The following is a 144,179-nucleotide window of genomic DNA, read 5'->3' as shown; positions in this document are numbered from 1 at the left end:
TGATAGCAGAGAGGTAAAGAAACTTACCTAAAACTGAATAACTCATTTAAAATTCTGTGTTAGGTAATAGTTGTGTGACTAAGTACAAGTTACTTAACTTCTAAATCTCTCACTCATTATAAAATGTGAACTACCTAAAAAACCAAAGGTAGTTCCTAGAACATTGTAAGTAGTAAGCAATGTTACATTCCATTATTAGTGGTCATATTTTATCTCGTTTCATACTGTTTATATGATTTTTAAATCATATGGACTTGTGGAGTGTTTCTTCCCATCCGTATGCCATATAAGCTGCCAATTTTTCTTACTAATGGTCTTTTGTAGCTCTTTAAATGTAAAATTTATGTACTTATTTTTGTTCTATAGTTTTTGAATATGTTCATGTTGTATATTTTTATTTATTCAGCTGCGAAAAGACAGTTTCTATTCTAATTTTGAAAATGATACTGCAATATAGTACTAATATTAATATTTTTATTGCCTCAGTTTCCTCAGCTACAAAAGGGAAAAATAAGCCCAGCTCCTTCTTATTGTAGTTATAAGAATTTAAAGAGAAAATACTTAGAAAGTTATGAAAAACTGTGCCTGTCTCATAATATGTATCTATTTTTTGTTGTTATTTCGATGTCAGTCAATTTTTATCAACTTATTGTGCTTATTCCTGCAAATGTTATTTCATTTATCATATAATTGCTGACATTTGTGATTTGTGATTGGAACTATGCTCATATTAAATATTTATTATTGTTCCTCTTGGCTTATTTTTTCTAAGATGGAGGAAAGTCTTTATAAATCATCACGTAGGATATCATATCGCCAGACATCATTGCTGCAATCTTGAGAGTAAGGAATAAGTTCCATTTTCTCCAACTCAAGTCTCTTGATCTCTGAAGACGAAATTTCATAGTTTATTCTTGAAAGTTCTAATTATCCTTTCTCTTATCTGCTTAGTTCTCACCCCATAAATAACAGGGTTGAGAGCAGGTGGGATGACAACATAAAAGTTGGCAAGAAGAATATGGATGTATTGAGGCACATTTTGGCCAAAGTGGTGGGTCATGAAGGAGAAAAATGCTGGAGTATAGAAAGCCAACATGACACAGACAGGGGAGCCACAAGTGCTGAGTGCCTTCAGTCGGGCATCCTTGGAAGGTAGGTGGAAGACTGCATGGAGGATCTGGACATAGGAGATGATGATGGCTATGATGTCAAACACCAGGATAGAAATGGCACATAATCCATAGATGATGTTGACCTTTATGCTGGCACAGGACAGGCGGGCAATGCCCATGTGCTCACAATATGTGTGGGGGATGATGTGGTGTCCACAGAAGGATAACCTGAGCATGAGCAGAACAAAGGGGATCGCAATGGCCAAGGGTCTCAGGAGGATGATCAATGCTATAATTGATACCACCTTGTTTGTCAGCACCAATGTGTAGTGAAGAGGGTTACAGATAGCGACAAAGCGATCATAGGCCATGGCCACGAGCACAGCCGACTCCATGCCAGTGCATAGGCGGATGAAGAACATCTGGATGAGGCAGCCCTCAAAAGTGATTTCTCTCAGGTTGAACCAGAAGATGGCAAGCATCTTAGGAATGGTGGATGTGGACAGGCCCAAGTCAATAGAGACAGAATGGCCAGGAAGTAGAACATGGGATGATGGAGACTATGTTCAATCTGAATCACAAAAAGAATTGTAATATTTCCCAATAGGGCAGTCAAATATACAACACAAAATGGAAAGCCAATCCACATATGCACATCTTCTAGCCCTGGAATTCCCAGGAGGAGAAAACAGTAGGGACGGAATTCTGTGTCATTAGGAGGGACCATGCTTCTGTGGCACTTTCACAGCTACACGTATCATAGACTAGATGTCTCATTCAGTGAGAGGCTCCAGGTCTTCTTGTCCAATGTTATTAAATTCTAGAGAATTATAGAAAAATATATTTAATCTTTTCTAACCACCAAGTCCATCACGACATAAGGGCATGACTTTTTTGAAATCTGAAGTACTTATTTGTTTTAATTTCAATCAAGCTAATCAGATTTATTACATTTATTTCATTCATTTCTATTATATAATTAAATAAACTTTTATCAAAGACCAATAAAATATCAGGCATATGTCTAGATATTTGGTATGCAGAGATAAATCACACATTGTTACTTTTCTTAAGGAAGTTCTATTATAGCTTGGGAATTAAAATAATAATAACATCTACATTTCATGGAGGTAGAATTTGCACAAAACTCTCTTAAAAGTACCAAACCTAGTGAAGGAAGCCACTAAATCAAGTCCTATATCTCTTTCATCAGAAAAGCATCATTGCATTAGGGTAGACTGTATTAAATGCAGGAAATCCAGACTCATGGTGCATATAATTGATATGGTTGAGATGGCCTCTCCATTAGATTTTTACAATTGATTGTTGAAAACAGCAGAAGAGATAATGAAGAAATTGTAAGAAGTCTGGTTAGCAGGAGTAGCAATCAAATGTTGACTTTAGTTACCGTGTAAAGAACTTACATTTGAATATTTTATGTGGAATATTTCATGAAGATGTGGCAGGAGCTATTTTTAAGACTTGTATAGAAAGAGGAAAACAGTAATAATGAAATAGTGCCAAGCTGCAATAAAATAAAGTAAATCTATGATCTATGCACCATTAGCATTTTTTTCTATTTCACATGATGTGACAAAAATGTGTGACTTTAAATTTCTGATTGGCTTCAACTGCTGTTCATGACCACGCATCTTCTGCTCTTTTCCCCGCAGGTAGATCCTCAATCTCTTAGCATATACAATGATCCAGCATTGAAGTATTAAACTCTAAGACCCTGTTAGACCACATCTCACATTTTTCCAGCACTCTCAAGAATTCTGCTTGTCACCTCTGTTCTCAGGTCACAAGTTCCATACCCCTCGTTCATTCCTTTTCTTAAAAACTATTTATTCCCTAACAGCTTCACTTGTTCACCTTTTCAAAATAGATCCCTCGCCATATTTGTACATTTTTCTCTCACTGACTCTAACGTCTACTGTGAATATATCTGTCCAAAATTCAGACCTAGACCTCTGCAACCGCTTCTCTTCCAACAGCTCTGGTTGCTGAGTTATTGGAGAAAAGTTACAGAATTATGCCAATTGAAGCCTCCTTAGGTGGGGCTTCTAAGCTACATGAAAATCCTTTCTTGTCTCCTTTAGTTAGGTTTTTTTTCATGTTTGCTTCAGTAAATAAGGTAACTTGCACTTTTCTCATCTTGCATCTTATATTCTTTTACTCTCAGTACTTTCTCGTCTCCCTTGGAAATTAAGATGATCATGCAAGTGATATTTCATCTTCGTTACTCTTGTCTTACTTAGTTGTTTAAGTGTTTTTACTCCTGCCTGAAGCTCATATTTCCACCTCTGCTTTGGATCCCATCTCCTTTCAAGTCTGTATGTACCGTTCTTTATTATTTTTCTCTTCACATCTCCATTTCTGTCTCTTATATTCTCACCTTCTCAGCCTCTTCAGTATTTTTCCCCATATTCTTGACTCAAGCTTCACCTAATTTGAAAAAAGCAAGATGTTTCATAATTTTACATTATTTCCTTCTCCTCCAGTTTCATTCCACTACTCAATGAACTATAAAGAGTGTAAACCGACTTTTATTTGAAAATAATTTCTTTTGTGAATATCATAAATTATGTCCCTATTTCCAAAGACCTTCAATATAATTTCAACTTATGCTATTTATATCCTCCAAGAATCATTATTGGTCATTTTCCTTCCTTGATATCCCACCAATCCTGCAGTCATTTTAATAGTCTTGTATCATTCCAGTAATTTTTTGTGTATGAAATTATTCTTTCATAAAAATTAAATGTCTCATTTCTGTTTCCTATGATCCTAAAATTTGCTTTCATCATCATCCTTTCTTTCCTGCTTATATTTTAAGCTATTGCTGATGTCACCTCCTCTCTTTCTTCTAGGTTAAAATAGCCCTAAAGAATGTTGTAAAATGAATTCATGGAACATCATGTATCTCTGAGAAGTTATCATGTTTCATACTGCTGCTTTGCTCCAAAATATGTTTTCTCACAGCCAAATTAAGCTGGAAATTTCTGCAGGGTTTTTTTTTTTTTTTTCCTCTTAGATGTTTATGATGTATATCAGAATTTTAAGATCCTCTCCCAAAGCAACTTTGGTGATTTCACAAAGATATTTGACTGGCAAAGCCTTTAATAGAATACCTATAAAACCACTGAGTGTTAATGAGTCAGACTCATAAGTTTTGAAAGTGATATTATGGTGTGTTAGACAAAAAACTGTTTTTAAATGGTGTCTGTAGGTGAGCATTAATTGTTTTGACTTTGTCCCAGAGAAATAAACTATACATCAAATATAGTTACCTTTCTAGGAAAGAAAAGAGAAGAGGATACTCTAGACTTTGTTCTCAGCACAGTGTCTAACAAATTTTTAAAACTTTTTCAGTTTTCTAAATTTTCACCAGCATGTATCAAATACAGCTTGTGCTAGACAATTTGTATACATTATTTTATTTGATCTTCATGGGTACCAGAAAGGAAGTAACTATTGATGTAGTTATAACGAAGACGAGAGTAAGGCTCAGGTGAGTCACAAAACCACTTAGTAAGCCACTTAGAAAGTATCAGAATGAGGATTTTGGATACAAAGCCCACGCCTGTGACACTATGTCATGCTCCCTCCTAAGTACTTAACAAACGCCTTCCAAGAGATATTTAAAAATAAGAATGGAAATGTCATTGGATTAAGGTACATGAAATTAATTTGGAGAAAGAGAGGCAATGTGACAGAATTTTGAGGGCAGAAAAGGGAAGGTTCAGATATTAAAGGCTCATAGCTAGGAAGGGCATACTAACTGGATTTTCTAGATCACTTGGCAATATGGTGACATTTCACCATTTTCTTTATCCTTTTCCCTCCTCTTTTTTGCCCATCCTCTACCCCAATTTCCTATGTCATGTTCTGACCACCATTCAAAAATATCTGTTACATTCCATTAATGCATATAATTATCCTTTTTCTCATATTTTCTGGCAAATATTTACTTAGCAGTGTGCTTAGGTATTGAATGAAGAGACTTCACAGATGGATCGAGCACCTCATGTTTGGCTGCACTCTGCCAGGCAGTTACATGTACAACAACTGAACTGCTCTTCAAAGCAGTCACAACTTAACGTGGTCAGGAAGTTAACTGAAGCTCTCCACACAGTTCCTATGAATCCACCCTGAAAGAGGAGTTCACAGCAGCGGCTTCTAACCCTGACTTTACATAGTACCTGTGGAGAATTAGATAAAATCACGGATTCTAAGCGCTGACCCTGGGGACTCTGCATAGCTAGGTATGGGAGAATGCCTCATGATTTCTATAAAACTCTCCAATTTAATCTAACCCAACTTATTTGACATTTGGGAACGGTTGCAGGATAAGATAATGTACACAAGCAATTATCAGTTGGAATATGTTAAAAATATAAGGGTGAATTTAATAAAACAATTTGTAGTTCAATCTCAAAGTCCTGACTTTATATGCTCCTTTCGCTTCTTTGAATCCTCAAAACAGGATAAGGCCACTCATTCCACTCTGTACTATGACACTCTCAGACTGGCAGTAGTTTATCCTTTCCCTCAACTGGAGGTACTTGTGAGAAAACTTTTGCCTTACCACAATGATATCTTCCAAGCACTAAAAAAAAAAAGTATGTATTAGCAGCTCTCAAAAGAAATAGATGAAGTTAGAATGACTGGTATATGGTAAATATAATAATAATAATAATAATGATAATGATAATAATGATAATCACCTACTAAAGTTTCTCTCAGGAAAATTCTCTGACTCTCATGTGCATGACTTCCCTGAATTTCACAATTATTGTGCAAAACTACTAGCTGATATGAGAAGGAATATTTTACTTTAGTTACTCTCTTCATAGGAAGAATAGTAAGTTAGATGATCAAAGCCTTCTTAGATGACTAGGTTGCGATGTTTTGGGGACAAAGAGAAAAAATTAATTTGCATAGAAGACAAGGTGGTTGATAGTGGTGGTACACACTAAAGGGCCATCATGGGGAGGGAAAAATATATAAAGGGCTTTCTGTGACTGTAACTTGGGCTAAAGAAGCCAAAACTGACTGTGATACGTGATACGGGTGGAGTTTAGGATCTGAAACTAAAAAGATTTTGCTTAAATGATAGTTCTGTTTCTTTCAAACTGTCTGGAAATATCCTATAGACCTCATTTCTTTAGAAATATATTTTCCATATTTAATATTGAAATAATAATATATATGTTGTAAGTTTAAGTTAGGGATTATGAACAAATACAGATAATATATTAGGAGGCCAATGTAAATTAGAAAATTCTTTAAATATAAGTGCTAAATTATTTGAATTCTTCTACTTGTTGGTGTTACATTGCTATTGCAATATTTGTGTTAACTTCCAATTAGGAAAGAACTTAAAGCAATTTATAGAAATGAAATTTAGATGGACAGTTGCTTACTGATCCTGAGTACATATGGATCTAGAAATGTTTAGGAAATTTTGGAATTGGTTTTATAAATGATGGGTCAAATTTAAAAATTATTCTTTTTACAATAGCATTGGAAATTTAAGGATTCTTGATCTAGTATCTTCTACCATCATGTTATATGAAAGCATGAGTTGTGAAATATTTACTTTCATTGCTGAATGGCGGACAGAGGGATATACAAAGTTAGGTAAAGTTCTGCAAGATAGATATAGAATGATGACAGCTATGAGAAGGTAAGGAAGACAAGAGTAAAGGTTAAGACAACCACAATAGGAAAAAGGAAAAGTGAGCTGAATGACAAATAAATACTTAGGAAAAGACAGAAAACAGAAAGAAAGTTGAAAAGGGATTTGCATATGCATGTGCTTGCACCTGGGCACATACACACATCACTCATCTAAGTATTTAAGAATAAGATTTAATGAAGTCTTTGTTGGAGTACACACCCCAGCGTAGATAAATTATCTTGTTACACTCCGCTCTCACGGATAGCTTCCATATTGGGTTAGCTTTCCTCTTTTCTACATTCCTGTCATTTATTTTATCTCTTCAACCAAAATCTCAATGAAAGGGCCACAGTAAAATGCTTCCTGTTTCAGTAGATCCTTTCTGGCCCTAAAGCCAGACTTACAAGCAAAGCTTCCCGGATGAGCTGGTTCAGAGGAATGTTTCCATTTTCACCCACTCTGACTGAATTGGAAGATTTATGCTGTAAACACTGTTCTTAAAATGGAGTGTCTCCAAACATTGGTGCTCCCTGGAGAGCAGAGGTGCCCAGAGGCACTGGGCTAAATACTTCATAAATATGAAACATAACTTCATCAGTGATAAAAAAAAAATCCTCATCTCGATGCTGATTCTCAAGCTCCGGATGACTCATGACGGATTATCTTATTTGTAGGCAGGAGAGGCTATGAGGAGGGCTTACCTCCTACTCTTTCTCCTCAAGATCCCTCTCGTCCCGTCCCAGAGGCCTTCCCATGGGCCCCACATACAAGTGCAGGTCACAGAGAATCTGCAGTGATTTTATATAAGGGTTTGGCAAGTCATTCTGGCTTTCTTTTTTCATCGCTATGTTGTTTACCTTGCTCTTATCTCATCAATTTCTCCAAAACTTCCTTACCTCCTTTATACCATCCCAGTTCTAAACACAATTCAACCTTAAATACTTAAATATTCAAGTGAAAGCCTTGAAGCGCAACTAGTATCCATCATTTCACGGAATAGAGTATTCCTTAGAACTAGATGGGGGTTGGGCCGGCCCCCTGTCCGAGTAGTTAAGTTCCTGAGCTCCGCTTCAGTGGCCGGGGTTTCCGGGGTTTCAATGGTTGGAATCCAGGGCTTCACGTCGTGATGAGGCAGCATCCCACACAGCAGAGCCAGAAGGACCTACAGCTAGAATATACAACTATATACTGGGGGGTTTCTGGGAAAAGAAGAAGGAAAAAAAGAAAACCAAAACACAAAGGAAGATTGGCAACAGATATTAGCTCAGGTGCCAATCTTTTTTTTTTTTTTTTTTTTTTTTTAAAGAACTAGGTGGAGGAGATAATGCAATAAAACAAAGACCAGTAATTCGAACACAAATCTCCTCTTTTTACTTGTTCTTTTTAACCGTAAAATAAGGCAGTGTTTAATTTCCTAGGAAAAACACAGAGGTCTAGGGAAAGAAATATCAAGTAATGGAAACTGGCCGAATGGATGGACTTTGAGGCAGACTGCGTGGGTTTCAATCCCATCTCCTCTACTTAATGGACATACGAGTTTGGGCAAGAAATTTAAACTCTGTCTCCATTTCCTCCTCAACAATGAGCTAAATAAGACCTAGTCCAAAGCGTTGTTGTGAAGATTTAAAAAACTGATACTTGTATAGCACTTAAACCAACTTCTGATGGGGGCCAGCCAGTGGCACAGCAGTTAAGTTCGCCTGTTCCGCTTGTCGACCCAGGGTTTGCTGGTTCAGATCCCGGGTGCAGACACGGCACCACTCGGCAAGCCGTGCTGTGGTAGGGGTCCCACATGTAAAGTAGAGGAAGATGCGCAAGGATGTTAGCTCAGGGCTGGTCTTCCTCAGCAAAAAGAAGATGATTGGCAGCAGATGTTAGCTCAGGGCTAATCTTCCTCAAAAAAAAAAAAAAAAAAAAAACTCCTGATGTATAATAAGAAATTTGTAACTATTGGTTGATAATAACATGAGCTACTTAGCTAACACTAAATGTTTCCAGGCTAGGATATTCTATGGAAGCTCATACTGATTGGGGTGGCCATGGAGATGTCTCCGAGAATTCACTCTTGAAGTTAAAGAGGAGTCAATAAATGACATTTTCTTCCTTTCCAGAATTATTGCTGGTAAAGAACAAAACATGAGTCAAGCAAATGGCTTCAGAACATCAGCATTATTACTCACCAAAGGCTGGGGAGTGTTTCTTGGTTTAGTTATGCATCTAAACTGGTAAGCTGGGCTTTCTAATACTCTCTGTCCCTCCTCTGTCACACAAATTTAACTTATTCCAAAACCTCAGATTTTTGGTTACAGGAGCAGAGCCTTGTAAGGAAACTTATGGAATTCATGGATTTTGCAGAGCAACACCAGGATCTGCAATATCAGCCTGTCATGTGACAAATCTGTGTGTGTCTAGATTCTCTATTCAATGTGTTGATCTTTATTATTTCTTTGTCAATTTTATTCTTTCATAACTTCAACAGCATATTAAAATTCTAGATATAGAACATGTTCTGTTTATCTAACCATACACTCTAAGTTTTAAATGAACTTTTTCAAATTTTGGAATTCTTGTAAATTACAGAAAAAATGTTAATATAGTCCTGAGAGTTCTCATATCACTGATACCTAATTTCCCTCATCATTAACATTTTACATGAGAGTTGTCATTTGTTACAATTAATGAACCAATATTAACTAAAGCTAGTAAATTATTAAAGTTCATGTAATATTCAGATTCTCTTAGTTTTAACTAATGTTCTTTCTCTCTTATGGGATCTCATCCAGGACACCAAATTATATCTACTAGTTATGTCTAGTTAGCCCTCTTAAGGTTCTCTTAGCTGTGACATTTTCAGGCTCTTCTTGGTTTTGATGACTTTGCAGTTTTCAAGAGTACTGGTCAGATTTTTGTAAAATGTTGCTCAATTGAGATTATTCTGCTTATATAGGCCAGAGTTTTGTGATTTGGGTGGGAAGATCAGTTAGGTAAAATACCATATGTATATCAAAACATATCAAGGGCACCTGCTATCAACATGGCTCGTCACTGTTGATGCTGAGCTTCATCACCTGGCTGAGGTAGTCTTTGTCAGGATTCTCTTCCTCCCCCATTTCCAAGTTTACTCTTTGGAAGTAAGTTACAATGTGAGGCCCACAAATTAACCAGTGAGAATTATCTCTAGCTTCTTGAGGATACAGCATCCTTATAAATTGTTTTGAATGTTTTTCATGAGAGATTTGTCTATTTCCCCCATTCATTTATGTATTCGATCATTTATTTATATCAGTATGAACTCATAAATATTTATTTTATACTATAGGTTATAATCCAGTACTACTTTAGTTTGTCATATTGTCCAGCTTTGGCCATTGGGACCTCTTTCAATTGGTTTCTGTGTCCCTTTGGGATATCCCCATAATTGTTTTCTTGTTTTTGGTGGAGGGATGTCACTTCCTTACTTTCTGCCGTCACAAGATCGTACAGGCTTATCTTGTGTACTACCTGCCCCAATATTAGAATGTGATATTTCTCCAAAAAGCACTGATTCATTTAATTGGATAATGGTATTGGAAGCAAATCTCTGGGGGCTCAGTAAGCTTTGCTACTGGGGTGTCATTACTTTAAGGCCCTCTCAGCTGACAGATGAAGGAAATATATGTGTGTATGCTAACCTGTGCCAATGCACGCATATCTATAAATATTTATCATCTACCTATCTATCTATCATCTATCTCTTATCTATCCAAAGCCAAACATCATGATGTCTCTAAGTCTAATCCATTGCCAAGTGAATTATTCTAGTTTCTTTGTAAATTCCCACTCCTACTCCAATGTGAGAACTGACTCCCACCACACGCCATCCATTTAATTGTTGAATAACAATATATGCATCTGTAGCTATATTAGAATTGTCAACCTGTAACCCTATGGAAAAAATTTATCCACTAGAGTGCAGTACTTATGTATAGTTCTCTTGTCTCACAGACTCTACTCATTTCCAAGTTTACTTAGGTCAGCATGTTTCCCTCATTTACTTTAGTGAGAATTTTTCCTAAATTTGTGATATACTGTATTTGTCACATTTTGCATTTCATTCTGGGACCACGTGAACTCCTAAACAATTTTTTTAATTTACATACATTAAGGCAATCTTTTGTGTTGTAAAATTCTATGGATTTTGTCAAATGCATAGTATCATACCTCCACCATTACGGTATCATACAGAACAATTTCACCAACATAAAAATTGCCATGTGCTTCACGTACTCAACATCCCCCACCACTCCTCCCTCTGGAAACCATAGATGTGTTTGCTGTCTGTATAGTTTTATGTTTTCCAGAATATAATTTCGCTAGAGTCACACAATATGAAGACTTTTCAGATTGACTTCTTTCATATAGGAATATGCATTTAAGATTAATCTATGTCTTTTCGTGACTTGATATCTCATTTCTTATTAATGTTGAATAATATCCATTGTATTATGTACAATGAATGTACCACAGTTTGGATAGTCATTTACCTATTGAAGGGCATCTTGGTTACTTCTAATTCTTGGCAATCATGAATAAAGTTGCTAGAAATGTCTATGTGCAGATTTTTGCGTGAATACAGTTTTCAAACCAGTTGAGTAAATCCCTTTGAGTGTAATTGCTGGATCAAATGGTAAGACTCTAGCTTTTTAAGAAACTTCCAAACTTTATTCCAAAGAGGCTGTGCCATTTTGCATTCCCCCCCCAAAATGAATGAAAGTGTATATTGACTTGCTTTCTCACCTACCCTTGATATTGCTTTATTTATTTATTTTTAGTTTTAGCCATTTTTAGACGTGTATAGTGGAATCATTTTTATTTCTTAATTTGCAATTCCTTAATGGAAAAATAAGTTGAGCATCTCTTCATATGCTTATTTCCAATTGTATATGTTTTCCCTCTTGCTTCTATTTTCTGGAAGTGATTTTAGAGAGTTGATATAATTTTTTCCTAATGTTTGATAGAATTCATCAGAGAAACCACAAAAATATGATTTTGGGGGGAAGATTATTAATTAGTGATGCAATTTATTTAATACATATAGAGACATTTAGGTATTTAGAATTGTAAATTTCCTTCTGTGGGCTTTATATTAAATACATATGTATATATATGCGTATGTATATATACATATGTGTGTGTGTGTGTGTGTACGTGGCTGAGGGGAAACTGGATGTAAAGAGGTATTTCCAGTACTTTTGTCACTACACCTTACTTGTCTTTTAGTTGTAGGACATGGAAACAAAAAAGGAAGTTGATAGTTAGAGACGAGGAACATTATGACTATAAAAGACATTATCAGAACATAAATATAAGGTAGCCCTGAAAATTTTAGCACACAATGTCATTACTTATACATTAACACATATGAATCCTATCAATTCGACCAACTGGAATTATGTATGAACTTTCCCTGTAAAGATAGAACACTGTGAATTTGGTTTCTTTGAGGAATGGCATTGGTAATCCTGTATGGCATTGAAGGTGGGGGCTTACATATTGAGTGGAGGTTTAAAATCAACTAAGTTATAAAATTAAATAACTTATTAATGTAAGAACACAATCTTTATTTTTTGTTTTATTCTTAAATATTATTAATTTTGAGTTGTAGCTAAAATGAGACACATCATTCAAATTAAGAAAAACTGGAAAGAATGCTGCCGGATTATGCTAAGTGAAATAAATCAAACAGAGAAAATAAAATACTGTATGTTTCACTCATATGTGGAACATAAAAACAACAACAAACAAACACAGACAAAGAGAATAGATTGGTGGTTACCATAAGAGATGTGGAGAGAGAGGAGGGAGAAAGAGAAAAAAGGGCATATGTGTATGGTGACAGATGGCATTTTGGGTGGTGAACACAATGCAGTCTACATAGAAATTGAAATATAAAGATGGACAACTGAAATTTATATAATATTATAAACATTGCTTTATGTTTTTAATATAAAGTTATTTGAATAAAAAAAGAACACTGGTAGATAAACTTTTGACAGAAGATATCAAAAATTCATTATTTGCATCCTTCTGTTCTAAGAAAAAAGAGCATTTAATGTGCTCAAGGTGTTCATGGGAAATAAATTATTCCAATAGCCAAATATAAATTTCCCTGTGTCATCCTCCATTAATTCATTTCAGATGTTTTTACTAAAGTCTTTAGTCCATGCTTCTTGCTGAAAGATTATCTATCTTCCATACTCTTAATCCTGGGAGATTTGGGCTCTGGCCGATGTGGTCATGCTGCAAAATAGTACAGTCATTTTTGTGCCACCAAATGGTGAACATGCCACCATGAAATTAGTTTCTAGCCTCCTAAGCAGTCATTCCTGTGTTCTATTCTTTATTTTGTGTGCACTTCAGTTTCTGCCAAGAGTAAATTCACAAAGGGTAATTAAAAAACATCTTTGATCCCCAAGAGCCATGGTGGAGAGATGTGCTTAGAAGATACACAAAATACTCCTATGAATATCCAGTCAAGTCCTGCGAAAGTAGCTGACTTTGAAAATGTGTTTTCTACCTGAGCTTGCCTGAGATTTATTTACTTTTACAAAGCATCAAGAGCCAAAGGATGGGTATATACTGCATTCCACAAATAAAGAGGCCTTTGGAGAGGAAGAGGCCCATAAAGATTAAAGGGTATCCTACCACATTTAACACATGCACACACACGTACCTTAGGAAAAAAAAACTGATTAAATATGATTTGAAACCCTCTGTTAGGATTCTGTACATTCAAGTTTCTCTTATAAATAATAATTTTATTCATTAATGCCTGCATTGTTTTCAGATACTTTCACTTCAAACTTCTCCTGAAAGGAAGGTAGTGGCATTGTGCCTATAGGTTTTTAAGAAGAGTAAGGAAAAAGGTGTCAAAAATAAAGGGAAAAACTGGGGACATTTTTAAAACTTCACTCAATATCTTAATGATGTCCTCAGAGAAATCAGATACATTTAAGTTTATAACAGAAAAATATACCAAGATCTTTCTTATTTTACATTTGAATTAAGTTCTTTTTTTCAGAAAAACAAGGTAATTGAAATAAACTAATAGTGCCCAGCTGAAATAGTATCCTATTTTCAAAGACAGAGATATGAAGGTTCAATACTCAACACCCACGTGGAAAAGAAACACTAGATTTAAGACCAGGAAGCATTCTCCAAAGTTTGTTCCTTTAGGATCTGCAAGATCTTTTGGTATGAGGGACATTTAAAAAGATAATCAACCTAGAGTAGGGTCAAAGTTAACTTCTTTCAGTTATATCCACACCCTCAAGACCTAAGGAAACAGGAGACTCTACTTTAAGGTGAAAGCACAGATCACACACTCACGAATCTGCTTTGTTCTCACACCATAGATAATAGGGTTGAGGGCAGGTGGGATGACCACATATAGATTGGCAACAAGAATATGAACATAACCAGGAATTTTTTTGCCAAATCGATGGGTGAGGAAGGAGAAGAGAGAGGGTGTATAGAAAATACACATGACCCCAACATGTGACCCACATGTGCTCAGGGCTTTGTGACGAGCATCCCGAGATGGGAGGCGGAAAACTGCACGGAGTATGTAGGCATAAGAGATTCCAACCAGTGCCACATCCAAAATAAGAAAAGAAGCGACGAAAAGCCCATAAATGGCGTTAATTCGAATGTTGGCACAGGCCAACTTGGCAATGCCCATGTGCTCACAGTAGGAGTGGGCAATAATTCGAGCCCCACAGAAGGGCAGCCGATGGGTTAGGTACACAATGGGCAACATGAGCAAGATTGGGCGCATTATAATGCCCACAGCAATGCCTGCTAGAACTCTGGGTGTCAAGACGGTTGTGTAGTGGAGAGGTGCACAGATAGCCACATAGCGGTCAAAAGCCATTGCCAGCAGAACAGCAGACTCCATTCCTGTGAAGGTGTGTATGAGAAACATCTGGGCCACACAGGCCCCAGAACTAATTTCATGTGCATCAAACCAGAAGATACCCAGCACTCGGGGCACTGAGGATGTGGACAGGGCCAGATCTATGGCTGATAAGATGGCTAGAAAGTAGAACATGGGGTCCCTCAGAGTCCGGTCAGACCAGATAATCAACAAAATGGTAGAATTGCCCAGCAGAGCCATTAAGTAAATGGAGCAAAAAGGCAGGGAGATCCAGCCATGAGAACCCTCAAGTCCTGGGATGCCTGTAAGAAAAAAGGTGTCTGGGTGGAAAGTGGAAGTGTTGGTGTGGAACATCTTGCCACTGACAAGAAAAGTAGTTGACTGCCTCTAGAAGGAAAAATGAGAGTTATAAATGTGTTGTTCAAAGTGTCTCCAAGAGTTTTAATTTTCATCTGTATTATTCTTACTCGAAAAGCTCCTGCTAAGACCGGGGTTCAAAGTCAGATGCAGGCACAGACTGAGCACTCTTCAAGTGGAAGGAACAGTAACTTTATGAAAGATCTCCATATTAAATTTTGGACAGTAATATCTTGTACTCATTTACTGAAACCTCAACAAATATGGAATGAATTTCAAAAACATTAAGGGGCTTATGTTTATATTGAGATCTCAGCTTTCTTTGAAGACAAAGTACGCCTTACTTAAGCACATCAACATAAAGTAACAGAACCACAGATACAGAAATCTGCACAGAGAATGTTACAATACATAGAAGGACGTAGATGTGCCTGGACATGTAGAATGACAGAAAATTCAGCACAATTTCTTATACTGGTTTATTCAGTATCGTTTTTTACAATGACGCATATTTAGAAAGTCAGACACAAAATGAAGAGCTATGTTCATTCATTAATTCCTCCGTGTTTATTCATATGCCCCTTCAGATACACTGTGCTGTATCTCAGATTTAAAAGGGTTGCACAGAGATAGGCAGACATAACGTACTGTACATCAGATATGAAAACAGTTACACAAAGATGGGAAATGCCACCTGGAAATAACCTCGAGGAGAGGAATGCATCTCTTTGCTACTGGTATCCTGATGGCAATTAAATCAATAAAGAATCTTCCAAGTTTCTACTAGTTGCCAAATTCCCAGGATATCCAACAATTCTACCCTTTCTTTCATATGTGTGTGTGTACAGGGAAAGGTTTCAGGGGAACACTGAAAAGATGTGTTGCAAGGATAAGATTTGAGAGAAGTAAAAGCATGTTTCCAATGACAATGATGAGAAAGAAATCCAGGCTCCTGATTTGCTACTCTGCCTGTGATCTTTCGTTCTCTCTTTCTTCCTCTCAGTCTCTCACTCTCTCTCTTTCTCTTTGTTTCTTTACTCTCTTCCTTCTTTTCGCCATTCTTTCTTTCCTCTTTTCTTTTGTTAATTCAGAAAAACAAGAAGAGATATGACAGAGCTATAGAAAAAAATAAGAAGGGGATAGAGGAGTATAGGCAGAGAAGTAGGAAGGGAAGGAAAACAGACAAAAGAAGAAAGGAAGGAAAGAGAGAAGAAAGCATAAAACAAGGAAGGAAGGAAGCTCAGTCACAGCTTTCATTGACTCCTGAGAAAAGATAAAGGGAAAAGTCCAAGTTTTAATAACTATTTTCTTAATGACCTTAAAAAATAGAGATTCCCCAGCCTGTAAATCATCCAAAATTGTGTGTAATGTCCATCTTCAGATTTCTTACTTCTCTGCTTCATTCTTTGTAATCCACTTTGTAAACCTGCACTTAACTCTGGGCCTCTAATGAGGTTATTTTTAGTTCTTTTTATGAAAGAACATACCCTATGCACAATTATTACTGAGTGGAGATCACCACTTATACAACAATTTTAAGTTCCCTCTGTAATTGGTTAATTTAAAAATTTAAATTGTCTCAGCATGATCCAGTAAAGACCTATTTCAGTCTGGAAATCTTTCTACAGTAGTGAGATAAAATATATTAGCTTAATAATTGCAGCTGTAGCCTGTTCCTTAGCTCTTACACAAGGGTCTCTGTTCACTGTCCATCTCCATCCCACATTTACTAGGAAACTCACCTCCAGCAGGACTGGGGCTAGAGAGCTGTAGTGAATCTACTAAAGGGAATAAATACTAATAGTTAGGATCCTTTGGGGCCTGTCTGAAAACAAAGCCAAATCAAATGTCTATATAAACCAGGATAGCACCACAGAGTCTCAAATCCCATTATCTGCTCCTGGGATAGAGGGACTGGGGTTGATGCAGACATACCACCCTTCCCCCCTACATGATATTGTCAATAGGAAGTCAGAAATACAAAATTGATGCTACCAGAACGTATTCATATGAAATGAACAGAATCTCTTATTGGGTGAATTTTGCCTCCTGATTTTAGTACATGTTATAACAATGCAGATTTAGGACACTAATTACCATTACATATATCTCCCCTTCCCATGTCTTAGCACTCATCAGTAACTTATTACTAGATCATGGCTATCAAATAAGACAAAGTCTCTCACTTCTTTTCCACACAGTGCTAGTATTACTGGCTTTAAATGTAAGTTAATAAATATTAATTTAACATAAGAATAAAATAACGTGAAATATATTTAGAAGTGTGAAATATATGGAAGCCAAAGAGGAAAGATGTGTTATCCTAATATTGCAAAGTCACAAATTTAAATGTATTTTTCAATGTAACAAATGAAAAATGAAAGTAAAATTATATTACTTAACCACAGAAAAAGGCAAGAATACTGCTTACCAAAGTTTCCAAAAAGATGGTGACCCAGTGGGAAAATCTGTTGAGTTTATTCATTAAAGAAAATACTATCTATGAAGAAATAAAATAACACAGAATAAAACAATAACTAGCAAGAAAGACTGGCAAATGATATTCTCATGACATATATCATCTAAAGCACTTATATTAGTAAATCTTTAAAATGTATGCAAATTATTATCAATCTATAAAGAAATGACAAAAACTCAATAGAAAACAAGGACAAAAACTTAATTGGGACTTTAAAGGAAGAGAATATCCAATGAATATAAGAAAAAATTTCATCTCTGTTACTCATCAGGAAAACGTTAATTCAAACCACACTGTGACAGCGTATGACCCATCCAGTGTGGCTGAAGTTATGACTGCTAACTCTAAGTATTCACAAGGATGGGGAGCATCTTCTATGGGCCACTGTGGAAGCTAGAAGTGTCTATAAACTATAAATATTCCCTATGGACCAGCAATTAGTCCTAGGTAAACATCTGAAAGAAGTTATTATGTTCACCAAAATACGTACACAAAAATGTTTAGTGATTTATTCATAGTAATGAAAAAATTTAAAAAGTCAAATATCCAACAACAGTAGAATATATAAATTACCTGCATTTATTCATTAAAGAATGTACTATCTATGAATAAATAAAACAATAACAAATGAGAAACCTAAAAAGCTAACACAACTGAATCTCCTTCATGCAAAATGAATTAATCTAACAGAAATATTGTAGAGGAAAAGTAGTCAGATAATCAAATTGTGTTCTTCAGTTTTCTAGACTTGATGGATTTTGTGTAGAATGTTGGAACAAGAAACAAGACTAAAAAAACCCTATAATACATCAATTAGAATATAAAAATAAGAAGAGACAAAGAGAGTATTAAGCCAAGGAACAAGTGAGGACTGGGAATATGGAAATAATCATAATGTCACAAGAAGTAACAGGACTACCAGGAGAAATTTACTGCTGCACATCTGCCATATTGTAGACTCTTTTTAGAGTGAATGCACAGGTAAATGCACTGAAATAAGTCAAATAAAGGTGCTTATAATGTTTTTTATTTTTCTAAGAGGTAGTCAATTATTCTATGTCTAGGGAAATCAGCTTATCCCTCCATACAGTTGACTATACCATTTTTTCTGATTACCCTGCCTTTCTCTCCCTTCCTCCCTTCCCTTATGCACTGACAGCACTCATTATTTTCATTTAGAGTGTCACATACTTTAACGCTGATATGCTTTATCTACTAGGGATAATTATCATATACATCCTTGTGTGTACCACAGTACCTGGCACAATATACTGAGTAATGTTTCTTATTAAATCTTTGTTGAAAAAATGGCTAAGTTTTTGACTTGAACAAAGTCATTTTAAAGTAAAAATGTTGAGTATTATAGAGGATAAAGACTGATTACATTTGAGATTATAGTATTCCAATCCAATTTTACCTTCCTCATGAGGAAGCATATTTATGTAGTCATATTTTATTCATATTGATTATATGGCCATGGTCCTAATTTTGCAAGAGAAAAGATGTCTGTAGTCAGCGTATCTACTGGGAGAAAGCACATAGGGATCTGCTTATTAATTTAGGGAGTGAAAACACTGAAAAAGTGTGCTGAAGCCACATTATAAAGGCTCTTGGGAGCCTATTGCTAAATTCTCTCAAGATTAAGGAATTTTGAATCGAGTCACTAAACCATTGATAACTTAAAATTGGTTATGTTGGGAGAATTTACGTGACAGAATACATATTCCATTTTGTAAGTTCTCCCAACATTGTGTGTGTATATGTATGTTTGTATGTACACATGCATATATATACATATACACACGTGTGTATGGACACTCCAACTTACAGATGAGGAATGCTGTTTATGGGTAGGGAAACACATGTTTAGGGGTGTTTATGTACATGTATGCATGTTTAAGAAAGAATTTTGCAATGAGTGAAAAAAGAGAGTGAGGAGGACAGACAGATTTAGAATGTGAAGAATTAAAAAGATGAGACAGAGTGGAGAGACAGGGAAGAGAGGGGATGGAACGGGAGCAGAGAAATGTGTCATGATCTCTAAGATTGAGAGTTTGAGTATTGCTTTGCAATCCAGTTTAAAAAAAATTAAGAAATGATCAACCACTGAAACTGCAGTGCAATTAAGTGAAGTCCATTTGGATTAATAATTCATTGTAATGTCGTAATGGAATTGATATAATTATGAAGTGAATGGGCAAAAATATTTTATTTTTGAAACCCTATGGAGTACACATCTCCAAAGGATGAATATAAAGATTAAAAACTGTGTAATTACACTTGGGTTCAAATTCCAGGTCCTTGAATTCATAGTAGAATAGCTTTGGGGAACGTAAATGAGTATTTTTAGCTTGATTATTTTTCTTTATTATAAGTGTAATTGCCTACCCAAAAATTCCCTTAAGGATTAAATGGGATAAAGACTGAAATGTAAATAATACAATACCTAATAGATACTACTTAGTGTTGATTTATTTTATTTTTCTAAAGAGATGAATAAGGATGTCATATTTAGCCAGAAAAGACTTTATAGGTTACGTGTTTTGTTTCTCTCCAAAGGCAGACGTGAGTTTCTTTGTGTCCAATCCTTAATTTTCTCCATTCAGTGGTCAGACAAGGAAAAAATTGTTGAGAGAATTAAATTTTACTGGGCACTGACCCCTGGGTGTGTCTTGAAGTATTAATATTATGATCAGGAAACTGTTAATGCACTATAGCATCTGGGGTTTGTGTGGATTATAATATATTTATAGTAATTCCACTGGTTGTCTTAAATTTATGTTGAAATTACTTTTCAGAAAAATCAGTCCTCTATCTTCTTTTTTGTAGTCCCAAAGGTTTAAATTTTGATGTAGATCATTTTGTTTGTTCTATCATTGCTTGTTCTTTCTGTGTCACGTCTAAGCAATCAATGCCTAATACAACGTTATGAAAATTTACTCCTATTTTTTTTGTGAGCTTTGCAATGATATCTCCTCCTTTTAGATCTTTGATTCATTTTTGAGTTTATTTGTTCTTTTTTTTTTTTTTACTACAGTGAGAGTTAGGAGTTTATTTTTTGCATGTAGATATCTAGTTGACTCACCACCATTTGTTGAAAAGACTGTTGTTTCATCACATAATTTCTTTAACATCCTTTCACTCTCACTTATCTTCCACTGATCTATAGCTCTGTCATCATGCCAATACTACACTGTCTCAATCATTGTAGCAAATTTTGAAATCAGAAAGTGTGAGTCCTCCTACTTTGATCTTCTTTTTTCAGATTGCTTGGCTATTCTGTATCCTTTGTATTTCATTATGAGTTTTAAGACCAGCTTGCATATTTTTTGCAAAACTCAACTTTGGAATTTTGGTAGGAATTGTTTTGAATGTGTAGATTAGTTTAGTAAGTACTGCCATCTTAAAAGTATTAATTCTGATCTACAGTCACAGATGTTTTCCAATTATTTAGATATGCTTACAATGGTTGGGTCATATGGTAGTTCTAGTGTTAATTTTTTGATGAATCTCCACCCTGTAGAAAACAACTTTAAATATAAAGAAACAAATATGTTAAAATAAAATACTTGGGAATAATAAATATAGCATGCTAACACTAATCAAAAGAAAGTGACTATATCAATACCAGAAAAAGTAGATCTCCAAGCAAAAGCTCTTACCAGGTATAAAGAGTGCCATTTTATAATTTCCAAGAGGTCAATTTTCCCAGAAAAGCTCATAATCATAAACATTTATGAACCTCTTATCATATCTTCAAAATACATGCAGAAAAACTAATGGAACTGTAATGAGATATAGACAAATCAATGATTATATGTAGAATTAAAAATATCTCAATAATTTGATATGACAATCAGAAAAAAGTCAGTAAGAATATAAATGAGGTCAATAACACCATCAAAGCCCTTGATATAATTCACATTAATAGAACAGTACACCCAAAATGAGTCAAATCAAATTCTTTTCAAGTTCTCAGATAACATTTTCTAAGATAAAACATATTCTGATCTATAAAACATGTAAAATAATATTAATATGATTCAAGTCATTCAACATTTCTGTAGAGAAAATTGAATAAAATAATAAATCAGTAATAGAAAGATAGCTGGAAATTCTAAAATAATTGAAAACTGAATAACACATTTCTAAATGACATATGAGTCAAAGAAGAAATCAAAGAACAGATAACAATGTATTTGATAATTTTGTAATTGCACAACAATTAAAACACATCATATGATATTTTGAAATACAGCTAAACCAGTCCTTAGAGGGAAGTGGATAGCGTTAACTGTCTATAGTAGAAAATAAGAAATGTGTCAAACCATTGACCTCAGCTTCTGCTTTAAGATTCTACAAGATGAGTAAATGACACCTACAAATAAGAATAAATAATGAAAGAATATAAATGAATGAAACAAAAATGGAAATAAAGTGAAAATTAAAGAAACAAACTTTTTAATTTATTAAATGAAATTAATAAATCTCTTGAGAGACTGATAAGCAAAACAAGACACAAATTACCAGTACCAAGAATGTGTGCTGTGACATACCTACAGGCAGTACAGATATTAAAAGGAAATAAGAGACAATTATGAACATCTTTATGCCAATAAATTCAATAGCTTAGATGAAATGAAATAAATCCTTGAAAGACACAAACTACCAAAGCTCACAAAGCAGAAATAGATTACTTGAATATGTAATATCTGTTACATAATTAGAATTAATAAACACCTTCCCACAAAGTAAAGCCCAGACCTAGGTGACTTCACTGATGAATTTTGCCAAACTTTTAAGTCAGAAATAATATAATTTCTACGTGAACTCTTCCAGAAAATTGGAGAGGAGAGAATACTTTCGAACTAATTGTATGAAGCCACTATCATCCTGGTTCTAAAACCTGAGAAAGCTCTCATAAAAATAGAAATATAGACCAATATCCCTCATAAATACATGGGTAAAAATTCTTAGCAAACTGAATCAATCAATAAATAAAAAAGGTACTATTTTGGGACCAATAGCTTTCATCTAGGGATGGAAATTTCCTTTCTGTCCCTGGCAACAACCATCTCATAGTCAATTGTTACATCCTGTGAGTAGAATTTGCACAAAATCCTTTTGAAAATACCAAACCTAGTAGAGAAAGACACTGTCAATTTTTTACCATTTCATCAGAAACAACATCATTACAATTCAGGTAGACTGTATTAAACGCATGAAATCCAGACTCATGGTGCACATAATTGATACAGTTGAGATGGCCTCTCCATTAGATTGTTACAATCCATTGTTAAAAACAACAAGGAAGATAAAGATTTACTTATAAGAGTTTGATTTATAGCAGCAGTAGCAGTAGCAATCTCAGACTGACTTTAGTTACCATGTAAAGAACTTACATTTGAGTATTTTATGTGGAATATTTTATGATGATGTGGTGGAAGATATTTTGAAGACGTGTACAAAAATTCAAAACAATAATAACGAAATATTGCCAAGCTGCATGAAAATAAAATAAATCTAGTATCTATGTGCCATTAGCATTGTTTCTATTTCACATCATATGACAAAAAAGATCTGACTTTTAAGTTGCTAATTGGCCTCAACTGCTGTTCATGGCCACTCATCTTCTGCTCTTTACCCCACAGATAGATCCTCAATCTATTAGCATGTATAAATGCCCACATTTGAATTATTAAACTCTAAGTCCCTGTCACACCACACCTCACATTTCTCCAGCCCTTTCAAGAGTTTTTCTTGTCACCTCTGTTCTCAGGTCACATTAAGTTCTGTAGTCCCAGATTCATTCTTTTACTTCAGAGTTATTTATTCCCTAACAGCTCCACTTGTTCAGCTTTTCAAAATAGATCCCTTGCCATATGTGTACATTTTTCTTTCACTGACTCTCCTGTCTTTTGTCAATATATCTGCCCAAAATTCAGCCCTGAACCTCTGCAACCACTTCTCTTCCTACAATTCTGATTGATGAGTTATTGGAGAAAAGTTACAGAATTACACCAACTGAACCCTCTTTATTTGGGGCTCCTACGCTACTGGAAAATCCTTTCTTGTGTCGTTTAGTTTCCCTTCACGTTTGCTTTAGTTGATATGCTAAACGTACCATTTTATCACTTTGTGTCTTACTCATACATTTATTCTTTGACTCTCAGCACCTTCTCTTGTCTCTCTAGGAAATTAAGATGATCGTGCAAGTGATATTTTCATCCTTTTCGCTCTTCTCTTATTTAGTTGTACAAATGTTTTACTCCAGCCTGATGCTAATACTTCCATCTCTGCTTTGGATCTCATCTTCGTTCAAGTCTGCATGTACCACGCTTTATTCTGTCTCTCTCCCTCTTCCCACCTCCAACTATATCTCTATTTTCAACTTCTCCACCTCTTCAGTACTTTCCCCCACATACTTGACCCAAGTTAACCTAATCTGACTAAAAGCCAGATTTTTGAAATAGTTTACAATATTATTTCCATTTCCTCCAATTTTATTCCTTGCTTAATGGGCTATAAAGACTATCAACCAACTTTTACTTGAAAATGGAGTTTCTTTTGTGAATATCATAAATTATGTCCCTATTTCCAAAGGCCTTGAATATAATTTGAACTTATGCTATTTCTACTTTCCGGGAATCATTATTGATCATTTTTATTCCTGAAACCCCACAAATCCTATAGTCATTTTAACAGTGTTGTATTGTTCAAGCAATTTTTTGAGTGTATGAAATTTTTCTTCCATAAAAATCAAATCAGTCTTATTTCTTGTTTGGTACCATCCTAAATTTGCTTAGATCATTATTATCTTTCCTGTTTATATTTTCTGCTTATGCTGATGTCACTTTCTCTCTTTGCTCTACGTTAAGATAGCCCTAAAGAATGCTGTAAAATGATTTCTGTGGAACACTATGTATCTATGGGAAGTTAATATTTCAAGCTGCTGCCTTGCTCCAAAATTATGTTTTCTCAAAACCAAATCAATTGGAAGTTTCTGCAGTTTTTTTTTTCCTTCTTAGATATTTAAAATGTATATCACATTATAAGATCCTCTCCTGAAGCGACTTTATTTAACGGGTAATTTCATAAACTTATTTGACTGGTAAAAGCCTTTACTCAAATACCTATGAAAACTCTAGGTGATAATGTTTCAGGCTTTTACGTTTTGGAAGTGCTATTATAGTGTGTTACATAAAAAACAGTTGCTCTATGAAGTCTTCAAGTAAGCATTGTTTTGTCTTTGTCACAGATGAATACACTATGCATCAAATACAGTTATCTTTCTAGGAATGAAAAGAGCAAAAGGACACTCTAGACCTTGTTCGTAGTGTCTAACAAATTTTTATAGCTTATTCAATTGTCTAAATCTTCACCAGCATGTATCAAATTCAGCTTGTGCCAGAAAATTTATATACATTATTTTATTTCATCTTGATAAAAATCCAGAAAGATAGTAATTATTGAGACACTTAAAAGGAAGAGGAGAGCCAGGCTCAGGTGAGCCACGTAACCACTTAGTAACACACCTAGGATGAAGATTTCGGATTCAAAGCCCGTGCTTGTGACAATATATCATTCTGCTTCCTAAGTACTTGCCAAACTTATTCAAGGAGATATTTAAGAAATAAGAATGGAAATGTCATCAGAGAACGGAATATGAAATTAGTGTGGAGAGAAAGAGGCAATGAGAAAGAATTTTGATGACAGAAAAGGGAAGGTTCAGATATTAAAGGCTCATAGCTAGGAAGGGCATACTAACTCGTCTTTCTAGATAACTTGGCAGTATGGTGACATTTCACTATTTTCTTTTTCCTTTTCCCTCCTCTTTTATGCCCACAGTCTACCTTATTTTCCTATGTTACGTTCTGCCCGCCCTTCAAAAATATCTGTTACCTTCTGTTAATACATAACATTATCATTTTTCTCATATTTTCTAGCAAATATTTACTTAGCAGTATGCTTAGGTATTGAAAGAAGAGACTTCACAGATGGCTCGAGCACCTCATGTTTGGCTGCACTGTGCCAGGCAGTTACATGTACAACAACTGAACTGCTCTTCAAAGCAGTCACAACTTAATGCAGTCAGGAAGTTAACTGAAGCTCTCCACACGGTTCCTATGAATCCACCCTGAAATAGGGGTTCACAGCAGTGGCTTCTAACCCTGACTTTACATAGTACCTGTGGAGAATTAGATAAAACCATAGATTCTAAGCGCTGACGCTGCGGATTCTGAATCATTAGGTGTGGGAGAACGCCTCATGATTTCTATAAAGCTCTCAAATTTAGTGTGATACAACTTATTTGACATTTGGGAACTTTTGCAGGATAAGATAATGTATATAAACAATTATCAATCGGAATGTGTTAAAGAATATAAAGCTGAATCTAGTAAAAGAATTTTAATTCAATCTCAAAGTTCTGACTTTATGGGCCCTTTACTCTTCTTTGAATCCTCAAAACAGAATAAGGCCACTCATTCCACCCTGTACTATGAAACGCTCAGGTTTGCAGTATTTTATCCCTTCCCTCAACTGGAGGTACTTCTGAGAAAACTTTTGCTTTACCACAATGATATCTTCCAAGCACTGAAAAAAAAAAAAATTACATATTAGCGGCTCTCAAAAGAAACATGTTAACTTGGAATGACTGGTATATGGTCAACATAATAATAACAACAATAATAATAACAATCAGCTACTAAGGTTTTTCTCAGGACTTTCCTGTGCCTGTGCTATCCTGATAAAAGGGAAAGGATAAGCAAAACATAAATGGAATTGATTGACATAAGCCAGATGTTTTCTTTCAGAGACTCTCGAAGTTCAGAGATCCTTGGAACCCTACTTATTCTCCAACTCTCATGCACATGACATCTGTGAATTTCACAGTTATCGTGCAAAACTACTAGCTGATATGAGAGGGAATATTTTACTTAGTTACCCTATTCATAGGAAGAATAGTAAGTTAGAGGATCAAAGGCTTTTCAGGTGACTAGATTACGATCTTTTTGGAGACAAGGAGAAAAATGAATTTGCACAGAAGACAGGGTGATTGATAGGGGTGGTAAACACTCAAGGGCCATCATTGGGAGGCAGAAATATAGAAACGTTTCCTAAAAACATTTTGCTTAAATGATAGTTCTGTTTTTTTCAAGCTGTCTGGCAATATTCTATAGACCCTATTTCTTTAAAAAACATCTTTTCCATATTTAATGTTGAAATAATAATGCATATCCTGCAAGTTTATTTCACGAATTATATCAAATACAGGCAATATCTCAGAAGGCCAACATAAATCAGGAAATTCTAATCATATATTTTTAAACTACTTGAATTTTTCTAATTATTGGTGTTAGATTGCTGTTGCAGAATTTGTGTTAACTTCCAATTAGTAAATTAAAGTAGTTTATAAGAATATCACTTAGATAGACTATCCCCTAAAGGTCCTGAGTATATGTGGATATAGAAATGTTTGGAAAACATTTGAAATGTTTTTGTAAATGAGTCAAGACTTTAAAAAGAAATTTGTTACAGCAGCTTTGGAAATTTAATAATTCTTAATCTGATATTTTTTACCACCATGCTAAATGAAGACATGAGTGTGAAATATTTCCTTTGAGACCTGAATGGAGGACAGAAGAATGTATAAAATTAGGTAAAGTTCTATAAGATAAATTTGGAATGGTGACAACTAAGAGAACACAAAGAAGAGAAGATTTAAGATGATTAAGAAACAACCACAATAGGCAAAAGAAAAAGTGAGTTGAATGAAAAATAAAGATTTAAAGCTAGACAGATAACATATAAAGAAAATTAAAAAGGTGTTTTCATATGGACAGACACTTATCCAAATATTTAAGAATAAGATTTAATAAAGTCCTTGCTGGAGTACACACCTGAGTCTATGTAAATTATCTTGTTACACTCTGGCTCATTGATATCTTCCATATTCAGTTAGCTTTCCTTTTTCTACATTCCTGTCATCTATTTTGTCTCCTCAACCTAAATCTCAATGAAATGGCCACAGTAAAATAGTTCTGTCTTAGTAGATCTTTTCTGGCCTTGGGCCAGACTTACCAGCAAATCTTTGTGGATGATCTAGTTCATCTGCCCCAGGATCTTTTCATTTTCACCCACTCTGACTGAATTGGGAGATTTTTGCAAACACTCGCACCCTTTGGGGAAAAGAGGTGTCCAGAGGCGCTGAGATGGATGCTTCATAAATACGAATTATAATATCATTGGCAATAAAAAAATAAATATCCTGATTCTGGATGCTGATTCCCAAGCTTGAAATGACTCTTGATGAATTGGCTTATTTCTAGGTAGAAGAATCCATGAAGAGGTCTTACCTCCCACTCTTTTCAAGATCCCTCAATTTCTAGATTCCCTCTCATGGCCCTCACCTACAAGTTTAGGTTATTTTATATAAGGGTTTTGCAAGTCATTCTTTTTTTTACCATGTTGTTTACCTTGTTCTTATCTGGTCAATTTCTCCAAAACTTACCTACCTCCTCTCTCCCACCCAAGTCCTAATCACAATTCAACCTTAAATACTATCATGAAAAGATTGATGCTCAACTCATATCCATCATTTAGTGGAGTGGAGTATTCATTAGAAGAACTTAGACATAATCAGACATAATTAGACAAGCATCAGTTGTTTTGAACACAAATTCCTTTTCTTTCTGGTTCTTTTTAACAGTAAAATAAGACAGTGTTTAATTTACTGGGAGAAAGACAGAGGTCTGGGGAAAGAAATGAGACAGGAAATTGGCTAAATGGATGGACTTTGAAGTAGATTACATGGGTTCGAATTCCATCCTGCCTACTTAATGGACATATGAATTTGGACACGAAAGTTGTACTTTGTTTCTCTATTTCCTACTCTGTAATGAGAAGAATAATAACTAGTGCAAAGCACTGTTGTGAAGATTAAAAAAGTTTAACACTTTATAGCACTTAAAATAACTCCTGATATACAGTAAGAAATTTGTAACTGTTTGTTGATAATAATCTGAGCTACTTGGCTGATACTAAACATTCTCAGGCTAGGATATTCAATGAAAGCTCATACTGGTTGGAGTTGCCATCTCCATAGGTGTCTCCTGGACTTCACTCTTGGAGTTGTAGCGGAGTCAATAAATGATATCGCCTTCCTTGCCCAGATTTATTGCCAACAAAGAACAAAAACATGTGAGTCAAGCAAATGGCTTTCAGAACATCAGCATCATTACTCAACAAAAGCTGTGTAGTGTTTCTTGCTTAGCTATGTATCTAAACTGGTACACTGGAATTTTTAGCAATCTTTGCCTCTCCTCCCTCACATAAATTTAACTTATCTCAAAACCTCAGGTTTTGGTTACCTTGTCAGGAAACCAATGGAATCCATAGATTGAGAAAGTGACAATGGAATCTGCAGTGAGCACTATCATGTGATAAATAAATCTGTGTGCTCTAGATTCTCTATTGAGTGTATCGATCTTTTTTGTTTGTCCCATTTTTAATTGTCTTCTTTCATAATTTCAACAGTATATTAAAATTCTTAATATCTCATAGCACATTTCCTGTTTCTCTCTCCTAGATCTTTAAGTAATTTCTGACTGATTGACTTCTACACACTTTTTTTGTTTTAAATAAGATTTTTTATTTTAAAATTCTTGTAGATTACAGAAAAATGCAAGTATAGTACTGCGAATTCTCACATAACCCATACATAATTTCCCCTATCATTAACATTTTACATAAGTATGGTCATTTGTTACTATTAATGAAGCAAGATTGATACACTATTATTAACTAAAGTTCATATATTATTCAGATTCCCTTAGTTTTTCCTAATGTCCTTTTTCTCTTTTGGGATCCCATCCAGGGTATCAAATTACATTTACTAGTTATGTCTCTTTAGCGTTCTCTTGGCTGTGACAGTTCCTCAGGCTTTGCTTGGTTTTGATGACTTGACAGTTTTTAAGAGTTCTGGTCAGGTTTTTGTAAAATGTTCCTAAATCGTGATTAGTCTGATTTTCCCCATGACTAGACTAGAGTTATGTGATTTGGGGAGTGAGATCAGTGAGGTAAAATACTATATGCATCAAAACATATCAAGGGTACCCACTATCAACATGGCTCATCACTCTTGATGTTGCACTTCATCATCTGGCCGAAGTGGTGTTTGTCAGGATTCTCTTCCTCCCTCACTTCCAAGTTTACTCTTTGTCAGTAAGTTACAATGTGCAGGCCCCAAATTAACCAGTGAAAGGTTATGCTTCATCTCCTTGAGGATGGAGTATCCTCATAAATGTTTTGGAATTTTTTTCATGAGAGATTTGTCTACTTCCCCCATTTGTTTGTGTGTTCATTTATTTATATCAGTAAAGACTTACTGTAGGCTATAATCCAGTACTACTTAATTTTATCAAATTGTCAAGCTTTGGCCATTGGGATGTCTTTCAGTTGGTTTCTCTGTCCTCTTGGCATATCCCCATAATTGTGTGTTTTTAATTTTTTTGGGGGGTGGTCACTTCCTTACTTTCTGGCACCACAAGACGCTACAGGCTTATCTCATATATCACCTGCTTCAGTCTCAGAATGTGATATTTCTCATGGATCACTGGTTACTTTAATTTGATAATGGAATTAGAAACAAAATTCTGGGTACTAAGTGTGCTTTGCTATTAGAGTATCATTGCTTTAAGGGCCTCTCCGCTGAGAGACCAAGGAAACATATGTGCTTATGCTAACCTGTGTATATGCACACATATCTATAAATCTCTATCATCTATCTAAAGCTAAACATCTCTCTGTCTCTAAGTCTAATCCATTACCACATAAATTATTCTAGTGTCCTCTCATGTTTATATGTAAACTCCCACTCCATCAATGAGAAAACTGGCCCCCACCATATACCATCCATTCACATAATTGCTCAATAACAGTATACGCATATGTAGCTGCATTAGAATTATTAACTTCTAACCTCATGGGAAAAAAATTATCCATTAGTGTACAGTGCTTATGTTTAGTTCTTTTTCCCTTAGTCTCGCAGATTCCACTCCTTTCCAAGGTTACGTAGATTGGTTCACTTTCTCCCATCAACTTTAGTGAGGTTTTTTCCCTACATTTTAAGATAATAAGAAGGAGGGGAAACATATCAAATCAATTTATTAATTCAGGATTACCATAATAGCAAAACTCGAAGATATTACATATAAATAAAAATATAAATTAATAATCACCTTGAATATTAATGCGAAAATCCTTAAATATCAGCAAACTGAATCCAGCAACATGTAAAATGTGGTATATAGCAAGACAAGAAGACTTCATACCGAGAGAATAGAAATGGCTTATTATTAAAAAATCACTCATTATGGGCCAGCCAGTTGGCACAGTGGTTAAGTTCACACGTTCTGCTTCAGTGGTCCAGGGTTCACTGCGGCAGGAGTCCCAAGTATAAAGTAGAGGAAGATGGGCATGGATGTTAGCTCATGGCCAGTCTTCCTCAGCAAAAAGAGGAGGCATTGGCGGCAGATGTTAGCTCAAGGCTAATCTTCCTCGAAAAAAAAAAAGAATCACTCATTATAATTAACCTTAACAGAATAAGGGAGGAAAGTCATATACTCTTATCAATAGAGGTAGAAATATCATTTGACACAATTCAACGTAAAAACATGTTAAAAATGCTAAGCACATAGGACTAGAAGAGGCCTCCTCAACCTAATAGTAGACATGTATAAAACTCTACAAGTACCATGTTTTAGTGTAATGCTAAGTGACGGACTCAGCTTCTGAAGTGATGCTTTTAGTTTGCAATTTTGAAAAACAGCAACAATCTCGACAAAGCAACCCACGGACTACATTTTCCTTAATATTGAAAGGGGATTGCTTTCCTCAAAGAGCATGAACACAGCAAAAGGGTCCACTTGGAAGCTATTTTATTTAGCACTGTACTTTCTAGGCAGTGAAATAAGGTCAGTAAAAGATATAGAATTCATACTAATTCTTTAAGTAGATAATCTTACTGACTTACAGAAATGTTTATGGTACTAATGAACGAATTTAGCAAGGTGCCGGAATACAAGATTTATATAAAAAATCAAATATATTTATATATTTTATCAATAAATAATTAAAAATTAAATTTTAAATTCTAATTGAAATAGCAACTAAATAATGAAATGCTTATGGGTTAAATTTACAAAATATGTAAAACACTGTTCAGTGAAAATTACGAGGTGTTAGTGAGTGTGTAAAGAAGACCTCCATAAATAGGGAAAAATATCATATTCATGGATTGAAATATCCATGTTTTCCTGAATGGGCAGTGTGCTTTTCATGGTCTATGGAAAAAATAGAATAAGACTGTAAAGAGAGATCTGGGATACTTTATTGAATAAGGCTTAGAAGGAACCTTGAAAGATATGAAATTATTAATTTGGTGAAAGCAATCTAATGAATTACAGGAGAGTCTTCATGTTTAAAAATATAATGAAAAACCAAGGTGTGGATTTTCCTTGATGATTGTGATATACCTTAGGAATAAAGGCTAGAGTCATAGTTGAGAATGTAAGTGACATCTGGCAGAGATCTTAGCTTTTTGCTTTACTGCTATTTATATCACGCCTAGAAATGTGTCTGACATTCATCTATTGTCAAATAATTATTTATTGAATATACCAATTAATTAATAATAAAGCTCATTTAATGTCAGGCTTAGGAGTTTGCACTGGAAGGCATCTGAAGTTACTAAAATAGTTAAATTAGGCTATTTCATATGTAAATATGTATTAAATGTTTATTCTACATCAGGTCAAGGATTCACAGAAAGATGGTTATTGAGGGTGGAGAGACACTTTTTTGTTATTAGTTATTTGTTTTGTTTTGTTCTTCAACAGTTTTTTCTGTGCTCATTTTCCCATTCCCTGAGTTGTTTTTTTCTTCATTGAGCTGAGGCTTGGTAAATGAAGAGAAAATTAAGGTCTCAACTGGTATAGAAAACTTTGGAAAGACAGAAATAGTCTGTCTCTAGAGTAGCACCAGACTCCTAAGGGAATGTCACCTGTGTTATAAACCCCATCTCAGTATAGTTCCTGCTGAGCCGAGACACGCTTCTCAGTGTGACCCAACACAAGCACTTATGCATTTCTTTTCTGAAGTTCAGATTTGTGTAAGTATTTTAGCACTGATTAGAAGGAACATTTACATATTCAACGTATTCTGAGAAGATGACGGTCTCTAAAAGAAAAGATGGTGGAAGAGAGAGGCAAGTGATTAGTATGAGAGAGACTAAATATGTAGATAACAATGCATAATGCTCATCAAGGAAGATGACAAGGAGACAAAGTAAAAATAATTATGCCAATGCAATCAGAGATATCTGTTCTAATTTATGCCCCTCCTCATCTGAGGACACCAAAGTAGGCTTTGAAGAATTGAAGCTTCTCAAATGTAAGCGAGAAGACTGAGAACAACTATATAATGTATTTATTAACTGTGTAAATATTGGTGTCAGGTAAATCTTTTCTAAATTATCAGATCTCTGAACAAGCTGTTTAACTTCACAGGAAAATGTAATGGTGATAATAACTTCTTTATTAGAGATGCTTTCCCAGTTATATGGGGTCATGCATGTAGATTCATGTAAAGCTCTTGTCATCACAGTGTTTTTGACCCTATGAAACTAGTGGTTGTTGTTGCTGATATTTTAAATACAACCCTATAGAATACAATTTCAGTGTGACTTGAGACCATCAGGCAAGTGTTGAGATTACCAGGTATCTTTTTAAGGCAACCTATCTCATTCTGGTGAGGTCTATTATGTAACGACAATTATAGGGGAGGGAAGTATTTTTGGTTGCTGCTGTTCTTGGCATGGCCATACTCCTAGGCGCTTGAGGGGCACCTCAGACAGTAAATGTGTAATACACATTTGGCTTTTGGTTGAATAAATGTATAATTCATAGAGCTAAATTATTTAAGGAATAGTATTCAATGACTCCCAGATTATTTCACTCATTTATATCAGAGACAAAGTCTACTGCTCCATAATGGCAGCCCCAGCTGCTTTCCTGTAGCACATGCCATTAAATTTGCTTTTTCATAGCAACCACCAGCATTACCGGCTGATTTTAAATATGAGTTAAGAGTCAGACAATTTGTCCTCCTATTGTTTACTTGCACAACACACAGTCCTGTGTTGGAGGAAATACATTTCATAAATATTTCATTGATGATAGTTTTATTGAAAATACTTTACCATTTCTGAAATTTCACTGGAGAATAGAAAAGCAAGTTTCTATCTGTTTGATTTGTCATCTTCTTAGTATATTTATTATTAGTTTTAATTCAACATGATGAAGAAAATCCCCAAACCCTACAACCTAGGAATTGCTATGATTAATATTCAGAATAATTTAGTAAGAATTCAATGTATTTCTTTTCAGTTTTCTTGTGCAATTATGAGTTTTTCCTTAATGACAGCATACTGTGTATCCAGAGGCAGTATAGTGTAGTGATTAAATATGTTTGCTCTGGACCTGACCCACTGCTTGTTACTTTTAAGACAATGTCTGTTATTTGACCTCTCTGTGGTTTATTTATGTCAGCTAATAAAATGGAAAATTACCAGACACATGGTATTGGTAAGTATTTTTAAACAAATTGTATTCTGCTTCTACAAATGACATATTGCAAAACGTATAAAAATTGCCCGTAATAGTAAAACATTTTATTGATTGCTATGTTGGTCAAATAAATGTAGCATAATTTACTTAGGTAATCCAAAATATCTGAACCACACTCAATCACCCCTTTTATAACCTCAGAGGGAGACAGCATAGGGAAAACTTCAAATTATTTTAAAATATTTATTCATGAACATTGTAACTCCTACCTGTGCATTACTCCAGCAGACAAAATAGAAACAAATCTTTAGGAGTTCCTACTTTTCACATAGATCAGAGTCAGTCCACTCAGATAACTACTTTTTTCTTGCTATCCAGCTCCCTAAGCGTAGCCTACTTCCAGTTTTTCTAGAGCCCAAGATGGTTTAATTGAAGAGAGAGAGAGCTTCTTTCCTTGTTTTCCTCCTTTCCTAAATGTCTCAAAAGACTGGAAGAAATGCTTAAAAGAAGAGAAAAAGTGCTTTTGTAAACCTGTGGTCCTCTCATGCACTTTCCCACTTAAGAGTTTTGCTGGAAGCAGGAAGTGAAGAGAAAGCAACATTTACCATCCACTGCTACGAGAACACCAATATAAGGGGCAACAGGAGATGACCACCAATATCAGGGGCAACATGAGATGACCATGAGGCCTGGAAAATCTTTCCCTGTGACAACGGGGAGAAATGAGCATAGTGAAAGTTCTGTTACTAAGCAGTAGTATCTAATTTTGTTATCATCTTCACTTTGCACATGACACAGTAGAGATGGCCCCTAACAATGATGGAACCAAATCACTTGGCAATCAGTTCAAAAGTATGTGTTTGTTTGAAGGAGGGAAATGTACCTTTATCCCACAGCCCTTTAACATCAGGAATTTTCCTAGAAGAGATCTGAGTTTCAACTTCAAATAATTTCAGAAAGACCCAATTGGTTTTCTGATGTAATGGGTTAATTAACTCTAGAAGAAGCTGTTAAGTAGTTGTGATCATCCTAATGCCAAGAAGTAAAAACAGGACCTTTAAAAATATTTATATTTCCTGTTTTACTATCCTTGAGCAATGCTTGAGGTTTTTAAGCAGTCAGTGATTTCAAGTTGAAAATAACTTAGAGATATTTAGTTTTTATTCACCTCATCAACTTTTACTTTTAAATATAGTTTTTCAGGTAGTTCTTTTTCTGTAAATATGTAAGAATAAATGGAGTACGATTTATTTTATTTTTTATCTCTAAACTGTACAAATCACATATACACAAAATATCTCAAACCCGTAGGTGAATTTTTTTGAGAAGAAGATTACCCCTGAGCTAATATCTGCCACCAATCCTCCTCTCTTTTTGCTGAGGAAGATTGACCCTCAGCTAACATCCGTGCCCATCTTCCTCTACTTTATATGTGGGACGCCTGCCACAGCATGGCTTGATAAGCAGTGTGTAGGTCCACACCTGGGATCCGAACTGGCAAACCCCAGGCCACTGAAGTGGAGTTTGTGAACTTAACCGCTGTGCCACGGGGCCAGCCTCTGTAGCTAATTTTTTTAACTATCCTTAGAACACTATACTCTTTAGTATTGTTAGAAGCTATAATACAATCACAAGCGTGATATACAAACTTGAGGATGAAAAAAGGAAGAAAGATCAAAATAAATGATAATTTATATTTGAAAAGATGAGCACTTGGAAAGACTGGAATTGTAAAAGAAAAGAGCATTGATTGGGGATTTTAGTTTAGATTTTAATAGACTATTAGTTAGAACTTCTTTATATATTTGGGAAAAATTTTACAATATTTTGCTAAATAAAAAAACAGTGCTTAAAATCAGTATATATTTTATAATACTCTCAAATATAAAGATGATAAAGAGGGCCAACCCAGTGGCATACTGGTTAAGTTTGCTTGCTATGTATGGAGACCCAGGGTTCATAGGGTCAGATTCCAGGCAAGGACCTACATACCACTCACCAAGCCATGCTGAGGCAGCATCCCACATACAAAATAGATTTGGCCCACAAATATTAGCTCATGGACAATATTCCTCAAGCAAAAAGAGGAAGATTGGCAACAGATGTTTGCTCAGGGCCAAATCTTCCTCACCAAAAAAGAAAAAGAAGAAGAAGAAGTGTGAAGAAGTGTAAAAAGAAAAGATGATAAAGACATATTTAAAAATGAGAATAAATTATTTGGCAGTGTTACAGATGGATTTGTGTTTATTTTATTGTGCTGTTGTACATGTGCTTTATTTAAGGAACAAGAAAAATGACTCAAAATAACATGGTACTTTAACTTACAGATTTTTTTTTAAAAAGGAAAAAAAAACAATTCCTTTAATAAATCAGGATGAAGTTCTTTAGCAGAAGGGGAATGCAATAAATTATGTTATTTTCAAATATTTTCCCAGGGTCATTCAACCTGCACTATGAATTCTCTTAATACATTCTATCCTTTCTGACTAGATTTGAGGATCGAAGGGATTTGACATCATTGCCCCATCATGGCACTTACCAATGGCACCTTCTTCAAGCCATCTCTCTTCACACTGGTTGGAGTTCCAGGCCTTGAATCAGTGCAGCACTGGATCGGGATCCCGTTCTTCATCTCTTTCATCCTGGCCGTGATTGGAAATGGCCTCCTCATCACCATCATCCACACTGAGAGTAGTCTTCACGAGCCCATGTATATCTTTTTAGCTGTGTTGGCAGCTACTGACCTAGGCCTGACTCTGTGCATTACCCCTAAAATGCTGGTGATCTTTTGGCTGCACTCAAGGGAGATTCAGTTTGACTGCTGTCTAATCCAGATGTATTTCACCCACACTTTCCAGTGCATGGAGTCCGGCATACTCCTTACCATGGCCTTTGACCGTTATGTGGCTATCTGTGAGCCCCTGAGACATTCTGCTATCTTCACGAAGAAGGTGCTCATTAGCATCATCACAGTTGTGACCATTCGGGCATCTCTTATCATCATCATGTGTCCACTTCTAATTAAGTTGCGCCTGAAGCATTTCCGGACCACAGTCATCTCTCATTCCTACTGTGAGCACATGGCTGTGGTAAAGCTGGCTGCAGAAAATGTCAGAATCAATAAAGCTTATGGACTGTTTGTGGCTTTCTCAGTCCTTGGATTTAACGTGATCTTTATCTTCTTGTCCTATGCCTTTATCTTCCAGGCTGTCTTTAAATTGTCACAAAAGGAGGCACGACTCAAGGCATTCAACACGTGCACAGCCCACATCTTTGTCTTTCTCCAATTCTATATTCTCACATTTTTTACATCCTTCATACATAGATTTGGCTTCAATGTTGCTCCTTATGTGCACATTCTTCTATCCAACCTTTATCTGCTTGTTCCTCCCCTGCTTAACCCTATTGTCTATGGAGTAAAGACTAAACAGATCCGAGAGACAGTTATCAAAATGTTCACTCCTAAGAATTAAATTGACAGGCACTCCTGTGCCTCATACCCTCTTCACAATAATATGCCTAGCAATTCTTGTCATATAGCATTGTCAGTGGTCATCTTTGCATTATTCTAGTTCCCACAATATAGGTACAGATTTTATAAATAAAATTAGTAATAATTTATCTCCATATTTTCAGACACCGTTTTAAACCTTTTAATCCTTTTACAAAAGCCGATGATGTTTTACATGAAAACCTTATTAACAGTTATAATTATCCTTTTTGTTGTATTCTATCCTTGAACGGGGTCAGTTTTACACAATGTTACCCCAGGTTGTGTGCTTTTCACCAACAGCTACTGTCACACCTATTCTCTTCCTTTTTAACCCTAGATTCTAAACTATGGATACGTGGTGACAACTTTTATATTTCAATCATTGGTGACTTTCTAATTCCATGAGATCTCATTCACTATTATACATTTATATATAACATGTCACAATGGGTATTTCAACTCTGACCTCATTTCTATTCTGTTAAGCAACTGTGGGTTCTACACCATATGTTCTTGTTAGAACTCAATGTTTCCTATGAAAAGAAAAATTGTGTCATTAAATTCTATTTTAATCTCTCTAATATTCTAGAAGTGGCTTCTTGAAGACTGACAGCTCATTAAATTGTATAGAAAGATTTCCATTTATTTTTTTTAGTGTATCAGGAGAGTAAGCAGAGGTGTTCTTGAGGGATAATCAAGACATAAGAGCCGTGTGTTTTCCCTGGTATGTTACCTACTAACTTCATGAAAGTGGGAGAATTACTTACTAGCCTGTGCCACCATAATTACATTTCTGAGTTGCTCAAAAAGCTAATCATTCTTGTATTCACTTATATATATCTCAATATTTCCAAAGATTATATCTCTAATTTAATATGTGTACACTTCAATGATTTGAATTATAGATGTCAATCTCATCTTGAGCTTCTAGAAATCCCTGTATTTGTCTCTCTGGACTGATTTATCAGTTCCTGAATTCAGTGAAGGTGTTTTGAGCAGACACATGTCTAAAATATGGATAAACTCCACTGAAATAAGGTCTCAGAATGCACATTTTATGTTTTCCTCCTCCAGAAGATCAAAATAACATTTAACATGTCACATTTTTCCACTTCTATACACATTTTTTAACATTTTCATTCAATGCATCTTCTTCTCTACTTCCCCTTTGTAATTGATCTGAAAATGTTCATCATTCGCAGGCTTGATATTTGCCTCTTTACTCACCACCGCTTTGGAACTATTTCTTTTGCAATCCGCATGACTTTCAATTGCTACAGTTTGTTTACTAAACAGCTGAAATAAAATAATGCATTGAAATTAGAAGATTATATTTACTATTTACATATTACAGTTTAGGGTTTACTAAGGATGGTATTAGTTTGCATTTTTCTCCCTGATCAAGAAAATAGGGTCAAAAGTGCGTGTTTGTGTTTCTGTGTGTGTTTCTTTGAGTTCCTGTGTTGGCATAGAGTGGATCTGCAGGAAACTAGTTTTGCTGAAGTAGATCAAGACCAAAATTCTAAGAAATGCTTCCATTTAAGGGGCATATGTAAAGGGAAATCAGAAAAAGAGACCAAGAAAGATTAGTAAGCAGTAAGATAGGGGAATGTCTTGAAGACAAAGCAGTGCAATATTTCAATAAGAATAAAGAGAAAAGCACTTACAAATGTTGGATAAAGAAAAATTCTCATTAGATTTTGTCATGGAGGCCATTTGTGGTGTTAAAGCACTTTTAGTAAAAGAGATTAACAATAAATAAGTTTATAAATTGTAGACTGAAACTTTGCAGAGCTGTATAGACACAGAGTGAGATAAAGAGTAGGCAGAGTCTATCATAGGTGAAATAAAGGGCATCTATACTCTTAAAATATGAAGATGTGTAGAGGACCACTCACTAAATATAGCACGCTTTTCTAGATTCAGTTCCTTTTGGGGAGTTAAGGGTAGAGCGTCGCAAGTATCTATACTATTCACCATACTTTTCAATGTTATCATATTTGATTATCATTCACCAGTTGAAGGTCATTTGGGTTGTTCTCACTCTCTGGTAAGTATGAATAAACCTTCTATTAATATTCATCTGCAGGTTATTGTATAAACATAAGCTTTTATTTCATGAACTTACGTTCCTATAGGAGTGGGATTGTTAGGTCATATAGTAAGTGTATGCTTAACTTTATAAGAAATTGTTCAAAGGTTTTCCAAACCTTCCAACATTTTGTACTCCCCCTAGTATGAATGCAATTTCTAGTTATTCCACATCAGCTCCACCATTTGGTCTTTTCAGGTTTTTGTTTGTTTTTTTTTTTGTATACTTATATGCTATTCCATGTTATCTGCATTTTCATAGAAATTTTAGAATCACCTGGATCAACAAAATTACTGACCAGATTTTTATCGTAATTAAATAGATACTTTATCGGGTTGAGGAAGTTTCCTTCTATTTCCAATTTTCAGAGAGTTTTCATCATGAATGAATGATAATTTTTGTCAAATACTTTTTTTTATATCTATTGACATAAGCATATGTGTTTTTTCTTTTGTCATTTGAACTCACTGTGAATTAGATTTTTTTCAAGACTTTATTTTTTAGAGAAGTTTTAGGCTTACAACAAAGTTGAGAGGAAGGTACAGGTTTTCCATATACTACTTGTCTCCACACATGCATAACTTTTCACATTATTAACATCACCCGCTAGAATAGTACATTTATTTTACCAAGGATAAACCTAAATTGACACATCATAATTACCTAAAGTCCTTTGTTTATATTAGGGTTTACTTTTCATGTTGTACATTCCATATGTTTGAACAAAAGTATACTGACATATGCCCATCACTATAATATCATATACAGTATTTTCACTGCCCTGAAAATTCCCTGTATTCTGCCTTTTTTTTTTTTTTTTTTAAAGATTTTATTTTTTCCTTTTTCTCCCCAAAGCCCCCCGGTACATAGTTGTGTATTCTTCGTTGTGGGTTCTTCTAGTTGTGGCATGTGGGACGCTGCCTCAGCGTGGTCTGATGAGCAGTGCCATGTCCGCGCCCAGGATTCGAACTAACGAAACACTGGGCCGCCTGCAGGGGAGCGCGCGAACTTAACCACTCGGCCACGGGGCCAGCCCCTATTCTGCCTTTTTATCTGCCCTCTTCATCCCTGACAATCACAGATCTTTTTACAGTCTCCATAGTTTTGCCTTTTCCAGAATGTCCTAGAGTTGTAATCATACAGTACACAGCCTTTTCACATTGGCCTCTTTCACTTAGTAATATGCATTTAAGTCATCTCCCTGTCTTTTAATGGCTTGATAGCTCATTTATTTTTAGCACTGAATAGTATTCTACTGTATAGCTGCTTCACAGTTTATTTAACCATTCACCCATTGAAGGACATCTTGGTTACATCTAAATTATGGCAATTATGAATAAAGCTGCTATAAATATCTATGTGAAGGTTTTTATGTGGACATAAGTTTTTAATTCCTTTGGGTAGATATCAGGGGGCACAATTCCTGGATCGTATGGTAAGAGTATGTTTTGTTTGGTAAGAATCCATCAAAATGTCTTCTAAAGTGGCTGAACCATTTTGCATTCCAACTAGGAATAAATGAAATTTCTTGCTTCCCTACATCCTCAGGAGGATTTGGTGTTGTCAGTGTTCTAGATTTTGGCCATTTTAATAGGCATGCAGTGGTATATCATTATTGTTTTAATTTTCATTTCTCTGATGACATACAATGTAGAGCATCTTTACATATACTTACTTATCATCTGTATAACTTCTTTTTTGTTTTGTTTTTTGAGGAAGATTAGCCCTGAGCTAACTGCTGCCAATCCTCCTCTTTTTGCTAAGGAAGACAGGCCCTGAGCTAACATCCATGCCTATCTTCCTCTACTTTATATATGGGATGCCTACCACAGCATGGTGTGCCAAGTGGTGCCAAGCAGTGCCATGTCTGCATCCGGGATCTGAACCAGTGAACCCTGGGCCGCAGAAGCAGAAGGATGCACTTAGTCGCTGGCCACTGAGCCGACCCCTGTATAACTTCTTTGATGAGGTGTCTGTTAAAGTCACTGGCCCATTTTTAATAGAGTTGTTTTCTTATTGTTGAGTTTTAAATGTTCTTTGTATATATTGGAGCTCTTTATCAAATGTATCATTTGCAAATATTTTCTCTCAATCTGTAGCTTGACTTTTCATTCTCTTGGCATTTTCTTTTGCAGATAAGACGTTTTTATTTTAATGAAGTCCAGTTTATTAATTAAACTGGTATTAACTAAACACATCTTTGGTGTTTTATCTAAAAAGGCATCATCATATTCCAGGTCACCCACTCTTTCTCCTATGTTATCTTCTAGGAGTTTTGAAGTTTTATATTTTAGATTTAGGTCTATGATCCATTTTGAGTTAAATTTTATGACATGTGTAAGTACTGTGTCTATGTTCATTTTTTTTTTGCATGTGAGTGTCCAGGTGCTCCAGCACCAATTGTTGAAAAGACAATGTTTGCTCCACTGTATTGTGTTTGCTTTTTTGTCAAAGATCAGTTGACTGTATTCATAGGGATCTGTTTCTGGACTGTCCATTCTGGTCCATTGATCTATTTGTCTATTCTTTCACCAATACAACACTGTCTTTACTGTAGCTTTAAGTCTTAAAGTGTGATAGTGTCAGTCCTTCAACTTTGTTCCTCTCTTTCAACGTTATGTTGGCTATTCTGGGTCTTTTTCCTCTCCATGTAAGCTTTAGAATCAGTCTGTTGATACCCATTAAATAATTTGCTGGGATTTTGATTGGAATTTCATTGACTCTATAGATCAATTTGGTAAGAATTGACATATTGCCAATATTGAGTTATTCTATTTATAAATGTGGGATATCTCATCATTTATTTAGTTCTTTGATTTTACTCATCAGAGTTTTCTAGTTTTTCACATAGATCTTGTACATATTTTGTTTGATTGATGCCCTAGTATTTCATTTTGGGGAGTGTTAACGTAAATGGCATTGTGTTTTAATTTTAAATTCCACTTGTTCATTATTGATATATAGGTAAACAGTTGACTTGGGAATTGATTTTGTATTCTGCAATGTTGCTGTAATCACTTATTAGTTAAAGGAGTTTTTGTGTTGATTCTTTTTGATTTTCTACATAGATGATCATGTCATTTGCAAACAAAGAGAGTTTTATAGCTTCCTTCTCAATCTGCATACTTTTATTTTCTTTTTTGCCTTATTGAATTAGCAAAGACTTCCAGTATGATACTGTGAAGGAGTTATGAGAAGGGGCATCATTGCCTTCTATGTTCTTGGTCTTGGCAGGAAACCTTCTACTTTCTCACCATTAAGTATGGTGTTAGCTGTAGGGTTTTTGTATTGTTGGGGTAGCAAGCAGACAATTACTTACTGAAAAGATAATCTATCAGAGAGACAGCTAGGCTTGGGCTCTGGTGAACAAAAGGGAGAAAAGAACATAGCAACTTTAAATTAAGATAGAAGTCACCCCATGTTTATAAAGAGACAGAGATACAGACAGAAAGAGATAAAAATGTGGAAAAGAAGTAAAAGGACACACACGTAAAGTATGATGGGAAGGCATACCGAGAAAATTTGATATAAAGAGAAAGAAACATGTGGGCAAACAGAGAAGATTACAGAATCCAGTATCAGCACAAAAGGCCTGAAAGAGGAGCATTTAAGAATAAGAAATGCCATGCTCTCCACAAGCCATCAAAACCCTTCTATAACTAGTTCATCATGGCTTGAGGCTCTACTTTCTCCCCCAGGCAGTTGGTTTTCCTTCTGCAGAGCAGTTTAACCTAATTTCTTTCTGATCACTCCCTCAACCTTCCCAGGATGTGTTGCTGCATGTCCACTTTGCTAGTGAGAGAATTTACCTCTGTCCTCATGTTAGGTATGCTGACAACAATTGATTTCTTTAAAAACTGGAAACTTTAGGGGCCATCCAGTGATGTAGTGGTTAATTTTGTCTGCTTCACTTCGATTGGCCTGGGGCTTAGGTATTTGCATCCCAGGGCAAACCTATACTCCACTCATCAAGCCATGCTGTGGCAGCATCCCACATATAAAAGAGAGGAAGTTTGGCACAGATGTTAGCTCAAGGACAATCTTCCTCAAGCAAAACAAGGAAGATTGGCAAGGTGTTAGCTCAGGGCCAGTCTTCCTCACCGAAAACCTGGAAACTTTATTACTTAAAAGTGGCTAAAGCTAAGAATTTCGTGTTAGCAATTAACACTAAAATTGTGACTTTATAGTGATAATTGAAGCAGTATAACCCATCTCTCCTGACTTATAAGATGCAAAAAAACGGGCAATTGGTAAACTGACTGGCTCAGAGTCTATGCCTAAGGAAAGTGAGAAGCCTTGACATGGTTTGTTTTCATAGGCAAAAATGCCTTTAAAAGGCAAAAGTAAGAAAAGGCAGCTTATCTACCATTTGTCACAGTTAGATTGGTTAGGAGAAAAAATTTAATCATAATTTGGATTATTCTCTGAATATATTCCTACCTCCTCTCACTGTAGGCAGAATACACATCTGACACATTGTTTTAACATTTGGCTATGTGACTTGTCTTGGCACATGCAGTCTTAGCAGACATGAAAATAGAGCCCTTACATACCTGTGATTGCAGATTTGGGTTAATCTTTTCCTTCCTATGTGTTTTCATGTAAAGAATATGCCCCAGCGAAGCTACTACTGCTTTAGCTGGGACCCTGGAATGAGACTCATGGAGATCAGAACCTAACAAAAAATCAACTGGACCTACTTTCTGATGCTGAACTGGCCCCAGTAGGTCACTGGAAAGAAAAACAAGTGCTTTGTGTTCAAAGCCACTGTTTTATGGGATGGTTAATTCAATAGAGTAACTTTGGAAAAGTCTGGTGAATACCTTCTAGTACTCATCCTGTTAAGAAGGTAAAAAGGTAATAATATAAATAAAGTGCTTAGAACAGTGCCAAAAATATAGAAAGCAAGTCTAAATGGCAATAATCAAAAAATCATACAGATCAGAAACTATAACAACACCTGTTTCTTTCAGATTTAACGTGTGTATGTCTGTATATATAACCAAGCAACCGATAGAGACAATAAATTGTATTTGTGTGACAAGACAGTGGGTCCAGAAGAAAGGCAATAATGGTCACAGTTGACCAGGCTGACCTTTAGGTAAGGTTTAGTAATGAGGGAGAAATCAGCAGGTAACACAGGGTGATCTGAACAAAGCATCTCTTCCAGATACCTGCAGGGACTGAGTATGCCTCATCTGGCTAAGTGCTTAACTTAGAGCTTCAGAAGGAAGCCAGCAAAAGCATCCCTCTCATTCTCCCCCAAATACTCTGCGTGTGTTGTTCATTTTCCTAGTGCACTAACCCAGTCTCTGCATATTGGCATTCTATCAATTCTTCTCCAAGGCTTAATGACAATATCTTCCACGAAGTCTTCCCTCATCCAGCCAAGGCAAAGTGATCTCTCTCATCTCTAAGTTCCCATCGTTTTGAAGGTGTGACTTTCATTTTGATATGCCATGAATTACTTCTAGAAACATTGTCAGATTTTCAAATTTTACAATACAGTGATCTTACAATGACAATGTTTACAAAAATTGAATTTTGTTTTTAGATTGTACAAAATCAATTCAAACCTGGCAACTTGGCAAATGTGACCAGTATTTAGCTCCACTTTTCCTTCATATCGTCTCTAAAATCTTCCCAGGTACTGATAATGATTGCAGCATCGACAGAAATATGACATTAAGTCTAAAATATTGATCAGTATGCTGCACGTTGGCAGCTGGTATGTATGTGCAAAGTGTTAGACTTCATTGAAATAATTATTCATTATCATGCTACACACAATACCATACATTTCTGCTCAGAAAACCCAGCGTGCAATATCATCTCCTGAAAAACTGAGGCTGTAAATGCAAGTGTTTATGTTTCTTAACATTTGGAATAAATTCATAGGGAACAAAAGGAATACATATGGAATGTACATTTAACAATACTAAACATAAAATGTTAGAGGGGCTCGGCTAAGTTTATCAACATATCTCACTTAACACTGAAACATATAAGGTAAGTTAACAAAACCTCTCCTTTTCAAAGGACAAAAATGAAGACAAAGTTAAAAACTTGTCTCAGGCCATGCTGCTCAATATTTACAGACTTGGATGTCTAAATCCATATTTTTTTGTCTCCATAAGCAAGCTATTTATGTCTTACATATAATGCAGGGAAGTGGTTTTGAGTTGGCCTCAATCAGGTTTTAACTTTTCAAAACTTGAAAGATATTAGGAACAAAGCATTAACTATAGGAAGATATTTGAATCTTTTAGAAATATTTGGACAAAGAAATTATTCTATATCTTCACAGACTGACAAAGGAGAATTGCATATTATGATATGTGGCCTTTGTTTTTCTAAAACTTTAACCAATATTATTTTGCATTGATTTGATGCTTAATCAAATTTCCCTATTTAATTTGTGTGTACTGTATAGAATATTATTTTGAACTCCTATTTTGTACCATATAAATAATCAATTTTAATTGTGTTGAAATGAACATTTTATTGAAGAAAATCATTTGAATATGTGAATCTTGCTTTTCTTTTTTACTCATGAAAAATAAAATTTTGCTTAGAAATAATACCTACCCTTCAGAACTCTGTCTCCATTTTTATTATTAAAATTGTAAATTTCCTCTTGTACTCCTTATGGAAGCTGAATAGCTGAGAAAATACTGGATTTAAAAAGATATTTCCAGTGATTTTGCCACTGAACGCTACTGTCTTTTAGTTGTAGGGTGTGGAAACATAAAAGAAAGTTGATGATTGGAGACAGTGAACATTATGACTATAAACGACACTGCTAGAACATGAATATACATCTGCTCTTAAAGTTTTAAAAGAGAACATCATTACTTCCAGATTAACACATGAATCCTATCAGATGAACTGGAAATTTGTATGAACTTTTCCTCTAAATGCAACACACCACGAATTTAGTTTCTTTGAGGAAAAGTGTGGTGAACCTGTGTGGCATTGCATATGAGGGTCACGTATCAGATGGAGGTTTAAAATCGATTTAGTAAAATTAAATAAATAACTTATTAATGTAAAAATGTTCTCTATTATATGGGTTTTATTCTTTAATATTATTAAATTTGTGTTCTACTTAAAATAAAATGCAGCATCCAAATGAAGAAAAATATCAGGAAGAATGCTGATTGATAAACACTTGACAAAGAGGCCATCGAAAGTTTATTATTTGCATCTCCCTATTTCTAAGAGAAAAAAGAGAATTTAATGTGCTGAAGGTGTTCACAGGAAATAAATTCTTCCAATAACCGCATTTAGGTATCCCTTGCATCACCCTCCATTAGTTCCATACAGAGAGTTTTTACTGAAGTTCCTAGTCCATGCTGCTTGATGAAAAACAATCTATCTTCCATACTTCCAATCCCTGAAGAGATGTGTTATGGTCCATTTAGTCATTTAAAATTGCATGGTCATTGCTTTGCCATTGGATGGTGATTTGCCATCCGAAAATGAGTTCCTAGCCTCCTTAGTACTTGCTCTCATGTGCTATTTCATTATTTTTATGTGGACATCAGTTTCTACCAACAGCCAATTCAGGAAGAATTATCAAAAAATGCCTTACATCACCAGGAATTATGGTGGAGAGATACCGTTATAAGATAATGCAAAATGCCTGCAAGAAAATCCAGCAAATTCCTCTGAAAGTAACTGAGTTTGAAAATTTGTTTTCTATCTGAACTTGTCTGAGATTCACTTACTTTTGCAAAACATCTAGACCCAAAGGATGAATGTATATTGCATTCCATAAACAGTCCTTTGGAGATGAAGTGACTCATATAGACAGAAGTTTACATAAATACATTTAACATACACACACACAAACACATATACCCATGGAAAACAAAATGATTACACGTGATTCAAAATTCCACCGTTAGAAATCTATACCTTCAAGCTTCACTTATAAAACAAATAATAATAATTTCTTATTTTGAAATATAGAGACAAGGAGGTTCAATAAATCTCCATAGTTAAAAATGAAAGGACTTTCAGTGGGAGATTTTCTCCTACTGTACTGGAACCCTACATTCAGAAGAATAAACAACACCAATGTGGAGAGGAAACATTGGTGTAAGACCAGAAAGCATTCTTCAAAGTTTGTTTTTCATGGATCTTTAGATGTGAGGAACATTTAAAAACACAACCTAGAGTAGAGTCAAAGTTAATTTCTTTCAGTTATATCCACACTCTCAATGTCTAAGGAAAAAAGAGAACCTACTTTGAGGTGAAAGCACAGATTACACGCTCACAAATCTGCTTTGTCCTGGCACCATAAATAATAGGGTTGAGGGCAGGTGGGATGCCCACGTAGGGAGTGGTAACAAGAATATGGACATAACCAGAAGTTTTTTGCCAAATCGGTGAGTGAGAAAAGAGAATAAGGAGGGTGTATAGGAAACACACAAAACTCCACCATGGGACTCACATCTGCTCTGAGCCTTGTGATGAGCATCCCAAGATAGGAGGCAGAAAACCGCACCAATGATGTAAGGCATAAGAGGTTACAACCACTGCCACCTCCAAAATAAGAAAAGAAGCTACAAAAAGCCCATAAATGTCATTAATTCGAATGCTGGCACAGGCCAACTGGGTCATGCCCATGTGCTCACAGTAGGAGTAGGCAATAATTCGAGCCCCACAGAAAGGCAGACAATGGGTAGGTACACAATGGGCAACATGAACAGGACTGGACTCATATAATGCCCATACCAATGGCTGATAGCACTCTGGGTGTCAGGATGGTTGTGTAGTGGAGAGGTGCACAGATAGCCACATAGCGGTCAAAGACCATTGCCAGCAGAACAGCAGACTCCATTCCTGTGAAGGTGTGTATGAGAACCATCTGGGCCTCACAGGCCCCAAAACTAATTTCACGTGCATCAAACCAGAAGATACCCAGTATTCGGGGCACTGAGGATGTGGACAGGGCCAGATCTATGGCTGATAAGATGGCTAGAAAGGAGAACACAGGGTCCCACAGAGTCCAGTCAGACCAGATGATCAACAAAATGGTAGAATTGCCCAGCAGAGCCATTAAGTAAATGGAGCGAAAAGGCAGGGAGATCCAGCCCTGGAACCCTCAAGTCCTGGGATGCCTGTACAATAAAAGGTGTCTGGGTGGAAAGTGGAAGTGTTGGTGTGGAACATCTTGCCACTGACAAGAAGAGAAGTAGTTGACCGCCTCTAGAAGGAAAAATGAGAGTTATAAACACATTCTCGAAACTCCTCTGGAAGGCTTGATTTTTATTTGTATTATTCTTATTAGAAAAGCTAATGCTAAAACTTCAGTTCAAAAGCAGATGTAGCCACTGACTGAGCACTCTTCAAGTGGAAGGAATATTAACCTTATGAAAGATCTCCCACTGAAGATTAAGACAATAAGATCCTATACTCATTTGCCAAAAGGCCATACAAAAGATTGAATGAACTAAAAACTATCAGGGAGGGTTTCTTTTGAGATCTCAGTCTTTGAAGAGAAAATACACTTTACTTAAATACATAACACAAATCACGGGACCACTGTTATAGATACCTGCACACAGAACATGACAATAAATGCAACATGGGTGAACCTAGGCATGTAGAACGATGGAAAATCCAGCAGTATTTCTTAAACAGGTTTGCTCAGAATCATGTTTTACAATGTCACATGTTCAGAAAATGACATCCAAAATGAAGAGCTATGCCTCATTAATTCTTCTGTCCATGTTTACTTATATACCCCTACAGATACACTGTTGTGATCTTTCTTTCTCTCTTTCTTTTCTTCTGTCTCTGTGGCTTTCTCTCGCTTTCTTTCTTCCTTATATATCTTTCTCATATGTCTTTCTCTCTTTCTTTTCCCCTTCTTTTTTCTTTCTTTCACAGAGAAAAAAGAAGAAGAAAGAAAGAGCTAAGAAAAAATGAGAGACAGAAGAGTAAAGGAAAGAATGAAGGAGAACAGAAAAAAGGAGAGGAAGGAAAGAGAGAAGGAAGTGTAAAGAAAAGAGGAAGGAAGGTCAGTCTCAGCTCTAATTGACTCCTGAGAAAAGTGAGAGAGAAAAGACCAAGTTTAAGAAATATTTTATTAATGACATTAAAATAGAGAGATTCTCCGGTCAATAAATCCTTCAAGACTGAATGCAGTGTCATCTCCAGACTTATTTCTCTGCTTCGCTCTCTGTAATCAGCTTTACAAACCTGCACTTCTCCTGGGCCTCTGATGAGTTCAATTTTTAATTGTTATTATAGAGGACCAGGCTCTAATACACCATCATCCCTGAAAGTGGCGATCATCATTTATACCACAATTATAAGTTTCATCTAGAGTTAGTTAAGTTAAACTAAAGTTCTCTCAGCATGATTCAGTAAACACCCCTTTTAGTCAGGAAATCTTTGTCTAGGAGTGAGAATATATTAGCTTAATAAATGCAACTGTGGCCTGATCCTTAACTCTTAGAGAAGAGTTTCTGATCACTACCCATCTCCATCACACATTTAATAGGAAACTCATCTCCAGCAGAACTACGACAAGAGAGCTATAGTGAATCTAATGTAAGGAATAAAGTTTTATCACCCATACTTAGGCTTCCTGGAGGCCTATCTGAAAACAAAGCCATTCAAATGCCCCGTATGAGCCAGGATAACACCTCAGAGTCTCTTGAGAATGATCTCATTATCTGCACCCGGGATAGAGCAACTTCCATAGATGCAGACGCTCACCTCTATTCCACTCCCACACACATACATGTCGTCAACAGGAAGTAAGAGATATAAAACTGATGCTACCCAAACGTGTTTGTATGAAGTGAACAGAATGTCTTATTGGGGGAATTTTGTGTGCTGGTTTTAGTAGATGTTATAACAATGCAGATTCAGGGCAATAATTACCAATATGTGTATATCTCCTTCCCACATCTGTGTCTTAACACCCACCAATAGTTTATTAATAGATCACGGCTATCAATTAAGGCAAATACTCTCATTTGTTCTCCATGCAGTGCTCGTCTTAGTGGCTTTAAATGTAAGTTAATAAAAATTGGTTTAACATAAAAATAAAATAACCCAAAGTATATATAGAGATGTGAAATATATTGATGCCAAAGAAAGGAAAGATGTATTATCGTAATATTGCAGGGTAACAAATCAAAATGTATTTTTCAATGTAATGGATAAAAAATAAAATTAAGTCTTACTACTTAATCATACTAAAGTGCAAGAACTTGTTTACCAAAGATAGTGACCTAGTAGGCAAATCACTGACTGGGAGATGATATTCCCATTACGTATATCAGTTAAAGCCCTTATATTAAGAACACATTAAAATAGTGTATTGAAATTACTGTAAATCTGTAAAGAAACGGCAAACAACTCAAAATAAAAATAAGAACAATAATCTTAATCTGTGTTGGAGGAAGCCATCAAGAGGATATGACTACCAGTTGACCTGTGAGCTGGACCCAGGAAATCAGAGGCTCCTCACCCACATCCTTATCCTTGGAACATACATTCTACTCACTGTTCCCACAGTTCTCAAGCACACAACCTTGAGTGAGTAAGGTATTCTTGAAACCAGCTAGACCGAATATGTGACTGCACTCAGTTAGAACCTCTACAGAAACTTTTAAGACAAGCCTGTATGTAAGTTTCCTTGCTTATTAAGCCTACCATCTACCAACCTGGAATGGTTTCCTTCTCTCTTTGGTCTCTCTTTGCCATCCATGTACAGGGGTCTGGGAAGTTCCCAAGGTTTTGAACCATCAATCTGGCTCTTTAAAGGATGAGAATATCCAATTAATATACAAAAAATTTTTCATCATTGTTACTCATCAGGAAAATATTAATTCAAACCACAGTGTGATACCCTACAACCCATCCAGTATGGCTGAAATTAAGACTGCTAATTCTAAGTATTCATAAAGATATGGAGCATCTACTAACCACTGTGGAACCTGGAAGCATTTATTAATTCTAAATATTCCCTGTGGAGCCCTAATTACTTCTAGGTAAATATACAAAAGAAATAAGTGATTATGTTCACCAAAAGAGGAGAAAGCTACTGTTGCACGTGTGGCACATTGTAGAGAGTCCTGTTAGACTACACAGGTAAATGCACTGAAATAAGCCAAATCAAATATACAATGCTTATAATATTTTCTTTTTATTTTCGTAGAATGTACTCGATTATTCTATGCCTAGAGAAATCAACTTATCCTTCCATACAGCTTGACTGTGCCCTCTTTCCTGATCACCTCTCCCCCTTCTCTCCCTTCCCACCTTCCCATATGCACTCCCAGCACTCATTATTTTCATTTGGAACGTCATAACTGTAACACTGATATGCCTCATCTACTAGGGAGCAAAATCCTGTTTTTATCATGTAGATCCTTGTGTGCACCACAGTGCCTGGCACAAGATACTGAGTAATGTTTCTTATTAAATATGCTTTGAACAAATGACTAAGTTATAGACATGAACAAAGTAAGTCATTTCAAAGAAAAAAGTGGAGTATTGTGGAGGATAAAGTCTAATTACATTTAATATTATTGTATTCAACTCAATTTTACATTCCTCAATGAGGAAGTATTTTTATGAGGTATTAGTTTATATATATTGATTAAATGGCCATGGCTCTAATTGCACAAGAGAAAAGTGTCTGTAGTTAGTTTCTCTTCTGGAAGAAAGCACTTGGGGATGGGGATCTGCCTATCAACTTAGGAAGTGAAAATAGCGAAATAGTGTGCTAAAGCCACGTTATAAAGGCACTGGAGAACCAGGAGATAAAGTTTCTCAAGATTAAGGAATTTTGAATCTGATTGTTAAACCATTGGTAACTTGTGGAAGAATTTACATGACAGAAATATATTTTCCACTTTTTAAATTCTCCCAACATTATGTGTGTGTATAAATGTACGTTTGTATGTACATATACGTATATACACGAGTGTGTGTGTGTGTGTGTGTACACTCTTACCTGCAGATGAGGAATGATATTTGTGTTGGGGCAAGCACATATTTAGGGGTGTATGTGTGCGCTTCAGAAAAAAATGTTGCGATGAGTAAAAAAAGAATGTGGGAAAGAGGAGATATAGAGTGGGAGGAAATAAAAGATGGGAGAGAATGGAGTAGAGAGACAGGGAACCGAGAGAATGGAAAGGAAGCAGAAAAGTGTGTCATGATTTCAAGATTGAGAGCTCCAGTATTTTGTTGGGATCTAGTTTCTAAGAAGAGATTCCAGAAATGACCAACAAATGAGAACTGGCAGGGCAATCAGGTGAGGTCCCTTTGGATTAGTAGTTCATTGTAACGTCATGTTGAGATTGATACAATTATAAAGTGCATGGGTAAAAATATTTTATACATTTTCCCTTTTCTGAAAACAAAAGTTGCTAGGAAGAAAACAGAAATGTGGCTCTTGAGAATAATGCAGGAAGAAGACCAATAGAAACTTTCAAAGAATGTTGATCGAATTTTATACACATAATAAAATTCATGAGAAGAGAAGACTTAGAATGTTTCATGATATTATACCACTTTTACCTCTAGGCAATAAATTTCATTCTTATATTTCATTACATTTACATAATTTTTGTTATATAATGCCTGTCATTTCAGTCAATTCAAAAAATAAAAAATTAGTATATTTTTACATATATACTTGTAAAAATCACTAACTAAAATGTTTTCCTTGTATACTTATATACAGAAATGTCTTTAAAAATGATTGTTTTTCTGTTTCTCATTCAACTCAAAATAGTGAAATTTATCTGTCAAGTTTTATTACTACATATAATACATACTCATTTAATCATCACTCATTATTACACATTTCTCCAATATTTTACAACTGCAAATAGTGCTATGTATATGATACAAATAAGTAAGTAAATGTAATTACATGTAAATCTTTGTAACATTATACTTTAAGTTTTTGTTCATGAGGGGCCATATTTATCTCATGACATTTGTATCTTTCATCCAACAAAATACCTGTCACTGAGTATGTTCTTTGAAATTATATATTTAATGAATAAATTATAATTAACAAAGAAGACATCTCTAGAAATTTCTCTAGAAATTAAATCACTTGATGCATTGGGTGTTGTGTTGACTACTAAATATTTATCCTACTTGAGATGATTAGTGTAAACCTTTGATGGTAAATACAATTACTTTATCAATAGTGTGTTTAGAAATAGGCATAAGACCTAATTCTAGACACTCAGTCATAAAAGGAAAATTTCAATGTCCCTGTTTGAGAGGAGTATTTTTAGCTCCTAAAAGGCTAGAGAGAAACTGAAACCTTTGTTACCCTGTGGGCCACTGAAACAATCAGCTTTGGATTTTACCCTTCTACTGGGCTTATTATGTGAAATAATATATTTCGTTATAGTTAAAGCAAATTTATACCTGGATTTTCTTTTATTTTCAGTCTGAGACATCCTAACCAGAATAATAACTGCAAACATGTTTGACAATTATTACATAGTGTTAAAATCATTTTCCAGAAATAATCTGCAAATTTACATTGCATTTTGCATGAATAAATTAGTTGGGTTGGAAAGATGTGCTTGTGCTCCACTCACTCACTCACTCACTCACTATTTTTAGAATTAAATCATTTACTTATATCTTCTCAATGCAGTATAATATCCTTTTTTTCAGCCTGTTTCTATACATTTTTTTTCTGTTGGCAATGATCACTTATCAATACATACATTTAATGTCAACCTTCTTGCATTGTTCGATGACTGATAATAAGCATATACGTTCTTTCACTCTTTTTTTGATTCATTCTGCAGACATTTATTGAATAGCTGTGTGAGTCACATTATGAGCCACTAAATGAATAAATAAAGTAATATCAAGTTATTTATGGTCTGGAGGGAGACAAGATGATAAACAGTCACTGCAAGTTATTATAACATTAAGTTGTAAGTAAGAGAACTAAGCATAAGTGCACAGTAAACAAAGAAAGTGAATATATCTCTACTTTCAAGAGTGTGATGGGAATTGTCCTAGAATTTACTGACATAGAAATTCAGTCCCATGTGAGCCAATGTTTTTCTTTTTCTGAAATAAGACTTTTATTTTAATAGTAGATTTTAAAAATTAAAATGAAAATGTCAGATAATTAGTATGGCATTAGTATTTAGTGAATGAGGAAGGGAGCAAAATGCACCGACTCTTGCAAATTAGGTATGTTTGGATTATAGAGGAGTTTATCAATGATTAGGCATACCTATACAAAGTGAAGACCAGGAAGGATGTAAAGTGTGATAGGAAAACTGAAGCTGGGAGAGATGTTTGGCATGGAGAATGTAGCAAAAGTCCAAATATTATATGCTGGTCACTAGTATATAGGCAGTAAGATTGGAAGCAGAAAGAAAAATACCTAAGAGATACCTATGAAATAAAATTAACTCCACTGCCTGACTGCAAGTGGCTGGTGATAAAGAGACTTCAGAGACAGAGTTATCACATAGTTGATGCAAGAAATTAGGCTACTGAAAGTTGGGGAGAGGAATATATGATTAGGATTCGGAGAATATGAATTAAGATGACAAAAGATTGTAGAGATAACTTACAGATGCAGGAAGATAAAAATCAATTATGTAAATAATTATTTCCAAATTAAAAAATCCTTTTTTTAAAGCCTAAGAGGTAATATGAAACGTATGCATGAAAATATAAATGTAATTTGAGGTGGACTTAGGGAAAATGAGCATTTTTTTCAATTTCCCTTGAACAAGAATTTAAAGGCTATCGCAAAGTTTTTATAAAATCTCAACAATTTATTTTAATATTTATACATATATACTATTTCATAATCATTATATGTTAGTTGTGTCACTTCAGCTTCAGAGTATTTTATGTGAGAATGATATTAAAATAAAAGCCCACATGTATCTTTGATAGAAGCACTGTTGTCAAGAGAATAAAAAGCAAAACAAAGTAACACAAATAATAATGATGATGATAATACTAATGGCTAAGAACTATTTTGTATTTACTATAAAAAACATATAGGGCACTGTACTGTCTACTTTAGAAGCTTTTATCAGTAAGTCTTCATGCTTAATCTTTGATATTAAACTTTGACCATGTTTGTAAAATAAAGAAATTGAGGCTCACTGAAACTTATATACTAACTACAGGACTAAGACTGAACCCAAGTTCTATTTAACTATTAAAATCATATGAACAAAGAGAGGACAAAGGAAACAATAACTACAAAATGAATCTAAAAACACATGAGAAAAGAAATAGAAATAAGGAGGTGAAAATGAGCAATCTCTCTAGGCTATCAGTGGTTCTTTCTTTATGTGTATATCATAATTTGGTGTATGAAAACCTAAATATATTTGTGACAAACTCTAGACAAAAATTTACAATGAAGCTTTTTGTAATACCATTCATTTTTCTCTCTTCCTTTCCATGTACTAATCAGTAATTAATTTATGATGCAATTTTGGATGTTTACTGTATTTATGATGAAATCATGAATACCATAATACACTCCTTATGATGGAAGGAAAACAACAGATTTCTGAAGGTAGACAAAAAAGATAGAGTTAGGAAACGGGAGGAGAGACAACAAAGGATGCAAAATTATAAAGAAAAATAGAAACAAGAAGACTTGGAGATGAAAATAGAGTGACAATCACCAAAAACATCCACATGCATGATAAAGGGCCTCTAGTGCCCAAAAAGTAAGGCAGACTTTGTAAATTGTACTTTAAATCTACTGATATTAGTGATTTAAAAAATCTGACAGGCCATCATTTACCAGAGGAATTAAATAACAAAGCTAAGGCTTTCACTCTCTGAACTCATTAAAATACTTACAGAAGGGACCCAAAATAAACCTTTCTGTCAAGCACATTTGAATTTACTTAATTTATTATAACAAGATGTTTTTATGCTCAAAGTGTCATCTCACTCGGTGCTATTCCTTTCAATTCCTTATTTTTTTAATAATATTTTCTTCACAGGGTCATAGATCTGCTTGGTTCTGACTCCATATATGACAGGATTGAGCATTGGTGGCACTATGACATAAAGATTGGCCAGAAGTATGTGAATATAACAGGGGACATCTCGGCCAAAGCGATGTGTCATGAAGGAGAAGAGGGCTGGCGTATAGAATGCAAGGATTACACAAACATGAGAACCACACGTGCTGAGAGACTTGAGTCGGGCTTCACGGGAGGGAAGACGGAAAACAGCACGGAGTATCTGAACATAAGAAAGGGCAATGGCTGTGATGTCAAACACTAGGATTGAAATAGCACCCAAACCATAGATGATATTGATCTTGATGCTGGCACAAGATAGGCGAGCAACACCCATGTGCTCGCAGTAGGTATGGGGAATGACATGATTCCCACAGAAGGGCAATCTCAAAATGAGAAATACGAAAGGGATAACAGAAATAAATGACCTCACTAACACACCAAGACCAATCACACAAACAACCTTGTTAGTGAGGATGGTGCTATATCGGAGTGGGTTGCAGATGGCCACATAACGGTCATAAGCCATTGACAAGAGAACTGCTGACTCCATACCAGTGAAGTTGTGGATGAAAAACATCTGGGTAATACAGCCATCAAAGACGATTTCCCTGAGGCTAAACCAGAAGATCCCAAGCATCTTAGGAATGGTAGATGTGGAGAGACCCAAGTCAATGGTGGCCAACATGGCCAGAAAATAGAACATAGGCTGGTGTAGGCTGCTCTCAGCCTGGATCACAAACAAAATAGTGAAGTTCCCAATGAGTGCAATCAGGTACACAGCACAAAAGGGAAAGCCAATCCAGATGTGGAATGTTTCCAGTCCTGGGATCCCCAGCAACAAGAAGGAGGAGGGGTGAAACTGGGTGTCATTGGGAAAAGACATCCTGCTTGCTAATTCATAAGTCCATGTTCCTTATAAATATGTGTTCGGCAGTCTGCAGGACAGCAGATATAACACTGCAGTGTTGGAAACCTAGAGAAATAAGAATGTCATATAACTGTGTACATTATTGTCCTCAATTCACACAATTAGAAATCTACTACATAAGGAATAATGTAAGGAAGTGAATTCTCAATGAGAAGGCTCTGGGGGATTAAGCAGTGGATTGCAATGAAAAATTTCTGTATAATATATTAATCTTTTTTTTAGCACTTTTCTTCTCTGTTAATTTCTCATAATTGATCTCATGCAATGATCTCATAACTGGCAGTATGCTAAATTTTGCCTTAATACCTACTTTATTAAGTACCTTCTCTCATCATTATCAATAACTTACTTTCAATTTTGACATACGTGGGGCTATGCCAGTCCCTATAAATAGTGATTTATATTGGTTTCATTTGGTTAGATGCTAGCACATCGGTGTTAACATACAAGATGGGTATTGAGTTGTTATTGAACACACAGGTTATTAAAATACAATCTAAAATATTAAAAAATAATTCTAAAGGGTTAAAATTGGTCCATTTATTAATATTTATTCATTAATATTACAAATTAAAGAAGTAGATTGTAGTTAAAATAGCAGCATCAACTCTCATTTATTGAGGTACTGCCTACTACCTTCAATGCTGTCAAAACCTTGCAAATATCATCTTTAATCTTTATGAACACATACAGGAGAACATATTTAACTCTATTTTACATATAGATCTGAACCTCAAACAGTTTAGAAGACTTTCCAAATGCTTGAAATGCTTATAGTTATAGAGCCATAGAAAGAAAGTAGAGAGGAAAGAAGTAAATTAAAATGGAAAGAGAATGGAAATATGGAAAAGATAATTCATGCCTCGCTCATGCCATATATACACAGCTTCCCCTCTTCCACACACATTCACATAAACACATAATCTCTTTTAAACTCAAATCCATCTGAATAAGAGATGATTATCTTCATTACAAACCTGAGGCAACCATAATTTTCAGAGTTAAGATACATGGAAAATATGTTGAAGGAAAGATTAGATAGGGAGCATATTCTAAACAAATGGAAAATATCATTTTCAAAGTTACCTAAACTGTTCATATATATTTTCGTGTACCTTACTTACAGCATTTGTTAAAGGAGCAATTTCAAAGCACTCAATCATTCATTACATGTAATCGTTTCATAGTAAAAAGTGTCTTTTGGTCTTTTCGTATTATGGAGGACTCCAGAGGAGCAATACTACTTATTACCACATTTTCAGTACGACAGTCAGGGTATTTTGTAGACATTGGCTTGGAGAAGCAAAGCAAGAAGAGTGTCCGTGATGAATACGTAAGGGAAGGAGCAGTACAATATGGTTGAGACACAAGGAATTTCCGGGAGGAAATGGTAAACCTTTGAAACGAAGGGAAGCTAAGAACAGGAGATGTTACTTGTAGAGACACTCTGTGAAATGTCCATAAGAATAAAGCCTTTTTTTTTTTTTTTTTACTATTATTCACAACAGCCAAGATGTGTAAGCAACTCAAGTGGCCTTCTATAGATGAATAGATAAAGAAGATGAGGTATATATATACAATGTAATACTACTCAGCCATAAAAAAATCCAAAATCGTCCCATTTGCAACAAAATGGATGGACCTTGAGGGTATGAAGTTAAGCAAAATAAGCCAGACAGAGAAAGACAAATAATGCATGATTTCACTCATATGTGGAAGATAGCAAATACATGGATAAAGAGAACAGATTAGTGGTTACCATAGGGGAAGTGGGTTGGGGGGGTAGGCAAAAGAGATAAAGGGGCACATGTGTATGGTGATGGATAAAAATTAGACTACTAGGGGTGAACATGATGAAGTGCATTCAGAAGTTGATAAATAATGTACACTAGAATTACACAATGTTATAAACCATTATGATCTCAATAAAATTACTAAAAAGAAAAATCTATAAACTTCTTGCCAAATATTTCAAGTGAAAAAAAAGACAAGAATGAAGCTTTCTTCTGTAATGTTCTGCCCTTGTAATGGAATAGTGAATACTCTCTAAAAAAGTGTGACGTGAACAACACAAGGAGTGAAAGTAGGATTTAATTATGGAAGCAATATTTTCTGTAATTTATCAATGTAAGTGCCAAGGGAAGATTCTTTAATTAAATGACATTTTTGTATTCCTAAATAACATCTCTGAAGATCAGGAAGGTAGGCAATAGTCTCATAAAGCTATAAAAACAATGTTTTCCCTTTTTTTATCATCCCTATAATGCAATAGATTCTCAACAAATAAGAGAATTACTTTAGCTACTAGGTGCAGGCTCATCATCAAAGGAGAAAAATAAGCTACGTTTCTGATTTTTTGTTTTATTATTGTTCTTGTTAGAGTGAGAAATAACATTATATTCTGTTTAAAAATAAAATAATGGAGGAATTCTCTCTCTAAACTCAGCTAATTATATTTTACAATAGGGCCTTAGTAGGTGGTTAAGGAGAGAGACAGTGATATGAGTAACGAAGCAGAAACAATTGGAAGACATATACAGAAAAATGAAACTTTGTATTTGTCTGTCTTACATCATCACCATTCAGTGAACTGGCTAGATCAGAAATCTAAATGGCATCCTTCTCTCCTCTTCATATGTTAAAAAGAAAAAAATGATTCTACTTCTCCAGTATCGTTAAAATCAATACATGTATCTCCATCCTAATGCAGCTAGTTCAAACCCTCATCATCTCTTGGGTTCATCACAGCACAATAATTTGCAGTGCTTACAAGCATGAGCTCTGCAGTCAGACTAACTGCGTTGAAACCAGCTTCATGACTTACTCTCTCTGTAATAAAGAAAAGCAAACAACAAGCACTTTTCATCTATTATATAGAGATAGTAAAGATAAAAACCCTAAATATTTTGTTAGTTTTAAATTGAAAATTATTTTAAAACATTATGAACGTATCACAAAGATACTATGCTATCCATCATTCTTTAGATATCAGGAGACTGATTTTTCTAAAATGCACAGCAAAAGGATTCAGGTTGAAATCCAAATGCTTTTATGAGTATTATATGACCCTTCCTAAATGTGATCATATTCTTTTCCTAAGCTTCCGCCTTACTCTTTCCCTAAGATTTGTCCTGCATCTCCTCTCTTCCTCTCCTATCCCTCTTCTTTCCTTCATCCATCACTGTGACCTGTGGATGCACCATGAGCTGGGAGACAGGGAAGACTCACCAGACTGAGTACCAGGATGCAATCCTGTCTCTGTTTTGTCTCAACCTGCTCTGTCTTTATGAGGGCATTGCTCTTTGCCAGGAAGGAGCTTTCAATAGAAAATCTCTTAGAGCTAGTTGTGTAAAGGATACAAGGTCTCTGAGGATTCTAGCTTCTAATCTGGCTCTGACTCAAGAAAAGAGAGCCATTAGGGAGCCCTAGCCTCTAAGGAAGTGAAGGCAGAAAAGTGCAGTTCAGATTAGCAAGATGCCAGAATAAGAGGTCCCAGTATCCCTCCCTTCACAGAAACACTGATTTAAAACAATTAATGGATGAAAATGCCTTTATGAGAGTTGCGGAATCCAGATGAGAGGTTACAGGACTCCCGTGGAGCACAGAAGACAGATTGAAAAGGATACAAAGAAAAGTTTCACTTTACCCACATCACCTCTCCCCCCACCTGGCACTGCTCTGCTCCAAGAGAGACTCCCTCAACCCATGAGTTCTCTCATGGGGGAAAGAGAGAGCAAGCCCACCCTATATATATATATATATATATATATATATATATATATATATATATATATATATAGTGTGTGTGTGTGTGTGTGCATTCACATTATACAATATGTATTCATACAAACACCTAGTCCATTCTTATTGTTCTCAGTAGTTTATGTTCTATGTAGTCATCTTGAACACTGAATTAGAAAATATGGAACCATTGTTCCTAGGGGAAACAGAGTTGGGTTCCTTCAAGCTTCTTGTCACACCATTTCAATGTCAATCTATCAATACATAACCTTGCTTTATGTGTGTTTCTGCTTAAAGACACCTCATTAAGTACATAGTTCTTACAAATGATTAACTGCAGTCTTTAAATGATTAAAAGCCAGGAACTTTGGAGGCCACTCATGTTATATATATTCATTTCCCAATAGCCTTGTACAAGAAGCCAGTCGCATCAGTGTTGAAAACCTGGTCTTCCACACAATCGCTTTCCTGTGCACATTTCTGTTAGTGCTATCCAGTCGATTCCAACTCCTAGCAACTCTGTGTACAGCAGAGAAGAATCCTGCCTGTTCTTTTTTGCACCATCCTCTCACCTTCCCGTGCTATATCAGACAATGCTTGCGCTATTCACAGCGTTTTCATGACCAATTTTTGGGGAAGTATGTGGCCAAGTCCTTCTTCCTAGTTTGTCTGAGTTTGGAAGCTCCACTGAAACCTATCCACCATGGGTGACCCTGATGGTATTTGAACTGATGGCATAGCTTTCAGCATCACAGCAACACGCAGCCACCATAGTATGACAACCAAGACAGGGTTCCCTAACGGGGAAATGAATCTGGCCACTGCAGTGAGAGTGCCTAATCTTAACCACTAGACCACAAGGGCAATTAAAAAATGCCTAGCCATTAAAAAATGCCTAGACAGCAGGCATTTAAAAAAATTCTTCTGCAGCCTCCTGATAAGCAGAACCTGCCTCAGAGGTGAATTTGACATTTTTCATGCTTCATTGTCTTTTGAAATGTGCTAGCCAGCTAGGACGAGCAGGAAAAGAGTTTGACATGTTTCTGACCCTGAGAACATGACTGTAAATTTCTCTGACCTCACAATAAAGCTGTCCACTATATTTTTTTATTAGTTGTCATCTCATGAATCCATAAATTTAGCCTCTTTTTCATCTTTTTGATATCCTTATCACACACTGTACGTGTTGCTAGAGTGGCTTCATTTACAGATAGGTAAATTTCCTCTTCCTTGTCTGGGTGGACCATAGTTTTAGTTCATTAACTTTTAGCTCACAACCAACAATGCTTTAACTCATACCTGAATGAAGCTTATCTAACAAAGTTATATTTTTTACCAGGCACATGGCAAGCTTCTGGCACTTAGGAAAAGAAGAAAAATATTATTTTATTCTGGTGTGCTTCATAAGTAAATTTACAAATATTTATTCTAGTGCACTTCAGCATTATGCTTGGCAGCCATTATAAATAGTGAGATCATCAAATAAAAGCACAAAAACAAAAACATGGCACTGAATAGAATGCAAAAATGACGGTTTACAATATGAGAGCTGAAACAAAAAGCCAGAGTCTCACCTTGTTCAACCTCAACTGGGAATGAGCATGTCAGGCAAGTCAAATTTTTCCCAGCTCTTTGCATGTCTGCAAAGGACTGTGAAAGTGCCGTGAGTTTTTATTTTGAGTTACAAATAAATTTTAAGGAGTAGGCAAATTTGCAAGTATAAAATCTCCAAATAATGGTGCTCTGCTGAATATATGTAGCTTACACAAGACTCATACTTAAGACATGCATAAATATGTCAGATGATGTATGTGTTAGTAAATAGATGAGGGGAATTCTCCAGCAACATATATGCATCACAGTGTACATTCAAAAAAAGAATTCTGTGGGTTGGTGGCCCCTGGATAGACTGTCTTTGTTTTACTCTTTTATGGGTTGAGATTAGCCTGCGACTTTCCTTAAGAACAACTTGTGCATGGGCTTCTGTGCTTAAAGTACATCAGAGGAAGGCTGATGCAGGAAAAGATGGGAGTGCAGATGTATCAGTCATCTATTCTTTGCAAATCTATGATATTCGAGCAAAGTTTCATGCTGCTCAAAGCCATAATGAATGCATTGTGTCATTTTGCATTTACAAAACCCTGTGGAGTACACATCTCATAGTGGTTAATGTAAAGACTAAAAAATTTGTAATGATACATGGGACAGATTCCAGCTCCATGAATTCGTAGTAAAATAGCTTGTAAGTATTAAAATGAACATTCTTACTTCTTTTTCATATCTGTATTATATGTATGATTGCCTACATAAAAACGTCCTTAAGAATTCAATACAATAATGCCTGACATGTAAATAACATAGTACCTAATAGACACTCCATTCATGTTGATTTATTTTATTTTTGCAAGAGATGGATAAGGATGTAGAATTTAGCCAGAAGATATTATAGGTCTTTTATTTTATTCCTCTTCAAAAGCAGATGTGAGTTTCTTATCCTTCACTCCTCTTTATTTGTGTGTCCTATAGTCAGACAAAGAGAGAAATGCTGATAGAACTCAATTTTGTTGTAAACCAATCCCTGGGCTTGTCTTAAAGATTCAATATTATAAAATAAATAAATAGTATAAATATTATAAAAATAGTATTAAAAGATTTAATAATATAAGTGGAATAAATAGTATAAAACAGTATAAGTAGTATAAACTGTTAATCCATTATAGTGTTTGGGAATTAGTGTGGACTATAATAAATTTATGGAGATTTCACTAGTTGCTTTAAATTTATATTGAAATTATTTACCAGAAAAATAATAACCCCCGCTTAATTTCTCCTTTTCTCTTTTTCTTCTTTCATTCATTGGAAAAGTAAGCAAATATATAAAAATATATAATCTCTTCCTAGCAATAATGTGAAATATAATAAAGGAGAAAGACATGTAGAAATATAAAAAACAATATGACAAGAGATTGAAGACAGGTAAGTGCACGTAGCATAGGGATACTGAAGAGAGGCATCAATGATGGTTCAAAGAAGCTAGAAAAATAATCTCAGAGGAGCTGGTATGTGAGCAGAGCCTTCAATTCTAACCAAGTTGCTGAAGGTTTTTATGTATGAAGAAATACCATGAAGAACAAAGACACAGGGTCACCATCTCCATGAACTGAGTAGGCAACCAGTTCTCTATGCAGAGAGATATGGGGAAAGATATTTCAAGTTAGAAAAATTCTTTAAGGTTTTACAAGACATGGAAGGCCACATCTCATTTGCAATTCCTTAATTTGTATGTTGCATGATGAATACCATTGTAACTCTGTATTATTTATTTACCTTAAACTATATAGGTAACACATTAATATCTAGACCACATTGGCATTGTTACAAAGTCAAACCATAGTGATACAGCTAAATTATTCTCTGAATATAGTCTTTTCATCCATCACACATTTTAGACTCCCAAGTTAAGTGTATAACCTTTTAGATTGTTTTCTGTGTTTATAAAATTCTTAGCATAAATGTGTTCATATATTATATGCAAACACACACCTGTACACAAAAATGTGTTTAATTTTTGCATGTTTCAATGTTAATGGAAAGATTAAACTTGTTTCATTTTCAATTTGTATACATTTTATATTAGTATATAAATATATTTTATTTATCCTGAGTGTTCAGAGTACTCCATGATATAAACAAGCCACATATTTTTTAAGTTAATGTTACTTTATTGATGGACATTTTGAATGCTTCAATTGTTCTTCTATTATAAGCACCTTGACAATGAGAATCACTGTATATACTTCTAGGTTTGTTTATTTCCTAGGATGGCAAGAAGTTAAATTGATCTGTCAAAAATTTTGTTTTAGTAAGAATGGTTACTATACAATTTTCCTCAAAAACTTGGGTCGGCTTTCTCCTACCAATTGTGCATGTCGCTTTTTAACCCAAACCTCACTAATGCTTGTTATCAACAATCCCAATATTCTGTTGTTTAAATATATAATGTATGACTTGTATCATATTGATTTTAATTTTTAATTTCCCGATTGCAAGTAAGGATAACATCTATGTTAAATGGTGGGACATTTGCATTCACTTCAGTGTGAATTTTTTTCTCTACACAATCTGTCTACCCATTTTCTGTTGGAAAAATATATTCAAATTGTGTAGAGGGATAGAACAAATAGAAAGAGTGAAGGTTAAAGTGCAAGAGATATATAAGACTGTTGCTGGAACCAAAAATATAGATAAAAGGATATAAAGGTTAATTTTAGGACAAAAAAGGGAAAGTATGTAAAAATATATTAACTCCATGAGTATCGACGTAAACTTAATGGCAGAACAGGGTAAGAGGGAGAGAGGTTTGTCTGGTGACAAATGCTAATTTTCTCTCTGAAATAAGATCTCTTGTATGTTGACAGTAAGTGCTCTGGGGGAGGGCTAATTAGGAAGAGAAAGGTTGGATTTGGAATGGTTTCTTTATCAAATTTAAGAATAGAGTGGCTTTTTAGTCAGTATTCATAATCAAATTAATCATGATATTTTCTAATGTTAGATACAGAGCAATCTTTATCTTCTCTCTTACATACACAAGTGCAAAAAGACTGTCATATCGATAAGGCAATTTATCATTACACTTAAGAATAAGGGGTCTAAAATCAGTGTGTAGGACAGAAGCAAGGTCTATCACTCACCAGCTGTTTAAACTTACAGAAGTTACTTAAATTCTCCTCATCTCAAAATGGTAATGAAATTTAAGAGTTAGTACATGAAATGTTCTCAGGAAATTAACTCAATCATGGTAAGCATTTACATATGTTAAGTATTACATTATCACATAACTTCCTATTAATCTGGTGTTCCTGTATTACTTTTCTAGTCCAATTCCCACTTCAAAGGACACTGATTTAAGGGTAATATTTCCTGATCACAAAGACTCCATAACCTATAAGTAACTATAATAGTGGGTAAAGTCAAATAAGTGTCACAAGAACAGTATGAATTGTGTTTCTGAAAAGGAAAAATAAACTTTCTAATAGGAGAGCAGCATCAACTTTTAAAGTGTTGCTCTACTATTATTAAGAAATGGAACAAGTGCAGTCAGTAAATCGCAGTATGTGGTGGGGGTAGGGATAAATCAATACACGAGAAGTGTGGAGAGAAAAGGAAAGATTACGAAGGAAAGCTTGGATGAAGTAGACTGCCTATGGAGTGAACTTAATCCACAGAGCAAATCAAAAAGTTGTTTTGACTAATTGAATATGTGTAAGAAAGTGAATGAAGCTCAGAATACAGTTTGTCATCATATTGTAATTCTTGCCTGCTGAGGTCAAGAGTAAACACAAATTCTGGGGCCACCAGAGAGTAATGATCAATGCAACAAGCTGTTCATTTCCTGACACATTGTCATCTGACCCACTTCTGTCACCATCCTGAATGTGTCCCACGTTGGTGTGAATGAACCTCCTTCTCATCCTTTCACAAAAATTGACACATCTTTCCAAATTTTGGTATTTCAATTTCAAAGTCACACACTGTAATTCAGCATGTACCCAAACTATTACAACTAAAATCTAAAAAGTGGAAAATAAAAAAAGAATAAATTTTCTATTCAAAATATTCTATCATCCCTCTCATTTCACCATGTAAAATCTTACAACTGTGCTATTCTTGCTAATTCATCCAAAACAATGACTCTCATACATTTTTCCACTTTCAATTGCCATTAATTTCTTCTCAGTGGAAGATTTTGAATTTTCGTATATTTAATTCTGATTTTTGTACCTAGATATTTTCCCTCACTTAGCACATATAGATCAGCCACATTGAAAATTGCAACTCTGAAATAATATCTGACGCTCAGTCAGATGATGAAATAATCTCTCTAACTATTTACAGACATTGTAATTATTCCGTGAACTGCAATTCCCCGCACTTTGGCTTACTCCACTTATCAGAGGTTTCAAAATTTATTAGTTCTTACTTGTTTGTTTTAGATAAAAATCCATGAAAAGAAAGATAAAACATCTGATGCTGGTTATGTTAGCATAGAATAAGACAACTGTCCATCCAGCAACTTTCATTCTCATTGGCATTCCTGGGTTGGAGGCTGCCTACATCTGGATGCCAATTCCTTTTTGTATGGTCTACCTTTTGGCCTTACTGGGGAACTGCTCTCTCCTCTTTAACATCAAGACAGACTCCAACCTCCATGAACCAATGTACCTTTTCCTCTGCATGCTGGCTATGGCTGATCTCATTGTGTGTACTACAGCTGTGCCCAACATCTCAGCCTCATCTGGTTCCATGATGGAGAGATTCCCTTTGAAGCTTGCCTCACCCAAGTGTTCCATGTAGCCATTTGTAATTCATCAAGACATTCAGCTATTCTGACATATTCTGTAATTGGGGGATGGGTCTAGCTATTGTACTCCGGAGCACAGCACTTCTCAGTCCTCACCCCTTCCTGCTATGTTGGCTTTCTTACTGCAGAATCAATATTATTTCCTACACCTACTGTGAGTTCATGGCCCTCATCAAGATTGCCTGTGCTGAGACAAGAATCCACAGAGCCTAAAACCTCATTGATGTCTTCTTCATGGGAGGAGTGCCCTTAATATTGATCATTTATTCTTATGTCCTTATACTCCACACTGTCTTCTATCTCCCATCCAAGGATGCCTGACTCAAGACCTTGGGCACCTGTGGCTCCAATGTCTGTGTGATCTTAGTGTCCTATGTTCCAGGCTTCTGTTTCCTCACCCACAATTTTGAGCACTGTGTGGCTCCCCATGTCCAAATATTTGTGGCAAACACCTATATTCTGCTCCCAGCCATGGTGAACTCTATCATCTATGGAATAAGAACCAAGAAGATACAGGACAGATTCCTTAAATTTTTCATTTTTCAAAGCCTCTGAACTAAATCCTTTTTGGTGGTAAGCAATATCTGAAAAAATGTTGTATTATCTATTTTTGAGTGTGTGGTTTCTTCAAGATCCTTTTTCACTTGTCTGAAGTCTAAAGTTTCTCTATGGGAAGAAACTTATCCAAAGATATATTGTATGTTGTAACAATTATTACATTGAAACAGACACATTGTCAACTATCTCTCTTTGTCAAAATATTACAGTATTGGTTCCTTAAAAAAAAACTATGGGGAATCATCTGAGGCTAAAAGCAAGAGAAATTTTAAATCAACATGATATATAATCACATATCTTTGGTTTACTATTTAAGACTTAGTACCAGCTTAGAAATTTATCTTTTATCACCCCAGTCCTTGCTTCCTGATTGACTGTCCTACTGTCTTAGGTACAGATTTCAGCACTTAGTGAGAGTCTCTAGGTGCTAACTTCTCTATTATCTGTTCATTTAAAATTTTCTTTATTTCACTCTCTTCTTAAATTATACCTTCCTAGATACACAATTTCATTCTCCAGTTATTACATTTCCTTAGTCTTATGAAGTCATTATCCAACGGTGTTCTGGAATCTATTATTACTTTGAAGAAGTCTGTTTTTGGCCAATTTTTCATTAATTTGTAGCTTATCATCTTTTCTCTCTGTCATTAAATTCTATTGCTTTCTTTGGTATTCTGTAGTTTCTTATGAATAAATTTCATAGGTATTATGCTAAATGATAAGACTCAGACACAAAAGACTCCATACTGCATGACTGTGTAAATGAAATTCTAGAGAAGACAAAACTGCAGTGAGGTTTGACATTTATTTATTGACCAGAATTCACTGGGGATACAGAGATGCCTAAGGCAAGGTTTATAAGCAATTTTAAGTCTCAGAGGTACACATAACATATATATCCTTTCTCTCTCATATAATTCCTGAAAAGATTGAGATTAAAAAATGGTGTGGCAGATGTGAGTTCAAAATATCATCTTTCTCAGTGATGAAAACTATTTTGGAGGACTTAGTTTGGTTAGAGAGTCACTGAACCATCTAACTAAACCCCAGAGTTTGGCACATGTTCCTCATCAGAACAGAAATACTTACCACGGGGAGGAGCATCAGGGAAGAAATGACTTCTTTAGAAAGTCTCACTATCAGGAAGCATGTGTGTGTGTGTGGGTGTGGGGATTTCATAATTAAACTTACTAAGTTTATTCATACAAAATTTCTCATCAATTTTCACGTCTACAGCTTATCCACAGCACATAGTGAATAAGGATGTGGATAAAAGGTGGGTTTTACAATACAAGAACATCAAAAGTAGGGTAGAAACATTTCACTCCAGTAGTTTGATAAAGTTGATTCAGACATCTAAACACTTTTTTCAGTATAATAACAGCTAACACTTATATAGTGCTATCAGTCTCATAGTCTCTCCTCAGTTCTTGACATATATTAACACGTTAAATTCTCATCAAACTGGACAAGATTTTTAGTGTGAAGTTCAGGGCGTGATGTTAATTAATACAAACTCCCTCTAAGAATTTATGTTAAAATCATAAACAAAAATAAATTGCAATAAAAATAAGTAGGATTGTTTTCCTAAAGTGTGTTTGACAGAATACAAGAGTCATGGGATGGTCTAAACGCATTCTGAAGCCAATATCATCTTAAAATTTCAACTGAATATTTGTTTATTAGGAGCTCTGAGAAGTCCTGCAATAAATATATAGGTAAAAATTATTGTTGCAAGTATTTTGTTGAGATGATAATGATTTATAACATTGTGTAATTTCAGCTGTACATTTTTTATCAATTTCTGTATAGACTTCATCATGTACACCACCAGTAGTCTAATTTTTATCTGTCACAATACATATGTGCCTCTTTATACCTTGGGCCCACTCCTGTGCCCCCTTCTTCTCTGGTAACCTCTAATTGTTCTCTTTGTCCATGTCTTTGTTTATCTTCCACCTGCAAGTGAGATCATGCAGTAATTGTCTTTCTCTGTCTGGCTTATTTCGCTTAACACCATACCCTCAAGGTCCATCCATGTTGTTGCAAATGGGATAATTTCCTCCTTTTTTACGGCTGAGTAGTATCCCATTGTATATATATGCCAAAGCTTCTTTATCTATTCATCCATAGAAGGGCACTTGGGTTGCTTCCATGTCTTGGTTATTGTGAATAATGTCGCAATGAACGTAGAGGTGTGTAAATCTCTTTGGATAAATACTCAGCAGTGGAATAACTGGATCATATGGTATTTCTATTTTTAACTTTTTGACAAATCTCCATATCATTTTCCATATTGTCTGCACCAGTTTGCATTCCCATCAGCAATGTATGAGGGTTCTCTTTTCTCCACATCCTCTCCAACATTTGTTATTCTTTGTCTTGGTAATTCTAGCCAATCTGACCAGTGTAAGGTGATATCACACTGGAGTTTTGATTTTCATTTCACTAATAATTAGTGATGTTTAACATCTTTTCACGTGTCTGTTGGCCATCTGTGTATCTTCTTTGGAAAAATGTCTGCTCATATCCTCTGCCCATTTTTGATGGGGTTGTTTGTTTTTCTATTGTTGAGTTGCATGAATTATTTAAATATTTTGGAAGTTAACCCCTTGTCATATGTATGATTTGCAAATATTTTCTCCCAACTGGTGGGTTGTCTTTTCACTTTGTTCCTGGTTTCCTTTGCCTTGCAGAAACTTTTTATTCTGATGTAATCCCACTTGTTTATTTGTTCTTTTGTTTCCCTTGACTGAGTAGACATGACATTTGAAAAGATGCTGTTAAAAATGATGTCAAAGAGTGTATTGCCTATATTTCCTTCTAGGAGTTCTATGGTTTCAGGACTATATTCAAGTCTTTAATCCATTTTGAGTTGATTTTTGGTGCATGAAAATGATCTACTTTCACTCTTTTGCATATAGCTGTTCAGTTTTCCCAACACCGTTTATTGAAGGGAATTTCCTTTCTCCACTGTATGTTCTTGGCTGCTTTGTCGCAGATTAACTGACCTTAAATGTGTGGTTTTATTTCTGGGCCTTCAATTGTGTTCCATTGATCTGTGTGTCTGTTTTTGTGCCAGTACCATGCTGTTTTTATTACTAAAGCTTTGGAGTATATTTTGAAGTCAGGTATTGTGATGCCTCCAGCTTATTATTCTTTTTTTTTAATCAAGAATGCTTTGGCTATTCGAAGTCTTTCCTTGTTCCATACAAATTTTAGGATTCTTTTTATTTCCATGAAGAATGTCACTGGGATTCTGATTGGGATTACATGGAATCTGTAGATTGCTTTAGGTAATGGGGACTTTTTAACTATGTTTATTATCCCAATCCATGAGGATGGAGTATCTTTCCATTTCTTTATATCTTCTTTAATTTCTTTCAATAATGTCTTATATTTTTCAATGTATAGGTCTTTCACCTCTTTCGTTAAATTTATTCCTACAAATTTTATTCTTTTCTTGTTGTTGAGACTGTAAATGGGATCGTATTCTTGACTTTGCTTTATGCTAATTTGTTATTAGTGTATAGAAATGTAATTGATTTTTGTAAGTTTATTTTGTACCCAGCAACTTTCTATAGTAGTTGATTATTTCTCATGGATTCTTTTGGGTTTTCTACATATAAAATCATGTCATCTGCAAACAGTGAGAGTTTCATCTCACCTCTTCCTATTTAGATTCATTTATTTCTTTTTCTTGCCTAATAGCACTGGCTAAAACCTCCCATACTCTGTTGAGTAGTAATGGTGAGAGTAAGCACCCTTGTCTTGGCTTTTAGTTTTTCACTATTAAGTATGATGTTGGCTGTGAGTTTGTCATATAGGCCTTTAGCATCTTGAGGTACTTTCCTTCTATACCCATTTTACTAGAGTTTTAATCATAAATAGATGTTGGATGTTGTCAAATGCTTTTCTGTATCTACTGAGATGTTCATTTGATTTTTATTCTTCATTTTGTTAATGTGGTGTATCACACTGAGTGATTTGCAGATGTTGAACCATCCCTGCATCCTTGGTATAAACTCACTTGATCATGGTGTATAATCCTTTTAATGCATTGCTGTATTCAGTTTGCCAATATTTTTTGAGGATTTTTGCATCTATGTTCCTCAGCAATATTGGCCTGTAATTTTCCTTCTTTGTGTTGTCTGTGTCTGATTTTTGTATCAGGGTAATTTTGGCCTCATAGAATAATTTAAGAAGCATTCCATCTTCTTCAGTTTTTTGAAATACTTTGACAAGAATAGGTATTAAATGTTCTTTAAGTGTTCACTTGCATTCTCCAGAGAAGCCATCCTGGTCCTGAAATTTTGTTTCTTGGGAAGTTTTGGATCACTGTTTTCATCTCTTTAGTCGTGATTGATCTATGCAGATTTTCTACTCCTTCTTGATTCATTTCTGGGAGGTTGTGTGAGTCTAAGAATTTATCCATTTCTTCTTGGTTACCCAATTTGTGGGCTTATAGCTTTCCATAGTAGTCTCTTATTATCCTTTTTATTTCTGTAGCATCCATTGTAATTTCTTCTCTTTCATTTATAATTTTATTTGTTTGAGTCTTTTCTTTTTTTTTCCTTGGTGAATTTGGCCAAGAGTTTGTCAATTTTATCTTCTCAAAGAACCGGATGTTAGCTTCATTGATCCTTTCTACTGTTTTTTTAATCTCTCTTTCATCTATTTCTACTCTAATTTTTATTATTTCCCTCCTTCTGCTGACTTTGGACGTTGTTCTTTTTTTCTAGTTCTTTTAGGGATAGTTTAAGATTACTTATTTATATTTGTTTGTTTGTTTGTTGAGGTGGACCTGAATTGGTTTGAATTTCCCTCTTAGAACTGCTTTTGCAACATCCCATAATAGTTGTATGCTGTATTTTCATTTTCATTTGTCTCCAGGTATTTTTTAATTTCTCCTTGGATTTATTCATTGATTCAATGGTTGGTCAGTAGTACACTGTTTAGTCTCCACATATTGGGATTCTCCCAGTTTTTTCCTTGTAACTGATTTCTAGTTTGATGCCATTGTGGTCAAAAAAGATGGTTGATATGATTTCAGTACATAAATAAATTTGTTGAGGCTTGCTTTGTTTCCCAACATATGTTCTATCTTTGAGAATGTTCCATGTGCACTTGAGAAGAATGTGTATTGTACTCTTTGGGGATGGAATGCTCTCTGTATATCTATTGAGTCCATCTAATCTCATGTTTCATTTAAATCCACTGTTTCCTTGTTGACTTTCTGTCTGGATGATCTATCCATTGATGTAAGTGCAGTGTTGAGATCCCCTACTATTAGTGTGTTGCTGTTAATTTCTCCCTCTAGATCTGTTAATATTTGCGTTATATACTTTGGTGCTCCTGTGCTGGTGCATATATATTCATAAGTGTTATGTCCTCTTGATGGAAAGTCCCTTTTACCATTATATACGGCCCTTATTTGTCTCTCATTGTTCTCTTTATCTTGAAGTCTGCTTTGTCTGATACAAGTATGTTAACGCCTGCTTTCTTTTGTTTACCACTTGCTTGGAGTATCATCTTCTATCCCTTCACTCTGAGCGTATGTTTGTCTTTAGAGCTGAGATGTGTTTCCTGGAGGCAGCATATTGTTGGGTCTTCTTTGTTAATCCTTGAAGCTATTCTGTGTCCTTTGATTAGAGAATTCAACCTATTTCCATTTTGAGAGATTATTGATATATGAAGCCTTAATACTGCCATTTTATCTCTTGTTTTCTGGTTGTTCTATATTTCCATTGTTTATCTTCCTTTGTATTTCTGACTGCCATTTCATTTTGTGGGCAAAATGTGGCCAAAATTGAAGACCTTCAAACTTGCACAAATTTACAAATCAGAGGATCATCATCCAACAGGATAAATAGCAAAGGGGAACCTCATACAGTGGCTAGTGATCAGGATAGCCCACAGCTGCTGTTTCAGTTAAGGAACCATATGTGAATAAATTCAATTATTTGTTGTTTTGTTTTGTGTGGCAAAACATAGCTACAGAAAAAAAAATAAGCACATTACTGGATTGTCAATAGTTAGCTTTTTTTTAATTGACTGGGAGTACATAAATACATTTGCATCCCTTCTCAATCCTTCTTCTACCAAGTTATGGTAATCACTATCACATATTTAAGGATCTCAAATACACAAAGAAAACAGAGAAAATAAGTGTTTATTTCCTTCAAGTAGTTATCAGTCAGATTAGATGAAAAGGGATTAACAACATAAAAAAGTGAAAAAAATGAGGGAGGTCTTTTTATAGCTGTTTACTATTTGCATACATTTAGAAAATCTATAGCACACAGTGAGAAACTCTTGTCTGTAAGTGAGAATTCTTGCAAGTATTTGCAAATACCGCTTTAATGGTATACTGGATTTAGTGCCTCTTTGGAAATTCTAATTCCAATATGATAATTATCACTGTGTAAGTGATACAATTTTACTCTTCAGAAATTTTAGAATTTTTGCTGTGACGTTGATAGAAATTTGATTGTAATTAGTTATCTCTGCAATATTATAATTTTTAAGAAAACATATTATTTTCGAGGTACTATAAAATCTGAAGTTTTATGTTTCTTATTTTTTGAGATTATTAGCCATTATTTTTTCAAATATTTCACCCCCTCACAGATTTCTTTCTTCTAAAATTTATTATATATGTTTTTTGACAATTTTACATTGATCTTCCAATATATCCAAATTTTTTCATTTTCTTATATTTCTTCATTAGTGATAATTTAATTATTGCTTTATGACCTGCTATGTACCAGTTTTTGTGGGAGAATCTGCTGGAAATAATCTTCTGTAATTTTATGTACAGAGTTTTTACATATTAATTAGAGCAAGTCTACTGTCTTTTTCCAAATATTCTATATATGAATTTAATTCTATAGAAGTTTTATTAGTTCCCTATTGCTGCCATAAGAAATTATCACAAAATTACTGGTTAAAACAAATTTATTTATTTAAAAAAATTATATTAAATTTATCTTACAGTTTCATATTTAGAAATTCAAAACATATGTCACTGGGTTAAAATCAAGATGTCAGCAGGATAGCATTCTTTTCTAGAAACTTTAGAGGTGAATCCATTTTCTTTTGTTTTTCAGCTTCTAGAGGCTGCCCGCATTCCTTGGCTCATGGCCTCCTTCCATCTCCAAGGCTGGCAATAGCTGATGTCTTAGTTCCTTCAGGTTGCTACCACAGAATATGATAGATTGGGAGGCTGATGTACAACAGAACTATATTCCTCATTATTCTGGAGGCTGGGGAGTCCAAGATCAAGGCACAAGCAAATTTAGTGTCTGGTGAGAAGTCACATCCTGTTTCATAGATGGCTGTCTTCTCACTGCGTCCTCACATGACGAAAGAGGTCAGGGAACTCTCTGGTGTCTCCTTTAAAAGGGTGTTAATTCCATTCATGGGGGCTCCACTTATATGACCTAATCACCTTTCAAAGGCCACATGTCCAAATACCATCACCTTGGGAATAAGAATTCAAGTACGAGTTTTGGAGGGACACAAGCATTGTCTATAGCAGCTGATCAATTGTTTCTCATATACTATCCCTCTAACGTTCTTTCCTGCTGCCTGTCATTTCCACTTTTAAGTACCATTATGATTATGTTGAACCCACCTAGATAATCTAGAATAATCTGTTTTAAGGTCAGATAATTATAAAATTTAATTCCCTCTGCAACCTAAATTTCCTTTTACCATGTAAAGTAATGTATTCACAGGTTCCTGAGGCTAGGATGTGGATATATTTGGGGGACTGTGATATTGTGATTTACAATAAGAAATAAATATTTGGTCTTCATCATCATTTCTGATACAGAACTCCCAAAACACTTGGAACTTTCTGAGCAATAAAGGTGTTTCTTGTTATATTAATGAGATGACTTTTGGACGACACCTAAGGATGGGGGTTTGTTGTCAGGAGAACCGGATATGAATAGAAGGCTGGAATTTTCAGTCTCATGCCCTGATTTCCTGGGAAGGGAGAGAGGCTGGAAGTCGAAACAATAACCAATGGCCAAAGACTTAATCAACCACACTTATGTAATGAAGCCTCCATAAAAGACCAAAAGGGCAGCATTTAGAACTATAAATAAAGGTAAAAAAATAGCTACAATTCTTGATTGTATATTTAAATCTTGGCTTTACTACTTAAGAATCCCATAACTTTGGACATTTACTTAGCTTCTCAATTATATAGTTTCCTCACAGTATTGTAGTAAAGACTCTTAATTTCTTAACTTTGGTTTTAAAATTTTTTCTGTCATAGAATTTCCATTTGAATCTTTAAAAAAATATTCCAGTTTCTTTCTGAGTATTTCAATCTTATCTTTCACTTCCTCCAGTATGTTTAATCATACTTATTAAAAAGACATATGAAAACCATATTATTGAGTCCCCTATGTTTATTCTTGTTTTTTTTTTATTTGATTTTTTTTAAGGTCACATCTGTTTGTCTTTTACCCTGCTTGGTTATGCTAATGCAGAATATTTTTTAAAAAATAAAGTAGAAATGATTTTAGGCCTAGGATAATGCTGTATAATGCTATTCCAGTTTAGAGGATTTATGTTTTTCTTCTAACAGGTAGCTATGTGCACTAATGATCTCAATCTTCTTAGTCAACTCACGATTTGAGATTTTTGAATCTATGTTAGTTCTTCTGAGAACATACCTATTTCTGATTCACATTTACACATAGGGAAGATACCTATGAGATCCCATCCTATAGGGCAGGTAGCCTCTAGGACCTGCCCAGTTCTAGTGTCCATTTTAGTTCCATAATCTCTTTATTTTATTTAGGATGTTACTAAGCTGGAAGACATCCACCCTCATTGTGTATCTAAGCTTGCTTGCCATCAGAGATGGAGTCAGGGTTTCCTTGATACCATCCCACTTAAGCCTCCCTTGGGCATTCTCCATTCCTATGGAAATTCCCACTGTCTTATCCTGAGCAACATTCATCCCTTAGGCCCACAGGCCCCTACTTCTTAGTGCAATGGTAGTAACAATGGTTCCTTCAGGCTTCCAGGGCCCCAAAATAATCAGAAACAAAATTAGAAACTTCTTATCACAGTTATATAAACTGATAACCTTCTATACCTCTTAGGAAACACCACCTTCAACTAGAGCACTCGGTAAGCAAGAATGCAAAGCAGTGAAAATTAATTAAGTGATGGGGAAACAGAAGTGGCCTACAGACTTGAGTAAGTCTCTTGTGAGGGATGAGGGCAAAGCAGAGCTGGAGAAAAGAAATCTGTCAATTTGTAAATAGAAAGGAAGGAAGAAAATATGGGCCAAAGAAAACTGATTGGCTTTGGATAATTGGAGATAGAAGATTCTGGTGAGGTGAAAAATGAGTGAGTTTTGTAAGGAAAAAAAACGTAATGTGATAAAGTAATGTGAGATGAGATGTGGTTGGCTATTTAAGATCAGTGGATAGAGAATATTTGAACAGATGGTGAGAAAGAAGCTCGAACTGTTATATAAGAGGAGGAAAGAATGTCTGTAGTTCAGTGTACAAGGGCGGCAACAACTTGTTTTGAGGTCAGAAATAGTAAAGCTATCAGAGAGTCATCTGGGGGTTTACGCCTGGGAACACAAAAGTCAGGAGGAGGGGGCATTGGAGCAAAATTATAAGTAATGGCAATGGGTTTCCTTTTATTCTGGGAGCAATATGAAGCAATTAACACATTTCAAGTACAGGAATAACTTTACTTGCCCATGTCTTTAATAATTCACTATCACCTATAAGGATATTGATTTGGGGGAAATGGCATAAGTAGAAAGAACGAGATGAGTCAAGAGGCTACTAAAATATTTTAAAAGAAAAATCATGACAGTGGTAAAGAGCTGAAGTTAATAAATTAAAATACTTCAGATGTAGAAACAAAAGCATATGTTGATGAATTGGATAAGGGCAAAAAGATTTGAATAATTGAGGACAATATCTAGTTTTGACCAACTGTATGGTAAGAGTTGCATTTATTAAGATGGAAATAGTAAGGCAGGTATCAAGAATTCATTTTTGTCCATGTGATGTTTGTTGTGCCTTTTATATATACAATCAAAGATATACAGTAGACTGTTGGAAATACTGCTCTGGAGATCAGTATAAGGGATTTTGGGATAATAGGCGGACCAGATACTACTGAATACGTGGTATATAGTTAATATATATGTTGTGGTAACTTCAGAATAATAACTTGGATGCTCAGATTCCTAGCTAACAGAAGTCTCAAAGATCTCATTCCTTTTCTAAGTGAGACTGCCCATTCTGTTCTGGAATCTTTTTTCCCTCAAAATTGGCACTGAATAAAAAAGAAAGTATACAGGTAAGATCATTATAATTATCAGACAGATTTCTGGTTAGAGAAAAAGATTAAGAAGCAATTCATATCTCTTGGCTATACTGAATCTTCACTGGATGAAAAGAAGATGAAAGTGATATAATTCACTTCCCATCCTGAGCCTACCTAGATCATTTTGTGTGATGACCACTCACGGTGTTTTCCTCTATGGAAATATACTCTATAGTCTCCCCTTAGTACCTTCCTCCCCACAATTATCCTTCAAAGAATCATTGTCGTTGTTGCCGTCATCATTCTCATCTTCATCATCATCATCATCACCATGATTGTTTTATGGTCACGATACATAAGGCTTTGAGCTAAGTATTTTATCCACAATATCTCCTTTAATTTTTAGCATAATCCTGTCAAATTGTTATTATCTTCAGTTTACAGAGGAGGCAAATTTGTGTACAGAGAGAAAAAAAGTCATTTATCTAAAATTAAAGAGAGAACAAGTGTTGGAACCAGAATATAACCTAGGTCAATATAACAGCAGAACCAGAAAAGTAGTCTGAACAAGGGAGATCGTGGACAGCTGACTCGTTAAAATCTGACTCAGAAGTCATTGAAATGACTAAAGATGCCTCAGACTGGTCTCCAGATCAGATACCTTCCAGTTTTCAATTAAACTTCGTATTTACTCCTCCTTGGCAGTGGGAGAGAGAGAGGTTATAGAATCAGAGAAATGGTCTGAACTAACTAATCAGTGAGTTGAAAAGAAGGCAGATTTATAAGTTTGGATTATGGATGAGAAATTGGAAAAGAATCAAGAAAAAGGATAATATTGGAAAATCTGGATATTGAAGATAATAATGAGCCAAATGTAGAAAGGAGGGTGGGGTAGATAAGCAAGAATTTGGGGAGCTAATAAGCCAGGCAGATTGAAGAAAATAGCAGGGCCATAAGTATCAGTTCACATAATATGTGGGTATAATTCAATTATAATACGAACAGTCAGAAAGACTGAATTTATCTCTGGAATTTACTTCTTTGATTTTTTGACTATGAGTCTTTCATTTCCTAGATAGTTGTCATTATTAACCATCCCAGACAAATATCTTCTTCATCCAGGGTTTATGTACATTGAACTAGAGGAGATTGAAGAGTATTTGATGTCCTTAAGGGCCAAAGTAGACTTTATAAGACAGGGTTACAAACTGATTTATTAATTTAAAAGCAAAGCAACTTAGGGGCCGGCCCCATGGCCAAGTGGTTATGTTCGCGCACTCTGCTTTGGCGGCCCAGGGTTTCGTCGATTCGAATCCTGGGCACAGACATGGCACTGCTCGTCAAGCCATGCTGAGGCGGCATCACACATGCCACAATTAGAAGGACCCACAACTAAAAATACACAACTATGTACCGGGGGGCTTTGGGGAGAAAAAGGAAAAATAAAGAAAATCTTAAAAAAAAAAAAAAAGCACGAGGTAATTTATTCCATGGTTTGTAAATTCTCAAAACAGAGTTTTGGCGAGCGTGGATGCGTGCCAAGTGAAGAATAAGTAAGATTTTGAGAGGCAACTCATCTTCCTTCCTCCAGAGATATTTTTCTTGACCACGGAAGACGTACTGGATTCTAGTGGAGGGAAATATATTTTCTCATTTAGCCTGAGTAGAAAAGATTTGATTTCAAGGTCAGATGCCAGTAGGATTTTTTCTGAGCATTATAATTTTTTGTTATTTTGTTTTTTCTTGCTTTTGCTTTGAATCATGAATTTCTATTCTCTTTCCACAACTCCTTTCTGGCTATTCTTTTTTATGTTTTGTAGAACCAGTCTCTCTAATTTATCAGTACTGAAACATAATAGAAAGTTCTGAATCTTTAAAATCAGAGTTACCGTCAATTGCATTTTGCTTAAATTATATATTTTATTACAATAAGAGCATTATATATAACAACTACATATTTTAATATAATAATTTTTTAAATTTGCATATTATTCAAGTCTGCTTTAACCTGTAAGCTCTTGGGGATGCTGGTCCATTGATATTAGAACTGACTATCTGTGGATACCAGGCCTGCGGCATCAATTATACAGTTGGAGATGTTAGTGAGAACGGCAACCATGTAGACCAAAACTTGCCTGAATTCTGCAAATATACTTTGCATGGTGTTTTAGTACTATTGAAAAAGCTATTGGGCTCAGAAAAATAAAGGCATTTCATGTAAAGTACTGCAGAAATCATTAAAAAAAAAAAAGGGGTAAACTAAGGCCAGTAACCCTGGCCAAGAAAGCTTCAAGAGAAAATTATAAAATTAAAAATGTTTTCTAGAAGAGGTTGTGTATGTGCTGCTGTGGGTAGTGTCTTCAGAAGAAGATCGTGCATATTCAGAGAGGATATTTATGGATCTACAACTGAGAAGCAGAAGGGAAGGTCCTTGTGGTTTTAAAGTGGATAGTTTACTTAACTAATGAAACTTAGCAATGAAATGAAGAAAGATAAAACAAAAATGTGGGGATGAATTTAGGAGTGATTATAGATTAGGACTGAAGTCTTGTTCTAATTTCTTCCTGACACAGATGCTGATCTTATCACTGCCTTCCACCGTGGAGTGTGATCATGAAACTGGATTGTAGTTTGACAGGAAGTTCTATGGCAACCTAAAACTCCAGCAATTCCCTGTCTTCCACATTCTATCTCACAGGTATCCCTGGATATGAGGAATTTCACCACTGGATTTCCATCCCATTCTGTCTCCTCTACCTGGTTGGAATAATGGGTAACTGCACCATCCTGCATATCGTGTGGACAGACCCCAGGCTCCATGAGCCCATGTACTACTTCCTGGCCAAGGTTTCTCTCGCTGACATGGGCATGTCCATGTCCACAATGATATCACTCTTCAGTGTGTTGTGGTCCATTTCCAGGGAGATCCAGCTCAACATCTGTGTGGTCGAAATGTTTTTCATTCACACTTTCTCCTTCACTGAGTCATCTGTGATCCTGGCCATGGCCCTTGATGGCTATGTGGCCATCTGCCACCCCCTGCAGTATGTGACCATTCTCACCCCAAGACTTACCACTAAAATTGGAATTGCAGCCCTGCTTAGGAATGCCTTTGCTGTGATTTCCCTTCTGGCCTGCCTACCTTTCTTTCCCTTCAGCCACTCCTACATCATTTCTCATTCCTATTGTCTGCGCCAGGACATGATCCGCCTTGCCTGTGCTGACAGTAAGTTTAATGTTATATATGAATTAGTTGCGATCATAGTGTTGTGGGGGCATGGACTCTCTGGGTACTTTTCTATCATGTTTTCATCCCTTATTCAATATTAAGAATTTCATCCCGTGCAGGGAGGTTTAAGGCCCTCAACACATGTGCATCTCACATCTGTGCTGTCCTCATTCTGTATGTACCTGTGTTGGGGCTATTGTCCATCATTTGTCAAACACTCATCTCCCCTCATCCACTTCTTCATGGCTCATATCTACTTATTAGTTCCACCTGTGCTCAATCCCATACTCTATAGTATGAACACGAAGCACATCTGCCCAGGAGTTCTGCGCCTGCTTCCTCCTCCAAAAATCAGATCTACTGTGATGTAGACATGTCCTCAAGACAATGACGGCATCAGTCTTAATGATGGAAATACACAATGATTTGTCTATTATTGGTATGTTGGCACCAGAGTTACTTACAAAAGCAGAAAAGAGCAGAAAAAGAGCTAACAGAGCAACACAAAAATGTCCTAAAGGAGAGAGTTGGTGTCCACTGGGAGTATACAGCCTGCCTTAACATCTACACAAACACTCAGTCTGTAACAGTGCCCTGAACTTACAGATGTTGTGCCTGAGCCAGCATCTTAACTGCTGCTGGCTGTATAGTTTGAGAAACCTAATGCAAATTAAAAGTTACCTGGCCTTTTGCTAAAAATTCAGGGAAAAAAGAGCTTTTATTTTTCTTCTATGGTCTCTCTCTTTAACAATTATGATATTTTTAATTTTCCCATTTATCTTGCTCTCTTTTAGGCATGGGGATACCTGTGGGGTAAATGCAAACACGCACAGGGAGATGGGTCCCTCTCTTGTAAACTGGAGGATTGGTTATGGGTGTGGATAGGATAAGGGTCAGGAGCATGCCAAGGACAAAGGGCAGCAGCAGCAATATCTGGTCAGGGGTAAGGCAGCAGGCAGCCAAGAAATCATTCTGGGGGGATGCGGAGGGTACAGCTCATATAAATATATATGAATCAGGCTCCAAGCCCCAACCACTGCCCCATTTTCATGTAAGATTTCTATTACAGCACATAAATTCAAAGATAAAATTGTTTAAAAAATTCAAGATGGCATTAAACTCCAAGCACCACAGAGCATTAAACCCCAAGTGTTGGTCCCCTTTTTGAAAGTAGAGTCCTGAGTTCAGCACTGGTAACACACCCACAAAGAGCCTGGTGGAATTAAATAAGCCTCTACAAGTCCAACTTTTGAAATATATTGGTTAGTTAGTATATGCGAGGAAGAAAGAAGTCAAAAAGGCTGTGTAAGACCATACCTGCACCAATAAAGTTTTTATTTTTCATAGAATAAGTAGATTTCCTTGAAACATCTAAGACACAATGTTAGCATCTGCTTAGTTGTTGGTAAGTGTACAGGGTTCCATTACAAAACTTTATGTTAATTTTTCCTATTGGACATAACTCAAAATTTAATCATGACGTTAAACATCAATAAAAAGAATTGAAAGAGTAAATGATTACATTTGAGATTAGCTGTGAATTTGAAATGATTTGATGGAGTAAAACAGAAGGAGCAACTGAAAGAAAAAGGAAAACAAAATTAAGAGGTTAAATGATCTGTCCATGTCACTTTACTTCGTAAATTCATAAAGCAGGTACAACAGAAGCATTCTAACTTGAGAGCTCTTGTTCTCGAGCAGAATATTGTACTATGCCCCTAAATGGTGATCTGGGATGGTGAGTGAGAGAATGAACTCCATCAATCACTGTGCATTCTGAGATGGAAAAAGTTCACTAAAGTTTAACAGTCTCACAATGTAATCAAGAAACCTCACTTTTTCCTGCCTTCATTTCTTTGGAAGTCATGGCTGTCTATTCATGACTCAGGGTCAGATCCTTAGAGACCTTGTATCCTTTACCACAACGGGCTCTAGGGGATTTTCTTTGAAAGCTCCTCCCTGGCAAAGAGCAATGCCTTCACAAAGACCGAGCAGATTGAGACAAAACAGATGGGATTCCATCCTGGTACTCAGTCTGGTGAGTCTTCCCTTTCTTCTAGCTCACAATGTATCCATAGGACACAGTGATGGATGAAGGGAAAGAGGAGGAAGAGAGGAGACATGGGGTAAGTTTGGGAGAAAGAAGACTAATAATGAAACTTAGGGAAAAAATAATATCATGTTTAGGAAAGGTTGTATAATCCTAGTAAAAGCAATTGGATTTCAGCCTAAATTCATTCAAGGTACATTTTTAAAAAATTAGTCTGCCTAATGTCTAAAGAACGATGGATAGCTAGTATCTTTGGAACATGGCTCAAAGTATTTTAGAATTGTCTGTTCTAAAATTAAAGTTTTAAATAGTAAGGGTTTATTTATGCTTATTATTTCTATACTCTACACGAGGAAACTGAGGCATAGGGATGCTAAAGTTCTTGTGCAGCTAATCAGTAATACTTTTTAATTTGCTCTCCTCGAACTCTAGAGTGAATAAATCATGAAGCTAGGTTTCAGCACAATTAGTCTGACTGCAGAGCTCATGCTCTCTAGCACTAGAAAGCCCTGTGCTATCATCAACCCAAGAAGTGAAGATGATTTGAACCATCCCCATTAAGATGAACTCAAGTGTGCTGATTTTAATCATATTTTTAGAAATAGAATCAATTGTCTTTAAAAAAAAAATAGGTGGAAATGGGAAAAGGGTCATGCTCATATTTTTGAATTGACCAAATCATGGAGTGATAATGACATTTACTGAGACAGACAACAGTAAAAGTAAGATCAAGTTAGAGGTAGAGTTTGGTAGAAGCAGGGTTGAGGATTCAATTGAAAAAATATTTTATTTGCAATATTTTTGCAAGAGAAAAAGTGGAAGGAATTACCCATGAGGTATCTGGTTATGTGAATCTGAACTTGCTATAATTCTGAGGGCTGGTAATATATACTTAGGATTCTTCATTATAAAGATTGCTATTAAAGCAATGGATGTGGATGAGATTATTCATAGACATTAAATTCAATGAGAAATAACAGGAGCTGAAGCTGAAGGTTAAGAATCGCCAATATTTAATGAACGGTCAGAAGAACAAATGTCTTTAAAGAAGAATAAGAAGATGAAACCAGAGATGTAGAAAGAACATCAGAGATGTTCAATATCACAGCATTTGTCTTTCTAGAACTTACAAAAATGTACTTATAGAATGTGTTTTACAGTTACAGATGTCAGAACACAAGGTAATGATGACATTTAAAGGAAAGCATCTGATCTTATTACAGTTCTAAGTATTTATAAATCAGAATGTCTTATAATTTTGAGAAGTTCTACTCTGTATTAATTTTAATAGTAGATTGCAACATTAAATTCAAGTATTGATGTAGAGCTTATTTTACTATTGGTGGGATAGTTCTGTGAATTTATTTTTAGAAATTTTTTCCTTTGAATATCCTTGTTTATGAATACTGCATCAGATTATATATAACATTTTATTATGCATAATTGCAACAGTCTCAATTTTAAAATTTTTCAGAACAGTTTCTCACACATAGAACACGTTCAATATTATTTATTTAACGAATGAAAAATGCATACGTGCATGAAATTATTAACAAGAAAGTTAGAGAACAAATTATATCTGGTCTATATCTTTATAGTCATTAATAATTTTAACATTAATTTCTTACTTGATGCAATAGACTATGCTAAGTGATGCTGGAGATACAAAAATAAATGATATATATCCTTTCTATTACTAAAAGATTCATATTCTGTGAATATCTGATAGAATTTTTACATTCACAAATAAAGTGCACATCATAAGCATGCAGCTTGATTAATTATTTACTAACTTATTATACTGGTGTAGCCAGTATATAAATGAATAAACAGACATTATCGGTTCCCTGAAAGTCCCACTCAGGCCTACTTCCAATATTCCACAAGGTAACAATTATCCTGACTTCTTAGACTATAGGTTAGTTTTTACTGTTTTCAACTTTTATATAAATGGTTAACTTCTTTCTCTTATCATTACTTTGTAATATTCTTCCATGTTATGGCATGCAGTTGCAGACTGTTCATATGTACAGCATTTTACTATGTAAATATACTGAACTATATTTATTTGTTATACTGTTGATGGACATTTGGTAAGTGGTTGACATTTTAAATTAAATATAAACATGCAAACATGAGTGATACTTGTGACAAAGCTGTAATATAGATTGACATTAGAACTTTTGGGGACACAGAGGAAGAAGGGATCAAGTCTGTATGAGGCCATTCACCAGTGCCCTACATATATATCTGAATTAGACCTTGTAGGATGCTTTTAATATTTTGTTTGATGGAACTTTCCGTTATTGTTGACATGTTTTTGTTTACTAGAAGCTTGGACGTAAAACTGATATTTTTACCAATTTAAATGCGATAGAATCAAGGAGAAAATATCAAGGTGGTTCTATGGTAACATCAAATGGATAGAATACCTGTGGAAGGAGTAAAACTTCAAGAGGATTTAAATATGAGATTGCAGGTATCCTTGATTTGGAGGATAACCAAGATTATTAACAACTTTTCTTTTAATACATCATCTCACTGTAACTATGTCACATTTAAACTTTTGTAATTCCTGAAGGCCTTGTCAACAGGTTCAAGAATATTCCTTTCCACTTTCGTATAGCCATAGAAGTTATATGCTGCCCCTGGGGTTTTATGAAATTTATTCTTTAACAATCACCTAACAAAACTGTTTAATGTTCACTGGAGCATAAAGATTTATATAGCTGAGAAATGAGAAATATACTTATATTTATATATTCCTTTTTACACATTCCCCATATTTCCACTCTAATATTTTGTGTTCCTTGTCCTTATGTTCCACTTCATTTGTTCATACCACTTTCTGACTACTTACATAATATTTACGCTCTGCACTATTGTAGGATATAATTGTATGATCTAATTTCCAGTTATTTTATTTGCAAACACAAATATGGTATCATTTTTTTCCTGTTACAAAAGCTAGAGAAGAAGCTTTTTTTGTACCTTTAGCAATCAAATGTACAACTAGTACTTAAATTTCCCATTGACTGAGAAACTATTGCATGTATGTATCCTGGAAAAAGGAAAATTTGATTTTTTTTTGCTGATTTCCACCCATGAGATTCACGGAAAGTCTTGCCTCCATGAGTGATTCCTACTTTTACTCCTCATGTTATTCATTGTCGTACCTTTTAAAAGTATTGACAGTTCCATTGCAATGACATAATCTTATGGAAATAGCCTCTATTTCTATTGGAAACTGCCACAGTGTTTCTGGATAACAGTGTCTCTTGTTCCTACCTAGTTTTGTGTCTCTTCATGTTTACCATCCATACGCAACTGCTCCTTCCAGAAGCTGCTAATCACAGGCACTCTTCTTGGTTTTTTCCATCACTTTATATCAATGCCTAGATAATACCCTGTGTTCATTGCTGAAAATGAGGTCATAATTTGCATTACTGTTCTGGAATCTTCAAATGATCAGAAGAGAGACTTTTTACCACTAAATGATTATACATTAGAAGAAAATAAATGCTTCAGGAATACTTCCATATCAAATGTTATAAGCAAACTACCTGAAAACAAATAATAAGGATTTAGGTAACTTTGGAAATGATTGAATTACTATGCACTTAATTTAACAATTCTCCTAATTTTTTTGACTCTTTAGTTTTTGATTGACATTTTCACGTGTCTTAAACTCCTAAAGTCACAAGTGACTCAGCTATAAATGAGAAATGTTAACATATTTTATTCAAATGGATGTTGTAAGTTTTATAAAATATCGTGTATTTGTATAACGTGCCTGGAAAATTGTGTGTGTGTATGTGGTACCTGTATATGTAACATTTGTAAGGCATACATTATCTTTTCCTTTATTTCCATCTTCTTTCAATTTCCATTAACTACTTTACTCCCTAGCTTAATTTCCCAGATCTTCCATTACAAGCATTTTAAATTTATGACAAGGCTCTTAAAGTCTTTGATCTTTTGATCACTTATATGTAAAATATGAAATATTAAAGTTCTCCTTGAAAATTTTTTTTTAAATTAGAGGTGTTTTTGCACAGAGTCTGATAAAAAGCCTTTCAAATCACAGCAGTTGGTAGTTGATGTTGCTGTTTTCTTTATTATTCCTTTTCTTATTTTGTAATAATAATGATGAAATATTAACAGATGAATCAGTTTTAATTCTTGAAAGTAATTTTTAGTATTTCAGCATAAATTTTGATGAATTTGTGTAGTGAATAGTTATTATCCATCCAATGTGTTAATCCCTGTATGTTGTAATTCAATCAACTGGAATTAATGGACATCACTATATTTAGAGGCTAGCAGAATTTGAAATTCGTCAACATGGGAGGGGGGTTCTGTTGGTGATGATTCTGATAATGAGAGAAAGTAGCTAATTAAGTGTTTTTATATTATCTTTATCTGAAAAGGTACAGAAAACTATCTGGTGACATGTATATGGGGTGAGCATACGTTTCTGAAGACCTATGAATTAACAAATAGGATGTTCCTCCCCAATTATACCCAGTTGCACCTCTCCTCCTTCTTGTTGCTGGGAATCCCGGGAATGGAAACATACCACATCTGGATTGGCTTTCCCTTTTGTGCTGTGTATCTGATTGCAATCATAGGGAATTTCATTATTCTATTTGTGATCCAGGCTGAGAGCAGTCTACACCAGCCTATGTTCTATTTTCTGGCCATGTTGGCCACCATCGACTTAGGTCTCTCTACAGCTACCATTCCTAAGATGCTTGGGATCTTCTGGTTCAATCTCAGAGAGATCATCTTTGGAGCCTGCCTCACCCAGATGTTTTTCATTCATAACTTCACACTTATGGAATCAGCAGTCCTCTTGGCAATGGCTTATGACCGTTATGTGGCCATCTGCAACCCACTCCGATATAGCACCATCCTCACCAACCAGGTTGTTCGTATGATTGGTCTTGGTGTGTTAGTGAGGGCATTTATTTTTATAATTCCATTTGTATTTCTCATTTTGCGATTGCCCTTCTGTGGGAATCATGTCATTCCCCATACCTACTGTGAGCACATGGGTCTTGCTCGCCTATCTTGTGCCAGCATCAAGATCAATATTATTTATGGCTTATGTGCAATTTGTAATCTAGTGTTTGACATCACAGCCATTGCCCTTTCTTATGGTCAGATACTCCACGCTGTTTTCCGTCTTCCCTCCCGTGAAGCCCGGCTGAAGTCCCTCAGCACCTGTGGTTCTCACGTGTTTGTAATTCTTGCTTTCTATACGCCAGCGCTCTTTTCCTTTATGACACATCGCTTTGGCCGAGATGTCCCCCGTTATATTCACATACTTCTGGCCAATCTTTATGTTGTAGTGCCACCAATGCTCAATCCTGTCATATATGGAGTCAGAACTAAGCAGATCTATGACCATGTGAAGAAAATAATATTAAAGAAACAAGGAAAGGAAAAAGAGTGAGACCTAATACATATGAGGTTCAGTATGCTATTTTATGAACCTTAAGTCAGAGAAATGCTTTCTCATAAAATTTATGTTAAAATAAGTATCTATATTGGCTCTCTTCTTTAGTGTTTAAATGCACTTAATTTCCATATGTTTTTCAGATCATGATTCCCAATGTCCATTGTTGTATTCTCTTTGTCCATTATAATTTCATTTAGCAGGTTATATCATTTTTCTCGATTCTTTTTAGTATCTGCCTTGTATTTATTGCATGAAAAGTTTTAAATCCATTCATTGTTGCTAGATTAATTGATGTTTCATGACCTTGTTTCTTTTCCTAATATAATTGTAATCATTTCTGAATGTCCATTTGTCTATTTATAACTGCAGGATACTGGAAATAAATAATAACTATGCCACTTTCCCTGACTTTGTGGAACATACAGAGTTTAAGTTAGTCAGTAAGCTCTACAGTCGTTTTCTTTCTTTCATCCTTTTAATAGCTTGATATTAAAATTTGTCTCCATTTACAAGTACCAAAGAATTTACATTTAAAACAATCTGACAATTTTAGTATTTTAAATGCACTACTAATTTCATGCACGTTTAACATAATTATTATTTTCTATTAAATTTACTGTCTTATATTTACTATCTTTTACTTAAACCTGAGCTATAGATCTTTCACAACAAAGATTTTCTTCTTTTGAATTATTCTGTATTATTACCTTAGGTCCCATCTGCTTTAACTTTACTTTAGTTTTATTTATTTATTTGGTGAGGAAGACTGGCCCTGAGCTAACATCTGTGCCAATCTTCCACTATTTTGTATGTCAGATGCTGTAGCAGCATGGCCTGATAAGTGGTGTGTAGGTCTGTGCCTGGGATCTGAAACCGTGAACCCCGGGCTGCTGAAGTGGAGCATGCAAACACAAATGCTACACCACTGGGCCACCCCCTTGCTTTAATTTTAAAAGTAATTTTCACAATTACTTCAGCCATTGACATACAGATGCCCATGCAACTTAACAAATTTTAATATAAATTAGCAATCTTACCACTTTTTGTTAATAAAGGATCTTAGAAAAATTTTAGTCCATTTATCTACTTTCTGACACATATTATTATTGGTTTAGTTTACTTCTCATAAAATTTAAAACTTACACACAAATGGTAATTGTTTTGAATAGTCAATATTCATTTAAGTGATTCAAAACATTTACTATTTCCATTGCTAGTCATTCCTCCTTGCATCTTCAAAATTCCACTTGTAATGATTTTACTCACGTCTGAAAAATAAACTGAAATATTTCCTTAATGTAGTTTTGCTAGTGGTGAGTTTTCTGTTTTTCCTTGCTTAAAATGACTGTTTCATCTTGATTTTAAGGTTATTTAGAGAATATAGAATTCTAAACTGGGTTTTTTTCGCAGCTTTATAGAAGTATGATCGAGAAATAAAAATTGTCTGTATTTACCTTGTATAATGTGATTTTGTAAAGGTGCACACATGATGAGTTAATATATGGATACATTAGGAAATTATTACCACCATCAAATTAACACATCCATCAGCTCCATCAACGGGAGAAATTTAAAATCAATATGATCTATAATCACATATCTTTGGTTTACCATGTAAGACTTGCTGCCAAATTTAGAAATTTTCCTTTATTCACCCTGGCCCTTCCTTTTTGACCAAATGTCCTTCTTTCTCAAGTACAGACTTCAACAGTTTCTTACTGAGAGTCTCCTGGTGCTAACTTCTCTGTTATCTGTTCATTTAAAGTTTTCTTTATTTCACCCTCTTCTTGGATGTTACTTTTCTAGATACACAATTTCATCCTCAAATTATTACATTTCTTTAGCCTTTTGAAGTCATTATCCTACAGTCTTCTGGAACCTATTGTTAGCTTGAAGAAGTCTGTTTTTGGCCAAATTGTCATTAATTTGTAGCCAACTATCTTTCCTCTCTTACTGTCATTAAATTCTATAGCTTTCTTTGGTGTTCTGTAGTTTCATATGAATAAATTTCATAGGCATTACGCTAAGTCATAAAAATCAGACATAAAAGACTACATACTGCATAATTCTGTTTAAATGAAATTCTAGAGAAGGCAAGCTATAGTGGGGATAGTGTTTAAGCATCCATGTTTTAAAGTTCCCTTGATGATTCTTAGATTTAGCTGAGATTGAGCTGCAACTGTGCAAATTGAAGCACAGAGAAATTGGTTGACCACTGAGAAAATATTTTAGTCATGTACTTCACCCCTCAAGCTAAAAATATGAAAGGAATCAACATTTATTAAGCATTTGTGAAGTTCCAAGCTCTTTATTGTGTGATTTGTATATAAAATTACTTAAATCTCACAATCTTTTTTAGAGTTAATTGTCATAAATTTCCACATGATAAATAGCTGAACAAACTCATATTTAAGGCGTTAGTGAGTAAAGGAGCTAAAATTTGCAGGCTGTCAAGTTCTAAAGCTATATTTTTCCTATAATTTCATAATGATCACACATACAGCCAAATATCACTGAGTGTGGCTCTCAGGAAAACAGCTTCTCACAGGCTTATGTACCAAAATTGTTGCTACTGCTCATTCCATCCTCCATTACCACATTCAGTTTAGATCTGTTTAACCTATGTTTAATTATTGACCAGAATTCACTGGGGATACAGAGATACCTAAGGCAAGGTTTATAATCATTTTCAGGCTCTCAGAGTTACACATAATATATTCTTTCTTTATCCTATGTTTCTTGAAAATATTGAGACTAAAAATAGGTGTGGCAGATGTGAGTTCAAAATAACATCATTCTTAGTGATGAAAATTATTTTGAAGGACTTAGTTTGGTTAGAGAGTCAGTGACCACTCCGACTAAACCCCAGAGTTAGGCACTTCCTCCTGATCAGAACAGAAAGACTTAATAGATAGAAGAGAATCAGAGAACACACGACTTCTTTAGAAAATCTCACTACCACAAAATGTCTGTGTATACGTGTGTGAAGGAGGTGTCTTAATTAAGCTTACTCAGTTCATTCCTAACAAATTCTCAAATCTATAGCTTCTCTCTGGCACATAGTGAATAAGGGTGTGAAAAAGAGGTGGGATTTACAATACATGAACATCAAGATTAGGGTAGAAACATTTCACTTCAGTAGTTTGATAAAGTTGATTCAGACATACAAACATGACTTTTCAATATAATAACATCTAACGCTTATATAGTGCTTGCAGTCTCATAGTCTGTTCTTTACATACGTTAACCTCCTCAGGTTACATACATTTCAGTTCTTTACATACATTAACCCATTAAATTTTCAACACACTAAACAGATTTGTAGCATTAAGGGACTCATTTTACAAGTAAGGAAACTGAGGAACAGAAAAATTAGTTGATTTTCAGTGGTCATAGTGACGGTTAAAAGTTGAGCCAAGATCTGAACCTAGGATGTTTGGCACCAGGTTTAAATTCTTAGCCACTGCATTATATTTAGTTACATTAAATTATGATATATTAATGTGACAAGTGTGCCAATGATAGAAGTAGAAAATAGATAACCAGCCAAGGCTATGGAGTTTAGACAGTCAGAAAATAGTTTCAGAAGATAAGGCATCAAGAACGTCAGATAGATAAGGAAACAAAGTTCCCTGTAGATTAGGCCAAGTCAGGTGTGTGTATGTGTGTTTGTGTGTGTTCGGGGGAGGATGGTGTTCAGTTTTGAGTTAGCCAATTGTGCCTTCGATCATTTCATTTCCTAAAGATTATCCCATTTTTTTCCATCCACCAATTTGATTAGTAATCAAGTCTCAACTTTCCAGAATGATAGCTCTCAAAATTTAGAAAGCTTGAAGCTTCTTAAAAATACAGATTGCTCAGGCCCACACTGAGAGTATCAGATTCGAAAACTTCTCTAGTGTACCCCATAAATAAAATCCTATTTGCTTTTCATCAATCATCCCGGATATTTATGATTCAGTGGCCCATAGTCCATGCTTTGAGAAACACAGTTATAAGAAGCTGAGAATGGACACATAGATGTCCTTCCACTCGGAAGATACAGCATGATTGAAAATTCCTACCAGGACTTGAAAGTTTTCACTCAGAATATAGAGAGCTGTGAAGAGAGTCACCCAAGACCTAATGACAAAAAAAAAAAAAAAAAAAAATACTGGATAATCAAATACTAAATATTTTCTTGAACCTGTCAGATAGATGAAATAACAAAGCAACTGAATAATCCCAAATCTAAGGAAGTGCAGGGAACTCCCAAGAGAGATGGAACACAAGTCCATGCTCACCAGTGGCAGATACCAGAAGCCACAAAAGCCAGTAGAAATAATTTCTTAAAATTGTTAAACAAATTCCTCAGTTGAGTGTGGACCTATGTGAGAACATAGAATGGGAAGGAGTCATGTATGTGTGACATAAAGGGAATTCACTCAGGTGTTTCTCCCTGGACCTGGACCACGTACTCATGAGAAAGTCTGAGGTCAGGAGTAGAGATCCCAGGAGGCCTTCAGCATAGAACAGGCCTGGTAGAGGGAAGAGCAGCCACTGTAGAATGGGAACAACATCTCACCTAGTTCATCGTCCACATGGAACAAAAGCCTTCAGTCACAAGAGGAAGAGCACAAGCGAATTGGTGCTGAGGGAAGGGAGCAGAAACAAACTCTATAACCCCGGGCTGAGGTGGGTACATCGTAAGTCTCCCACAGCACTAGGGACCAGGCAGAATCAGTAAGAAGACCCAGGAACACAGCACTGCCTAAGACAGGATGAACCAGCATAGTGGGTAATGTAAGATCCCTAGCTCCTACATCCAGACTAGCTGGGCTCAAGTAACAAGCAAGAGTTTTCTACTCCTGAGAGAGTGTCGAGAACATGGAGAGTAGCCTCATCTGTGGCAAAGGAACAAAGGGAAGATTGAAAGCTGATAGTGCGGTAGACATTGAGAAAAACATTCTGACTCATCAACCCAGCCCAAAACACAATGTAAAGTGAATGTGGATCCCGTGATGCATTCAGTGAGGACATTTATAGCAATAGCAGGAAGAAATGGATGACCTGGACAGTCCTTTACTTACAATATCAGTTGAAACTTTAGTTAGCAACCTTCTAACACAGAAAACTCCAGGCCCAGATGGCTGCACTGGTGAATTCTATCAAACTTTTAAAGAATAAATACCAATTCTCAGCAAATTAGCCAAAGCGTATAAACAGAGCGATCACATTCCAAATCATTCAAGATACAATTGGGGCCATATAATTAGAGTCCATTTCAAAGTAAAATAAATGGATGTAAAGGGATTAATTCAATGTCACAATAGAGTTCCAGGAGAAGCCACTTGCACCTATAATTATGCAGCATAATGATTAATTATTTTAAAAAATTTTCAAGTTCAAGGTATGATGTTAATTAATACAAACACCCCTAAGAATGTATGATATTGTGTTTGCTGTTGCAGTAAAAATATGTGGTATTTTTTTTCCTAGAGTGCATTTGACAGAAAATGAATGTCACGGGATGGTCTAAGGAGCATTCTGAAACCAATATCATCTGGAAGTTTCAAATGAATATTTGTTTATTAGAAGCTCTGAGAAGTTCTGCAATAAAAAATGACTAAAAATTAATTTTATTGGCCAGGATTTTCAAACATATTTTCCCTTGAATCCTTTCTACAGATAATGTCAACAATGCCACATAAAACTAGAGAATGGTGAGTGATGTTACATGGAGCTAGAGTTCCATCTTAAACGCAAACCCACACACACACACACACACGCACAGAGTCTTGGGTAATACTGGACTACGAACATTTTTAAGACTTGCAATGTTCAATAAGAGTGAAACTCCTCTATAAAGCAGTGAAAGAAGACACAGAGACAAAACTGTTTGAAAAAGAATTGTTTGAAAAGAGATACCTGTAGTTGAGATTCTATACATACTCATTCATCAGATATGCAACACAACACAGCTTTAAAACAAAAAAGGCTCCAAATTTACCAAGATTGCTAAGTTTCCACAATTCTGTCCAGGGTGGAAAATCCCCGCCTTTCTCACATGACATATTCACAGTATCAATTTCATATCTTCCAACATTAACATGGCAGAGTCAAGAATAACATTCTTTTTGAAGGGGAATCCTGGCATATGGAAAGTGCCCCAACCCCTATTATTTTGTAGTACTAGTCAGGGTGATACACTATTTTTGTTTAAATCAGGTGTGAAGGACTTATAGTTTTTATTTGTTTATTTTGTGTGTTTTTTTTTCGGTTGATTGTGCCTAAAAATGACAGTGACTGTGGAACGTAATATGATCAGTGATAGTGGAAGCAGAAGAAAGTATATTGGTTTTCTTCCACATGAGAAATCTGAAGTATTTCCAAACAACGGGAAATTATAAAACACTTTTATTCATGTATTTGACATGGGCTTATCTTTTCATTTCTGAGTTTGAAATGAAACCCAGGAGGCTGTTGGGCCTCCCCTAAGATAGGCTTGGATAACTTCCAAATATTCTCTTTCCATTCGAACACAGAAAATTAGTGTCATTCTCTTCTTTAACTTGATTCTTTACCAAAGCCATGTTTTTTCCTTGGAAAATACTTTCAGCACCTGTTCTCTAATCCGTTTAGTTCTGACACCATAGATTACAGGGTTAAGAACAGATGGAATGACCAAGTAGAAATTGGCCAGAAGGATGTGGATGTAGTGTGGTATATTCTAGCCAAACCAGTGAATTACAAATGAAAAAAATGCAGGGGTGTAGAAAGCCAATATGACACACACATAAGAGCCACAGGTGCTGAGTGCTTTGAGCCGGGCATCATGGGAAGGCAGCTGAAAGACAGCACGAAGGATCTGGACATAAGAAATGACAATGGCTATGATGTCAAACATCAGGATAGAAATGGTACATAAACCATAGATGATGTTGACTCTGATGCTGGCACAGGATAAATGGGCAATACCCATATTCTCATGGAATGTGTGAGAGATAATATGGTGTCCACAAAATGGTAACCGTAGGATGAGTAGAACAAACGGTATGACAAAAGACAAAGGCCTCAGTAGGATTACCAATGCGATGATGAGAACCACCCTGTTTTTCAGCAATAATGTATAGTGAAGAGGGTTACAGATGGCTACATAGCAATCATAGGCCATGGCCGTGAGCACTGGAATTAGAGCCTGTCATGTGGCTGTCCCAAATATGCAAGAATAATATCAGTAATCACATCCTCATCATCCCTATGGTATTAGATAATTAATAAGTTCTATATGTCGCTTGAAGAGAAATATTGTAACTGTTTTTATCATTACTTCCTAGCTCTAAAGTATCTCAAAATCCTGGTGCCAGGAGGTTTTTTAAGAGGAAATTTAGTTCATTAAAATAATTTATGGAGATATTTTCCATTCAAGTTTGAAGAGAAGTCCAATTTTCCAGGTTAAAACTAAGACTTAAAGAAGTTAACTTACTATTCAAAGGTAATGAACATTATGTGTAGTAGAGTTGGCATTGGTAACTTTGTACATTTTCTTTGCACTGAGGCAAAGTAGACCTCATTCTCCAGATTTTGAGCCAAATCGTAATCAAACGGACTTTTGAGTTTAGAGATGGAACAATTGAAAAGATCGCATTTATTTGTTTTCTTTACTTCTGTTGGAGTGAATCTCAGAAAAAGCTTAGGCAATGAATACATAGAATTAGTTTTCTCCTGTGGGCGATTATCACAAGACAAATCAAAACTTCACACCAAAGGGGCTGTACACTCATTGTGGAATGGGGTAAAAAAATATATCAAAATCCCTTTTAGAAAACAATTTTAAATATAAAGAAACAAGTATACTAAATCAAATTATGGGGAATAATATAGCATGCTAACACTAATCAAAATAAAGTGACTATATTAATACCAGACAAAGTAGACTTCCAAGCAAAAGCTCTTATTAGGGATAAAGTGTGTCATTTCATAATTACAAAGGTGTCAATTTTTCGAGAAGAGCTCACAATCGTAAACATTTGTGTACCTCTTATCATATCTTCAAAAGACATGCAAAGTAACTGATGGAAGTGCAATGAGATACAGACAAATCAATAATTATATTTGTAGAATTAAAAATCTATCTCAATAATTAGTACAAGAAGCAGAAAAACATAAATAAGAGTATAAATGATGTCAAACACTATCAAGCACCTTGCCATAATTGTCATTACTAGAAGATTTCACCTGAAATGAGTCAGATAGAAATTCTTTTCAAGTGCTCAGATACAATTTACCAATATAAAACATATCCTGACCTATAAAACACATATCAATAACATTAAGATGATTCAAATAATACAAAACTTGTCAAAAATTTTTGATTAAATCATAAATCAATATAAAAAGATTGCTGGAAACTCTGAAATAATTGAAAATTGAATAATACATTCCTAAATAACATGTGGGTTGAGAGAAACTACAATATATTTGAATTTTTTTTTGGCTTGAGGAAGATTATCCCTGAGCTAATATCTGTGCCAATCCTCCTCTACTTTATATGTGGGATGTCGCCAAAGTGTGGCTGATGAGTGGAATATGTCCACACCTGGCATCCGAACTCGGGAACCCAAAGCCACTGAAATGGAGTGTGCAGATCTTTAAGCACTTGGCCACGGGGTCAGCTCCTAGAAAATATTTGTAAGTGAAGAATTAAACACATCATATGAATATTTTGGGATACAGCTAAACTAGTGCTTAGAAGGAACAGTGTGTAGTATTAACTGCCTTAGTAGAAAGTGAGAAAGATGCCACTGACCTCAGCTTCTACTTTAAAAATCTAGAAGAAGAGAAAATGCAACCTACAAGTAAGAATAAAGTAAATAATAAGAGAAAATCAATGACATAACAAATGTATAAAGAGATAATCAATGAAAACCAAAAGTGTTTCTTTCAAATACCTCAATGTAATTAATAAATCTCTTGACAGACTGATAAACAAAAGACACAATTTACCAATACCAAGAACGAGAGAGGTGACATACCTACAGACACTACAGATATTAAAAGAAAATAAAAAGCTAATATGAACAACTTTATGTCAATAAATTCAATAACCTCGATGAAATGGAAGCATTCCTTGAAAGACACAAACTACCAAAGCTCACCAAGAAGAAATGAATTATTTGAGCAAATAATATTTATTAAAAATTTAGAATTAATAAACACCTCACCATAAAGCAAATCCCAGAACTAGATAGCTTAACTGATGAGTTTTACCAAACTTTTAAGAACAAAATAATAGCAATTCTATACAAACTCTTCTAGAAAATTGAAGAGGCTACGTTCCACTAATTTTATGAGGCCACTATCACCCTAGTTCTAAAATCTGAAAAAGCTCTCATAAGAAGAGAAACACAGACCAATATCCCTCATAAATATATGTGCTAAAATTCTTAGCCAACTGAATCAATCAATCAATAAAAAAGATATTATTTTGAGACCAATCAGGATTCTCCAGGGATATACATTTTCCTTTCTGTCCTGGGCAACAATCATCTCATAGTCAGTTGCTATATTCTGTGCAGGTAGAATTTACGTAAAACTCTTTTAAAACTACCAAACTTAGTGGAGAAAGCCCTAAGTCAACTCCTATCTCTTTCATCAGAAATAATATCATTGTAATTTGGGTAGATTGCATGAAATCCAGACTCATGGTGGATCTAATTGATACAGTTGAGATCACCCCTCGATTGGATTTTTATAATTGATTGTTAAAAACAGCAGGAGAGGGGGCTGGCCCCGTGGCCGAGCGGTTAAGTTTGCGCGCTCCGCTGCAGGCGGCCCAGTGTTTCGTTCGTTCGAATCCTGGGCACGGACATGACACTGTTCATCAAACCACTCTGAGGCAGCGTCCCACATGCCACAACTAGAAGGACCCACAAAGAAGAATATACAACTATGTACCAGGGGGCTTTGGGGAGAAAAAGGAGAAAAAAAAAAAACAAAACAGCAGGAGAGATAAAGATGTATTATAAGATGTTAGTTTATAGCAGTAGTAGCAGTAGCAATCCCAGACTGACTTTAGTTACCATGTAATGAACTTAAATTTGGACATTTTAGGTGGTGGTGTTTTCATCATCAAGCTCTGGTGGGAGATATTTTCAATAATTTTGTACAAAGATTCTAAACAATAATAACAAAATAGTACGAAGCTGCATCAAAATAAAGTACATCTGTTATCTATGCATCTTTAGCATTGTTTCTATTTCACATCCTATGACAAAAAGATCTGACCTTAAATTTCTGAATGGCTTCAACTTCTGTCCATGACTACTCTTCCTCTGCTGTTTTCTCCACAGTGAGATCCTCAATCTATTTGTGTATATAGCTAACCCAGTCTTGAAACATTAAACTCTAAGATCCTATCAGACCACATCTCACATTTTTCTAGCCCTCTCAAGCATTTTTCTTGTCACCTCTGTTCTCAGGTCACATCAAGTTCTATAGTCCCTGGTTCATTCTTTTTCTTCAAAATTATTTCTTCCCTATCAGCTTCACTTGTTCAGCTTTTCAAAAGAGATCCCTTGCCATATTTGTCATTTTTTCTTTTGTTTACTCTGCTGTCTACTGTGAATATATCTGCTCAAAATTCAGCCCTGAACCTCTGAAACCACTTCTCTTCCAACGGCTCTGGTTGCTGACAGTTTTTAGAGAAAAGTTACAGAATTATGCCAGCTGAAGCCTCCTCAGGTGGGGCTTCTAAGCTACATGAAAATCCTTTCCTATCTCCTTTTGTTAGTATTTTTTTTTTTTTTACATTTTCTTCAGTAAAGAAGTTAAAGTTGTGCTTTTCTTAAATTGTGTCTTATACGTTTATTCTTTAACTCTCAGCACTTCCTCTTTTCTCCCTAGGAAATCAAAATGATCATGCAAGTAACATTTTCATCCTTTTCGCTCTTCTCTTACTTAGTTGTACAAGTGCTTTTACTCCAGCCTGAAGCTCATATTTCCATCTCTGCCTTGAATCAAATCTCCTTTCAAATCTGCATGTACCGTTCTTTATTCTCTCTCTCTCTTCCCATCTCTGTCTCTGTCTCTCGTATTTTACCTTCCCCACCCTTCATTATTTTCACCCATATTCTTGACCCAAGCTTAAACTAATTTGAAAAAAAGCTGGATTTTTGAAATAGTTTATAACATGATCGATCTCCGTTTCCTCCTATTTCATTGACTACTCAATGGATTATAAAGATTATAAACCAATTTTCAATTGAAAATTTTGTGAATATCATAAATTATGTCCCTCATTGCTATGGCCTTGAATATAAATTAAATGTGCTTCTTCTATCCTCTGAGGAATACTCTATTAGTGGTCATTTTCCTTCCGTAAGGATTCTGGGTACAAATGGATCTAGAAATGATTGAAAACTTTACAAATGGTTTTGAAACGATGTCAAGCCTTAATATTTTTTTCTAATAGCTTTGAAATTCATGGATTCTGGATCTTTTTTGTTTGTTTGTTTGTTTTTGTGAGGAAGATTGGCCCTGAGATAACATCTGTAGCCAGTCTTCTCTTTTTGCTTGAGGAAGATTATCTCTGAGCTACCATGTGCCAGTCTTCCTATATTTTGTATGTAGAACGCCCCCACAACATGGCTTAAGGAGCAGTGCATAAGTCTGCACCCAGCATTCCAAACCCACGAAACCTGGGCTGCTGAAGCAGAGCTTGTGTATTTACCCACTACACCACTGGCCAGCCCCTTGATCTGGTATTTTTTACCACCATGTTCAATGAAGACATGAGTAGGAAATATTTACTCTGAGAGCTGGTTGGACTACAGAGGAATATATAGAGTTATCTGTAAGATAAATATAGAATGGTGGTAGCACAATAGACAGAAGAAAAACTGAGTTGAATAACAAATAAAGACTTAGAGAACAACAGATAACATAGAAAGGGAATTGAAAAGGTATTTTCATATGCACACACACACACACACCCTCCATCACTTATCCACACATTTAAGAATAACATTTCATAAGGTCATTGTTGGAGTACACACCTGAGTCTATGTAAATTATTATCTTGTTACACTGTAGGCTCACCGATAGCTTCCATATTCACTTAGCTTTCTTTTTTTCTGCATTCCTGTCATCTATTGTAGCTCCTCGACCTAAATCTCAATGAAACGGCCACAGTACAATGGTTCTCTCTTAGTCAATCTTTCTAGCCCAAGACCAGCCTTACCAGCAAAGCTTTTTGGATGATCTAGCTCACTTGCCCCAGGATGTTTTCATTTTCACCCACTCTCACTGAAATGGGAGATTTATACAAACATTGGGGCCCTTTGGAGAAAAGAAGTGTCCAGAGGCACTGAGATTGATGCTTCATAAATATAAAACATAACATCATTGATAATAAAAAAAAAATGTGCTGATTCTGGATGCTGATTCCCAATTTTGGGGTGACTTCTGAATCAGCTTGTCTCTCTGCAGGAGAGTCTATGAGGAGGGCTTACCTCTCACTCTCACTCTTTTCAACATCCTCTAGTTCTAGATTCTCCACATGGGCCCCATGTACAAGTAGAGATGATTTTATATGAGAGTTTGGCAAGTCATTGGGGGTTCTCTTTTTTATTATCATATTGTTTACCTTTCTCTCATCTGGTCAATTTCTCCAAAACTTACCTACGTCCTCTCTCTCACACCGGCCCTAAGGCACAATTCAACCTAAGATACTATCATGATAAAATTGAAGCTCAACTAGTATCTGTCATTTCATGGAGTGAGGTATTCATTAGAAGAACTTAGGTGAAGGAGATAATACAACAATATAAGGACCAGTGGTTTTGAACACTGCTTCCTATTCTTCCTGGTTCCTTTTAACAGTAAAATGAGACTGTTTAATTTACTTGGAAAAAGACAGAGGTCTAGGAAATCAAATGAGAGATACAGGAAAGTGGCTAAATGGGTGGACTTTGAGGCAGACTACATTGGTTTAAATCTCATCTCCTCTACTTAATGGATTAATGAATTTGGGCAAGAAATTTCAACTCTATGTCTCCATTTCCTCCTTTATAATGATCACAACAATACCTTGTCCAAAGCATTGTTGTGAAGATGAAAAAAGCTAACACTTGTATAGCACTTAAAACAACTCCTGATATATAGTAAGAAATTTGTAACTGTTTGTTCATAATAATGATAATCTGATATTCCCAGGCTAGGATATTCAATGGAAGCTCATACTGATAGGAGCTGCCATAGAGATGCCTCCCAAAATTCACTCTTGGAGTTATAGAGGAGTCAATATACGACATCATCTACCTTTCCTAGATTTATTACCAATAAAGAACAAAATGTGTGAGTCAATCAAATGGTTTTCAGAACATCAGCATTATTACTCAACGAAAGCTGGGTAGTGTTTCCTGGCTAAGTTATGCATCTCAACTGGTAAACTGGGTTTTTTAACAATCTTTGCTCTCTTCCCCCACTCCCTTTTAAATTTAACTTACCTAAAACCTCAGGCTTTTGGTTGCAGGAGCAGAGCCCTATTAGGAAACTAATGAAATCCATGGATTTGAGAGAGTGACTCTGGGATGTACAATCAACACTATCATGTAACAGATCTCTGTGTTTCTAGATTTCCCATTGACTGTATTGATCTTTTTTATTTGTTCTCTTGTCAATTGTCTACATTCATAATTTCAATGGTATATTAAAATTCTTGATATCTCATAGTACATGTCCTGTTTCTCTCTCCTAGGTCTTTAATGTACTTTCTTGCTAATTGATTTTCTATATGATTTTTTTAAAAGTTGTTTTATCGTGGTCATATTGTCTTACAACATTGTGTAAATTTCAAGTTTCTATTATTATACTTCGGTTTATGTATGGACTGCAACACGTTCACCACCAGTAGTCTACTTTTTATTGTCACCATTCATCTGTGCCTCTTTAACCCTTTCACTCTCCTCCCACCCCCTTCCCCTCTGGTAACCACAAGTATGTCCTCCTTATCTATGTGTGTGTTTATCTTTCATATATGAGTGAAATCCTATGGTATTTCTCTTTCTCTGTCTGGTTATTTTGCTTAGCATAATACTTTCAAAGTCCATCCATGTTGTCTCAAATGGCACAATTTTGTCTTTTTTATGGCTCGGTAATATTCCCTTGTATATATATCACATCTTCTTTATCCATTGATCAGTTAATGCGTACTTGTGTTGCTTCCACATCTCAGCTATTGTAAATAATGTTTTGATGAACATAAGGACGCATAAATCTCTTTGAATTGTTGATTTCCTGTTCTTTGAATAAATACCCAGTAGTGGGATAGCTGGATAATAAGTATTTCTCTTTTTTTTTTTTTAAAGATTTTATTATTTCCTTTTTCTCCCCAAAGCCCCCCGATACATAGTTGTATATTCTTCGTTGTGGATTCTTCTAGTTGTGGTATGTGGGACGCTGCCTCAGCGTGGTTTGATGAGCAGTGCCATGTCCGTGCCCAGGATTCGAACCAACGAAACACTGGGCCGCTTGCAGTGGAGCACCTGAACTTAACCACTGGGCCACAGGGCCAGCCCCTAAGTATTTCTCTTTCTAAGCTTTTAAGGCATGTCTATGCTATTTTCCATAGTGGCTAAACCAGTTTGCATTCTGAACAGCACTGTATAAGTGTTCCCTTTTCTCCACATCCTCTCTAGCATTTGCTATTTTTTCTCTTGTAATTATATCCATTCTCATGGGTATAAGGTGACATCTCATTGTGGTCTTAATTTGCATTCCCCTAATAAATAGTGATGCTGAAGATCTTTTCACGTGCCTCTTGGCCATCTGTATATCTTCTTTGGAAAATTGTCTGTTCATATTCTCTGCCCATTTTCTGGTCAGATGGTTCATTTTTTTGTTTTGAGTTGTATAATTTCCCTATATATTTTGGAAATTAGCCACTTGTCAGATATATGATTTGCAAATATTTTCTCCCATTTGATAGGTTGTCTTTTCATTTGTTGATGATTTCCTTTATGTGCAGAAGTTTTTAGTCTACTGTAGAACCACTTATTTTTTCTTTTGTTTCCCTTGCCTGAGTAGACATGGTACTCACAAAGATACTGCTAAGATTGGTGTCAAAGAGAATACTGCCTATGTTTTCTTGTAGGAGTTTCATGGTTTTAGGTCTTACCTTCAAGTCTTTACTCCATTTTGCATTAATTTTTGTTTTGGTATAAGATGATAGTCTACTTTTGTTGTTTTGCACACGGCTATCCAGTTTTCTAAACACCATTTATTGAAGAGAATTTCCTTTCTCCATTGAATATTCTTAGCTCCTTTGTTGAAGATTAGCTGTCTATGGATGTGTGTATTTACTTGTGGACTCTCAATTCTCTTCCATTGATTTGTGTGTTTGTTTTTCTCCCAATACCATGCTATTTTGATTGCTAAGGCCTTGTAGTATATTTTGAATTCATGGAGTGTGATATCTCCAATTTTGTTCTTTTTGTTCAGGATTGCTTTGGATATTTGGGGTCTTTTGTTATTCCATATAAATGTTAGGATTCCTTGTTCTATTTCCGTGAAGAATGTCATTGGGGGACTGGCCCAGGAACGTAGTGGTTAAGTTTCTGCACTCCACTTCAGTGGCCAGGAGTTCACCAGTTCAGATCCTGGGCACAGACCTCTGTACTGCTTGTCAAGCCATACGGTGGCAGGCGTCTCACATATAAATGGAGGAAGACAGGCACAGATGTTATCTCAGGGCCAATCTTCCTCAAGAAGAGGGAAAAAAAGAATGTCATTGGGATTCTGATTGGGATTGCATCGAACCTGTATATTGCTTTACCTTTTAACTACATTTATTCTGCCAATCCATGACTGTAGAATACCTTTCCATTTCTTTGTCTTTTTGATTTCTTTCAATAATGTCTTATAATTTTCAGTGTATAGGTCTTTCACTGCATTGGTTAAATTCATTCCTAGATATTCTTTTTGTTGTGGTTGTAAATATGATTGTATTCTTGATTTCTCTTTCTTCTGCTTCATTATGTGCATATAGAAATGCAGCTGATTTTTGTATGTTGATTTTGTGCCCATCAACACTACTGTATTTATTGATGAATTCTAATAGTTTTTTGGTGGACTCTTTAGAATTTTCTATATATAGAATCATGTCATCTGCAAACAGTCAAAGTTTTACTTCTTTGTTTCCATGCTGGATCCTTTTTATTTTTTTTTTCTTGCCTAATTATTCTGGCTCAAACTTCCAGTACTGTGTTGAATAAGAGTGGCAAGAGTGGGCATCCTCATCTGGTTACTGTTCTCAGAGGAATAGCTTTCAGTTTTTCTCTCTGAGTATGATACTGATTGTGTGTTTATCATATATGACTTTTATTATGTTGAGGTACTTTCTTTCTATACCCATTTAAGTGAGTTATTATTAGAAATGGATATTGGATCTTGTCAGGTGCTTTCTCTGTGTCTATTGATCACGTACTTTTTATTGTTTGTTTTGTTAATGTGATGTATCACATTGATTGACTTGCTAAAGTTTAACCATCCTTGAATCCCTGGAATAAGTACCATTTGATTATGGTGTATGATCATTTTAGTGTATTGGTGTATTTGATTTGCTAGTATTGTGTTGAGGATTTTGCATCCGTGTTCATCATTGATAATGACCCGTAATTTTTCTTTTTTGTGTTGTCCTTGTCTGGTTTTAGTATCAGGGTAATGTTGGCTTTGTAGAATGAGTCAGGAAATATCTCATCTTCTTCATTTTTTTCAGAAGAAGTTGAGAAGGATAGATATTAAATCTTCGTTGAATCTTTGGTGGAATTTACCAGAGAAGCTGTCTAGTCCTGCACTTTTGTTTGTTGAGAAGTTTTTGATTACTGTTTCAATCTCTTTACTTGTGATTGGTCTATTCAGATTCTTTAATTCTCCTTTATTCTGTTTTTGGAGGTTGTATAATTCTAAGAATTTGTCCATTTCTTCTAGGTTATCCAATTTGTTGGTGTATATCTTTTCATAGTATTCTTTTATAATCCTTTGTATTTATGTGGTGTTCATTATAATTTCTCCTCTTTCATTTTTTTTTATTTGAGTCTACTCTCTTTTTTTCCTAGTAAGTTTGGCTAAGGCTTTGTCAATTTTGTTTATCTTCTCAAAGAACCAGCCACTAGTTTCATTGATCATTTCTATTTTTTATTCTCTATTTTGTTTATTTCTGCTCTGATTTTTATTATTTCTTTCTTTCTACTGACTTTGGGCTTTGTTTGTTCAGCTTTTTATAATTCTTTTAGGTATAGTGTAAGATTCTTTATTTGAGATTTTTCTTGGTTTTTGAAGTAAGTCTATATTGCTATAAACTTCCCTGTTAGAACCACTTTTGGCATGTTGTGTTTTCATTTTCATTTGTCTTCAGGTATTTTTGATTTCTCCTTTGATTTCTTCACTAATCCAATGGTTGTTCAGGACCATGTTGTTTAGTCTCTACATATTTATGACTTTTCCAACTTTGTTCTTGTAGTTGATTTCAAGTTTCACACCACTGTGGTCATAAAAGATGCTCAATATTATTTGAATTTTCCTAAATTTATTGAGGCTTGCTTTGTTTCCAACATATGTTTTATCTTTGAGAATGTTCCACGTACACCTGAGAAGAATATGTAGTCTGCTGTTTCTTGGATAGAATGCTCTTTATATATCCATTAAGTCCATCTGGTCTTGTGCTTCATTTAAGGCCACTGTTTCCTTGTTGAATTTCTGCTGGATGATCTACCTATTGACCTAAGTGGGATGTTAAGGTTCCCTACTATTATTGTGTTGTTGTCAGTCTTTTCCTTTAGGCCTGTGAATAGTTGCTTTATGTATTTTGGTGCTTCTGTGTTAGCCGCATATATATTAATAAGTGTTACATTTCTTTGGGGGAATGTCCCTTTTATCATTATGTAATGGTCATATTTATCTCTTGTTTTCTTTTTTGTCTTGAAGTCTTTTTTCTCTGACATAAGTATGGCTATACCCACTTATATTTGCTTGCCATTTGCTTGGAGCATTTTCTTCCATCCCTTCACTCTGAGGCTATGTTTGTCTTTAGAGCTGAGTTCAGTCTCCTGGGGCAACACATTATTAAGAATTGATTTTTAATCCGTCTAGCCATTCTGTGTCTTTTGATTGTTGAATTGAATACGTTTAGAGTGATTATTGATATATGAGGGCTTAATACTAGCATTTTATCTTTTGTTTTCTGTTTATTCAATATTTTGATTATTTCTTTTTGCTTGTATTTCTGTCTGCCATTTCCGTTCTGTGGTTTTCTACAATGGTTTTCTCAATTTTCTCTTTATGATTTTTCATTCTGCTTTGATTTTTTTTTGCTTTGTGGTTACCATGAGATTTGTTTAAAAGATCTCATAGATGAGATAGTCATTTTTCTGATAGCCTCTTCTCTCCCTTAGCCTATGCAGGTTCCACCCTTTTCCTCTTTCCCATCTATAGTTTTGTTATCACTCATTATTCTTTTTTGTGTTGTGAGTCTGTGACCAAACTGAAGTGATTACAGTTGTTTTTGAAGCATTATTTCTCTTTATCCTTTAGGTTATAAAGCATTTGCTAACCTATTCTGACATAGAGTTACAATTTTCTGATCCTGTCTGTTCATTAATCTCCTTGGTCAAAGCTTTGAAAATCATTGCCATTTTGTTCAGGCAGGAGGGCTCCTTTCAACATTGTTGTAAGGAAGGCATGGTGATAGTCGACTCTGTCAAATTTTGTTTGTCTTAGAAAGCTTTTATTTCTATCTGAAGGATGCTTACACTGGAGAGCGTATTCTTGGATGGTAGTCTTTGTCTTCAAGTATTTTGAAAATATCATTCCACTTGCTTAGAATGTCTTCTAGCCTATAGGCTTTCTGTTGAAAAACCTGCTGAAAACCTGTTTGTGGTTCCTTTGTAGGTTATTTTCTTCTCTCTTGCTGCCCTTAATATATTTTCTTTCTCATTGACTTTTGATATGTTTAATATATGCCTTGGAGAAGGTCTTTTTGCCTTGAGGTAATTGGGAGTTTTATTAGCTTCATGTACTTGCATGTCCAGTTCTTTCCTTAGATTTGGGAAGTTTTAAGTTATTATTTCTTTGAATAAGCTCTCAGTTCCTTGCTCCCTCTCTTCTCCTTCTGGAATACCTATTATATTTGTTATTTTTCCTAATTTAGTTGGATATCTCTCAAGGAATTTGATCACTTTTTAAAATCTCAAGTCTCATCCCTCCTCCATGTGAATCATTACTAGATTTCTGTCTTCAGGTTCACTAATTCTCTCCTCTATATGGTCTGCTCTGTTTGTGATGCTTTCTACATTATTTTTCGTCTGATTAATTGTGTTCTTCATCTCCAGATTTTCTCTTTGATTTTTTTTGAGTTTCAATTTCTTTGCTCATGTATGCCTTCTAGTCATTAATTTTATTCCTGAGTTTATTGAACTGTTTCTGAGATTTCTCATAACTTGTTGAGTTTCTTTATAAATATTTTGAATTCTATGTCAGTCAGATTCTAATCTCCTTGACTTCAAGTTTGGTTTCTGGACAGCTGTCATTCTCCTTCTGTCCTTTGCTGTTACTGGAGTTCTTCATAGTATTTGATGAATTGATGCTCTGCCAGCACATTTGTGGTAGTAACCACATTTCTTATTTGGGTATGGTTTTGGTTACTTTGGTTCTCAGAAGCTTCTGATTATATTTGAAAGCCTGCAATTTCCACCTCCACTGCCTCTTCTAGAGGCATCATTAGTGCCCTCCCTGTGCCACTTGTGCCTCTGAGGTTGTTGGTGACTTGCCGCTTACAATGTCGCTGCAGTCTCATTTGTTGCCACTGAGGTCATCAGGCTGCAAATACTTCCATTGCTTTTGGAGTCACCTGGGTCTCCTGTTCTTCTCTAGGCTCTCCTTGAGCTCTCCACAAGGTTCAGATTCTGCTGCCCATTCACCACTTGCTCTTCTGCTATTGAATTTTCGTGAGATGCTGTTTGCAGAGCTGCCAGGGATGCTGGGTTCATGGGAGAAGCTACCAGGGACCTGGAGACCAAGGGATTTGTATTCAGCACCTACTGCTGGTGGAGCCAGTGTTGAGGGTGCCACAAGTGCTGGTTGTATCACCAGTTCCACTGTGGTTTCTGAATCCTCTGGTAACATTGTCCACATGCCACCACTAGGGGTGAGCAGGGGTTAAGGAAGAAAAAGTTGTTGTTGCCAAATCCTTCTGCTGCTATTGGTCTCTGACACCAGCTAGTATTTTTTGAAAACTCAGGTCAGGCTGCCCTGCCCAAGCTCAGAAAATCAAATTTCAGTATACTTTTCCCACTGTTGGAAAGACCTGGCATGACATGAGAGGAGTTCATAACAAGTTTTTTTTTTAGGAAGATTAGCCCTGAGCTGACATATGCTGCCAATTCTCCTCTTTTTGCTGAGGAAGACTGGCCCTGAGCTAACATCCCTGCCCATCTTCCTCTACTTTATATAGGGGATGCCTACCACAGCATGGCTTGCCAAGTGGTGAGATGTCTGCACCTGGGATCTGAACTGGTGAACCCCAGGCCACCAAAGTGAAACCTGCAAACTGGGCTGGCCCCCAAGCCATTTTTTTTTTTTATAATTTTCTCGTTCCTACTTTTGATCTGCTCTTTCCCACTTAAATAAATCCCTGTAGCATTTCTTGTAAAACTGGTTTCTTGGTGATAAACTCCTTTAGTTATTGCCTGTCTGGGAAACTCTTTATCTCTCCTTCCATTCTGAATGATAACCTTCCTGGATAGAGTATTCTTGGCTGTAGGTGTTTTCCTTTCAGCACTTTAAATATATTGTGCCACTACTTCCTGTCCTATAAGGTTTCTGATGAGAAGTCAGCTGATAGCCTTACGGGGTTTCCTTTGTAGGTCACTTGTTGCCTTTCTCTTGTGGCTTTTAGAATTCTCTCTTTATATTTAATTTTGGACATTTTAATTACAAGATGTCTTGGTGTGGGCCTCTTTGGGTTTATCTTTTTCGTTCTCTCTCTGCTTCCTGTACTTGTATGTCTGTTTTCTTCCTTAGGTTAGGAAAATTTTCAGCTATTATTTCTTCAAATAGATTCTCTGCCATTTAGTCTCTCTCTTCTCCTTCTGAGAAAACTATAATACAAATGTTAGTGTGCTTGGTGTTGTCCGAGAGTTCCCTTTGACTGTTCTCACTCTTTTAAATTATTTTTTATTTATCTGTTCAGCTTGGGTGATTTTCTCTAGTCTTTCATCCAGCTCACTAATCCATTCTTCTGTATCATCTACTCTGCTATTGAGTCCTTCTAGTGAATTTTTCGTTTTCAATATTAGATTCTTCATTTCTGATCAATTCCTTTTTTATATTTTGCAATTCTCTGTTGATGGTGTCACTATGTCTATGCATTCTTCTTACAAAATCAGTGATCATCCTTATGACTTTTTGCTTGAACTCATTGTCAGGTAGATTGTGTATTTCTGTTTCATTTACTTCTTTTTCTGGGCTTTTTTTTGTGTGTGTTCACTTGCTTAGAATGTATTTCTTTGCCTCCTTATTTTGCCTCTTTCTCTGTGCTCATATTTCTGCATTAGGTGGGCCAGCTATGTGTCCTGATCTTGGAAAAGTGACTTTATATAGAAGACACCTCTTGAAGCCCAGCAGTGTGTCCCCCTCTTTTCACCAGTTCCAAGTGTTCCAGGAGTGACCTCTGTGTGGGAAACATGTCTCCTTCTGTTGCAGCAGGGTTGCTCTTGCTGGAAGTGCCCATGGAGTCTAGTTTGTCCCCTGGTAGGCTGGTTGTAATATTCAGCTGTGTGTGGCTGCTATGGACCATTTCATCAGCTTATTGGGTTTGAGAAGCCCCAGCACAGTTGGTTGCAAGGTCTAATAGCACATTCCAGTTGTAGCTTTTCTGTTAAGTTAGTAGGCTCCCAGCATGGACAGTTGCTAGGCTCAGGGGCTTCCAATTGCTATAGGCCTCCAGCCTGCAAGGCTGTTGCCAGCTATCTCTGAATTGCAGCTGAGTGGGGCTTGCTCTAGCCATAGGTGCATGCAGTTGTTTCAAGCTTTGGAAGGCAGGGCCCATCCCCTATGTGGCTTTTTGAGAAGCATAGGTCTTCTGCCACTGATAAGCTTTACAGCCCACAGGTCCACACTCACCATCAGTACAGTCCTGGCCTGTGCACCCCTCCCAATCCCCTGGAACATACCCATCACCCCACTGCAGAGCCCCCCCCCCCACACTACACCAATGCCCTACATAGTCCATCCATTGCTCCTCACACACACCCTGTCCTACAGAAGCAGACCTATACCCTTGCCTGCAGAGGATCCAGGCACCCAGTCTATGCAGGTAGAAAAATTGCCCAAGGGAATGCTGCTGGGTGTGACCAGTCCCTAGGGCAGGCTGCCTGCCCTGACTGAGCTGGATTAAATCAGTGCTCTAGTGAATGGGAGAGACCCTGGGCTAACAGGCCAGGGGAAGAACACCAATGGCATCTGCCAGTGTTTGTGTCAGCACACCTGCACTAAGTCACAATAATGCCTGCCGCCAATGTCTCAGTACTTGGATAGGTCTCACCTCTCACCAAGATGTACCCAGAACCTATCAGATGAGTCACTTTTCACCAAAGGACTGTTCACCTTTCTTTCTGGTGATTTTAGGTTGCTTTCTGAAATGGGTGAATTTGTGCATGGGCCATTTAAGAGCTGGCTTTTTTCTGCTTGTGTTTGATAGTTTTTCTAAGGGTATTCCCCTTTGTAGTTAATAGGCAGTAAAGCCAGATATTATGACACTCATCTCAACTGTGCTGAGTCCAAAGTATGCTGATAGCAGTAACACTCCTCTGTTCAGGCTCTCCTCTGCCAGCTCAACTTCACATTCAGGGAAGGCTGCATACGTTAGGATTGCTCCCACCTAGCTGTGAAACTCTGTGGCTCTCAAAGGTGGCTGTTTTCTCCCCAGAAAGGAATTTCTGCCTCTTCTGCTTCAGTCAGGACTGTCCTTCATTGTGGGGGTTCTTTTTATCCAGGGATAATTGCTCCAAAAATAGTTGTAACATGTTATATTCATGGGAGGAGGTGAGTTCAGAGTCCACCTAAGCCACCATGTAGAATTCTAGTTTCTATTCTGCCCCCGACTCAAGAAAAGGAAGCCATTAGGGAACCCTTGCCTCTAAGGAATTGAAGGCAGAAAAGCGAGGTTTAAGATAGCAAGATGACAGAATAGGAGGGCCCAGTACTCCTCCTCCAACAGAAACTCTGATTGAAAACCATTAATAGAGGAAAATACCTGTATGAGAGTTCCAAAATCTGATGAGAGGTTACAGGAGCCCTGTGGAGCACAGAACAAGAAAAAACAGATTTAAAAGCATACAAAGGAAAAGTTTCACTTTAACCCGAATCTGGCACTGCTCTGCTCCAAGAGAGATTCTCTCAGCCCATGAACTCTCTCACGGGAGAAAGAGAGAACAAGCCCACCCCAGATATATATATAAAATATGTGTGTCATACACATTTACATAATATGCATTTACACACACACACTGTCCATTCTCATTATTCTCAGTAGTTTGTGTTCTATAAAATAATCTTCAACACTGAATTAGAAAAAAATGGGATCATTGCTCCTAGGGGAAATACAGAGTTGGGCTCCTATAAGTTTCTTGTCAGAACATTTTAATGTCAATCAATCAATACATAACCTGGTTTTATGTGTGTTTCTGCTTAAAGGCACCTCATTTAATACATAGTTCTTACAAACGCTTAATTGCATGGTCTTTAAATGATTAAAAGTCAGGATATTTGGAGGCCACTTGTGTTATATATGTTCATTTGAGGGCACTTGTGTTCCTCAATAACTTAGTCTCAACAGTGTTGAAAACTGCTCTTCCATATAACTCTTTCCCTGTATACATAGCTGACATTTTAAAACTCCTTCTGCAGCATCCTGAGAAATAGAACCCGCCTCAGTTATAAGTTTACATTCATCATCATTTGTTGCCTTTGAAATGTGTCAGCCAGCCAGGACTAGCTAAAACAAAGTTTTGACATTTTTATGACCTGGGTGACATGACGGTAAATTTCTTTGACCTCACAATAACACTGTCCACTACACATTTTATTAGTTGTTGTCTCATGAGTCTACGAATTTAGCCACTTTTCCATCTTTTCCATTTCCTTATCACACACTATTGATTACTATAGGACTTTCCAGAGTGGCTTCATATGCAGATATGCAAATTTCCTCTTCCTTTGCCTGGCTGTATCATATTTTTGATTCACTGACTTTGAACTCACAACCAACAGTGCTTTAACTCATAACTGAATGAAGCTTATCTAACAAAGTTATTTTTTCCATAAGGCGCATCACAACCTTCTTGCACTTAGGGACACTAGAAAAATATTTTATTCTAGTGCACTTCATAAATAAATTTTGAAGATATTTACTTATTCTAGTGCACTTCATCACTACATTTGGCAGTCATTATAAACATTGAGATCACCAACAAATAGCATATAAATAAAAAAACAGTGGCACTGAATAGAATGCAAAATGACTGTTGTTTATAGTATGAGAGTTGAAACAAAAAGTGAGAGTCTTACCTTGTTCAGCCTCAGCTGGAAATAAGTACATCAGGCAACTCAAATTTTCCCAGCTCTTTGCATGTCTGCAAATGACTGTAAAAGTGTTGTATTTTGGGGGTGAGAAGTAAATTTTAGGGAGAAAGCAAATTTCCAAGTCTAGAATCACCAAGCAATGGAGCTTCACTGTATACATGTAAATTACATAAGAATAATACTTAAGATAGAAATAATATAATTAAATGTAAAAATAAAATGATAAAATTCCAAGTGTACAATCCAAAGATTAGCATAAAAATGATGGAATAATTATTTAAATATCTAAAAGGAGCCTAGAATACATGTAAAAGCAAACAATAAATCTTAATGTCTGAGAAGATTGTCCATTTAAAGACATCAGATTTTCCATACTATTGTTTATATGCAATTCAATTTTCATCGAAATCACAATTTGATTTATCTCATATAACTAAATAAATTTTCTGTGCTAAAGACAGACAGTAGAAAAGTAGTTGACAAGAGTTGTTTGATTCAGGGGAGGGAATGGGGAGAGGTTGGTAAAATGGTACAAATTTTCACCTATAAGATGAATAAAGTCTGAGGATCCAATGTATAATATGATATCTATAGTTGAGAACAGTTTATTGTACAAATGAAATTTGCTAAGGGAGTAGAACTTAAATGTTCTCACACACATACAAAAGATAAATATATCAGGTGATGGATATGTTAATAAACTAGGTGGGTTGAATCTTTTCACAATGAATATGCCTATCAAATCACCAATATATATATTTTAAAAAAGAATTCTGGTGCCGGCCCAGTGGCCGAGTGGTTAAGTTTGTGCACTCTGCTTTGGCGGCCCAGGGTTTTTGCTGGTTCGGATCCTGGGTGCGGACATGGCACCGCTCATCAGGCCGTGCAGAGGTGACATCCCATATGCCACAACTGGAAGGATCCGCAATTAAAATATACAACTATGTACTGGGGGGGTTGGGGGAGAAAAAGGAAAAAGAAGACTGGCAACAGTTGTTAGCTCAGATGCCAATCTTTAAAAAAAAAAAAAGAAAGAAAGCTTAAAAACTAAAAAAAGAAAGAAAAAAAAATTCTCTAGGGCCAGCCTCGTGGCCTAGTGGTTGAGTTGAGCATGCTCGATTTCAGTGGCCTGGGTTCATAGGTTTGCATCCCGGGTGTGGACCTACATCACTCGTCAGCCATGCTGTGGTGTTAGGAGGAGAGACTGGCACAGATGTTAGCTCAGGGTGAATCTTCTTCACCAAAAAAACAAAAAGAATTCTGTGACATTGACGTATCGATTAATTATGAAAGAAGTAAAGTGTGTGTATCATGACATGAATCTTGAGTTGTGGTATAAAATTTTAAAGTCTAATATGACTTAAATATTCAAAATAGTTTGAATATGAAAACTATGAAATAAAATTAAACCAAATATCAGGGCTGGCCCCATGGCCAAGTGGTTAAGTTCTCACGCTCTGCTGCAGGCGGCCCAGTGTTTCATCAGTTCAAATCCTGGGTGCGGACATGACACTGTTCATCAAACCACGCTGAGGCGGCATCCCACATGCCACAGCTAGAAGGACCCACAACTAAGAATATACAACTATGTACTGGGGAGTTTTGGGGAGAAAAAGGAAAAAAAATGAAATCTTAAAAAAAATTAAACCAAATATCAAGGTGACATTTTGATTGATATTAGATTCTTCTTCCTGTTTTCTTATATTAAAAATTAAAAGCTTATTAAAACAGAGAATAGACACTATGCTTCTTTTTTCAATTTATACATACAATACTTTTAACAACAAACAATTCTAAGACTCAAGCAATCCTGTAGAGAGGCAGGCTCCATACAGCAGAGGAAGACTCAGCTCCTCCCCACCCACTTCTTGCATTTTCCTGTTAGTAAGATATTAGCTCTAAAAACTTGTAATCTGAGTTCTGAACTCAAATCTCCAATTCCCAATGGTTTCCTTCGCTGACACCCTGGGGAGACGTCCCCACTCCATGCCCATGGGAGCCTCAGAAATGAGGAAACATGTCTACAACTGAGCTCATTTGGAAAACCTTTAAGTCATGAGAGAACTCCCTCAGGCTAGGTGGGTGCTCATCCTGATCCCCACAGAACCTCTGGTGAGATAAGACAATGCACAGTTGCTCTCATTTCTGTTATGAGCTAGTTGGACAATAACTAGACAGAAGGTTTCAGAGCTCTAATTAGAGCAAACAGGCTCTGCGAAAGAGATTTGTGTATGATTTCTTGCGATAACTGAGCCCACTTAGTTTTGTGGTCCCTGAATCGACTGCCTCTGTCTTGCTCTGTTGTGGGTTGAGATTAGGTGGCAACTTGCCTTGGGGATAAATTTGTGCATGGTCTTCTGTGTTTAGTTCGGTATGTCAGAGGAAGGCTGATGAAGAAAAGGGTGGGAGTGCAGATGTATCAGTCCTACATTCCGAACATATCTGTGATATTTGAGCAATGTTTCACGCTGCTCAAAGCCATCTTGAATGCATATGTCATTGTTCATTTACAAAAACCTCTGGAGTACATGTCTCATAATGGTTAATGTAAAGATCACAAAATTTATAATTATACTTGGGTTCAAATTCCATCTCTTTGAATTCACAGTACGATAGCTTGGGGAACTACACCGAACATTCTTAGCTTGTTTTTATAACTGCGTTATATGTATTATTACCTACCTAAAAACTCCCTTAGGGACTCAGGATAAAGTCTGTAATGTAAATGATATAGTCCCTAATAGATGCTGAATTCATGTTGATTTATTTTATTTTTGTAAAGAGATGGATAGCGATGTAGAATTTAGGCCAGAAAACATTATAGGTTGCTTATTTTATTCCTCCTCAAAAGCAGATGTGAATTTCTTCCCCTTCAATCCCTCTTTGTTTCTACCCTGTAGTCAGACAAGGAAAAAAATGCTGATAGAATTCAATTTTGTTGTAAACTGATCCATGAGTATGTTATTATAAAATAAATAGCATAAAAACAGTATTAAAAGATTTAATAGGGGCCCAGTCTGGTGGCATAGTATTTAAGTTCGTGCACTCTGCTTCGGTGGCCCGGGGTTCGGGTTCTGATCCCGAGTGTGGACCTATGCACCACTTATCAAGCCATGCTGTGGCAGGTGTCCCACATATTAACAGAGGGAGATAGGCACAGATGTTAGTTCAGGGCCAATTGTCCTCAGAAAAAAGAGGAGGATTGATGGCGGATGTTAGCTTAGGGCTAATCTTCCTCAAAAAAAGAGAGAAAGATTTAACAGTATGGACAATATAAATAGCATAAAAACAGTATAAACTGTCAATTCACTAAACTGTTTGGGGATTATTGGGAATTATAATAAATTTATAGTGATTTCACTAGTTGTCTTAAATTTATACTGAAATTACTAGAAAAATATTAACACTCCTTTACCATTTATTTTTCTTTTTATTCATTAATTCATTGGAACAATAAGTAAATATATGAAATAGATATGATGTTTGCCAAGTAACAATCTGCAATATAATAAAAGAGAAAGGCATGCAAAAATAAATATGACATGACGAGACATAGAAGACAGGAAAGTGCACATACCAAGAGGACACTGAAGAGGGCATCAATACTAGAAAAACAATCTCAGAGGAGCTGATATGTGAGTAGACTCTTCCATTCTAACCAAGTTACTGAGGGCTTTTATGTGTGAAGAAATACCACAAAGACCAAAGACACAGGGTCACCACCTTCATGAAGTGGGTAGATGACCAGTTCTCTATGCAGAGAGATATGGGAAAAGGTATTGCAAGAAGATAGAAAAATTCCTTAATATTTTATAAGACATGGGAAGCCACATCTCATTTGTAATTTCTTGGTTTGCATTGTTTATGGTGAATACTATTGCAACTCTGCATTATTTACTTACCTTAAACTATACAGATAACACATGAATATGTAAAAAAATTGGCCATTAAGAAGGCAATCATAGCGATACAGCTAAGTTGTCCTTTGACCATATTCTTTCCATCCCTCACACATTTTAGAATCTTGCTAAGTTGAGTGCATATCCTTCTACATTGTTTTCTGTGTGTATAAAATTCTTGTTGTAAATATATTTATATATCATATATACCCACATACATAAATGCAGAAATGTATGTTTAATTTTTGCATGTATTTCAATGTTAATGGAAAAATTAAATTCCTGTTTCATTTTTTTATTTGGAGACATTTTATATCAGTTTATATAAATATGCTTTATTTATTCTGAGTGCTTTAGAGTACTCTATAATATAAATATGCCACACATCTTTTAACTTAATATTACTTTATGGATGGGCATTTTGAATGCTTCACTTTTTCTTCTATTATAGGCGCTTTTACAATGAGAATCACTGTGTTTACTTCCATGTGTATATGTGAACGTTATTTCCTAGGATGGCAAGTAGTTGAACTGACCTACCAAAAAAATTTTTTAATACGAATGGTTACTATAAAATTTTGCCCTAAAAGTTGGGTCAACTTTCTCTTACAATTGTGCATAAGAGTGCTTTTTAATCCAAACCTCACTAATGCTTGTTATCAACAATCTCAATATTCTATTGGTTAAAAATATAACATATGGTTTGCCTTATTCATTTTAACTTTTATTTTCCTGAGTGCAATTAAGGATAAAATCTATTTTAAGTGATCGGACATTGGCATTCACTTCAGTGTGAATTTTTTCTCTAGATAATGTGTCAATTTATTTTCTATTGGAAAAAAATATATTTAAATTGTGTAAAGGGACAGAATAAATAAAGTTAAAGTGCATGACAAATACAAGAATGTTTAGAAACAAAAATATAGATAAAAGGATATAAAGTTTCATTTAAGGACAAAAAATGGAAAGTATATAAAAATGCATTAACTCCATGAGTATAGACATAAACCTAATGATAGAATAAGATACGGTTCAGAGAGCTTGTGTCTGGTGACAAATTTTAATTTTGCCTTTGAAGTAAGAGCTCATCTACGAGAGCAAGCATGTTGGAGGAGGGTTAATTAGGAAGAGAAGGCTTAGACTTGGAACACTTCCTTTATATAATTTAATAATAGGAGCACTTTTTGGCCAGTAATCATGATCAAATTAATGGTGATGGTATTTTCTAATGTTAGATACAGAACAATCCTCATTTTCTCTCTTACATACACAAACGCAAAAAGATGGTCACATCGTTAGGGCAATTTGTCACTACAGTTAAGAATAAGGTCCCCAAAATCACTGTGTGGACTAGAAACAAGGTCTATCTCTTGAAAATTCTTTGAACTTATAAAAGTTACTTAAATTCTCCAAATATTAGAACGGAGATAAAATTTATGAGTTAATACCTGAAATGTTCTCAGGAAAACAACTGACTCATAGTAAGCATTTAGATATGTTAGCTATTGCATTAGTACATAACTTCCCAATAATCTGGTTTTCCTGTACTACTCTCCTGTACCAATTTATATCATGATTCAGAATTGCCATTATCTAGAGTTTCCAAGCTTCCTTGACCTACATGTCCTGCTGTCTCCATGCTCAAAAGAGAATATCCATTGCTAGGGAATTTGAAGGCCAATAAGCCAAAGCAGAAACTTTAGGTATGAAATTTCAACAACAGATTAAGAGGGAAAAACACTTTTCATCATTGTAATTCAATATTAAAGTCCAGTATACTATACATATTCTAATCTTTATTTCAATGGACACTGATTTAAGTGTAATTTTTCCTGATCACAAAGACTCCACAATCTACCCATAAATATAGTATTGGATAAAGTAAAAGGTGCCTCAGGAACAGTGTGAATTGTATTTCTAAAAAGAAAAAAAAGGCAAAACAAATTGTCTATTAGGGAAGCAGTATCTTTCAAAATGTTGGTGTAATAGTCTTAAGAAATGGAAAAAGTATAATCAGCAAATCACAGTATGAGGTACACGGAGGGATCAGTCAGTACAGGAGAAGTATGCAAGCAAAGAAAAGGTTATGAATGAAAGCCTGGATGAAGTAGACTGCCTATAGAGTGAACTTAAAAGCAAGTCATAAAGTTGTTTGATGATTTGAATACATGTAAGAAAGAAAGGAAGATCAGAATACATGTTATAATCATATTGTTGTAATTCTGGCCTGCTAAGGTCATGAATAAACACAAATTATGGGGCCAGTGGAGAGTCAAGAACAATGCAATGAGTTGTTCATTTCACGACACATTGTCATCAGACCCACTCTTGTCATATCATGAATGAGTCCCATGTTGGTATGACTGAATATCCTTCTGGTCATTGCACGACAATCAACACATCCTTCCAAATTTTGGTATTTCAGTTTCAAAGATACACCCTGTAACTCAGCAAGTCCCCAGACTATTATAACTAAAATACATATTTAAAAAAATTGAATCTTTTTTCTACTCAAAATCTTCTATCATCCTTCCTGTTTCACTCTATCTTGTATCTTATAAATGCAATTTTCTTACTCAGTCATACAAACCAATGACTCTTACACATTCTTCAGCTTCAATTAGTATCAGTTTCTTCTCCATGAAAGATTTTGCATTTCCATATTTCTATATTTAATTCAGATTTTTGGTACCTAGATATTTTCCCTCATTTTGCATCTATAGATTAGCCACATTTTAAAATACAACTTTTAAATAGTATCTGACACTGAGTCAGATGATGAACTAATGTCTATCTAAATATTTACAGACATTATAATTACTCCATAGACTGCAATTCCCTGAAATTTGGCTTACTTATCAGAGGTTTCAAAATTTAAAAGTTATTATTTGTTTTCTTTAGAGGAAAATCCATGAAGAGAAAGCAAAAACATCTGATGCTTACAATGTCAGCATACAATAAGACAGATGTCCATCCATCAACCTTCATTCTCATTGGCATTCCTGGGTTGGAAGCTGCCCACATCTGGATCTCAATCCCTTTTTGTATGGTCTACATTTTAGCCCTACTGGGAAACTGCTCTCTTCTCTTTATCATCAAGACAGACTCCAGCCTCCAAGAGCCAATGTACCTCTTCCTCTGCATGCTGGCTGTGGCTGACCTTATTGTGTGTACTACAGCTGTGCCCAAACTTCTCAGCCTCTTTTGGTTCCATGACAGAGAGATTCCCATTGAAGCCTGCCTCACCCAAGTGTTCTTGATTCACTCTTTCTCCACCATGGAGTCCGGCTTCTTCCTGGCCATGGCTTTTGACCGTTATGTAGCCATTTGTAATCCATTAAGACATTCAGCTATTCTGACCCACTCTTCAATTGGGGGGATGGGTCTAGCTATTGTATTCCGAGGCACAGCACTTCTCAGTCCTCACCCCTTCCTGCTACGTTGGCTACCCTACTGCAGAACCAATATTATCTCCCACACCTACTGTGAGTTCATGGCCCTCATCAAGATTGCCTGTGCTGAGACAAGAATCCGCAAAGCCTACAGCCTCATCGTTGCCTTCCTCACGGGAGGAGTGGACTTCATATTGATTATTTGTTCCTATGTTCTCATACTCCACACTGTCTTCCACCTCCCCTCCAAGGATGCCCGACTCAAGACCTTGGGCACCTGTGGCTCCCATGTCTGTGTCATCTTAGTGTCCTACACTCCAGCCTTCTTCTCTTTTCTCACCCACAGGTTTGGACACCATGTGGCTCCGCATGTACACATATTTGTGGCCAACATCTATCTTCTGGTCCCACCCATGGTGAACCCTATTATCTATGGGGTAAGGACCAAGAAGATATGGGACCGATTCATTAAATTTTTCATTTTTTCAAAGTCTCTGAAATAAATCCTTTTTATTGCTAAGTAATATCTGAAGAAACATTATATTTTATATTTTTAATGTGTGGTTTCTTCACCAAGATCCTTTTTAATTGTCCAAAGTCTAAGGTTTGTCTATGAGAAGTAACTCATCCAAAGATATACCCTACGTTGTAACAATTATTACACTGATGCAGATATATTACCAAGGTCTCTTTGTCAAAATATTAAAATAACATTTCCTAAACAAAAAAAAAATTAGAATCATCTGACGCTAAAACAGAGAAACTTTAAATCAACATGATCTATAATCGCATATCTTTGGTTTACAATTTGAGATGTACTATCAGATTTAGAAATTTCCCTTCATTTTTTCTCGGTCCTTCCTTTTTGACTAAATGTCCTTCTTTCTCAAGTACAGACTGCAACACTTTCCTAGTGAAAGACTCTTGGTGCTAACTTCTCTGTTATCTGTTCATCTAAAGTTTTTTTTTATTTCACCCTCTCTTGAATTATAGGAATACTTTTCTAACTATGCAATTCCATTCTCCAGTTATTATATTTCTGTAGCCTTTTGAAGTCATTATCATACACTCTTCTGCAATCTATTATTACTTTGAAGAAATCTATTATTTGCCAAATTGTCACTAATTTTAGGTAATCACCTTTTCTCTCTATCGTTAAATTCTATTACTTTGTTTGGTGTTGGGTAGTTTCACACGAATAAATATCATAGGTAATTTGGTGAATGATAAAACTCAGACACGAAAAAACATTATAGAAGGCAAAACTGTAGTGGGCGTAGTGTTTAGGCATCCATGTTTTAACGTTCCTTAGGTAATTCTTAGATGTAGCTAATATTGAGCTGCAAGTGTGCAAACTAAGACACAGAGAAATTAGTTGATCGTTGGGAAAATATTTCAGTCGAGTATTTCAAACGTCAAGTTAAAACTTAGAAAAGAATCGACATTTAGTAAAGATTTACTAGATTCCAGCTCTTTATTGTGAGTTTTGTATACATAGTCACTTAAATCTCACAATATTTTTTACAGCTAATTATCATAAATACCCTCATGATAAATAGCTCAACAAGCTTGTGTTTAATGGTTGGTGAGTAGAGAAGCTCAAATTTGAAGTCTGTCTAGCTCTAAAGTCATAATTTTCCTATAATTTCACAATAATCACACAAACAGCCAAATCTCACTGAATAGGGCACTCAGGAACACAGCTCCACACAGGCGTAGGTATAAAAATTCTTGCTACTGTTCACCCCATCCTCCATAACCACCCTTGATTTAGATTCATTTAGCCAGTGTTTAATTATTGATCAGAATTCACTGGGGATACAGAGAAGCCTAAGGAAAGGTTTATAATTAGTTTTAGGACCTCAGAGGTACACATAATATATATATCTTTTCTCTCCCATATGATTCCTGAAAAGATTGATATTAAAAAAAAGGTGTGGCAGGTGTGAGTTCAAAATATCACCTTTCTTAGGGATGAAGATTGTTTTGGAGGAGCTAGTTGTTAGAGAGTCAGTGAACACTGTAACTGAACCCCAGAGTTAGGCATATATTTCTAATCAAAACAGGCTTACCATGTGGAGGAGCATTGGAAAACACATGACTGCTTTAGAAAGTTTCACTCCAGGAAATGTCTGCGTGCTGGGGTGAGAATGTCTTAATTAAACTTACTCAGTTTATTTTTACCGAATTTTCAAATGTATAGCTTCTCCTGAACACGTAGCAAATAAGGGTGTGGAAAAAGGGTGGGATTTACAATACATGAACATGAAGACTAGGGTAGAAACATTTCATTCCAGTAGTTTGATAAAGTTGATTCAGACGTATGAATATTTCTTTTCAATATAATAATATCTAAAACTTATATAATGCTTACTTCTCATAGTCCCTGCTCAGTTCTTTACATACATTAGCCCATTAAATTCTCACCAAACTACACAAGAATTGTAGCATTAATATTGTTATTTTACAAACAAGGGAACTGAGGAATACAGAAGTTAGTTGACTTTCCCATGGTCACAGAGATGGTTAAAAGTCAAGCCAGGATTTGAACCTAGGATGTTTGGCACCAGGTCTGCATTCTTAACCACTACACTTTATCTACTTACATTACATTATGATATATCAATGTGGCAAGTGCTATAATGGAAGTAAAAAGTAGATAATCAGTCAAGGCTAATTAGAAAGTTTTGAAAGTTTAAAAAGTCAGAAAACAGTCCAGAAGATAAGACAGTAGGAACATCAGGTTGCTAATGAAACAAAGTTACCTGTGGATTAGTTCGAGTCAGATGTGTGGGTGTGTGTATGTGTGTTGGGGGGAAGATGGTATCCAGTTTTGAGTTAGTCAATACTGCATTCGACCGTCTCTCTTCCTAAAGATTATCCCATTTTTTCCATCCATCAATTTGGTTAATAATCAAGTCCTGACTTTTCAGGATGATAGTTCTCAAACTTTAGAAGGCTTGAAGCCTCATAAAAATGCAGATTGTTCAGGCCCACTCTAAGATTAGCAGATTCAAAAACCTCTGTAGTGTATCCCATAAATAAAATCTCATTTGGTTTTCATCAATCATCCTGGATATTTGTGATTCAGTGGGCCACAGTCCACTCTTTGAGAAATACAGTTGTAGGAAGTTGACAATAGACACATAGATGTCCTTCCACTCAGAGGATACAAAATGATTTAAAATTCCTACCTAGACTTACAGTTTTCACTAAGGATATAGAAAGAATGTTACCCAAGACTTTATGAGAGAAAAAAACCAAATCTGCTGGATAATCAAATACCTACCATTTTCTTGAACCTGTCAAATAACTAAAATCACAGAGCAACTGACTAACCAAAAATCTAAGCAAAGACAGGGAACTCCCAAGAAAGATGGAACACAAGCCTGTGCTTACCAGAGGCAGATGCCAGATGCCAAATAAACTAGTAGAAAGAATTTGTTTAAACCATTAAATAAATTTCTCAAAGTGAGAACATAGAATGGCTGGGAGTCCTGTGTGTGACACAAAGGGGAATTCACACCCACTCAGGTTTTTCTCCCTAGACCTGGACCAGGTATCCATGAGAAAGTCTGAGGGCAGGACTACAGGCCTGAGAAGGCCTTCATCATGGAACAGACCCGGTAGAGGGAATAGCAACTTCTGTAGACCGTGAATGGCACTTCACCTGGTTCTTTTCCCTTAAGGTACTATATCCTTCAGCCACTGAAGGCAGAGCACAAGTGAAGCCCCCCTGATGCTGGGGGAAGGGAGCAGAAACAAACTGTATAAGCCCAGGCTGAGGTGGGTACATCAGAAGCTTCCCACAGCACTAGGGGCTGGGCAGAATAAGTAAGAAGGCTCAGAAACACAGCACTGCCTTAGACAGGCTGAACCAGCACAATCGGTAATATAAGATCCCCAGCTCCTACCTCCAGACTAGCTGGGCTCAAATAAGGAGTAACGGTTTTCTACTCCTGAGAGAGTGTCAAGAACCTGGAGAGTGGCCTTATCTGTGGCATTGGAACAAAGGGATGAGCTAAAGCTGATAGTGTGGTAGTCATTAAGAAAAACATTCTGACTCATCAGCCCAAACCCTGAACACAAGGTAAAGTGAATGTGAATCTTGTGATGCATTCAGTGAGGACATTTATAGCAATAGCAGGAAGAAATGTATGACCTGAATAGTCATTTACCTACGAAATCAGTTGAATCTGTATTTAGAAGCCTTCTAACAGAGAAAATACCAGGCTCATATGGCTGCACTGGTGAATTCTACCAAACTTTTAAAGACTAAATACCAATTCTGCACAAATTAGCCAAAGCATATAAATGGAATGAACACATTCCAAATCATTCAAGATATAATCGGGGCCATATAATTAGAGTCCATTTCAAAGTAGAATAAATGGATATAAAGAGTTGAATTCAATGTCACAATAGAGTTGCAGGAAAAACCACTTGTACCTATAAATACGCAACATAAATATTATTTTAAAAAATTTTCAAGTTCAAGGTGTGATGTGAATTAATACAAACTCCCCCTAAGAATTTATGATATTGTGTTTTCTGTTGAAATAAAAATAAGTAGGATTTTTTTCTAAAGTGCATTTGACAGAATATGAGTGTTAGGGATGGTCTAAGGAGCATTCTGAAGCCAATATCATCTGGAAGTTTCAAATGAATATTTATTTATTAGAAGCTCTGAGAAGTCTTGCAATAACAATATAGCTGAAAACTTAGTTTTGTTGGCCAGGATTTTCAAACATATTTTCCCTTGAATCCTTTCTACAGATGATGTCAACACTGCCACATAAAACTAGAGAATGGTGAGTGATATCACATGGAGCTAGAGTTCCATCTTAAACACACACACACACACACACACACACTTGGGTAATACTGGACTTGGAACATCACTAAGACTTCCAACATTTTATAATAGTGAAACTCCTCTATAAATTGGCAAAAGAAGACACAGAGACAAAACTGTTTGAAAAAGAATTGTTAGTTTGAAAAGAGGTATCTGTAGGTGAGGTTCTATACATACCCATCCATCAAATATGTAACACAACACAGCTTTAAAACAAAAATGACTACAAATTTACTAAGATCTCCAAGTTTCTGCAATTGCGTTCAGGGTGGAAAATCCCCACCTTTCTGACATGACATATTCACAGTGTCAATTTCATATCTTCCAACACTAACGTGGCAAAGTCAAGAATAATATTCTTTTTGATGAGGAGTCCAGGCATATTGGAAATGTTCCAGAACATACTATTTTGGAGACAAGTACGAGTCAGGATGATGCACTATTTTTGTTTACAGCAAGATTTGCAGGGCTTTGTAGATTTTGTTCATTTGTTTGTGTTTTCTTTTCTTTCTGGTTTGTTTTCATTTAAACTGACAGTGACTATGGAATGTGATGTGCTCAGTTGTAATGGAAGCAGAACAAAGAATTTGTTTTCTTCCATATGAGAAGTCCAAATTTTTTCCAAATGATAGGAAATTATAAAATACCTTTATTCATGCATTTGACATGGGCTTAACTTTCCATTTCTGGGTTTGAGAAGGAGGCTGTCATGCCTCCCCTAATATAGTCCTGCTTAACTTCTACATGTTCTCATTCTATTCTGAAGACAGAGAGTTAATGTCACTCTCTTCTTTAATTTCACTCTACTAGAGCTATGTTTTTTTCTTGGAAAATACTTTCAGCACCTGTTCTCTAATCTGTTTAGTTCTGACACCATAGATTATAGGGTTGAGAGCAGGTGGAACGACTATGTAGAAATTGGCCAGAAGGATGTGGATGTAGTGTGGTATATTCTGGCCAAATCTATGGGTCATGAATGAGAAAAATGCAGGGGTTAGAAAACTAACATGACACACACATGAGAGCCACAGGTACTGAGTGCTTTGAGCCGGGCATCATGGGAAGGCAGCCGAAAGACAGCACGAAGGATCTGAACATAAGAAATGACAATGGCTAAGATGTCAAACATCAGGATAGAAATGGCACATAAGCCATAGATGATGTTGACCCTGATGCTGGCACAGGATAGGCGGGCAATTCCCATGTGCTCACAATAAGTGTGAGGGATAATATGGTGTCCACAAAATGGTAACCGTAGGATGAGTAGAACAAAGGGTATAACAAAAGACAAAGGCCTCAGTAGGATTACCAATGCAATGATGAATACCACCCTATTTGTCAGCACAAGTGTGTAGTGAAGAGGGTTACAGATGGCCACGTAGCGATCATAGGCCATGGCCACAAGCACAGCTGACTCCATGCCAGTGCATAAGTGGATGAAGAACATCTGGATGAGGCAGCCCTCAAAAGTGATTTCTCTCAGGTTGAACCAGAAAATGCCAAGCATTTTGGGAATGGTGGATGTGGACAGGCCCAGGTCAACAGATGACAGAATGGCCAGGAAGTAGAACATGGGCTGATGGAGGCTAGTCTCAGTGTGAATCACAGAAAGAATGCTGATATTCCCAAGTACAGCTGTCAGGTACACAGCAAAGAAAGGGAAACCCATCCAGATATGCATATGTTCCAGTCCAGGGATCCCCCGAAGGAGGAAAGAGTAGGGATGAAATAGGGTGGTATTAATTAAGGCCATCCTTCACTGAGTAGTTCTCATCCTTGCTTTGTGCACAGAGAAAATGAAGAAAATAGTGAAACTTCTATCATATTTACCCATATTGCTGCATCACAGAGACCTGATAGCGTAAGAAATTTAATTGTTAAATGTGTCTGCAATATGTCAAGGTACTTCATCAAATCCATACAATTTAAATTCAATATTTTAGTTCAACAGACATTGCCTGGGTATCTACTACATATGTAGTATGTAATGCTAAGACTGATCACAAAAGATGAATTAGAGAAGGTTTCTGTCCTTATGCAACTTAAAGTTTTAGTGGTTGAAACAGTTATACAAATCATCCATTTAAATTAGTTAAATAATAGTTAAGATAATATTATTCCTGTGCTACTTGGATGCACAAAATATTTCCCTGAAAATCTTGATCATTATTTTATAGAAAAATTCTTTGACTTATGACTACATACTCGATGTACAAATATGAAAATAGCTTAAACACGATGACTATCATTATGAATTTGCATGCAACACATTTCTGAGGTGTACATGTCTATTACACTCTTCAAGGAAACCATAAGTACAACAAACCAGAGCTTTCTAGGACAATTTTGGATACGTGCAAGACTCCTAGTTTAAGTCCCCAAAGACATTTCTCACGCCATATCATGCCATAAATATCTCTGTCCTCTTCTTTCTTGCTGGTGCCAATATCGGAGAACAAATCGGCCTTGAGGTTTTATTAGTGAAGCCATGGAAAACCTTATCTCAGGATATAGATCTTCAATCTGGATCTGCTTAGAATGAAATGTGCAGCTCCCTTTTCATTTCCGTTCTGATGATAGGCATATAGAGCCTTGCCATTTCAGTATCTCCCTCCTGATTGACTGTCCAGAAGGAAACACAGATTTACACATGTGCGTGTAAACATTGATGTTCAGGTTTGTAAAATATCACAAAATTGTCAGGTAAAGTAAGTTAACATATACAAACCATTCCTGGAAACTTAATCCATCATTTCTCTTACTATATGAGTTATCATCAATGTATAGCACGTTAATAATTCTAAGAACAATGCAATCAAGAGCTCTTTCTTTCTCTTTCAGACACATATACAAGCTCACTTTCTATAGATAGATAGATCTATCTATCTACTCTACACACACGAGAAACAGGGTCCGGCACTTAGAAGTGCTCAGAAGAAATAAAATCAAGCCTTTTCTTTGTTCCTTTGCTGAGTATTCTGTGAGACTCCAAAGCACTGTACAAAGCAGGAACGAGCTGCATTAGACAGAAAAACTGTATTAGGATAGCATTTCTGGGAACGAAATTGTGTATGTGTGTGTGTGTGTGTGTACGTGCTGCATATGTGTGTCTTGGAAGCATGCATTGCAGCCTGGGTGTTAGACAAGTCGCTTAAGAAATCCTTGCAAGGAGAATTTGATCACAGATACAAGAAGGATACAACAAACTTCAGTTAAGATAATTAGTCAAAGGCAAATAAATTACTAGATTGGGAAAATGGAAGACAGATTTTATCAAAGCAATGTGAACTATGTAGAAAACTCTCTCTAATTTGAACATAGATGACGATATGAAAGGAATGACATTTAATGAAGAGCATTTGGGAAGGGGATAAAGTAGAATCCTGTAATTGTATTTATTTTCTGTGACTTGGGTTCAGCTCATTTAGACTTTAGCGTGTGGCGGATTGCATAATGTTTAGAAGCACGCATTAAAAAATGAAGCCAATGCCTGTTGCTCTTTGGTTAAATTATTTTCCTTCTTTCACTCTGAAATTCCTCACCTATAAAATGAAGCTAAAACGCCTACACTGCAGGTTATTGCAAGGTTTGTGTGACCCAAATGGGTTATCAAAAAAGTTATAGTTACAGTTATTGGTAAACCTATTGATAAGAACATGGTAAACTAGAGAACTATGTTTACAATTTGGTACATCTGATTATCATTTTCATGGACATTTGCACTACGCACTTGGAGACTGAACTATTCCAAAATGACTAGGACTACCTTCTGGTTGGAGGAAAGTAGCAAGTGGGTTTAGCTGTGTTTTACTAGGTTGTAATTGGTAAGATTGAATTGCTGAATAGTTTCAGGTAAGTTCAATTATGGTTCTCCCTCTGTGTCAAACATAGTCTCAGGATGGGGGCCTTCAGCCAACCTTTAGACTAGATTAGAAAGGATTGAGGAAGAGATAACAGGGAGAAAGAGGCAGCAAACATGAAGAGAAAGAATCTTGATACATCAGTGCGTAGACTGGATCCGGGTCAGGGAAGAGCTCTCATGCACAGAAAGAAGGTCAAAGGTGTCAAAAGATACAGGAGCTACACACAGAGGTTGTATAAGAATGTATTGGAAAGAAGGCCGCAGTTGCTTAAGTTTATGTAAAAGATTATGCAAATACGTTGTTACAGTCAGTTCCCTTATCCCCTTCCCTCAGTCGGGAAGGTTTCCTTTCTTCCTCCTATTGTAACATCTACCACTCTTTCCTTGTGCTCAGCTGCTACAGATAAGGAGCCACTTGTTTAAAACCTTACTTACCAGCAGGGACACATGAGAAGTTACCAAATCTCCCCCAGCATCCTCCTGAACTCCATCAGTGGGAAGATTTTTTATACTGTGGGCACAGCCCCCAGAGTGAGAGCATTGCATATATTACAACACTCTGGGGAGAGTGGAGACTACAAAGCTCTGAAACCTGAATTAACTCCTTTTCTAGTGAACTAGGATGCCCCCAGACATGGATAGCCCATGTCTTGATTCTGGACACAAACTCCCAAATTCAAGATTATGTATTTCCAGGGGGGAAATTATTATTTTTTTATTCCTGTAAAATCTTTAAACATTTCTTTTCAACAGAGTTCTTGGAATTTGTTCTAGGTTCTTAATACTGAACTCCTCAAGGTGAGTGAGTGCAGCTGGTCCAGGCCCCAAATATCTAACAAGCTAATGAGTGCAGTAAATCCAAGTATATCTTCTTAGTATTGTGCAACTACCGTATTGACTGGATATTTATTATAATTGAAATGCTAAAAAGGCAAAGAAGTACACTAAAACTTCATCATAATGACTCAATAGCATAATTTCACTATCCATCCTAATGTGAAGAAATGCATACAGTTTTGAATCATACCTAAATCTATGATGTCATTCCAGTGGAGGTTTCCTGTCAGTGACCGAACGCAGAGATGAAAATCCAGAGGATAGAGGCTAGAGATTTTGTCATCACTCTCCCACTGACTACTTATATAAAACCTTGTATAAATTGCCTTATGTTCTCAAATGCAATTTTGAAACCTGTAAAATGAGGATATTTTTCAAATGAGTTTTAGTCTCCTCTAGTCCTACCATCATATGAGGTTACTATTCCATTTTACTGATGAGGAGACAGAAATAGAGAAGAGAGATGTTCACACAATGATGTGCAGCTGAGTTTTCAGGCTGCCATTGTAGAGGGCATTTTTTTTTTTTGAGGAAGATTAACCCTGAGTTAACATCTGCCACCAATCCTCCTCTTTTTGCTGAGGAAGACTGGCCCTGAGCTAACATCTGTGCCCATCTTCCTCTACTTCATATGTGGGACATCTGCCAAAGCATGGCTTGACAAGAGGTGTGTAGGGCTGCACCCAGGATCTGAAGTGGCGAACCCCGGGCCGCTGAAGTGGAATGTGTGAACTTAACCACTGTGCCACTGGGCCAATCCATGTAGAGGATTTTCCATGTGTGAAAGAGATTGATCTTGCATACCCAGAAGGATACATCAGTGTCATGATTCATTCACTGATGAGTTAAATAAATATGCATTGACCATCTACTATGCGTCAGGCACTCTTTTAGGCACTGTCCATATAGTAGTAAACAGTTTAGTTAAATGCCTTTTCTCTAGTAAGAAGAGGACAAAAGACAGAATAAGTGTATAGATCACAACGTGAGCTGTGTTGAAGCATAAAGCTGGGGAAAGGGGTTGATGGTGATAGTAACGTTTCACAATTCTAAGTAACATAGACAGAGGAACTGTCACTAAGAATGTGATATTTAAGTAAGGGTTAGGGGATGAGGAAGCAAGCTATGTGGAATTGGGAGTGGAGTGATGCCTGGAGACCATTCCAGGCAGAGGGAATAGCAAAGGCAAAGACACTGAAGCTGAAGCCTGTATGGCGTTGTCAAGGAAAATCCAAGTTTCACAGAAACAAAGGTGTGGGCAAAATTGAGAAAATTCAGACTTCCACAAACTTACAATTCAGAGAGTTATCATCCAACAAGATAAACACCAAAAGAGGTTCTCAGACAGAGGCTGGTGATCAGGATAGCCCACAGCTGCCATTTCATTTAAGCAGCCTTATTTAAATCAACTCAATAACTTGTTTTGTTTTGTATACCAAAACAACGCTACAGACAAAACAAGCACATTACCGGATTATCAATAGTTAATTTTTTTAAGTTACTGATAATACATAAATATACTTGCATGCCTTCTCAGTCCTTCTAACAAGTTATGATAATCACTCTCAGATATTTAAGGATCTCAAATACACAAACAAAACAGAGGAAATAAGTGTTTTATTTCCTTCAAGTAGTTATCAGTTAGATTAGATGAAAAGGGAGTAACAACATACACAAATGAAAGAATAGAGATGAAATCTTTTTAATAGCTGTTTTCTATTTATATATATTTAGAAAATCTAAGCACACAGTGGGAAACTCTTGTCAGGAAATGAGAATACCTACAAGTATTTGCAAATATTGCTTTAGTGCTCTCTTGGATCTAGCGCTGCTGTGGAAATTCCAATTTCAATATGATTATTATCACTGTGTAAGTGATACAGTTTTACTCTTCGGAAATTTTAGAATGTTTACCTTGACTTTGATAGTGATTTGACAATAATTAATTGTCTCTGTAATATTGTAATTCTTTAAAAAATACTATCTTCAATATACCATTTGCCCTATAAATCTGTTGTTTAATGTTTTATTTTAATGTTTGAAATTATTGGTCGTTATTTATCCAAATATTATGCCTTCTCATCTGTTACTTCTTCTAAAATGTATTACATATATTTTTGACAATTCTGCACTAATCCTCGAACATATCCAAAATTTTTTTCATTTTCTTATATTTATTCATTATTGGTAACTTCTTAATTGCTTTATGACCTGTTATGTAGCAGTTTTTGCGTGTATTTGTGCTGGAAATAATATTTTATAATTTTATGTGTAGTGTTAAATATTAATTAGAGCAAGTCTACTGTCTTTTTCCAAATATTCTATCTATGAATTTAATTCTATAGGAGTTGCATTAGTTTCCTATTGCTACCATAATAAATTATCACAAATTTAGAGGCTTAAACAAATTTATTCATTTAAGAAATTTATAATAAACTTCTTATAGTTTTGTAGGTTAGAAATTCAAAACATAAGTCACATAGCTAAAATCAAGATGTCAATAGGGTAAGATTCTTTCCTGGAAGCTTTAGAGGTGAATCTTTTTTCTTTACTTCTTCAGCTTCAGGAGGCTGCCCACATTCCTTGGCTCATGGACTCCTTCCATCTTCAAGGTTGGCAGTGGCTGGTGTCTTAGTCCCTTTGGATCGCTATAACAGAATACTATAAATTAGGAGGCTGATGAACAAGAGATTTATTTCTCATGATTCTAGGGGCTGGGAAGTCCAAGATCAAGGCACAAGAAGATTCAGTGTCTCCTGAGAACTCACATCCTGTTTCATAGATGACAGCCTTCTTACTGTGTCCTCACGTGACAAAAGGGGCCAGGGAACTCTGGCTTCTCCTTTAAAAAGGCATTAATTCCATTCATTAGGGCTCCACTTTTATGACCTAATCACCTCTTACAAGCCCCACCTCTAAATATCATCACATGGGGCATTGGATTTCAACATATGAATTTTGGACGGACACAAACATTGTCTTTAGCAGCTTGTCAAGTGTTTCTCACATTCTCCTACATTCTTTTCTGCTGCCCCTCATTTCTGCTTTTAAGGACCTTTATGATTACATTGAACCCACCTAGATAATCCGGAATAATCTGTTTTAAGGTCAAATGATTATAAACCCTAATTCTATCTGCAACCTAAATTCTGTTTTACCATGTAAAGTAGTACATTCACAGGTTCCTGAGGCTAGGATGTGGATATATTTGGGGGACTGTGATATTGCGATTTATAATAAGAAATATATATTTGGTCTTCCTCCTCATTTCTAGCACAGAGCTCCCCAAACCCTTGGAAGTTTTTGTGATGAGAGCAATAAAGGCGTCTCTTATTATGTTAATGAGATGAGTTTTGGACCACACCCCAGGATGGGGGCTGGTTGTCAGGGGAATCAAATATGAATAGAAGGTTGGAACCTTCAGTCCCCTCCCCCTGATTTCCAGGGAGGGGAGAGAGGCGGAAGGTTGAGGCAATCACCAATGGCCAATGATTTAATCAACTGTGCCAATGTAATGAAGCCTCCATAAAAACCCAAAGGACAGGGTTTGGAAAGCTTCCAGGTTTGCGAACCTGTGGAGTTTTGGGTAGAGTGGTGCGCTCAGAGAGGGCATGGAAGCTCTAAATCCTTTCCCCATATGTTGGCCTACACACCTCTTCTATCTGGCTGTTCCTGAGTTATATATATTATTTTATAATAAACTGGTGATCTAGTCAGTCAGTGGGTTTCCTGAGTTCTCAGAGCCATTCTAGCAAATTAATTGGACCCAAGACAAAGGTTGTGAGAACCTCTGATTTATAGCCAATCTGTCAGAAGTACAGGCAACAACCTGGACTTTCAGTTGGCATCCAGAGTTGCAGAGGGTCATTGGAACCTCCAATCTGTAGCCAGTAGATCAGAAGAACAGATGATAACCTGGGTTTGTGATTGGCATCTGAAGCAGAGGGTGACCTTCTGGGACTGAGCCCTTTACCTGCTGAATCTGATGCTAACTCAGGGAAGATAGTGTCAGAATTGAGTTGATTTCTAGAACACTGACCTGGTCCCTTGTATAATTGCTTGGTGGTCTTGAGGCTGGGTACCTGATGGTTGCTGTAGACATTAAACCAATCTGCTGTTTTCCTGTTTAACTTGAGGGGTGACTCAGGTCTCTTGAGGATTTGTGAGCTTGTTTTGCAGAAGAAAGAGAATGCCTTTGGGGAGGTTATGATCACCAGATGCCTGGCCCTCCACTGCCTTTGAAGCCCAGAAGTCAGATTGCCCCGGGGCTCATTGGAAGTGACAGTTTCTTTCTCTGAAGCTCCTCCTTCCAAGCTCCTTAGCTCTATAAAAACTCAGTGCGTTCTGTTCTTGGGGAGGCAGATTTGAGCAAACTCAGGCTCCTACCTACTTGTTTTGGCCAATTTGAGTAAATCTTTCTCCATCTCCAAGCACGGATGTCTCTTCAGTGTTTGACATGCTGTGCATTGGGCAAGCAAACTTGAGATTAAGAAGTTTGATATCAGCATGTGGGGAAATCCCCCTTCCCCTACATTAGAGTTGGGTCCAGAACCTCATTAGGGGCCATTATTCTGTCTTAAAGTTTTGTTTGTTTCTACTGTACCTCACATATAGTGTTTGTAGTGTTTTTCTCTTGTGATATATATACATATATATATGTATATGTATGTCTTAATGACAGGGATGCATTCTGAGAAATGTGTCCTTAGGAAATTTAATTGTTGTGTGAACATCACAGAGTGCACTTACACAAACTTAGATGCTCTAGCCTACTACACACCTAGGCTATATGGTACAAATCTTATGGGACACCATTGTGTATGTGCTTGATCACTGATTGAAACATCATTGTGTGGTGGATTTACAATGGAAATTCATTCTCAAAAATTCTGCTTTTGATATAATGTGTATCTTTCCAGGAAAAAATGATGTCTATTTTAGTATTTATTTGATTTTCCTTGATTTCTGGGGAACTTTCCAAATGTAACAATTTAAATTAATTTGTCGGCTTAGGATTTTTACTGGACTATAAATGGAGGTAAGAGACTTAGCTATAGTTCTAGATTGCATATTTAAATCTTGGCTTTACTACATAGTAACTCCATAACTTTGGGCATTTACTTAACTTCTCAATTATATAGTTCCCGCACAATATTGAAGTAAAGCCTCTTAATTTCATAATTTTGTTTTTTAAATTTTTTTCAGTTATAGAATTTCCATTTTAATCTTTCAAAAATGTTCCAATTTCTTTCTGAGCATTTCAATCTTACCTTTCATTTTCTTGAGTATGTTTAATCATAGTTATTTATAAAGATTTTTGAAAACTCTGTTATTGTATCCCCTATGTTTATTCTTCTGTTTTTCTTTCTTTGTTTGATTTTTTTTTGTTTTATGTAACATCTATTTGCTTCTTTCCCTGCTTAGTTAGACTAATGCCAAATATTTTTTGTAAAATAAAGTAGAAGTAATTTTAGGCCTAGGATAAGGCTATCGAATGTTATTCCAGTTCAGAGGATTTATATTTTACTTCTAGCAGATGGCTATTGGGCCTAATAATCTCAGATATCCTTAATCAAATCACGATTTGAGATTATTTGAACATATATCAGTCACTCTGTGAATGTACCTATTTCTGATTCATCTTTACATGTGAGGAAGATACCTATGGGATCCCATCCCATAGTCTGGGTTGTTTCTAGGACCTTCCCAGTTCTAGTTCATCTTAATTCCGTAGTCCCTTTGTTCTATTTAGGGCTTTACTAAATTGGAAGACACTCATCCTCATTGTTTATCTAAGCTCAGCTAGCCATCAGAGGGAGAGTCAGGGTTTCCTTGATCCTGTCCCTCTTGAGACTCCCTTAGGCCTTCTCTGTTCCCGTGGAAATTCCCACTGTCTCATCCTGAGCAACTTTTGTCCCTTAGGCCCACAGGTCCCTACGTCTTAATGCAACATTAGTAACTATGGTTCCCCCAGGCTTCCAGGGCCCCAATATAATCAGAAAAAAATGGCAAGCTTCTTTTATCACAGATGGATAAACTGATAACCTTCTATACCTCTTAGGAAACATCGTCTTCAACTTGAGCACTTTAACTATGAGCAAGAAGGCAAAGCAATGAAAGTTCATTAAGTCATGGGGAAACAGAAGTGGCATTGAGACTTGAGTAAGTCTGTTGTGGGGGAGACCAGCAAAACTGGGTGGGAAAACAATTGTCAATTTGTTAATGGAAAGAAGGGAAGAAAATGTGAGCCAAAGAAAAGAGATTGGCTTTGGGTAGTTGGAGATACGGGATTCAGGTTAGCTGAAAAGTGAGTGAATTTTGTAAGGGAAATAAAAGAGTGATCCGACAACATGAGATGAGATGTGGTTGGCTATTGAAAGTAAACAGACAGAGTATTTGAACAGAGTGTTGAGAAAGAGGCTTGAACTCTTATGTAATGGAAGGAAAGAATGTCTGTAGTTTGGTGAAGAAGGGTGATGACAACATGCTTTCAGGTCAGAAATGGTAAAGCTATGAGAGAGGCATCTGTGAGGTTTAAGCCTGGGAACAAAAAGTGAGGAGGAAGTGGCATGGGGGCAAAACCAAGTATCAATCTACCTCTCTTTTTTCATACATGAGGAAGAAGGATTTTATGAGTAATGGCAATGGATTTCCTTTTATTCTGAGAGCAATAGGAAGCAACCAACACATTTGAAGCACAGGAATATCTTTACTTGCCCATGTCTTTTAGAATTCAGTATCTGCCATAAGGAAATTGATTTGAGCAGAATGGCAGATGAGAGGAAAGAATGAAGTGAGTCAAGAAGCTACTTAAATAGCATAGAAGAGAAATCGTGACAGCGGTAAAGAGCTGAAGTTAATAAATTAAAATACTTCAGACATAGAAACAAAAGTACATGTTGATGAATTGGATAGGGGTAAAAAGATTTGAATAATTAAGGACAATACCTAGTTTTGACCAATGGTACGGCAAGAGTTACATTTATTACTATGGAAATATTAAGGCAGGTATCAAGAATTCATTTTTGGCCATGTGATGTTTGCTGTGCCTTTTGTATATGCAATCAAAGATATACAGTAGACTGTTGGATACACCAGTTTGAAGATCAGTAGAAAGGTCAAGGATGGGGATGCACAGTGAAGTCACCACTGTATAGGTACTTTTTAAAGCTACATTATTAGATAAAATATCTTAGGAAAAGAGTGTAGTTATATAAAATAAATAAAAGAAGAAGTAACACCTGGGGTACTTATGACAACGTTTAGGAATCTGGCAGTGGAAGAAAACCCAATGAAGATTAAAAAGAGAGAGAGAGAGAGAGAGTGAAAGATCCTCTAGTGAGATAGGAGGGAAAAAAAGGACGTGTGCTTTCAAAAATATGTGGGGAAAAGCATGTTCAAATGAGAAAATAGTAAACTTTTCACATGTTACTGAGAGTTGTATTATGATAAGGGCAGAGATTTTTTAGATTTGGTGACTTAGAGATCATCAATTAACTTGACTAGAGCTATTTCAGCTGCAGCTGGGTGTTGGGTAGGATGCCAGATTAAAAGGACATGAGGTGAGGTGAGGAAAAAGATTATGCACCCCATTGTGTTCTTGCAATCCTTTTTCACATAATTTTTAGAAAATTCCAATTGATTCACAGTCCTTGAAAGATGATATTATTCATTCACTTATTTTCAGGCCTTGTCTCTAGAATATGTACACATTCCTATGTCCAAATTTTAGTCTCTCAACTCTCACCACAGGAAGTTCGCTTGTGTTTCACTGTGTTATAAGGTCACAAGCTAAACGTCTAGCTTGGAAGTTTCTCCTCTCCACTTCTGCTTCACATGGGGCTCACTTCCTCTTCTCAGGGATGCTTCCATCTGCCATTGTAATTGAGAAGCTGCCATGATGTTAGAGGACCATCTCTGTCAGTTAAAAAAAGTCACAAAATGCAGCTGATTGTCTTCTTTCTTCCTAACCCTTTGTGGACCACCACAACTTCCTAAGGTGGCCTTCTTGTTGCAGATATCCTCACAACACTCCTCCCTTCACTCGCTTCTCTGACCAGCAAAAGCTTTTCCTTTCAAGACCTGCCTCCCTCAGTTTTATTCTAAGCCTATCTTTTTGGTGAAACACTACAGAAAAGTGAGAGGGCAGCACATGTTCAGTTAAAACTTAGAGGCATTTGCAGGAGAGGACAAGAATATTACTCACAGAAGCCTGGCGAAAATGCTCTGCAGTCCGAGCGAGAAGAATTATATCTACCACTCTAATTTCTAATTTGTGCAACTGGGTCATTTCAGTATAGAATTGAGGTTAGTTTCTGAACATAGAACGAAAATATTTCAGTAGAAGTTAATAGAAGCTTTAGAAGCAAGGGCTTGAATTCTAATCATAAGCTTTCTTTAGTTTGCTCACAGGCATTTCTGAACCTCAGACCATTCATATATCACACAGTCACTGTTGATCTCAGGTAGATATTTAGTGGTTCAAATATGATAAAAAAAATATATAAATAATTTTAAGATGTCTAAAAGTACTTTTAGATACTAGGATATGATTATGACTAATGAATAAACTTAAGGAATTGGATAATAGTATCTTTTTTTTAAACTATGTAGAGACCTCCATTAATAGCCAAATTTTCTTATGAAAGAATCATTGAGTCATGAGGAATAAGGGACAGATGGTTAAATGACAGGGGCTTTAGTAACAGACCTAGGATGTTGTACTGCTGTTGCAACAGGAGGAAAGCATGGCTGTAAAAGAATAGATTAGTAAAACACTGAGGTAATTAAGTACCTGAAGGAACTGATTTAGTTGATTGTTTTAATATCGCTGTGGTGTTAGGGACAGCACATGATGCTAGGCATATGGCTAGAGCTTCAATCTCTGAGTATGCTTGTCACATAGCTGCAGAAGCTGGATAGGCGAGACATCCACTATTCTGGAAAATGTCCATCTACATGAGCAGAGACCTGAAATTGATATTTAGTAAAGCTATTGTATGTGACTTTGGGCAAAGCCTTTAAATCTCTAAGCCTTGGTCTACTTATCTATAATGTGCCTTTCTTTGATGTCATTCAGTTATTTTAAGTTATAGATATGGGAGGTAAAATATAAAAATTCAAATTGTAAGTGGACTATGGTAAATATTTTCATATATTATTTAATTTGATTATATACAGTATTGTGAGATATGGTTTATTCCCATTGTAATTAAATACATTAAAACAATGAGCAAAGGAGCAAGAACAAGAAAGTCACGAGAATGGTACCAGATTGTTGCAATTATAATGGGTCACTGTATCACAGTCTAGGGGTGGGCTAAATTCAATCTAATACCCTGGGGATCATGTGGCTGATATTTTTATTGTGTCTGTCAGAGATGGCCCAATGCCGTGTCCACAGATGGGAGAATTCGAAATCCAGTTGTAAGTTTTAGTGACAACAAAAGGGAAGTTCCAGGATCAACAAGGTTGATATAGCTCACAAATCAATTGTATCCCTGGAACAAATTATAACATTCACTAAAGTAAAATTCTGGCTTCATTGCAGTGCAGGTACACGTAAATGAATCTTGGTGTAGAACGTGAAAGAGAAACCAAATTCAAGACACCTAAGATTTAGTAAATGAGGTAAGTGCTATTTACTCATGGATGGGTGCACTTCTGATTGCATAAATTTCTGATAAGAAATTTTGAGGGCTCATTTATCTACCTCTCTAATTACTAACCACACTCAGTGAATACGCAATGCTTTTTGAAGTATCTATACATATGCTGTGACATAACTTGATTAATCTTGTGGGTTTTCTCTATTGGAGAAAACTAATGCCAAGCATTTATTGACTGAGTTTATTCTGACATTCATTCTAAAAGGTTTCCACCAAGATTCCTTAACAAATGTAAAAGAATTCTCGACATGGAGAGGTCAGGGTCTTGCAAAATATTCTTACTTAACATTATACACAAAAATAGTGGCAAGTAAATGATGAATCTAGAAGTACATAGAAACAAACAATCCTATCCAAATAGCAATAGAAAACAGGAGAATACTTTATAAACTTAGGGGAAGGAAAAGCAACTTATTAAGGACTCAGAACTCAGAATCGATAGGACAAAAAAGTTGGCATATAACTATATAATAACCATAAACCATTTTGAGTCTTAAACAGTAATATATTAAAAGAAATTAGCAATTCTGGATAATTTTTCAAAGTCATTCTCCAAATTGTACATATAATGTCTCTACAAAGCAGTAAGTGTTAAGAAAACACTTAACAGAGAGACATGTTACTATCTTCTCAATATTTGTGTGTTTTTCTTCCTCCTAGGAGTCTACATATTTATGTGAGAAAATGGCTGCTTGGGACAGCCTCAGGACAATCTCTAATGCCAGTATTCGACAGTCTCCTTCATTCTACCTCACTGGAATTCCTGGCTATGAGAATCTTCATCACTTTATATCCATTCCCTTTTGTGCATTCTACCTGATTGGAATAGTGGGCAACTGCACAATTCTTCACATCATCCACACTGACAAGGGTCTCCACGAGCCCATGTACTACTTCCTGGCCATGCTGTCCTTCACTGACATAGGCATGTCCATCTCCACCCTGCCCACTGTACTGAAAATCTTATGGTTTGAGGCCAGAGAGATTGAAGTGAATGCTTGTGTAGCCCAGATGTATTTTATTCATACTTTTTCTCTGATGGAGTCAGCTGTGCTCCTAGCCATGGCTTTTGACCGGTATATTGCCATTTGCTATCCTTTGAGGTATTCCAGCAAACTTACCCCACAACGCATTATCTATATAGGGATCTTCATTGTAATCAGATGCTCCATTGTCCTCCCTGTTGTTCTTGCTCGTATTCCCACATTTTCCTTCTGTCACTCCCATGTTCTTTCCCACTCTTTCTGCTTGCATCAAGATGTCATTCGTTTGGCCTGTACTGACATCTCATTCAACATTTCGTATGGCTTGTTTGTTGTTGCATTTTGTTGGGGTATAGATTCTCTAGGAATATTTTTGTCTTATGCTTTTATCCTCCACTCTGTGCTAGGCATTGCATCCCAGGGAGGGAAGCTCAAAGCCCTCAATACGTGTGCCTCCCACATTTGTGCTGTGCTCATTCTGTACGTGCCTATGATAGGGCTCTCCTTAGCGCATCGCTTTGCAAAACACTCCTCCCCCATTATCCACATAACCATGGCCAATATTTACCTGTTAGTTCCACCAGTACTCAACCCAATTATTTATAGCATAAAGACAAAGCAGATTCGCCAAGGCTTCCTAAGGATATTATCAGCCAAAAGAGTTGGGCTTGCTCACACTTAGAAGGCATAAGATTCCCTATTATTTTGACCTTTGCATCAATTTTATTCATCCTGAAGATAACCTGTTCAGAACTTCTTGTATACATTTGGTGCATAATAGTTCCATGATATTTCACAAATTCAACTTGTCCCTTCAAGAAAAAATTTGCAATAGTTTGTATCATTATTTCTTAGCTTTAAAGTACCTCAAAATCCTAGTGCCAGGATGTTCAGCGACAGGAAATTTATTTCATTCAAATAATTTATGGAGATATTTTCCATTCAGGTTTTAAGAGAAGTCCAATTTTTCATATTAAAGCTAAGACTTAGAGAAGTTAGTTACTATTCAAAAGTGACAGAAATAATATGTAGCAGAGTTGGCACTGGTAACTTGGCACATTTGATTTCCATTTAGGCAAAGTAGATCTCATTCTCCAGACTTTGAGCCAAATCATAATTAAATGGATGTTTGAGTTTAGAGATGGGATAACTGAAAAGATTGCATATCTGTGTTTCCTTTACTTCTATTAGAGTCAATTTCAGAAAAAGCTTGGGCAACAAATGCAAAGAATTAGTTTTCTCCCATGGAGAAAACTCACAAGACAAATCAAGACTTCATACCAAAGGGTCTGTATACTCATCCTGAAATGGGGTAAAAAAATATATACCAAAATCCCTTGGTTAGTGGCAAGTAAATGGCAAGCAATAGGATATATTGGAGTATATAAGGATGCCATTTGGTGTAAACCTAATTCTACTTGACCTTGTTTTTCCAAAAGGGCCTCACATGGCCATTGAGCATGCATTGTATATCTCCTTTAAGCATTTGCTATGTCCCTAAGACAAGAAAGATAAAGGTGCAAATTCCCCCACATTGGCATTTCCTTGAGGATGAACATCTCTCCCTAGGCTAGCAATCGATGATGCGCTCACCCTGTGACCACCCAGCTGGAGACAACAGATGGGCTACCTTGCTGTGTCTGCTGAGACAGCAGACCTACTACCTGCTGTGTCCATCAATCGCTGTGCCGACAGAGCAATCGTGTGACTATTGTAAAAGGGACATTTCAATCATATGTGATAATGCTCTTTGATGCTATAGAAACCCACTGTACACTTCACTTCTTTAGTGCTCTTCCTTTCTTGGAGAAGGAAGGACCTGGGCTGAGCTAGTCCTCAGATCTGGCTCATAATAAACTCACCCCAGTGTTCATTTATAGATTGGTTAGGGATTATTTTCACCAAATTAGTGTACACTTCTATTAGGCAGAATATTTCATGTGCAGAACTTTAAACAAATTAGAGCAAGAGAGATGCCAAAATATCACCATGAACTGTAACTGCCCACAAGTCTTGCTACCTAACACAATTCCCTAGGAAATAAGGGGAAAAGAACAAACTAATTTTCAATACTCAAGCTTCTTAAAGTTTACATTCTACTGGGAGAATTGAAATGGGTCTGGGATAATTAGAGGGTTCAAAGAGAACCCAAACTAGTTATTTTTGTACAACACTATTTTAAATCACACCCTACCTCCCGTAAAAAACACTGCTTACCTTGGTTAAATAATAGGAAGCTGAAAAATGTACACAAACACATCTTATAGAATATTATGGCCAGGATAACCTGAAAGGAAGGAAGAATATAGAAAACAATGAAAAGAATTAAAAACTATAATAACTATGATTTATGAAAATCATTTAGGGAGTAAACTTCTCTCAAAAAACAGAATAAAGAAATAGACAACAAACTTTTCGGTTCCAAGTGAATTTAAAAGAGCAAAAGTCAAGACCAGCCTGGTGGTGTAGTGGTTAAGTTTGCACACTCTGCTTTGGTGTCCCAGGGTTTGACAGTTCAGATCTTGGGCACGGACCTAGCACTATTATAAGCCATGCTGCAGCAGGTGTCCCACACATAAAATAAAGGAAGATGGGCACAGATGTTAGCTCAGGGCCAATCTTCCT

General features: G+C 35.9%; 7 protein-coding genes and 5 pseudogenes across 7 annotated transcripts; 6 read left to right on the top strand and 6 right to left on the bottom strand.

The window, feature by feature from the left end:
• Positions 1 to 901: 901 nt before the first annotated feature.
• LOC106830358 (olfactory receptor 52E1-like) lies at positions 902 to 1,839 on the bottom strand (annotated as a pseudogene).
• A 12,292-nt stretch (positions 1,840 to 14,131) lies between these two features.
• Positions 14,132 to 15,067, bottom strand: LOC106830115 (olfactory receptor 52J3-like). Its single transcript, XM_014839546.3, has one exon. It carries the CDS (start codon positions 15,065 to 15,067, stop codon positions 14,132 to 14,134), a length of 936 nt encoding a protein of 311 aa, XP_014695032.3.
• Positions 15,068 to 36,705: 21,638 nt separating this feature from the next.
• Positions 36,706 to 37,650, top strand: LOC106830357 (olfactory receptor 52A5-like). Its single transcript, XM_014839938.2, has one exon. The coding sequence runs from the start codon at positions 36,706 to 36,708 to the stop codon at positions 37,648 to 37,650; it is 945 nt and encodes a 314-aa protein (XP_014695424.2).
• Positions 37,651 to 48,009: 10,359 nt separating this feature from the next.
• LOC106830114 (olfactory receptor 52J3-like) lies at positions 48,010 to 48,942 on the bottom strand (annotated as a pseudogene).
• A 7,797-nt stretch (positions 48,943 to 56,739) lies between these two features.
• Positions 56,740 to 57,675, bottom strand: LOC106830355 (olfactory receptor 52E2-like). Its single transcript, XM_014839937.3, has one exon. It carries the CDS (start codon positions 57,673 to 57,675, stop codon positions 56,740 to 56,742), a length of 936 nt encoding a protein of 311 aa, XP_014695423.3.
• Positions 57,676 to 58,936: 1,261 nt separating this feature from the next.
• On the top strand, positions 58,937 to 68,377 carry LOC106830113 (olfactory receptor 52D1-like; annotated as a pseudogene).
• A 12,966-nt stretch (positions 68,378 to 81,343) lies between these two features.
• Positions 81,344 to 82,297, top strand: LOC106830112 (olfactory receptor 51L1-like; annotated as a pseudogene).
• A 6,183-nt stretch (positions 82,298 to 88,480) lies between these two features.
• On the top strand, positions 88,481 to 89,434 carry LOC106830354 (olfactory receptor 52E2). The gene has a single exon (XM_014839936.1). It carries the CDS (start codon positions 88,481 to 88,483, stop codon positions 89,432 to 89,434), a length of 954 nt encoding a protein of 317 aa, XP_014695422.1.
• A 3,998-nt stretch (positions 89,435 to 93,432) lies between these two features.
• On the bottom strand, positions 93,433 to 109,600 carry LOC106830111 (olfactory receptor 52E1-like; annotated as a pseudogene).
• An 11,268-nt stretch (positions 109,601 to 120,868) lies between these two features.
• Positions 120,869 to 121,852, top strand: LOC106830353 (olfactory receptor 52D1-like). The gene has a single exon (XM_014839935.3). The coding sequence runs from the start codon at positions 120,869 to 120,871 to the stop codon at positions 121,850 to 121,852; it is 984 nt and encodes a 327-aa protein (XP_014695421.3).
• Positions 121,853 to 127,016: 5,164 nt separating this feature from the next.
• LOC106830110 (olfactory receptor 52E1-like) lies at positions 127,017 to 127,957 on the bottom strand. The gene is given in 2 exon segments (XM_014839543.3): positions 127,017 to 127,207; positions 127,210 to 127,957. Coding segments are annotated over 2 exon segments (939 nt in total).
• Positions 127,958 to 141,255: 13,298 nt separating this feature from the next.
• LOC106830109 (olfactory receptor 51G1-like) lies at positions 141,256 to 142,236 on the top strand. Its single transcript, XM_014839542.1, has one exon. It carries the CDS (start codon positions 141,256 to 141,258, stop codon positions 142,234 to 142,236), a length of 981 nt encoding a protein of 326 aa, XP_014695028.1.
• The last annotated feature ends 1,943 nt before the right edge of the window (positions 142,237 to 144,179 follow it).

Source organism: Equus asinus, chromosome 20 (assembly GCF_041296235.1).
Source record: "Equus asinus isolate D_3611 breed Donkey chromosome 20, EquAss-T2T_v2, whole genome shotgun sequence".
In the NCBI taxonomy this organism is placed as follows: Eukaryota; Metazoa; Chordata; class Mammalia; order Perissodactyla; family Equidae; genus Equus; species Equus asinus.
This window is presented reverse-complemented; position numbering and strand designations above follow the sequence as displayed.

Bases quoted from the DNA above. Each gene is read 5' to 3' on its own strand.
- LOC106830115 (XM_014839546.3), bottom strand. From the start codon at position 15,067: ATGTTCCACACCAACACTTCCACTTTCCACCCAGACACCTTTTTTCTT.
- LOC106830357 (XM_014839938.2), top strand. From the start codon at position 36,706: ATGGCACTTACCAATGGCACCTTCTTCAAGCCATCTCTCTTCACACTG.
- LOC106830355 (XM_014839937.3), bottom strand. From the start codon at position 57,675: ATGTCTTTTCCCAATGACACCCAGTTTCACCCCTCCTCCTTCTTGTTG.
- LOC106830354 (XM_014839936.1), top strand. From the start codon at position 88,481: ATGTTCCTCCCCAATTATACCCAGTTGCACCTCTCCTCCTTCTTGTTG.
- LOC106830353 (XM_014839935.3), top strand. From the start codon at position 120,869: ATGAAGAGAAAGCAAAAACATCTGATGCTTACAATGTCAGCATACAAT.
- LOC106830109 (XM_014839542.1), top strand. From the start codon at position 141,256: ATGGCTGCTTGGGACAGCCTCAGGACAATCTCTAATGCCAGTATTCGA.